This window comes from Patagioenas fasciata, chromosome 16 (assembly GCF_037038585.1).
Source record: "Patagioenas fasciata isolate bPatFas1 chromosome 16, bPatFas1.hap1, whole genome shotgun sequence".
NCBI classification, from domain to species: Eukaryota; Metazoa; Chordata; class Aves; order Columbiformes; family Columbidae; genus Patagioenas; species Patagioenas fasciata.
The window spans coordinates 10,451,814-10,594,784 of NC_092535.1; the positions used below are offsets into that span (position 1 = coordinate 10,451,814).

General features: G+C 44.3%; 3 protein-coding genes and 1 long non-coding RNA gene across 7 annotated transcripts in view; 2 read left to right on the forward strand and 2 right to left on the reverse strand.

Annotated features, from left to right (window-relative positions):
• Positions 1–292: 292 nt before the first annotated feature.
• Positions 293–30,986, forward strand: AHCY (adenosylhomocysteinase). Its single transcript, XM_065849659.2, has 10 exons — positions 293–417; positions 2,090–2,280; positions 5,080–5,155; positions 6,953–7,105; positions 14,347–14,459; positions 17,060–17,267; positions 18,146–18,233; positions 19,138–19,255; positions 25,829–26,023; positions 29,989–30,986. The coding sequence occupies exons 1-10, from the start codon at positions 390–392 to the stop codon at positions 30,118–30,120; spliced, it is 1,302 nt and encodes a 433-aa protein (XP_065705731.1). The 5' UTR covers positions 293–389; the 3' UTR covers positions 30,121–30,986.
• Positions 30,987–35,330: 4,344 nt separating this feature from the next.
• On the reverse strand, positions 35,331–64,057 carry ASIP (agouti signaling protein). 3 transcript variants are annotated; one of them, XM_071815741.1, is made up of 4 exons: positions 63,929–64,057; positions 42,231–42,385; positions 41,005–41,066; positions 35,331–39,574 (listed from the first exon to the last, which is right to left on the reverse strand). In XM_071815741.1, the coding sequence occupies exons 2-4, from the start codon at positions 42,382–42,384 to the stop codon at positions 39,398–39,400; spliced, it is 393 nt and encodes a 130-aa protein (XP_071671842.1). In that variant the 5' UTR covers position 42,385; positions 63,929–64,057; the 3' UTR covers positions 35,331–39,397. The 3 variants fall into 3 exon arrangements, with proteins under 3 accessions (XP_071671842.1, XP_065706082.1, XP_071671843.1); XM_065850010.2 differs by having other exon boundaries at positions 42,231–42,433; XM_071815742.1 differs by lacking the exon at positions 63,929–64,057 and adding an exon at positions 55,368–56,029.
• Positions 64,058–115,378: 51,321 nt separating this feature from the next.
• On the forward strand, positions 115,379–126,300 carry EIF2S2 (eukaryotic translation initiation factor 2 subunit beta). Its single transcript, XM_065849907.2, has 9 exons — positions 115,379–115,534; positions 119,952–120,132; positions 121,053–121,156; positions 122,282–122,417; positions 123,065–123,165; positions 123,519–123,667; positions 124,560–124,616; positions 125,017–125,102; positions 125,832–126,300. Exons 1-9 carry the CDS (start codon positions 115,520–115,522, stop codon positions 126,005–126,007), a joined length of 1,005 nt encoding a protein of 334 aa, XP_065705979.1. The 5' UTR covers positions 115,379–115,519; the 3' UTR covers positions 126,008–126,300.
• Positions 126,301–137,701: 11,401 nt separating this feature from the next.
• Positions 137,702–142,971, reverse strand: part of LOC139829209 (uncharacterized) — a 13,953-nt gene continuing 8,683 nt past the window's right edge. For both annotated transcript variants that reach the window (XR_011741593.1, XR_011741592.1), the window contains exons 5-6: positions 139,741–139,789; positions 137,702–139,503 (exon numbers count right to left, since the gene is read on the reverse strand). This is a non-coding gene — a long non-coding RNA (uncharacterized lncRNA). The remainder of the gene's footprint in view (positions 139,504–139,740; positions 139,790–142,971) is intronic.

Below are 142,971 nucleotides of genomic sequence, written 5' to 3' on the forward strand. Positions count from 1 at the left end.
GAAACCTGCTTTTGCAAAATCGTTAATAAAATCTGCTTTGCTGCGAGATCCTGCCTGGGCCTGTTATATTGGCGAAATGATAGTCTCCTACAGAGCCGGTACCCGGACCCATGGCCCGTCCTGGCACCGGTGGGTGGCAGAGCCTGCCCTGGTGCGGGTCCGGCTGTGTTCCCAGGGGCACAGGAGGCCTCTGGACCCACTGTGGTACTGCGGGCAGCTTCCGAGGCCACCACAGGCACCAGGAGGCCTCAGGTCCCGCCGTAGCCTCCGGAGCCCGCCCGCCGCCGTCCCCACGTGCCGCCGCGGCCCCGCCCCACGTAAGCGCCGCCGCCGCTACTTAAGCCGCGCTCGGAGCCGTTCGCACCTCCTCCGCCGGCAGAAGCGCCACAATGTCCGACCGGCTGCCGTACAAAGTGGGTGAGTGCCAGCCCTGGGCCTCCACCGGCTCCCCCGCGGTTGGGCCGAGCGCGGTGCGCCGAGACTGGGCCGGGGAGCCCCGCGGCCCCGATGCGGCGGCCGGGGAAGATGGCAGCTGGCTGCTCGCCGCGGGGGCGGGAGCGCGGGGCGGGCAGGGGTCCCGACCTGAGCATCTCCCGCGCCGTGGGGCAAGGCTGGGCTGGCACCCGTGCTGCTGAAATACCGCGTAGAAGGACGAAGGGGCCTCTCGGGGTCCGCAGCAGCTCCCGGAGCTGCCGCCCCTCCCGGATTTAAACCCGCGGTTCTGCTGTTCCTCGGCCGCCCCCTGCCCAGACCCCCGGCCCTGGCTGCCCCCACAAGTCCTGTGCTGGGGACAGGCTTTCACTCCGCATGCGAAAAGATCTTTAAATCTGCGACCCGTGTGACACGTTTCCTTAAAGATTTTGGCGGGACTTGAAACTCCACAAAACCCCCTAACTTTATGAAGAGTTGTGTGTTCTTTGAAGGCTAAGTTCAAAGAGAAGGACATAAATCTGTAAGGCTCAGTCATAAATAATTTGCCTTGGAGGCTATGAACATAAAATACTACAGGATGTATTTTTAAGCAGCCCTGGTAAAACTACCAAGCCTTGAAGAGGAGCAAGATTCATGACCATCCCCCTGTTGATACAGTTGTTTCCATGGTCCTTCCATTGCCCGAGGTTTCTCAGTGCCTGCTGGTGTGACAGCAGCTGCAGCATGGGTGATGGATTCAGTGGCCCTGGGCTTCGTTCTGGAGCAAATTGCAGTTAGCTTGTCTGTATTAAAGGCAGCAGTCTGACTCAGAGGTCCCAGTGTTCCTGAGTGCTTTAAACGGCCTGTGTTCTCTAGGTAGGTGAAAAAAGTATCTGACAGTGTTCTGAAGTGAAATGGGAGCTTCCAAAAATCTCTGAAGGAGCTAGTAAGAGGGATGCTTGGTGGGTGGTGCACACAGGCATTAGCTGTTCGACCCTTGCCTTTTTAAGGCTGGAGTCAGACATCCCTGCTGAGTGCAGTATTTTCTACCCTGAGGTAACCTGTCAGAGATCTATTTTGTTCAGTTTGTGCTGGAGTTTTCTACTATAGATCCTTTTTACAGAGGCAGAAGTACGCTTGTAACTAAGGTAGCTTTAGTTGAAAATAATCTTTGTGGATCCAGGCTAGTAGGAGCCCCACAGTTTTACTCTTAAGAGGGGGAGCTGGGCTGGGCTCAGCTCCTGGTGCACTTAACAGGGAACATGCTGTGGGTGTTATGTGGGGAAGCTATTGCCATATGGGCAGCTTCCCCCCACCCATGCACGTCTTTATGCTGTGGAAGTAAATCTCTCTAGGAACTGTCAGACCCTTGGGTGGAATTTGTAAGGAGTCATTAAGGCTGGGACATACTGAATTAATGGGCCTCAGGATATCTGTATGTTAGATCACAGTTGATTAATATGCTTTTACAGGAGCACACTTATTTTTGTTTGAAAGCCTGTTTACCACTAGTAAAAAAGCAGAGAATAAATATAATAGGGTCTGTTTCTCCCCAACTCTGTCTCCCAGCTGTTGCTGGGTGTTCAGCTTTTGCAGTCGATGCCTGTCCACAAGTGTGCAAATGGATACCAAGGTCTCAGCTATTTAAACTCTGACACCTGTCCTCCTTCTCTTGCAGCTGACATCCGCCTTGCAGACTGGGGTCGCAAGGCCATTGAGATTGCAGAGAATGAAATGCCGGGGCTGATGAAGATGCGAGAGATGTACTCTGCGTCCAAGCCACTGAAAGGCGCACGTATCGCCGGTTGCCTTCACATGACCGTGCAGACGGCAGTTCTCATAGAGACCCTTTTAGCGCTGGGAGCTGAGGTAAAGTGTCTCTGAGTTTCTCATTTAGTGTGTTCTTAGGCAAGAGCTATGCCTGGAGCACTGCTTCTGCTGATGTAAGTACTTTAGGGGATCCTGGCAAATGTCTCTGCGATTTGGAAGAGACTGATGCAGTCTCCAGGTGCATGTGTAATCTCTTTTCTCCTTAAGCAAAAAGCTTGTTACCTGCACTGTGTGCAGCTCTGGGATGTGGTATGTGTCTTCCTTCCAGACAAACTGAATCTTTGAGTGCCTGTTTTGGGCTGGATCACTGGCTCCAGCAGTTATCTGTACAGCACCCCGAGCAGTGGTGCCGAAAGCTGCTCCCACACAATCGTGTTTTGCTCGGGCATGCAGTGCTGTTGCTGGTACTGTTGGAGTGGCTGCCTCCAGCTCAGATTAGCCTGTATTAAGAACCACAGCATGCCCCAGTAAAGTCAGCACAAACTAATGAAGCTTTCTGAGAGCTCATGCTGGCCCTTGAGCCCTGCAGGAAAACAACAGGGAGGCAGCATGGTTTAGTGATCGAGGGCAGAGGATTTCACTGACTTCAAATTTGTTGTGTTAGTATGGATCAGTTAGCCTGGTCCATATTAAAGGCTTAGATACTTGTAAGTTCTTACTGCATTGTGTCCCCTGCCTGACTTGCTGAATGAAGTCCAAACATCATAGCTAAGTGTTTGCTGTGCAGAGCACGAGGAGAGCCAGTCGTCTGAGCACAGTTCATGTAGCTTATAGGCTGAGCTGACTGGAGCTTACTGATTAGTTATGTTAAGTATGGATGTGATCTGAAATTCCTTCTTTGTGAAGTTTAGCTGCCTGGACTCAGGCTGTCCAGAGGTGGCCTGTATGGGATCCCTCCCTGGGAATGGTTAAAAGAGTTGAGCAATGTCATGGTCATCAAAAGGCACTGGCACTCTCTCTGTACCAGCTGGGGCATTTCTGCAAAAGTGGAGGAGGTGGGTGTAAGCAACATGCCAGGTCAGTGTGGGCAAGGCACTGCTGTTGGGCAGGTGTTCTTCAGCCTATTCAGAGCTCTTCCGTAGTTGCAAATGGTGCTAAAGAGCTTTGATGTGGTGGTACAGTTCTGGCTTTATTCCACTTTGTGCATGAAACACTTGTCTCTCCCCAGGATTTCAAAGCAAGCAGCAGCCACTGAAGCTTGTGAAGCTCCTTGTTTCTCCTGTTGGCTGCTGTACCCCAGTATGGCTGGCCTAGGCAGCAGCTTTGTGCTTACTGGAATATTGCCAAACTGCTTTAGTTTGAGCACAACCCCAAATTAATGTTACATCGGATTTACCCAAGTCATTCAGGGAGGTACCTGCAGAGATTTTGTTCCTCTAAGCATAAGTTAAGGTGGTGCCTGTAAGACATGTACTGTTGAGTTAGCTCCTTCCTTGTTCTGATGCATCCCTGTTGGTTTAGACTTTGGCCTGAGTTTGGGTTCAGCCTTGGTTCACCTGTTTTGTCAGAACTTTGGTACCTGGGAAGGAAGAGTTGAAACTCTGGTGAAACAGTACCCTACATAATGAGGATGTAGCTCACTGCAGTGTAGTAATCTTGGTATCCCTTTTTGGCTGAGTTAACAAAGATAGAATAAATACTCTGAATTGGAATGTAAATTCTAAAATTGTACTAAAAATGCATCCTCTTCATAACCAGTGTTGTATTAGGTTCCAAGCCCATCAGGTATGACAGTTATTCTAGGGTCTTTGCTGTTATCACAAACTGGTGTTACAAAACTGAGGATGCAGAGTTGCAGTGGCTTATGTCTTGTATCAAGTGCTAGAAGTGTAAGCAATACGTAGGTGTTCTGTATACTTTGAATTTCATGCTACCTCCTCATGTCATCTGTACTGACATGGAAGTAGCTTAGAAAAACCTGGGTGAGGAGGTGCAGTGCTCGAGGTCGTGAATTTGGTTTTCCTGCACTCCTTCCAGATGTGTTCACTGATGAGCATTGGTTGTGTAGGCTCTGATGAGGTGCTTTGTACTGCAACCCTGACTTTGAACTGTCAGTTCTTGATAAAGTGGGATGGGTATCTGAAAAGAGGCTGAAGGATTATGCCTTGGTGCCCTCTCTCCTCAAGGTCTGTTAGAAATAAACCCCCAAACACCTGCTCTGTAGGGAGTGAGGTGAGAACTTGTGTGTGGCTCTGGGATGCACTGGTTTCTGTGCCTGCTGGGGGGCTCTAGTAGGTATGTGGATACTTTTCAATGCAACTCAGCAACATACTGTTGCTTTTCTAGGTGCCTGAACTTAGTTCTGAAATCTATGTGAAAAACTTCCATGGCTGGAGCACAGAGTGGGAGTTGGGTGAGCATAAACTTGGAGAATGCCTGTTGGAGTGCACTGTTTCAGCTGCATTTCTGACTCTTCTGAGTGCCAGCAGGTGTGTTGCTTCATGTCCATATCCCTCAGTGGACACTCGCTATGTGGCTGTTCTGAAAATCTGAACTTTATTGACCCAAACTTTCTAAACCCACCCTACTGTGCACTTCTCGAAGAGCTATAGCTGAATGTGCGTGCTGACTGGCAGAAGCTCTCATGAGTAAGGAGATGGCTGAACATGTGTCACAACTAAAGCTCCATCACATTCTCTCCCAAAGTGACATTGTTTTCCCTTGGCCTAGTCTCAGATACTTAGTTTTCACCTTAACTTTGCAGAGCGACTGAGAAAGGCAGGAATCTGCACTAATATGCCTTTCTGCTCCTGCTCCCTTTTTAACTCCTGTGTCTGGAAGAGCATGCCTGATATCTCAGAACTTTGTTCAGCAAACAAAACTTGGGTTATTTTCCAGGTACAATGGTCAAGCTGCAACATTTTCTCCACTCAGGACCACGCTGCAGCTGCTATTGCAAAAGCTGGTGTCCCTGGTAAGTTTTCCATGTTCTAATTTGCTTGAGTTGGGGTGTAATGCTTGCTCTAGCTAAATCAAACTGTGTACAAATTGAGCTCTTCTGAACAAGTTTCAGGATAGAACCAGCCCTTCAAAAACAGTGGCTGTTACAAATGAGGCCATTTGATTCAAGCTATATGCATCAGTGCTTGTGGCTTTACCGACAGTGGCTGGGAAGGAGCCTGGCTGTATGTACCAGCTTTAAGCCTGGTCATTAAGGTGGTTGAATGGGATGGGTAATTAAATGGATCAGTGTGTAGATGGAGGTTTTTGGTGCTAAATAGGGGTCAGTGAAGGGATGTTAACTGCAGTGTGTGCTGTTTCAGTGACAGGGTCAATTCTTAAGGTATTTTAAGGCTAGAGCTAGGCCAGCTGTGTTGCTGCCGAATATCCCTGAAGTGGTTTATCAGGATGCGGCTGCTTTGTTACTGTCGCCTTCCAATAAAAAGCAATTCCTTGCAGATCAGTAGGGATACATTAAGCTCTCTGCTGTGTTGCTCAGCTTAAGTACACACAATCCTATGGCTCTGTGCTGGGAACTGCATGGGCCTGAGCCTGGGTGCTGGCAGAGGCTAAATCTGATTTCTGACAGCCTGGTTCTGTCCTTTGGCATGTGTCTTTCATTTGTTATAATTAGCTGTTTCCACAAGTCTGTCCCCAGCTGTGGTCTGTTCTAAGGTAACAGAGGCGGGTGGTCCCTTCATGAGCCCGTTTGCCATTACTGGCTGCAGGTGTCACTTCCTGTCCCTGGTGTGTGAGCTCAAAGGAACAGACAGGACCCTTTAGATCTGATGTTAGGATAGTGCTTTCCTCACTGCTTTTAACACCCAAAACTCAGCTGAAGAGCAGTTCATGGGTGGAGCATTTGTCTAAGTTTTTGGCCTCTGCCCTTGTGTTTTGTGGAATGTGCTCATTTTGTTAATATTGCACTCGGCATACTAAATTTACAAGACCTTGGGAGGGACGCTGATCCTTTGGATACAATATAAGATACGGATTAATGTTTCTTCACAAGGGGCAATTATATGGTTTGTGGCTCAAGAGTTACTTTTTCTGTGTAAACATAAAATATAGCCAAATGTTGGGGTATGTAAATCATATGCCTAATATATTTTGAATGGCTGAGTACCACTGAAGTTCAAGTATCGTGTGAAGTCAGTACAAATTCCTGGAAAGGCAAAGATACTGCTAGATGCAACATGCTGGTGGTAGATGTACTGAGATAGAAATATGCCCAAATAGCACAGAATAGGCATGGCAGCTTGGATTTTAGTGCTGTGCTAGAGACTAGAATTTAAACTTAAAATTGCTGAAGAGTTTGTAGTCTGGTGCTTTGCTTACGCTCAAGTCTAGTCCCTCTTTTCTGCTGTGCTAGAAAATGCTGCAGTTGTGGTTTCATTTGTCTGTATGAATATATCCAGTGGCTAATTCAAATTCCTGGTAACACAGAGTGTATCAGGGGAGCAAATGAGGTGTTGTGAATCTGCTTTAGTTTGCTTTGCCTCTTCCCTCTTAACATGGAAGAAGAATGAGACCAGTGAAGTCTCAACATCTTGACCAAGCTCGTGGCCTGGAACAGAAGGCAAAGTGATTTCACCTCTGCTCATTCCGAGATGTTTTTTTTCAATGCAAATGTCTTTTCTGGCCTGCAGGCACAGATAATCATCTGTCTGTTGGCTCTGCTACTGAGAACTGCTGATGAAATCTTCCTTTGACTGCTGTACTACATACTGAGTAAGAAACTGGCTAATTGTGTGTGTTTGTTCCCATGCAGTGTTTGCCTGGAAAGGGGAGACTGACGAGGAATATTTGTGGTGCATTGAGCAGACCCTGTACTTCAAGGATGGGCAGCCCCTCAACATGATTTTGGATGATGGTGGAGATCTTACCAACCTAGTTCATACCAAATACCCAGAGCTCTTGAAAGGTGACTTGCATTTGTTTTGTCGGGCCCAGTTCTGCTTGGGAGGCTGTTCAGGCGGTCTGTTTCTGTGGGAATTCCCTGCATGTGTAAGAAGGGGTGGGGAAGAGGGACAGGCATGTTTAAACAGGCTATGAATGAGTTCATGAAAATAGCTCACAGTCCAAGACCAAAATCTCTCACCTGCAGGAGCTGTTTCCATCTCTGCTCTGTATGATATAAGCTACAGTGTCCTGTCTTGGTCATCTTTCTCAGTGCCCATTACCTGAGAGTGACCAGTGGTACTGCTGACCTGCAAAAAGCTTCCTGAAAATCAGCTGTGTTTAGAATTGCTTAATGTCTGCTTTCAATTAACAATTCTAAAATTAATGCTTTTTTTCCCCTGTCCTCTTAGTGTGCCTGTGGATGAAATCATGACAACCTGTAGCCTTTCTTGGAAAGGGAACGGTTTTCTACCTATATAAAATACAAGGCATTAATACATCCAGTTTGTCAGCAAAGATGCTGGTGGAGTCAGGGCTGGGACTCTTACTTTGTTGCCTTATTACCTTCAGTCTAAGGTAGCAGAAATGAGAACAGAGCCGTGTGGTGTTGCTAGCACATGTTCATGTAAAAAGATTTATCTGGAGGGAATTTGGCGTGGCCTGCAGCAGTGGGCTGATCTGTGCCTGGCAAGTATGACAGTCTCCTTAGGTCTGCCATGTCTGTCATCTGTGTTGCTGCAAGCCACAGATGCCCAGTGTTGCTAAATGGCGCTTTTGACCTGGGATATGAAGCAAATTGGATGGTAATACAGGATGGAAACTAAACTGATGCAGCAGGGTGTGCTGATGCTCATTCTCGGTCTGTGAGGTGAGGTTGCTGTAGGAGCCCACTGGGTCAGCTCTCCTGTGGCTCTTTTGGGGGAAGCTGTGGGGAAAAAAATCTGAAGGTGGCAGGTGATGGATAGAGCTGTGTGAAGGGAGGAGGCTGGGGCTGCTCTCCATCTGTGTGTGCCTGTGGGCAGGAGCACAGTGAAGAGAGGAAAGAACTTCTATGTGACAGGCTTCACTTTCTCCTTCATCTTCAAGCTGCTGTCACAGAATCCCAGGCTGGTTGGTGTTGGAAGTGACCTCTGTAGATCCCCCAGTCCAACCCCTGCTCACGCAGGGTCACCAGAGCAGATCACACAGGTGGGTCCAAGTGGGTTTGCATGTCTCAGAGAAGGAGACTCCACACCCACTCTGGGCAGCCTGGGCCAGGCTCTGGCACCACACAGCAAAGAAGTTTCTGCTCATGTTCAGATGGAGCCTCCTGTGTTTTAGTCTGTGCCCGTTGCCCCTCACCCTGTTGTTGGGCACCACTGAACAGAGTCTGGTCCATCCTCTTGGCACCCACCCTGGAGATAATTATAAATATTGATGAGATCCCCTCTGAGCTTCTCTTCTCCAGCTGAATAGCCCCAGCTCTCTGTCTCTCCTCATCAGAAAGATGCTCCAGACACCTCACCGTCTTCATAGCCCTTCACTGGACTCCCTCCAGTAATTCCTTGTCCTTCGTAAACTGGGGAGCCCAGAACTGGACACAGTAGCTTCAGATGTGACCTCACCAGGGCAGAGCAGAGGGGGAGGGAGGATTCAGCTTCCTCAGCCTGCTGCTCACACATTTCTTGATGCACCCCAGGTACCATTGTCCTCTTGGCCACAAGGGCACACTGGTGACTCATGGTCACCTTGTTGTTGACCAGAACTCCCAGGTCCTTCTCTGCAGAGCTGCTTTCTAGCAGGTCCACCCCAACCTGTACTGGTGCCTGGAGTTGTTCCTCCCCAGGTGCAGGACCCTACACTTGCCCCTCTGCCTTCCATTAGGTTCTTTTCTGTCCAGTCTGTCCATGTCTTGCTGAATGGCAGCACAGCCTTCTGGTGTGTCAGCCCTTCCTCCCAGTTTGGTATCAGTTTGTTGTTATTTGGTATCTATTTGTCATTAGTAATTGAACAGTCAACACCTTTGTGTTATTTAAACTGTAATGAGAGGTTTTCAGTGGTGTCTGCTCAGCCATGCAGGGATTCCTTCTCTTTTGTCAGAGGTCTCTTGCTTCCTGGGTTGCCTGTCTGATGTTCATGACCTCTTGCTTTCCTCCCACTTGATGCCAAGGACTACCACAACTGATCATGCCTCCCTGTCTTCCTGGCATTGTCAGAAGCCGAAAAAATGTGTTTTTCCATGTTCATACTGTTTGTTTTGCAGGGTTGTTTTGCTGCCATGCAGGTCCAACACCTTAGTTGGTGTCCTTGTGCTGAACTCCTTTCACTTTTCCAGCCCTCCTGCTCTCTGCTTCTTTCTCCCCTCTTGTCCCTGATGTGGGAGGGACTGGTACAGTGTGGTGCAGCCTGTTCCAACGCCCGACAGCCCTTTGGGGAAGAAATTGTTCCCCACATCCAACCTCAACCTCCCCTGGTGCAACTTGAGGCCGTTTCCTCTGCTCCTGGTGCTTGTTCCTGGGTAGCAGAGCCTGACCCCCCCTGGCTCCAAGCTCCTTTCAGGCAGTTCAGAGATCAGAAGGTCTCCCCTCAGCTCCTGTTCTCCAGCTGAAACCCCGAGGTCCCTCAGCTGCTCCCATCACACTTGTGCTCCAGCTGCTCACCAATTTGGATTATTGGGGCTTCATTCTGCTCCCCATCCCTGTCTTCCAGCTCAGGGGGCTGAGTACCTGGAGCACAACTGGTCTGACTATTAAAGACTGAGGCACAGAAGCCATTTACTATCTCGGCCTTTCCCTTGTCCTCTGTCACTGTGTTTCCCCTCACATCCACCAGAGGGTGGAGATTCTTCTTTGCTGTCTGTTTGTTGTATTTATAGAAACTTTAGTGTTTTACTTTTTTTTTCTTTTAGATTGTCTTTTATGCAGTAGCCAGATCCACTCTAGTTGGGCTTTGGCCCTTCTAATTTTTTCCCTGCATAACTTCACGACATCCTTGTAGTCTTCCTGAGTAGCCTGTTCGTCCTTCGAAAGGTCATAAATTCTCCTTTTATTCCCGAGTTCCATCTGCAGCACTCTGTTCATGCAGGCTGCTCTTCTTCCCCATCATCTCACTTTCCAGCACACAGGGACAGCTGCTCCTGTGCCTCGTATTTCCTTCTTGCAGAGCGACCAGCCCTCCTGGACCCCTTTGTCCTTCAAAGCTGCCTCCCAAGGGGCTGAGCTGACCAGCAGTGGCCAGGTCAGAGTCTGCCTGTGGGAAGTTCACGGTCACAGGTCTACTGACCTCCCTTCGGCTTCTCCAGGAATGGAAAACTCTCATTTTGTCATCACAGGATCCCAGAATGTCAGGGGCTGGAAGGGACCTGGAAAGCTCATCCAGTGCAATCCCCCCATGGAGCAGGAACACCCAGCTGAGGTTCCACAGGAAGGTGTCCAGGCGGGTTTGAATGTCTGCAGAGAAGGAGACTCTACAACCTCCCTGGGCAGCCTGGGCCAGGCTCTGCCACCCTCACCATCAAGAAGTTTCTTCTCAAATTTAAGTGAAACCTTTTGTGCTCCAGTTTATATCCATTGCCCCTTATCTTATTATTGCTGTGCCCAAGATGGCAACCAACTGTCACATCACCCCCAAGTCCCCTTCTGTTTGCAAACAGTGTGTTCAGTGGGTCCCTTTTCTGGCTGGCCTGTGCCAAGTGGGTCTCCCACACACCCCTGGAGCCTCCTGGACTGTTTCCTCCCTGCTGTGCTGTATTTCCCGCTGGCATCTGGTAAGTGGGGATGGGTTTGCGCTGGAACCAGCTCTGTGTGCTGCGTGGTCAAGCGGTTCGAATGAGGGGCTGTGGTGGCACTGCTGTGCGGGTTGTGACCAGGAGTCCTGTGTGGGGAGCGGGTCAGGCGGCGCTAGGGGGCGCTTTTGCGGTGCTGTTGTACGCTAGGGGGCGCTGTTGCCCTCAGGATTGTGGGTGGGGGTGCTGGGGCGGGTGCCCCTGTGTGGACAGGGCTGGGAAACAGCAGCTTGCTGTGCTTCCCAGGGGCTGGACTGGAGCACTGCGCTTTGAAGATCACTTTAACAAGCTGTATTCTTTCTCACTTAATTGAGCTCAGATACAAATTTGGGATTCTGTTTTCTTCCTTTCTTCCCTCTGGCCCTTGTTGGGAGGGTGACCTGAGCCCCTGGATTCCCAGCGGCTGTTGCTGTGGCTCCTGTTTCAGCTGGGCAGGTGAAATCCAAAGGGTTGACGCAAAGCACCCACCTGCCTTCTCCCAGGAGCTGTGCTCTTGTAGCCTGCTGGGGAGGCACAACATCCCTGGGTGCCTGGAAAGTGTGGGTGCCTGCTGGGGAACCGTGTCATAGAATCATTTCGATTGGAGGAGACCCACAGGATCATTGAGTCCAAACATAACTTAACTCTAATACTAAACCATGTTGCTGAGAACCTCATCTAAATGCCTTTTAAACCCCTCCAGGGATGGTGACTCCACCACTGCCCTGGACAGCCTATTCCAATGCCCAACAGCCCTTTCTGGGAGGAGCTTTTCCTAGTATCCAGTCTGAACCTTCCCTGGCTCATCTTGAGGCCATTTGCTCTGGTCCTGACACTTGTTCCTGGGGAACAGAGCTCGACCCTCCCTGGATCCAAGCTCCTTTCAGGCAGTTCAGAGATCAGAAGGTCTCCCCTCAGCTCCCTCAGCCGCTCCCATCACACTTGTGCTCCAGCCCCTCACCAGCTCCGTTCCCTCCTCTACACTCTCTCCAGTATTTGTGTCCTTCTTATGATAACTGACCCCAGGATTCAAGGTTTGGCCTCCCCAGTGCCCAGGACAGTGGCACAATCACTTCCCTGGTCCTGCTGGCCACACCAGTGCTGGTACCAGCCAGGATACTGGTGGCCTCTTTGGCCACCTGGGCACACTCTGGCTCATGTTCGACTGCTGTCACCAACACCCCCAGGTCCTTTTCCCCCAGACACTTTCCAGCCACTCTTCCCCAGCCTGCAGCGTTCATGGGGTTGTTGTGACCCAAGTGCAGGACCTGGCACCTGCCCTTGTTGAACCTCAGACAATTGGCCCATCAATCCAGCCAGTCCAGATCCCTCTGTATGGCCTTCCAACCCTCCAGCAGATCAACACTCCCATCCAGCATGGTGTCACTGCAAACTTAGTGAGGGTGCACTTGATCCCCTCATCCAGATCATTGATAGAGATTAAACAGAACCTGTGCCCTGGGTGCCTGGAGGGTGGAGGTCCATATGACTCTGCAGAGTCCTGGCCTGGCTGCAGGGAGCCCTCCTGAAGTTTGCAGGCTTGTCTGCCTGACCCTTCCTTTGTCCCCTGTGTTCAAAGCCACTTGCCCAGCCAGAGATGCTGCTCTCATCAGCTTTGTCCCCGTTCCCACCCTGGGCTGTGCTGATGCTGTTGCTCCCAGCAGTGATGTTCTGCATGCTGTTCAAAGGGGTGATTCTCCACTTACCCTGTCCTGTGAACTTCTCATAGGATGTGGTGGCCAGGCAGGTAGTGTCCCTTGGGCACTTTGATCCCTGGAATTAACAGAATGTGTAAATAACTCTAGGGATTTTGCTGGGAGTTATTGTTGGTTCCCACTTGCCCATCCCTAAGGAATGTTTGGGGTTGGGGTTGAGCTGCCACTGCTGCTGGGGTGACCTTGTGTGAGTCCTCTGGCCCCTCTGCTTTTGCTATTTGTGCAACAGGAAGGCTCGTGCTCAGCTCTTTGGAACAATAGGAGGGCTGTGGATAGAGCATGGATAAAAAAATGTATCTAGGAGTGATTATATGTTATACAACGATGGAGATGAATTAAGAAAAATGATGTGAAAAGGAGTGATATTTCTGTCTATCCGTGTGCGCTCTCATAGGATAACCTGGGCTGCCATTTGCTTCATCAGTAAAAGGGCCTGAACAGAACAAGTTACTGATGTTTATTTCTCAGGATTTTTCTGTCAAAATGGCTGTAAAATTATTTAGCTTGTAAACATCCTTTCGATTTTATTGTATGTGGTCAGTATGAAAAGTCACTTTCCTGGAGGGGGCAGTATATTCTCTGCATAAATCTCTGGTGTGTGTTGAACTTCATATTAATAATTTTCATATTTTCTTGTGAATCTGAATTATGTCCAAGTGCCACATGGATCTCTTTATAGAGATGTTGCTCGTGTTAGTGGTTTCAACCTGATTTAGCAAATTTCTGTTTTCCCCTAGTAGTTCATACTTCAACAAAATAATTGGCTGGCAGTGTGCTTCCAGTCCTTAAAGAACAAACATAATTAGCGTATCCTCTACAGTGGAAATTTAGCCAGACTGGATGGCTTAATTTCCAATTTATTGTGTACCTTTTTGTGCAGATAGACTTTCTCAGTAATCTGGGGTTGCCCAGTGTAGCAACTGGACAGTTTGTGTACAATGAGGTAACATTGGGACATTACAGAGCAGAGATATCCAGGAGTCATATGCAGTCATGCTGCTGCTGTCAAAACACCCACGAAGGCTCAGGACCATTAAAGTGGGAATGTCTTTACAGCTTTGGCTTTGGGGTGTAATGTGAAGCCAGGTAACCCTGTGACAGTTCCTGTGTTATCAGGATCTTAGTCTGTGATATGATGGTGGAGTTTCTAGACAGTTCGTTGTCTCTGGTCTCTGCTTTCTGGACTGTTTTCAAACACAGATATCTTTGAAATAATGTTTTTTGATTGTGTTAGTAATACCCATGAAACTGAAGTTTCATGTAGCTGTTATCCAGATTTAGGGGGAGTGCTGGCTGTTTGATCAGAGCTGAAGTTGATCACAATGGGAGGATTGGGAATGGTGAACTGTTTGATTTTAGTTATTTATTGATTTTTACTTTGCTTTAGATTTAAGTGTTATTCTCTAGGTACCATCTCCTTTCCAGCTGTCTCACAAGAATGGACTGATCTGTGGAAACATCACTGAGGTGAACACCTTGCCCTTTTTGTAGAACAGGTTTTTTGATCATTTTGTGAGAAAACAAATGAGAGTGTGGTCTTTCCAGATTCCTTGGTCTAGAACTGGTCCCTTCCATTTTTGCAAATAATATTGTGCCCTGCTCTTTTTATTACCTTGTGGGGGAAGAAACTGACTTGGAGTTTCAAACAACTGTTTGAGGATCCACATGAGAGTTCCCATTGCTTCCCTGCTTTCTGCCAAGGGTTTGTTTAACTTGATCCTCTTGAGGATGCTCCCAGCACCTGGATATGTTGGATTGCAGCAATGTTAACTCCAGCTAAGGTGAATCCTCTTCTTCTCCCTGCAGGAATTAGAGGTATTTCAGAAGAGACAACCACCGGGGTTCACAACCTGTACAAGATGAAGGCCAATGGGACCCTGGAAGTGCCGGCCATCAATGTTAACGACTCTGTCACCAAGGTAATGCAGCTGAACCTCTTCTACTGTGTTCTGCTGTCTGACCAGTTCTGTGTTGGGATGTTGTCACTCCCATGCAAGTGTCCCTTCTCTTGCTGAGCTATTCTTGACCTGGTACTGAACAGATTTTCACCATATCTATGAAGCGAGCCCATGATGTCTCTAATAGGGCATGCCATTGTGTATATCCTGTTTTCAGAACATCAGGGGCTTTTTCTGCAGGTAAGGACGTGCATTCTTCTGCATTTTAGTAATGTGGAAACGCTATTGGAGGTCACAGCTCTTGAGGCGCAGTCAGTTCCTGTGGCAAGGGGCATGTCCTCACTCTGAGTAGCCTGAAGCCAGCATGTAGGTGGCAGGTACCGGCTGGAAAAGGGAACATGTCCTACATGAGCGTGTGGCTGGTAAGGGTCGGCCCATCTGCCAAGGTGAACAGCAGTTGCAAAGGACATGGCAGGAGGTATTTTATTCCTTGCTTTGCTGTATTACTGCTACTTGAAACCAGTCCTGGTGAACTGAGGGATGAGGGAGAATGTTTAAGGGTGCTGATGCTTTTCGGATGCAGATGAATGATAGTGGGAATTTCAGGCGTACTTAAGGTTTATGCATCTACATGATGTTTAAATCTGGTTGCTAAATCAATTTCAAGTTACTATACTAAAATTCTCCTGTTATGCATGGCAGTTCTCACTGTTTGGCCTGTTGTCTCTGCTGTTTGAAGTTTATTTCCATTCTGCTCACAAAGAGGCCTCTGGTAACTTCATTTTGTGGCTAGTGGGCTGGAATCCAGTCAGTCTTAGAAGTTAGTTTGTCTGCTTCCTGTTCACCCAGATTTGTGCTGCCTGCATCGTTATGGTTAATACTGTTTAGTGTATTTGGTAATTCAGATGTTTCTTAAGAAGTCTCTTGAGTGGATTTGGCTTGAACTAACTTTAGTGCCAAGCAAGTGTTTATTTTCAAGTGCTGTTTGGTATTTGTGCAGTAAAATACTTGTACTAAGCACAGTTAAATCTCCAGGAAGCCATGTGACTGAGCTGCCAAATTCTGCTCTCCCAGTTTGATATTTTGACTTGGTGCCAGCCTCCTATACCAGTGTTTGGAGAATTATCAACTGGCACTAGCTTTGGAATTTGAAGGATTGGTAACACATTTTCTGAAATACTAATGGCAAATGTGGCTGTAATGAGATTTACAGGCACTGAGTCAGGAACTCGTGGATCTGATGTATAATTTCTTGCACATTAGTCCTGGGCCAGCTTCTGATGCCAGGAGCGATATGCCAGGATACCTCGGAACTTGCTCAGATAATGCACTGGAGGCACATCTGCAACATTTTTATATGTGGACTTAGCTTTTTTTTAATTATAAAAAATTTTACAGTTGCAAGTTACAGACTGAAAAATAAACTGTAACATCTTACCTGTTAGATGGCAACAGCCATAGCTGTAGGATAGGTCCTGTTTGAAAGATCAGTGCCCATACTCACATATAGGTGTCCAATCTTGATTGCTTATAGCAGGTGAGAGTGCTGCCTGTGCTAAGTAATGGCAAGAATGATTGTAGAAAATAGGGGGCAGGCTTTGGGACCAGAATTTGGCTGTGAATGTTGAGTTCTTCATACCCTTGCCTTAGGAAGGATAGCACAACTTTGATAGCCAGATTTTTTAAAATTCCTGCCATCTGTAATTCTTCAGGTAATCACATCTGTTTACACAGCCCATCCTCCTTGTCAAAACAAAGGTCCCAAGGAGAAAATGGAAGAGCATTACAAAAATCAGCACAGGAATATGTGTCTGAGCTCAGGAAGATGTTCAAGTGGAGTACTATTTGATGTCTGACTTAACAGAGGAATTTTGATTTGGAGGTCAGGCCGTTAAGCTTGTGTTAATGTGACCGCAGGAGGATGTTGTGCAATCGGGCATTAGGAGGTGAAAATCAGGGGTTCTTGTTTGCAGTGACCAGTATTGTGAGTGGATACCTGCTGGATTGTTCTAGATCTGGCAGTGTTAGTGTAACCGTTGCTGGGGGAAGATGTAATTTTGATCTTCCTGGGATGCAGGAACCGATTTCTCGTGGTTGATGTGGGCAACTTGTTGCTTCTGCAGGGTGCATGTGTCTTGCAAAGCTAAGAATGTGTGCTAACCAATTGGCCAGATATTCTACTGGTGTTTTTTGCCTGCCCGTGGCTCTTGGTTAAGTTAATTGTCTGACAAACAGCAACAGAACTGATGAACATCTGGTTAAGGAACTCAGACCTACTTCTGTACGCAGGAATCATTTGTGCTTTTACTTGGTAAATTCAAGTTACCCATAGTAAACTTTTAACAAGCCCAAGCCCTAGTCAGTAGACACAACTTATTTATGAAACGTGTCTCACCGGGGCTGTGCTGAAACCTGTGTCTGGTATAACCACATGTATTGAAATGGGATAAAAACATCAAACCAGGTTATCTTCTTACCATCCTTCACTGAGGTTAAAACCAGGAGGCTGACAGTCAGCTAAGTACTTTTAGTACTTGCATATGAGTCCATTTTGTTTCTCTAAGGAATTTTTATGTGACTGACTTTCATCAATTTGGAAACTGCTCCTTTTTCTTCCACAGAGCAAGTTTGATAACCTCTATGGTTGCAGAGAGTCCCTCATCGATGGCATCAAGCGTGCCACAGATGTCATGATTGCTGGAAAAGTGGCCGTGGTGGCAGGTTACGGAGACGTGGGCAAGGGCTGCGCTCAGGCCCTGCGCAGCTTCGGAGCCAGAGTCATCATCACAGAGATCGACCCCATCAACGCACTGCAGGCAGCTATGGAAGGTGAGAGCTGAAGGAGATGTGAAATCGATGCAGCTGATGGAGGGAGAGCTGAAGGAGATGTGGAATTGATGCAGCTGACGAAGGTCTCTGCATGTCAGTGCAGGGCAATAAATGAGAGTTGGCCAAGAAAGTTTCAGTGGTTTTCAACCCTCTCTCACTGTTCAAGTAGTGGTCACTCCAGTTTAACTGTAGAAACTCTTTCCTTACAGCTGAGGAAGGAGTTTATGAATATTGACCTTGATGATGTGTTCAGAGCCAAGGATGTAGAGACCATAGTGGAGTAAGGCCCCTGTTTCATAACCTTGGAAGCCTGGTTTTGAATGGGCTCATTATCTTCAAGTTGTGCAACTCTAACCTCCAGAGTGGGTTAATACTTCACTAGAGTACCTCCACAGTAAAACACCAGGCCTACAGGAGATATTTTTGGAGAGCAGTGCCATGTTTTCTGCCTTCGCAGCTGTGCTCATGGTGTGCTCTGGCCCCTGCACTCCTTCTCTTCTGTGGGTGCCTCATGGAACTGTGCTTCTCAGTACCAGTTTATCCCATTTCTCTTCACACCCCACTGGAACTTGCAGGTGTTGTGGGTGCACTTCCCTGTGCAAACTTCACCCCCTGAATCCTGTCTGAGTGCTGTGCCAGATATTACACCTATGGACACAAGACACTAATGTATAGATCTGCAGATTGGAAGCAGGTGAGGAGTAGATGTCTTTGTGCTGTGTTGGTATTAATATGAGTATACCCTCTACTTTGCACAATCCATAGATCAGGTGTTGGCACAGACTTCCATTTATACTTTTCTACTCGTAATATTGTAACCCATTTGTTTAATAAGTGCTGGTGGTTGAGTAGATGAGTAACTTTTTCTCTCTTTTCAGGTTATGAAGTTACAACCATGGAGGAAGCCTGCAAAGAAGGCAATATCTTTGTTACTACCACCGGCTGCACTGACATTATTCAGGGCGGGTATGGTGTAACCACTTGCTTTAGTGAAAGCATACATGTACATTAAGATTTTTTAATGCAGTCATAAATTGTCAACAGTATGGTGAGAGTTAGCACACAGTCTCATTTCTGGACATGAGTTTAGTGAGAAATGGGGGCTTTGATCTTTCAGTTCTGCTGGATGTTGCCATGTTGCAATTGGTTTTGTCTTACAGGTGTAATGATGGTGAAACAAAAGGTGTAGAGGGATAGATGGACTTTTGGAGAACGAGAACATCAGGGCTAAATTTTGTGTCAGGATAGATAAATGTGAATGAAAGAGGAGGTAGATGAAATTGAAAAGAAAAGGTTGAAAGTGAACCCATCTGTGAGTATGCATAGACTTGAAACTAGCCTGTTCTCAGTAAACTACCCTGCAGGTTTGTTATTGCTTCCTAGATCTCAGTTTATAGCCCCTCTACTCTGCACAAGCTCATTCCTATCTTTCCTGTTATTAAACATGTTTTAATGGAAGGTCAGACTAAGTGGGAGGAGTTAAGTCCATTAGTCTCTAGAGCTGTAAAACTGCTGGAAACTTGAAAGTCATGAAGAAAACCATTTCTTCTGTATAAGAAAGAAATAACTGTGGGCATTTTAGTTTTGACCAATTAAATAAAACATTTTACTTTTTGTACTGGGAAATTATTTTGTCTCCAATAACCTCTCGTATCCTTGGGAAGTGTCCTTCCCTAGAAGCTTGAGGGTTTTTCCCAGTAGACTTTTCATACCTGGAAGATTACGAGACTCGCACATCTTGTGAGAGTCAAATGCAGCCAGTGAGCCAGGAAAGGAAACTTAATTTCTCCTTAAGCAGAACTATGGACCAGAGCTGAAGTGCTGAAGAAGAAATTTTTGTGCATTAACTTTTGATCTAACTTTTTTTCAGGCACTTTGAGCAGATGAAGGATGATGCCATAGTGTGCAATATTGGCCATTTTGATGTGGAAGTGGATGCAAAGTGGCTGAATGAAAATGCGGTAGAGGCGGTGAATGTTAAACCTCAGGTAAGATGGCCTTGGCACAAACTCTCCTGCTAGAAAGCAGCACTAGCTACTCAGTGTCTATTTCCAGAAAGGAGGATATTTATTTCCAGGTACTTTGTTTCTGGCTTTCTTGGAAGCTGCTGTTGCTTTGGGATGGGCAGAATGGAGATTCTGCTCATCCCCAATTAACCTGGAACAAGCTGCACATTGTATTCTTGTGTTGGCATTAAAGCAATTGATTCCAACTGGTGCCCAGCTGTACAGTGTGGTCTCTGGTGAGAGGTGCCTGGTGTGGATGCATCTTTCTACGTGTGTTCCTACTTTGACAAACAAGAGCCTACCCCTTAGTGGTGGTGGTGTAGACAATGGCATCAAGTTCAAGTTAGCTTTGATGTTTGGGGTATAGTGAGGAGGTATAGAAATGTGCTTACTTCGATAGCTTCCAGCTGGAAACAATACCTCATTCAAAAAGCAAGTTAGACAACAAATACAGAACAGACCAAGAGAGACTGTATAAAACTTATTAAGAACAGAGCCCACAGACTGCATGGTGGCTGCTCTGAATTTCCTCTCAGGAAGCTGCTTGCTCATGTAGTGCCCTGAACCAGAACAGTCCTGATGCAGAGTGCCAGGATTAGAGTAAATCTCAAGGGAACATCCTCTGGGATTCTGCCAAGGTTTGAAAAAATTCACACCTCTTTGTTTTCAAAGCATTTTTCTACTTGGAGCCTGAAGTGTCAGGAAAGCCCATCTGGAGCTTTGCCAAACTCAGACTTCTCTTCCAGACTCAGTGGCTTCTTTTAGAAACCTGTGGAGACCAGAAATCTGTGCATGGACAGCCAAGGCGAGATGTTTTATCCTTGTTCAGCTTGCATTCCCACTGTGTGTTTATTTCAAGCTGTGGCTCAAGCTACAAAGGAAAACAGGGATCTAAAAGTGTCAGCTTTTCAACTGTGCATCCCAGAACAGCAAAACAAAAGTAAACTGAATCAAAACTGTTTTGTAACACCAGCACTGAGGGAGAGCATCACAAAGCAAACCAGGCTCTGTCTGACTTGGCGTGGGACTTCTGGTTACATTTTGAAGTGGGAATGTGTTTGATAACAGGATTCTGGGGCAGGCTTTCTACTTTTTAGAAACACCACACCCAAAATGTATGTCCTAGTAGATCTCGGTCTACCCTTCCAATTTTCATAACTTCCCTGTGACTGATTTGCTGCCCACATCAAATTCTTACTAAGCAGGTGTGAGTCTTTTCAGTATCCTGTGTGCTGTTGGGCACTCTACATGGGCTCAACTAGGTGTGAAGTTTAGACCCTCAAGTTCTCACTGCATTCAGGTCTGTTCTTGGCTATGAACCCAGTGTGGAGCTGACTTTGCTCGCTGGCTCTCGTCCTAGAGGAGTGTGCAGCTCCCTGCTTGCTTTTGGGTAGCTTGGGTTTTAAAACTAAAACTGAAACTGCTCAAAAAGTAAATGCTGAAGGCTAAATTGAATGTTAATGTGGTAATATACAAACTACCTGCACATGGCCATTCAATGTGGCTCTTAAAGTCCATATGAAGAATTCTAAGTGTCATTATTGATGGATGTCGTAGTCCCTGTTTCTTTATATTCTCTGGATGGGAGGAGTCATTCTGTCATAGATGTATTAGATGCAATGAGGTACAGTCTAGTCCAAGGTATGAAAACTCTAACAAGTTTCTGGTTAAAAGCAGAGTATTACCTTATTAAAGGAATGGAATTAGAGTCCAGATCATCCATATGCATTAATGCTGGAGACCTGCCTCTTACCCTGAGTCTCTGGTCAGTTAGATAAACCGCTGCTGTCACAAGCCGGAGGGTCAGAGGGACCTGAAGGAGGAACCTGCTTACAGAGAAAAACTCTGAAAATAGCTGCCCACCATGCTGTGAGTGCTGCAGATGTGTATGTTTAAGTCATTAGCTAAAGTCTGTAAAAGATGTTTCTGAGTGGACCAACTCTGTCTCGGCTTGATCCACAGATCTGAAGCTGAGAGGGAAACTGGGGGAAATAGCACGTCACCCTTGAGCTGTTCTTGTACTCTTCCTTACCCATATTCCGGTTACTGCTGGGGATGGGATGTACCTAGAGATAAATGTGATTTTTACATGGTCATTCCATGTGTTTGAAGCTTTACTGAAGTGAGGGTGACCTGTAGATTTGATTACTGCCAGTCCCTGGCTCAGGTGAGTACTTGGGTTTTCTTGACTTCTGGCAGTGAATCTGCAGCACTGTGTAGTAGTTTGAATCTCCAGCTGGACTCTGTTCTTGGTGTATTTAATGCCATATGTAGCTACACTGTGCTAATGGTATGTTCCTATGCTCCGTTTTGTCTGTTTGGATTTGTTATTTCTAAAAGACTTCAGACCTATGTGACAAGGTAAGGAGGGACCAGCTGAGCAGGTGGTACGTGAACAAGTTCTGCTGTGCAAAAGCTTCATTATTCTTTGCTGTTTTCATTCTCTGTGCTCCTTTACCAAGCCTGATTGCCAGAGCTGCTGGGCAATTGAGCAGGACTGGACTAAAACATACACGCATCCCAAAAACTTACTTGTTTCAAGAGGGGGGTGCAAAACTGAGAAGGAAGACTTGACTTTATAGCCCCAGATTCCATGTTTGAAACAAAATAAAGGCTTGAAGGAGAGATTTGAAATGGTTTAACTTTTCTGGGTCATGCATTAAGTTTAGGTTTAAAAACAAGCTCCCAGGGGGTGTCCTGCAGCTTCTGTCCCTCCCGACCTGCACAGACATTCATCTGCATGTGTTGAGACCTTTTTCAGGGCAACAGTGATGATTCATTACAAGAAATGGATAGAATTGCTCTTACACTGAAATTTGGGAAGGAAATCATCAGTCTGCTACTTAGGCTATTGCTGATTCCTTGGTTTTGTTGCTCAGATTCATGAAGGGGACTCTTATGTGGTCATCTTGTCCCCAGTCTTATGGGGGCCCTGAAGGGAAGGTCAGTCCTGTGGTAAGAGCTGTGGCATCTTGCACTTGTCTTTAGAATCACGTATGTTTTCTCATATCAGTGTTCTGGGTGAGGTATTCTGTGCTTTGTAATGCCAAGTACCAACTCTCTGAATATTCAAACTTGTACTAAGATTTGACAGCCTTTTTTTATCCCCCATAGCAGGGAGGGGAATATATTACAAGAGCAAAAAATCTCTAACTGCCTATGAAGACATCTGTTTCCTGATAAGAGAATTAATACCACAGCATCCTCACAGCTAAATTGAGGAGGTGTGGTCTCGACAATAGAGTAGTGAGGTGGGTTGCAAACTGGCTTAAAGAGAGAAGCCAGAGAGTGGTGGTCAATGGTGCGGAGTCCAGTTGGAGGCCAGTATCTAGTGGAGTGCCTCAGGGGTCAGTACTGGGGCCAATATTATTCAATATATTCATTAATGATTTAGACGAGGGAATTGAGTGTACTATCAGCAAGTTTGCTGATGACACTAAGCTGGGAGGAGTGGCTGACACGCCAGAAGGCTGTGCCGCCATCCAGCGGGACCTGGACAGGCTGGAGAGTTGGGCGGGGGATAATCTGATGGAATTTAACAAGGGAAAGTGTAGAGTCCTGCATCTGGGCAGGAACAATCCCAAGTTCCAGTATAGGTTGGGGCATGACCTATTAGAGAGCAGTGTAGGGGAAAGGGACCTGGGGGTCCTGGTGGACAACAGGATGACCATGAGCCAGCACTGTGCCCTTGTGGCCAGGAAGGCTAATGGCATCCTTGGGTGTATTACAAGGGGGGTGGTCAGTAGATCGAGAGAGGTCCTCCTTCCCCTCTACTCCGCCCTGGTGAGACCCCATCTGGAATATTGTGTTCAGTTCTGGGCCCCTCAGTTCAAGAAGGACAGGGAACTGCTGGAGAGGGTCCAGCGTAGGGCAACAAAGATGATTAAGGGAGTGGAGCATCTCCCTTATGAAGAAAGGCTGAGGGAGCTGGGGCTCTTTAGTTTGGAGAAGAGGAGACTGAGGGGTGACCTTATTAATGTTTATAAATATATAAAGGGTGAGTGCCATGAGGATGGAGTCAGGCTCTTCTCAGTGGCAAACAATGATAGGACAAGGGGCAATGGGATCAAGCTGGAACACAAGAGGTTCCACTTAAATTTGAGAAAGAACTTCTTCTCAGTGAGGGTAACAGAGCACTGGAACAGGCTGCCCAGGGAGGTTGTGGAGTCTCCTTCCCTGGAGACATTCAAAGCCCGCCTGGACACATTCCTGTGTGACCTCACCTAGGCGTTCCTGCTCCAGCAGGGGGATTGGACTAGATGATCTTTTGAGGTCCCTTCCAATCCCAAACATACTGTGATACTGTGATACTGTGATACCAGAGCTGAGGGTTGCCAGGCTTCACCTAGAGGTACAAAGTAATTATGAATGTGTCCAACATGATAGTTTTCAGTACCATGTGGTCTCCATTAACAAGTGGTGAGCTGGTGTAAGAAGCATTTAATACTTGGGAAAGTAAAAAATCTTATTGTGCCATTCTGACTTTGCTTTTAAAGTACAGTCAAGGAAGAAATGGGCTTATTACTGAAAAGCTGGCATGTTGTTTTGAGTAACGGTTTTCAGTGCACTCCCGCTTAGCTGCAATCTGGTGTTAGAGACTGATGTGTAGCACAAGCTCAGCTCTAGAGGGGAGGGAAAGGTCAGGCTGGGATCAGTGGGCTTTGGCTCTGAAAATAAGTTATTCCTCTATCATGGTGTGTAAAGCAGACGGAAAGTCCAGAGCAAGCTAAATGCTGATGGCGCAAGGGAAGAGGCGTTTGTGTAAGCGTGGAGATGAATGTAATGCTCACATAACTTGAGTTCTACTTCTCTAGCATTTTCGTGAGCTTATAAATCAGACTCTTTAGATACCTGTAGGCAAGATGTGTTTTCACTTACACATCTGCTGATACCACTGCTATTTCATATTTCTTTCTGTGCAAAGACACTAATTTGTGTTGCCTGTGTTACCCTGTGCATTGAATGGGTTATATCAACAGATTGGGCAAGGTACACCATTCTGTGCCCAAACCAGCAGCTGTCCTGGTGCCAGCTGTGTGGGTATCATGGATATAGTATCTTGACACCCAAGCCACTTGATTCAGACTTCAAAACCTAAATGTCACTTAACTGCTACCTTGTAGTAGTTTAATCTGTAAATACAGTGCTTAATAAAAGTACTGTTGTAGCTGTTCTCAGGGATTTAGAGTTCTGCTTTCTGGCTGCTCCCTTCTTGGTTTCATTGCTTTCTCCCATCATCTTATGGCAGCACAGACGGTATTTTTTGGGCAGACTGAGCGCTGTCACTGCTGGTCCACACTGGAGAATAGACATCCGTAAGAAATGTGATGCCTGCTCACTGGAGAGCTTTCTTGCTAACCCTACCTGGCTGTGCTGCTGTTGGACCTGAGGAAATTCAGAATGTTATCTAGGGCTTCTGTTTGAGGTGGTTACTGTCTGCAGGTGTTGTGCTGAAAACACAATCTGTTCGAACCCAAGAAGTAGAAAATAGTGCTGGGATTGGAGCATAGTTAAGACAGGTGGAGGCACAGACTGGCTCTGAAGGCAAAATACCTGTTCTAATAAAATGGTTTCTGTTGATTTACTTACTATGTCTCTGCTAAGGCCCTGCACAAAGGTGTTTTTTCTGAAAGTGGTGTTGTTATAATTAAAGCTTCATCCTTTATGGCTTTTAACTTACAGGACAAAGCTTTAAGAATAAAACAAAGTGGTGTTTTGCTTCATATTAATTAACTTTTGAGACGAAAAGTATGAAGACAGCTGTGGGGATGGACCCTTTTAGCTCTTTCACAGTTGCTGTGCCATGACAGCATAAAATAAATGGATTTGTCTAAGGCATTAACCTTTGACAGAGTAGGTTGTTGATCATTTTTTAAGTCTTCCAAAGGTTGGCTCTGCTCCCATATGCTTATCATGACATGAGCAATACATACCAGTGAGTACTGAATATTCTGGTAACTTATAGGCCATGTTCACCTTTCATGGTGGACTTTATAACCCCCTACAGGTGTGATGACAGGGGAGAGAATCACTAGTGACAACTTTTACCATTGCAGGAGCCTCCTCTGGCCCAGACAGTTGAGGCACATACTGAGTGACGTTATCTTTCCGGGAAGAATTTTTTCCTAATATCCAACCTCAACCTCCCCTGGTGCAACTTGAGGCTGCTTCCTCTGCTCCTGGCCCTTGTTCCTGGCGAGCAGAGCCCGACCCCCCCTGGCTCCAAGCTCCTTTCAGGCAGTTCAGAGATCAGAAGGTCTCCCCTCAGCTCCTGTGCTCCAGCTGAACCCCCCAGGTCCCTCAGCTGCTCCCATCACACTTGTGGTTAAATGTGAAGGAGATGCTCAGATTCATGTTGTGTCAAGTCTCAAATACCTACAGGCTTCTCAAACACAGACTGGGAATTGAGGGAGAGGTGTCTCAATTGTAATCCAAGTCTGTGCTGCAAGGCCACTGCTGAACTGTTGATGTTGGAAGAAAGCCCACCAAGCTTTGCATGATTTAAAATGCTCTCTTCACCCTGACATGGCACTGCTCTTGCTTTTCCCCACACAGGTGGATCGCTATAAGCTGAGGAACGGCCGTCACATCATCCTGCTCGCTGAGGGCCGCTTGGTCAACCTGGGCTGTGCCATGGGTCACCCCAGCTTCGTTATGAGCAACTCCTTCACCAACCAAGTGCTGGCACAGATCGAGCTGTGGACCAACAGTGACAAGTACTCTGTCGGAGTCCATTTCCTGCCAAAGAAGGTGAGTTAGAATAGCAGGAAGATGCAAGCTGCTAAGGAAACCAACTTCAGACATGATCATGCAGATTGATTGTATTTGTGCTTTGAGTTAATTTTCCTACTAAATGTTGTGTCAAGGAGCTTCTGTCCTTCAGTGAACAGTTGGCTTTGGTCCAGTGGAGTCTGCAGAGGGCTGGTTTTTGTGGCTGACCTGTTGTGCAGAGCTGATATATGTGATAGGATTGTCTAGTCACTTTTTGGCTTGACCTGGGGCTCTTCCCTATGGTGCTGAGAAGCCCTTTGCTGCCTCAGGGTAGTCAGGGAGCTTCTCCCAACCAACCCATTCCTTCTGCTGAACGTCACAGGATCACAGAACCACAGAATGGTTGGGGTTGGAAGGGGCCTCTGGAGATGAGTTCAACTCCAGTGTTCACGGCAAATGTTCACATACGTACCCAGCAATGTCTAGTGGGGCAGAGCTGAAGCTGGAGTGAAAATGGGAATTACTTCTACTGCAGTTGATAGAGTCTGGGTCCCATTTGCACCTGAGCAGAGCTTACCACAGTCTGTTCCTAATAACGTCACAAAATATTAATGTCATATTCCCTCAGGTTTCCCTTTAAACTTCTCTCTCTGCATTCTTTGTTCTTGGAAAAATCTGGATCATGTCACAACTTAAAAATTCCTTTCATAAAACTAACCTGGTTTTAATTTTCCAAAACAAACCTGAGAATTTGAGATGGCCATTGAAGAAAGTGCTGGAGTTAAATCCCACTGCCTTTGAAATGCAAACAAGTGTGAGACTAAATGTGAAAATATTTATTTGGGGAGTACAGGATATATATGTGTGGGCTTACTTATGAAGTGTTTGCTGAAGAACTTCCAAATCTACCTGTTAATGTTCAAGCATACCAAAATTACAGTGTAGGAGTTGATCAGCAAACTCACACATGATCTTTAAAGGAAAGGTTTTGTTGACAGTTATCTTGAAAATTATAGTCCAGTGTTGCTAATAAAATGTGGCTTCATACTCTTCCTGAATAACAATTTTTAGTAAGTATGCCTGACCTGGCAATGAGAAGGAATGCCCGGATCAGTTGTGTTAATGGAGCACATGGCAGAGATCTCTCAGGTTCATATACTGTGACAAAATATTCTGTTCACTCTGCACTCCATAGAGCATTTCAAAGAATAAAACAGTTGTCTTGTCAGAACCAACAGAAGATGGGCAGAAGGGCTTTCTGTGATAATTTTCTGACTGGTATCTTTCCTTGCTCTGTGTAGTAACATTGAGGTCCAAATGTAAATCTAAGAATTACTGAATACCTTACATTGCGCTTCCTTTGACTGCAATAACATCGCTTTGCTCAGCTGTTACAAACATACACCCATTTCTACAATGGCTATTCCTGGAAATCTGGGCAAACTGTTGTGTCCATGTTCTTGGCACCAAATCTGTTGGTTCTTATGCTCAGCTATCTGATTTTAAGGTAAGTGTCAGCTTACCCTTGTATAAATTTGTGTAGCTTTTTATCTAACTCTTGACATCCTCAAGCTCAAGCAGCTCTGAAACAGCTGATCTGTGCTGCAGTTTGAGAAGCTGATTTGGGAAATGTCAGGAACTCAGCTCTTTTTCAAGTGGGTGTAATCTTTCTTAAACTTGCTGGAAATGCACCTTTCAGATCTTCACGTGTCATTCCATTTTAAACTCTTTTGTTTTGGCAGGATCTACTAAGCTGAAATACTTGTTTTGCTTCTAAACACAGTCCTACCAGTTAGCTTTTCTTTCTTTCATGTTTTTCCTGACTCTTATGTGTGGTGACTTTCACAGTTCCTTTCCACATTCTTCCACCACTTTGTCTAATGCTTTTAATTTTGTCTTTTACATCTTTAGCTGTGTTTGTTCTCTAGAGATGTTGGCAATTCCATATTACATACTATGAGCAGGTTGAGCTGCAGTGAATGAGTCTCTACAGATGTAGCTTTTTACCTGGTTCATTACAACGGGGTTACTTTAGAGTAGTTGCTTGTTATGTGTTGAGGGTTTTGATTGCAGGGTGACAATAAAACCCTGGCAGATGTGTTGTTAACCTCCACTCCTCTCCCCTTTTAGGCCCTCCATCTCCCCCCTTCCCACTCAGCACAGGCGATCGGGAGGGAAAGAAGGACAGAGAGAAGACAGTTGGAAAAATTAAAAATGTTTTACTAATGCTACTAATAAGAATAGAGAAAATAATGCAAAATATACAAAACCAATCTGGAAAGTCCCAGCAACTGCAGAGCTGGCACCCATAGTCCTGGACTGGACTCTGCAGCCAACCGGAGCTGGATTCAGTCTGTCACTGGGCCTCAGTTCACAGGGACGACTCGCAAGGTCCTCTCCTAATGTCAGCCATAAGGAAAAGGGAAAAAGAAGGGAAAAGGGCAAAAAAGGAATGAGATCCTCGTGATCTCCCACTTATATGAAGTATTCACGTGAATGGAATGTTATACGCAGTTGGTCAGTTTCTTGGTCCCCTGTTTCTCATTGCCCCTCTGGTGAGATGTCCATCCATGCTTATCAATAACTTCCCATTCCATTGCTATGTTTACCAAAACATGGATCTGGTTCTCCAGGAAGATGCAGCTGATATGAAGCATTAGCTGACAGGCAAATTCACTAAAAGAGAAACTTGTTTTTAACAAAACCAGGACACAGCCCCACAGGTCACCCCGTGTGTCTGAGGATGTTGTCCAGTCTCTTCTTGAACACTGTCAGGTTGGGGCCGTGACACCTTCCTGGGAGCCTGTTCAGTGTCCAGCACCTTTGGGTGAAGAACCTTTTCCTCATGTCCAACTGATCCATAAGATATATCAACATATTTCTGAACCCATAACTCACCTTGGCTTTATTCTTGATTAAAGCGATGCCAATAGATACCAGTATTCTTGCTGAATTAGTGATTGTGGAATGAATTTCTTAATACTCCTAAGATGGGAGTATTGAAATTGTAAGATGATCACCTAGTATGTCCAGGTGTCTTTGTAGTGGAAACATGACTGGGGCTTTACTGTTCTACCGAACTGGATATTCTTATCTCTGAATGGTTCAATCTCTCTTCTTGTTGGATGGATGTGAATGTGTAAATGAGATTGAAATGGGCTTGACTATATAAAGTTGTCTGTTGCACTTGAGCTTAACTGAACTCCCTCAAAAACATGGGGCTTTTCCATCTGGATGTAGTTCTGTGCTCAAAGCAGGTGCCTCTTTTCTCAAGCGGGTGAGGTGTGTTGGCAGGAAAAGAGCTGTCTGACTGTTCTGTGTCAGCCTGGTAAGTTCTCCTTGGGCTGCCATTGGTTTTCACATTCATTTCTCACCATTGACCATGACTTCCTGAACTAGGCTGAGAGAGGTTCTCCTGCCCCTCTACTCTGCCCTGGGGAGACCACACCTGGAATATTGTGTCCAGTTGTGGCCCCTCAGTTCCAGAAGGACAGGGAACTGCTGGAGAGAGTCCAGCGCAGCCACCAAGATGCTGAAGGGAGTGGAGCATCTCCTGTGTGAGGAAAGGCTGAGGGAGCTGGGGCTCTGGAGCTGGAGAAGAGGAGACTGAGGGGTGACTCATACATGGGGATGAATATGGAAAGGGGGAGTGTCAGGAGGATGAAACCAGGCTCTTCTCGGTGACAACCAGTGACAGGACAAGGGGCAATGGGTGCAAACTGGAACAGAGGAGGTTCTGCTTAAATTTGAGAAGAACCTTCTTCCTGGTGAGGGTGGCAGAGCCTGGTCCAGGCTGCCCAGGGAGGTTGTGGAGTCTCCTTCTCTGCAGACATTCAAACCCACCTGGACACCTTCCTGTGGAACCTCAGCTGGGTGTTCCTGCTCTGGTGGAGGGATTGCACTGGATGAGCTTTCCAGGTCCCTTCCAGTCCCTGATATTCTGGGATTCTGTGAACTAGTAGGACTCCATTCTAATATTCTTGACCCAATGTTTTGTTTTCCAGCTGGATGAAGCTGTGGCTGCTGCTCATCTGGATAAACTGTGTGTGAAGCTGACGAAGCTGAGTGACAAGCAAGCCAAATACCTGGGCTTATCAAGAGATGGGCCATTCAAGCCAGACCACTACAGATACTGAGCAGGTGGCACTACCCACAGACCGAAGTGCAGGGATACAACCTTCCAAAGCTCTTGTGTGTGCTGGGCTCCTGAGAACAAGCCCTTTGCCATGCCCCTCTGTGCTACAGACCCCCTCACTTTTACCAAGGGAGCTTCAGAGCCTCATTTGTCAGGGAAAAATCACTGTGACTCTTGGAATTAGAATTGGTTACTTAGCTAACCTCATGGTGGAAAGGATCCTGCGCACCTTTTCTTGGCTCCTGCTGTCCCAATAAGGGGAGCAAGACACAAGATTGCTAAAAGAAAATGGATAATCTTGTCAAGTGTGTGGCTGACAGCTCTTTGAACAGACTGACGGATAGGATGGACAGGATGGGGAGCGGTTTCTACAGGGAGATGCTTTCTGCCATGCCTTGCTCAAATTAGATGAACCCTTTTAGGAGGCTGGCAGTGTCAGGCTTCTCTCCACAAAGGTGGTATAGCTGAAGTGTGTGTTGTGAAACTGGAGAAAGTAGGGAGGAATATATGTTGGTCCCCTTCCTATAAAAATAATTTCATCTCCTAATTGGAGATTAGAGCTGGGGTGTGCTTTTTTTTTCCTGGGTTAATTTACTCCATTGGTTTTGATCTGAACGAAGACCCTTCTGTGCTTCTTCCATATAAACTTGAGGAGGTGTGAGGCAAGAGTGACTTTTTTTAGCAGCTTTCTAGTGTGTTGTGAACAGCCGAGAAGCCGCTGAGGGGGTGGTTACATTTAGGGACCCTGTTCAATGCTCTGAGCAGCACACTTCTACCCCAACTGGTGTTTTCTGGGTTGTCACGTCTGCTGTGTCTTGTTTGTCACTGACTCAAAGTGCTTTTATTAAAGATCTGACTGTGGCCTGACTTGTTTTGTGTAGTGAGATGCTTTGGATTTTGCCATGGATTTACTTTTTTTGTGGTTCTTAAGCTATGGAAAATGTTTAATGTGTAATATCCACATGGGGTTTCTAAAGGCAACAACCAGTGCTGTGGCTAGTCTGCATTGTTTACTTGAGCTGGAAAAAGCTGCTCATTATTTGAACATTTGGAGGGTTGAATCTTACAGGGGAAAAGGAAAACAGATACTTTTCCCCTCTGCACACACAGATTTATCTCTATGTATGTCAAGGAAATCTTCTCTTGCCACTCTCCTCTTGTCAACATTGTACAGCAGGCCGCTCTGGATGTAAGATGATGAAAGGTCTGGTAAGATAAAACATGCTTGAAGTGCTCCAAGACTGATGTCCAAGCATCAGGTGTGTGTTGTCAGGGAGTAGTTAAAACAGATGGTGTAGAGTGTGAACTACTAGAGGAGGGAAAAAAAGGAGATGAGTAAACAAGGTGTTGCTCAGTATGCAACTTTTTTCATTGCTTTGTTTTGCATTGGCCTCTAAAACCCACCAATTCTAACTGAATTTGGGTGCCACAAAGCCACCATCAATGATTCTGTAGTCAGTAATGGGGATTATACATTGAACTTACTAATGATGAAAACAAAGGGTTTAATGTTCTGCAAGCATCCTTTGGAAGTGGGTGGGGGCTGACATGGCTTCTGCTTGTCTTATTCCCTGAAACTCCACAGCAGGGAGATGAAACTCTTTAGGACATTGAGAAAATCTACAGCACAGTTCTTTTACTTGTTTCACCTGTAGCATCCAGAGCCACCTCTCAGCAAAGCTCTCAGTTCTGTAACACTCCGGTTTTCATTTCATCAACTGCGAAATCATTTCCATAAGGAAAGATTAAATGGGCCACATTCGTAGGCATGTGCTCATTTTCTCTGTTAGCAGCATTTTAGAGGTAAGCTGAACAGCGTCTTATTAGTAGCAATATTGCAGATGTTGGAAGCACCTTTAAATTGCTTGGTAATCAGGCTGACGCCCAGATTTTGTTTTGAGCCAGCGTTTGTTCTGAGTCAAAATCAAGTTAATAATGCAAAGCAGACAAACATTTGGTGGTCTTGTTTTCCTTGCCCTCCAGAACTTACTTCCTATGTGTATTTTATTAATAACTGGAGCCAAACTCCTTTTGACCCTTTTTGGCAGTGAAGGCCGTTGCCTGTGATATTGTCTGACCTGCCACTGAGATGCTGTTTTGTGGATAAAGAGCGACATCTCTGACTAAACCCTTGCACTTGGACAATAGTAATAGCAATAGAAGGATATTGAACAAGTCGAAAAGAATAAAGGCAAGTCAACCATCTGGTGTGCTCGTTTATAGCAAGGAGCTCTTTTAAATACCAAAACCTTCTAGATTAAAGTGCTCTGGCTCTGCCAGATATTTCTGGGATGTTTTCAGAGCAAGAGGTCACTGGCTGTTGAATTACTTTAAATGCATCTGCTCCCATTTCCATTCTACAGGTGAAAGACCATTTGCCTTTGAGTTAATATGTGGGTGGTGTGTGTTTTTTAAATGCCACACTTATTCGAATGGAACACAAGAGTGAGACTGCATATTCTCATAGTTGATTCCTGGCTATTACAGTTATAAGTTGTACAATACTGTCATTTACCTATTTGAGGCAGCTGTGCAGAGTGAAGGGATATTTTAACTGGAGAAACTGCCAAAACCAGCAAGGGTATGACTGTTATTAGCTAAATCTATCTGATGGTAGAGGGTGAGCAGTGAAGGTGTTTAAATGTATTAAAGCCAATAGAAGATTTCCAGTGATGCAGAGGGGCCTGAACTGGATCACTGGGGAGAGTCTATTTTTGTGTTTTCTTGCTTTTATGACTATTAAATGAATGCCACATGTGAATTGTGTTATGACACTATTACAACCAGTTTAGGGCTCTCATATTTCAGGTCAGGATTTCATCTCCAAGGATTTCCTGGATAGAAATACCTGTGCAGGTGCCATACAGAAATTGTAATATCTTTTCACTGAGAAATCTTGCAGAAATGACTAAAGCCTCTTATTTCTTCTAGGAGAGGTGGGAGAGGGACTTAGCCATGTGTTGGCTGTGTGCATATCGTCTGAGAAGATTGCCAGTAATATCCTTGTTACCTCAGAAAGGAATATGCAGGCACTGTGAATTTAAGAAGGGCACTTTGGGAGTGGTTGATGGGTCTCTCAGGAACCCCAGTGCGTCTCTGGCCTTGCCCTGTGTCCTGTAGGCCCCATGTCACCTCTGCCAGCCTTGCATGGCTGTTCCTGATGGGGCTGAGATGACAGTTGGCACCTGTGCTGATGTTGCTGAACTTGTCTCCTTTTCAGTAAATCAGTTTCCAGGGAAAAGTGTGTGTGCACGGAGGAAGGCAAACTTTTGTATAGCTCTTCTTAGCTCCTTCAAGTGCAAGAAGCAGAAAATACCTGTGGTCATTCTGAAGGACCAGAGAAACCTGAACTAGCCTGGCATGCCAGACTGACATGTGGATGTCTTGGTCCCCAGATCAGGGCGATTTGTTGGGGAAGAAAATTCCACCGAATCCTCTGTAGGTATGAAACTTCTCTCGCGGTTGCGAGAGCTGATCATGGCAGAGCTGCAACTCCTGCTGACTGCAGGGTCCTCAATATATTGTTGGATCTGAAGAAACTGGGAGCATTGTTGAAGCATGTTAGATGAGTTATCACCAGAACATCTCAGGATCTCTAATCTGGAGCTTTCTGGAGCAGGTGTTATCTTTTCTGTTGTGTTCAAGAGTGACATTAAGCATGTAGTGAGGACTGGGTTGTTACAACAGGTGCTGTAGCTGGTGGTGTAGGTAACTTGGATGAGGAGCCACAAGATCTTGCTTCCATTTTGCAGGCTTAAGGAGCTGCTGAGAGTGAGGAAATGCAGTGCAGGTCTGTGTGTGTTCCTGTGCTTTGTGCTATACCCAGTTTAAGAAGGACAAGGGGTTACTGGAGGGAGTCTAGTGGAGGCTACAAAGATGCTGAGAGGTCTGGAGCATCTTTCTGATGAGGAGGGACTGAGAGAGCTGGGGCTGTTCAGCTGGATCTCAATGTTTATAAATATCTCCAGGGTGGGTGTCAGAGGATGGACCAAACTGTTCAGTGGTGCCCAATGACAGGGTGAGGGGCAATGGGCACAGACTGAAACACATGAGGTTCCATCTGAACATGAGCAGAAACTTGTTTGCTGTGAGGTGCCAGAGCCTGGCCCAGGCTGCCCAGAGCGGGTGTGGAGTCTCCTTCTCTGAGACATTCAAACCCCCTGGACCCACCTGTGTGATCTGCTCTGGTGACCCTGCGTGAGCAGGGGTTGGACTGGATGTTCTCCAGAGGTCACTTCAACCCCAACCAGCCTGTGACTCTGTGACTGATGGGAGCTGATGATGCCATTGAAAAATTCTTAGTGGAGCCTGGATGTGGGCAAAACAAAAGCTGGGAGAGCTCAGAGCAGAGGTTGTATGAACAGAGGCAGAGCTGTTCATGGAGGGCCAAGGTTCAGCACTACCCATGAGTGGGCCCACCTGTGATGCCCCAGTTGCCTTATTACGATTACGTTGTGACTTGCTAACTGTGGCCTTCAGCAGTCTGGGGAATCTCACTTGTTACATTCGGTGGGGTACCTGTCATAAGTGACATGGACTTTGCCTCATCCCCACAGTGGGAAAAGCATGAAGTGGTTGAGGTGCTTTGCACCTGACACGGGAAGCAATTATTTCTTTTGAACAATTAAAGGTACTACCAAAATCTAAGATTATGTTTCTCTTTGGAAATGAGTAGCTGCTTGTTGTGCGCTTTCAGTTTTGGCAATTAAGTTGGTGCTACAGTGGCAGTTGGGATTTTGCAGAGCGGTAACCACAGCGGACCTTCCCATGCTCTTGTGTGCGCTGGAGGTGGCTGAGTGGAGGCGGAGGGGTGGGCTGAGTAGAGGCAGCTGTCGGGAAGGGCAGCGCTTCGGAGTTCAGAAGTGGACAGGAAAAATGTGAACTGCTCAGGTGTTTGTTAGGGGAGTCCATTTTCAATTACTTCAGCCCTGATTTTGCAGCTCAGTCATGTCTTTCTGAGTTAAGTAGGATGCTGCATGTGAACGAATTCTGAATTGGTCTATTTAGCGTTTTTATGGAGAAACTTCTGGCTATAGAATGGTCTAATTCAACTTGAAATGCTTTGATGACAAATGTTATGATTTAATGCTTTTTTGCATTGGCCTTGGATGTCATTTAATGTCCACACCCAGACAGTGTGTGACCTCAAGACCGCAGCATCTCACCAATAGCATGTCCAACAATACTCCAAGAAGCTTGTTTGACATAGGACTAAGATGATGGTTTTATTCTGTAAAATAGAGCTCCCACAGCCTCAGCTCTGGGCATGGCATGTACAAGTTCTTCCTTGGCTCCTCAGCTTGGGTATATAATACTCCATCAGCTTCTCCTGTAACTGATTTCACCATGAGGTCAACACTGTCCCTGCATCTCAAAGGGACTTCACTGAATCTTTCATCACCCTCAGGCAAGACAGCATCGCAGACACTGTTGACTCATCTATAGAACTTGGAAAAAGTTGCTCTGTGTTCCATCAGAACTTTCCTTCTGTGAGAAGATACTAAAGACTGACATGGGGAGCTGTTTGTTTTCCTTTTTAGGTCTTTCAGAGAGTGTCAGTAATTAGCCTAGAAAATGACGAGGTATTTAGAGCTAGTTTGGTATAGTTAATTCAGATATTAATTCTGCTATTTGTTTTATCCATCAGGATAAACCTGGATTTTATGGTCTTTTAGTGTGATGATAAGCAAACAAATCAGGGCTTTGGATGGGAAAAATACAGTATCTGTTTTAAATTCACAGAAGATAGGCAATATTTTGAAAAGCTAATAGTGATTTGTTTGTGCTTAATCCTATTAAGGTGTAATTAGGGTAAAATTTCTATTAGTCTCTAGGAGCAAAACTTCTCTGTCAGGGAAGCATTACTGGCGTCTCTAAGGTTGAATTCCAGTCAGTTTTCAGTGCAGACATTTTGGCGTGTCACAGCTAAACCATTCCATCCTTCTCATGTGTGTGTTTTATCACCTGCGTGCTGGTGACATTTCAGACACATCCCAGGGAGCTCTTCCACTTACAAACAACTCCTCAATATGAATATCTGTTCAAACTAAATACAGCAAGTAAATATTAGGTGTACGTGTTTTACTGATTTCCGTATCCTATCAATACCTCATGCAAGGTCATCTTTACCTGGAAAGGTAGCTAAAGCTAATAACAACTTCAGAGTACTTGATTATATATATTCTTTAGTGTGATAGATTAATGGCAAAGAAAGCATAACCTCTTTCTAACCAATTCCAGTTACAGAAAAGGCTTATTAATAAATCAGATTTGTTCAAAATGCACTACATATAAATGCTGTGTTAAAAAGTGTGACAGGATCTTGGATCTTGAATTTTCCTTCCTTACATACATGCACCATCCTGTACTGTGCTGGTTCAGCTTCCACGTCTCTAGCTCCTTCCTGTGGGTCTCAGCGCTTTCCATTTCCTTTGCTGGCAGCCACAGGCTGTGGCCAACACCTTCATGAATGATCTGGATGATGGGGCAGAGTGCACCCCCAGTGATTTGCCATTGACACAAAACCAGGAGGGGTGACTGATATGCCAGAGGATCGTGCTGCCATCCAGAGGGACCTTGACAGTCTGGAAACGCTCTGACAGGAACCTTATGGTGTTCAACAAGGAGAAATGCAAAGTTCTGGAGCAGTAGTCCAAGCACAAATAAACACCGGGATGCACCCAGCTCTGCAGAAAGGGACCTTGGGCTCCTGGTGGACACCAAGTTGAGCACAAGTCAGTAATGTGTCCTGGCGGCGAAGGAGGCAAAGGTGTCCTGGGCTGTGTGAGGACTGTTGGCAGCAGGTCAAGAACAGGATCCTTCCCCTCTACTCGGTACTGGTGAAGCCACACCTGGAGTCCTGTGTCCAGTTCGGGGCTCCCCAGTACAACAGAGACAGGGACATTCTGGAGAGAGTTGGCTGGGGGGGCTGTGGAGTCTCCCTCCATGGAGATATTCAAAAGCCACCCAGATGTGGTCCTGGGCAGCCAGCTCTAGGTGGCCCTCCTGGAGCACGGGCTTGGACAAGCTGACTCCAGGAGGTCCCTGCCAACCTCAACCATTCTGTTGTTTGTTTGATATCTCCTGCCTTCCATTTTCCTCTCCTCCTGCTCCCCTCCACCCTGGAAAAAGATAATTTTTCTGCCCAGCTGGACATTCTGGTAAGACAATGAAATTGTTTCCACATGAGAAGTTGTTGTGTGATTGTTGATATGATTTCAGTATCAATCAAGGACAAATTCTTGTGAGAATTTATAAACACCTTGCTGGGAACCTACATCTTTTCTAGGAAAAGGGGGCAAATTCTTTTTCCTAAGCCCACTGTGATGTTGTATCATTCTTCCTTCTCATCCTCTTTTTATCATAATGGAATGGCTTACAGATTCCTGAGCTAGAATGTCTGATTAAAAGAAACAATATGTACATTTAAAAGAATTCAAGCTTGTATCATACGTGATAGCTAGTGTATTTTATAAAAGACAAAGAACAATATGGTAGCTTGTCATCATTTGGGCTCTTTCTTAGATTAATCTCTGTCATCTATATAAGTATCTCTAAGATGAAAAAACATTTCTGTCCACCTCTGAACTATGTTTTCAGCTCTGGGCTTTGGATTGACTGTTAGAAGAAAAAGTTCATATAGCTTCATCTCCTTTAGAGTGTCATCTGTATCATCTTGGCCTACCTGGAAGATTTCTGTAGCCCTCAACTGTGTTTAGAAATCAAAAAAGAAGTTTCCTCTCAGATCTGCACAGAGCACTAGAAAATTCAGGATGGGGATTAGAAATTCACGGTTAGAAAAATATCTGATTGTGAAAGCCAAAAGAGCATTGGTAGGGTCACTGGTGCAGGCAGGTGAAGATTATATGGTTTTAGCTCTGGGGGTGCAATGACCCCTGTGGTCACTGGCAATAAAGGTGGGATGAAGGGAAAAGACTAAAATCAAGGAAGGCCCACAGAAGAGGAACATTGTAGATACAGGACAGAGAAGGAGGAAGCAAGAGCTGGAGTTAGCAGATGAAGAGTCTGGGGACATACTTCTGAGTGTTGGGGACAGCTTCTGAGTCGGTTCCTTAACTCTCCTGTGACCTACCAACATCTCTCCTGGTAGTTTAAGCAAGAAGAGCTTTCCTCTTGTGCCATCTTGGGTAACTCAAGGTCAAGATCTTCAAGAACAAGAGAAAAGTGTCTTCCAGATACCTGTTTGCTGCTGCCTTGAGCCTCATCCATATGTTCAGAGCTGCTTCTGAGCCTTTAAGACTTGCTACAGCATTTGATATATGTATTTTTTCTGCAGCGCATGGAGACTGCCACTTAAATTCGTGCTTGGGGTGGGTGGGTGCTGGGAGTTGCTCATAGTAAAATGGGCCAAGACAGACTGATTGCTTGTACTGTGGGATACACCTTCTATTTTTGTTGATCTTTCTTTTCTTCCTTCAAGTCCTGGGAGTGTGTTGCTGCTTTTGGGCTTGATGTGCGCTGCATCCTTGGCAGCAGGAGAAGGGCTGAGAACTCTATTCCTGTGGATATGGCTGGGGAAAGAAATCTGATTTTGAAGTCATGAGGCACAAGTATGTCCAGGGTTCAAATACACATGTATATTATTCACCTTGGAGATACTGATTGCTGGTAGGGTGACAAAAACCCTGCAGGTGGATGTACTGATGCTCAACTGGGAATGACTGAAAAATTGCCTTATTGGTTCGAGTCTGTCTTTTCACACAAAATAACCTATATAAATTCTCATCCTGGTTTTTGCTGAATGTGTGAAACCTGCATTTTCAGCATGATATTTTGGCCATGCTAGAAGCTGGTGCTGTGCTCTCCTTGTGGGCAAACGCGAGTTTGGTCCCTTACAGGATTAACTGGTCCTGTTGTAGTGTGGCTCTTTGCGTGCCATTGGTGCAGGGTTTGTGGTGCCAGTTCAAAAATGTGATTAATACGCGGTTAATATGACCCTTCAAAAAAACCTGACTAAACAAAAATAGCCAAAGCAACAAAACCCCAGAATTCTTCTTAAAATGCAGGTCAGTTTTGCTAAAAATAACTGTTCAGTGTCAATCTCCCTGTTTGTTTTTTGTTCCCTGAAAAAACATCCTGTTTGTGACAGCATTTACATCATAAAAAACCCCATATTGTCCATTTAATATTAAGAGGACCAAATCCAAGCTGCCAGCTTCAAAGCTCTCTACTTGGATTGCTACGCACATGGGGCAGGTTGAAATACACAGTTGAGAAGCTAATGAAAGATGGAAGCCTTATTGCATCCCCAGTTTGGCTTAGCACTTTGGGTTTAACGTTAGACACTGGCAGATGGTCCGGAAAATTCGGCATTTGCAAAACGCACAGTAGTTACAACATGAATTTAAGTGTGGTTTGCAGGTTTTGAAGTTGGGCACACAGTCAGCAGCTGGCGTGGGCCTTGGTTTCGGACGTGTCTTCGGTTCAGCTTTTTTCTAGAAGAAAATATAAATGTGTACATATGAATGTAAGGTGAGTACAGGTTAGAATAAAGCATAGGTGCAAAGAAAGTGAACTGTGGGAGCTTCTGGCTTGAGGTGAGTTGGCGGTTGCTGGCAGTGAGGTCTATATTAGTAGGAACATGGAGATGTGGTGGGTCTGTGTCATGGGAGATGCCGGCTTGAGACCAGTCCACCAAGCGAAAAGTTAAACCTCATGAGCAATTAGAAACGTGATGGGATAGAGCGTTGGAAAATGCTCTGTAGGGAAGAATGTGGCACAAGAGGGACACAAGAAACTGCAAAGATAATGACATTATCAGTAAAACAAAGTAAGGAATTACTCTTGGAAACCCAGCCTTTTTGAATGAAGGAGTGAAACATCCACGTTGATCTGTGGGGCTGGTATCGGCTCTGTTTCCTAAACAGCACAGCTGAAAGGGGATGTGGCTTGGCAAAGCTTGGCCTTGTGTGGTTGGTTTGTCAAGCTGCCTTTGGAGCTCAGTGACCTACTGTGCATGGGAATCCGCGCCTGCAGACAGGTGAGTGAGCTGGAAAAGATCTGCCAGCCCACCCCACCCCAGCAGTGCTGCTGCTCTGGTGGCGATTTGGGAAGGTGGAAAACTTTGGATTGATCAGCATGTGCATGGGAGAGGCCTCTGGAGCCCTCCAGCCACAGGAGCCCCATGTGCTTTTTAACTTGGGAGTTTCTCGGGAGTGTCGGTTTTAAGGTAAAGTGTTTGGAGGTCTCGAAGTACCTTAGGAGCTTTTAAGCAAGAATACTTAGACAAAGTTTGATGGCGAGAATGTCTGGCTTTGAGCTGAAGGTGGGACTAAATGACGTCCTGAGACCCCTTTTGACCGGGGTCATCCTGCGAATTTAGGAAGTGCTGCCCACAGCAGACATGAACAAGAAAGGAAAAGAAGGAGCTCTAAGTGTTTCTGGTTGCAGCAATGACTGGTTTGGCTATAAATGGCGATTGTGACATATTAAAAGCAGAGTAAAAATGCTGTTTTCTACTCTTGTAGACAACTTAAAGAATATAGGAGACCAGCATGTGTAATACTTCACGTTTGAGACCTATGGGTAGCATCACATGAAGGAAATCTATCCATCTCAATCTACTGATCTGATAAAATTACTAGTTAACATTTTCAACCAAAGTACCTTTTGTGTAAGAGACAAAAGCAAAATCAAAACCAACAAGCCCTCTCAAACCCAAACTATAACCTCTGACTAATCTAAGGTCACATAGTTTTCCTTCCACTAATAATGTTTTGGTTTACAGTATTTAGAGCTTCAACTTGTATGTGAATCATTTCAGCTGGGGAATGGCTGTAAATACTTTGCAAATGAACGCAATGAGGAGAACTAGAGAAGTAATAAACCATTCAAACTCAACAGTGTTTTCTGAACAGCCACCTACCTTGGAAGCTTTCTTATTCTCTGCCTCTTTCCTGCTGACTTTCTGGGATCTTTTAGTTAGATCTTCAAAGAGAATAGCACAACATTAATATTAAATCACTTTTACAGCACGTGTTATTTAATTGAGATGCTTAATACTATTTTTTTATGCGAGAGAAGGCAGGTAACCTTCATTGCCACCTTTCTAGGAGCCATCCTCGCACGTCACATCTGAACTCACACTGTCGCTGTCACTTGTGTGAAGCAGGAAAACACTGATGTTTGTATTTCAGGAGGGATTTTTTTACACATTATTGGGTCAAATGTGAACAGCAAAAATAATTTCAGAGAAATGAAATTAAAAATGTGTAAAAGTTGTAGGTACTTATGCATGTTATTCACATGAACAAAAATAGGAAAAATGTTTGGAATTCCTGGTTTTCACAAGCAAAAAACTCTTGGCTGGTTTGGCATAAACTCTTCATCCACATGATGCTACCTTTCGTTCTTCAGCTCTTCATTCCTCTTCTACCTACCATCTTGTTTTACAAACTGTTATTTGCAAAGGTGTTTAATTAATGTGTCTGTAGCCTTGAAACCTTTGTGAATATTTATGGAGTTGACTCTTGGATCAGGTAAATTTAGGAGGGGATGGATGTTCAGACTATGCCTGATGTAACTTTTTCTTCTTTATATAAAAACTCTAGTATTTGTGAACTTGCCCATATTATCCCTTGAGGGATAAAAATTGTCTTTATTATTATTATTGTATCAACTTTAATACTGTTTATTACTGTATGTTAATTCTACAGCTAACATTTGTCTCGGGATCTAACACAGCAAGACTTTTCTGTTCAAGTGTGAGATCTTTCCTGGCTCACTAATCTCTTATGATATTTTCCACACCTTTATTCTGTGTATGAGGCTTGTAATAAGCAGTACCTCTACGTAATGAATGATTTGGATAAAAAATTCAGTATGAGGTGACATACTTAGAGTATGATGTGACCTGAAGTGAAATCTGTAAAACTAAAATAAGTTGGCTGATTTTTTAACTCAAAACTGTGCTTTGCCATGTTGCCACTCTTGGATGCTGTAGCTGCATTCCCGCTGCAGTTCTGTGTATTCCTAAGGCATTTGTATGGCATTGCAATGCTGCAGTGAGCCATCAAAACAATCCATATTAATCAACAGCTGTATTCTCCACACATCTCGTTAATTTGGGCCTGAATAGCGGATTTTACTAACCTACGATGGAGATGGGTGGGAGATCTGGAAGGTTCATTTTGTTGCTCCTTGACAGGTTGCATTCTGTCTTCTCTTCGATGACCATGTGAGAACGGGCAGCTCTGACCACACTGTAGCACAGTAGGAGGCTTAGGAAGATGCTCTTACTTTCCATCCTGGGGAGGAAAAATTCCATTGTCATGAAAACCAAAGCTGATACAAACCTGCGCGTAGAAGAGAAACAAAGATATGAACGTCAGCTATGGTTTTCTGTCGGCTTGTGCAGCTTTAGCAACATTTGGCAGTTCTTTCCGGCACTTTGCCTCTGATACGGAGTGCCTAAGACTATAGTTCTCTGAGTGGGAAAATATTCTCTCAAACATAACTCTCCTAGAGGGAATATTTTTCTTGATTCTTTGCTCAAAAGGTTTATTTTCCCAAGAGCTGTGAGTGAGCTCCTCCCACTGCTTTTTACAGAGGTGTTTCTTGTGTGAGAATTGCTGTCACTTTTGACCAGCAAAATCACATCATTAGATTTGTCCTAGGAAATCTTGTTTACAAATTAATGCTAGAAAACCTAGAAAAATAGTGATAATTAAAAAAAAATAATAATTTGTTATTTGGGGTTTTTTATGTTTCCAATGAGTTTTCTCCATTTAAAAAGCAGTAATGAAGAAATACCTTGTTTTATTATACTCTGATGTGGCTGCTCTGATCCCACAGTAAATCATAGCCATAACTCAGGCAGGTTATAAAAGACCTAGTCCCATAAAGCATTTAGGGGCCTTAGGGTTTAGTATGTACTTAAACTTCGAAGATGTAACGAAGTCTGTGGGATTTGAGCACACTTATGGGGAAACCTGAGCTTTGCCATACAATGTGGCCATATACCCTGGAAGAAAGTCCCTGGCTCCTTTTCTCATAGATTAACACTGCTGAAGTTAGAAGTGGATTTTTCACCGGAAAGGGAGTGAAACCAGATGTTTTGAGCAATTAATCTGGTTGTAATGACTTTTTTCTATACAGAAGAGAGACTCTTTTATTGTTTTTCCTGTGTCCTTTCACAAAAGATGTCCAAACCTGATGGAGATTTCTTGATGCATTCTGTTCTAACGCGTATATATGCAGATAACCCTTTAGATTGTAACCATAACCATTCAGGTGAGTTAGAACTTATTTTTATGTAACTAACATTACCAACCTGACTATTCCCAATGATGTGTTTGCTTTAGGCCTATGCTTGAAATTCCAGAAAGACCTGAATAACAGGTCAAAAAGCTTGTCTACATTTTCCAAATACCCAGTTGGTCAAAGAAAATACATTACTTAAAAAAAATCTTAGCTTGGTTACATTTAAGTATGCTGATTTTTACAGGATCTAGGCATACAGGGAAGGAAGAAGTGTTTTATGATGAGGGTGGTAAAACACTGGAACAGGTTGCCCAGAGAGGTGGTGGATGCCCCATTCCTGGAGATGTTCAAGGTAAGGTTGGATGAGCAACTTGATCTGGGTGAAGATGTCCCTGCTCTTTGCAACAGGGTTTGATTAGATGGCCTTTAAAAGTCCCTTCCAACCCCAACTATTCTATGATTCTATGCTACAGGGCATGTCTATGACAGGTAGATGGAGACATTTGGGATCTTCTTGTTTCCATGCTCTGAGCTGGAGTGATGAGAGCAAGCTGTGTGCTGGAAGCTGTTTAGATTTGCACACAGGGGTGTTCATGATGTAGATTTTGCTTTTTAAAGCAAGTTTTTAGCCTGGGTACAGGATATTCTCTATAATGTATCTATAATTTTCAGATCAGTGTGTGCTGCCCATCTGGACCACTGGCACAGCTGGCATGTAACTGTCAGCTGGAGACCATGTCGACTCCAAAGTACCATTTAAATTAACTTCTTTGAGGCCAAAACATTATTTCTGTTATAATTCCTTGTCTTATCTCAGCACAACTGCCAATGGATGAAATTGCACCTGTGCAAATGTAATAAAATAGTGAGATTTAACAGCTTATATCTGTTCACTTCAAACAGTGACATCTGAACATGCTCTGGTGTTAAAATACCAAACTAGCTGCATGTGTTGATTTGAAACCTCATGCATGTGGTGGGATTTTTTTGCCAAAAGCACTTAGCTGGTGGGAATTTTACAGCCTTTGAGTGACTGTTTGAACCTGGAGAATGCATATACTGGTGAATATGCATTTGATCTGAAAACTATACCTACTGATGAGAAAGGTAACGTTCCTGAGAGCAGCATGGCCTTCTAGATGTGTGCAGCAGAATTAATGAGAAGGTGAGAGGTGGAAATCAGAACTGAAGATGAAAAACGAAGTGCTTGTAATCCTGGATTTTGTCTTTTCAAGAGGGTTTTACTTTCCAATTTTGTTCGTTATTTTTCTAATTTTCCTTCTGGGACTCACCGGAGACAGTTTAAGGCAATCAGACTATTTTCCTTAGCTCCAGCAAGCTTTACATCTGCTTTTCTATGAACACTTAGTTTTAAAAGAGTTTGTTTTCCTATTGAACTCCTAACAAAAGACAAGTAAATTGCTTTAATAACCTCCTTCCAGTTTTGGGTGATGATATGGGAGGGAATAGAAAAATTCAGTCTGTAAACAATTGGCTCCAGGACTGGTGCTACAGGCAGGGCTTTGGGTTCTTTGATAACGGCTGGTTTTGCAAGACAGCGGTCCAAACAGTGAAAGGTTTATCTCGCAGGGGCAAAAGGATGCTGGGACAGGAATTAGCAGGCCTCATTTGGAGAGCTTTAAACTAGACTCGAAGGGGGGTGGGGTTGTAGCTGGGCTTGCATCAGTAGGGCATCACTCTAGAGTTGATGAAGGCTGGGAGGCCCCCCACACCCCTGGGGTGAAATCGGTGTGCTCACTCTCTGAAGTGCCTGCACACCAATGCGTGCAGCATGGGGAATAAGCAGGAGGAGTTAGAAACCTGTGTTAGGGCAGGAGATTATGACCTGGTGGCAATTACGGAGACATGGTGGGAGAGCACACATGACTGGAATGTGGTCATGGATGGCTATGTTCTTTCAGGAAAGACAGGCCAGCCAGGCATGGTGGTGGAGTTGCTCTTTATGTGAGAGTGCAACTACAATGTATTGAGTATTGTCCAGGCACAGATGAGAAGCGAGTTGAGAGTCTATGGATGAAAGTTAAGGGGCAGGCTGGCAGGGGTGATACTGTTGTGGGTGTCTATTATAGGCCACCAGATCAGGGTGAGGAAGTTGATGAGACCTCTACAGACAGCTGAGAGCAGCCTCACAGTCACAGGCCCTGGTTGTGGTGGGGGATTTTAACTTCCCTGATGTTTGCTGGAAGGACTACTCGGCCAGCCAGCCATGGTCCAGGAGGTTCCTCCAGTGCTTTGACGAGAACTTTCTGATGCAAAGGGTGGAGGAGCCGACTACAAGAGGTGCAGTGCTGGACCTCATCCTCACTGACAAGGAGGGTCTGGTTGAAGCTGTAAAGGTCAAGGGCTGCCTTGGTTGCAGCGACCATGAGAAGGTGGAGTTCAATATCTTATGTGGCAGGAGCAGGAGAGCCAGCAGAATTGCAACCCTGTAATTCAGCAGGGCAAACTTTGACCTTTTCAAGCAATTACTAGAGGAAATCCCATGTGCAAGGCTGCTGGAAGGTAAAGAGGCCCAAGATAGTTGGTTAGTGTTCAGGGACTGTTTCTACTGGGCATGAGATCAGAGCATCCCGACATGTAGGAAGTCAAGGAAGGGAGCCAGGAGACCTGCGTGGTTAAACAGGGAGCTGCTAGGTAAGCTCAAGTGGAAGAGGAGAGTTTATAGATCATGGAAGGAGGGGCTGGCCACTTGAGGAGAATATAAGGCTGTTGTCAGAGGGTGTAGGGAGGCAACTAGGAAAGCTGACGCCTCCTTAGAATTAAACCTGGTGAGAGGGATCAAGGACAACAGGAAGAGCTTTTTCCAATACGTGGCAGATAAAACTAACACCAGAGGCAATGCAGGCCCACTGATGAACGAGGTGGGTGCCCTGGTGACAGAGGATACAGAGAAGGCAGAGTTAATGAACGCCTTCTTTGTCTCTGTCTACTCTGCTGGAGGCTGTCCTGAGGAGCCCCGTACTGCTGAGGCCCCAGAGGAAGGCAGGACAATGGAGGAGTTTGCCTGGGTTGATGAAGACTGGCTTAAGGAACAGTGAAGCAATCTGGACACCCATAAATCCGTGGGTCCGGATGGGATGCACCCGCGGGTGCTGAGGGAGCTGGCTGAGGTCATTGCTGGGCCATTCTCCGTCATCTTTGCCAAGTCTTGGGAAACAGGAGAGGTGCCTGAGGACTGGAGGAAAGCAAATGTCACTGCAGTCTTCAAAAAGGGCAAGAAGGAGGACCCGGGTAACTGTATACCAGTCAGCCTCACCTCTATCCCTGGGAAACTGATGGAACGACTGATCCTTGGTGCCATCTCAAGGCATATCAGGGATAAGAGGGTCATTAGGGGCAGTCAGCATGGCTTCACCAAGGGGAAGTCGTGCTTGACCAACCTCATTGACTTTTATGAGGACATAACAAGATGTATGGATGATGACAGAGTGGTGGACGTGATCTACCTTGACTTGAGTGAGGCATTTGACACATTCTCCCACAGCATCCTCACAGCTAAACTGAGGGAGTGCGGTCTGGGTGACCGGGTAGTGAGGTGGACTAAGAACTGGCTGAAGGGAAGAAGCCAGAGAGTTGTGGTCAATGGGGCAGAGTCCAGTTGAGGCCTGGATCCAGTGCAGTGCCTCAGGACGAGGGAATAGAGTGACTGTCAGCAAGTTTGCTGGTGACCCCAAGCTGGGAGGAGTGGCTGACACTGGAAGCTGTGCTGCCATCCAGAGACCTGGACAGGCTGGAGAGTTGGGTGGGGAAAAATTTAATGAAATATGCAAGACTCTACACTTTCCCTTGTTATCTGGGTAGGAACAACCCCAGGTTCCAGTATAAGCTGGGGAATGACCTATTAGAGAGCAGCGCAGGGGAAAGGGACCTGGGGGTCCTGGGGACAGCAGGGTGACCATGAGCCAGCACTGGGCCCTTGTGGCCAGGAAGGCCAATGGTACCTGGGGTGGGTTAGAAGGGGGTGGTCAGTAGGTCAGAGAGGTTCTCCTGCCCCTCTGCTCTGCCCTGGGGAGACCACACCTGGAATATTGTGTCCAGTTGTGGCCCCTCAGTTCCAGAAGGACAGGGAACTGCTGGAGAGAGTCCAGCGCAGCCACCAGGATGCTGAAGGGAGTGGAGCATCTCCCGTGTGAGGAAAGGCTGAGGGAGCTGGGGCTCTGGAGCTGAAGAAGGGGACACTGAGGCGTGACCTCATTAATGTTTACAGATATATAAAGGGGGAGTGTCAGGAGGATGGAGCCAGGCTCTTCTCGGTGACAACCAACGACATGACAAGGGATAAGGGGTTCAAACTGGAACACAAAAGGTTCCATTTAAATGTGAGAAGAAACTTCTTGATGGTGAGGGTGTCAGAGCCTGGCCCAGGCTGCCCAGGGAGGTTGTGGAGTCTCCTTCTCTGCAGACATTCAAACCCGCCTGGACACCTTCCTGTGGAACCTCAGCTGGGTGTTCCTGCTCCATGGGGGGATTGCACTGGGTGAGCTTTCCAGGTCCCTTCAACCCCTGACATTCTGGGATTCTGTGATTCTCTGAGTGTCTTTAGGGGCTTATCATTTATTGCTGTAATGAAGCTAAAATGTGCTAGGGAAATTTGACATGGAAATTATTTTAATTGTTTATGGGGCTTAGTCTTGCACAGCGCTGAAATCTAACCACTGAATGTCCTGGGTTTGGCTAGGATAGAGTTAATTTCCATGGGAAGCTGGGAGGAGACACCACCAGAACAGCTGACCCAAACTCACCAAAGGGTTGTTCAATACCATATGACATAATACTCAGTATATAAACTGGAGGAGCTGGCTGGGGGTGGGTGTCACTGCCTGCGAGCAGTCTGGGCATCAGTTTTCTGGGTGGTGAGCAATTGCATTGTGTATCCCTCACTTTTTCTATTCTTCTATTTGATTATTGTTGTTGTTTATCTCTTCCTTTGTTGTCCTGTTAAACTGTTTTTTATCCCAGCCCACAAGTTTTAACTTTTATTTCCAGTTCTCCTCCCCAGAGCACCAGGGAGCATGGTGGGCTGGGAGATGAGGAGTGGGTGAGCAGCCACATGATACGTAGTTGATGGCTGAGGCTAAACCACAACATTGAACTTCAGCCACAGTTCAGCAAATTATGTAAGTAGATGGTTAATGTGTGCCCTTTATTGTCAAGAGAAAGACAGGAATACATTTAAAAACAAAACAAAAGAAAGCATTTAAAGTTTGTTGACTCTCATCAGAGACTGCAGTACCCTTTTCTATGCTATTTCCTCTGTGCTTTGGCTTAACGTATTTAACATGCAAATAACATATTTTAATACTTACACAAATCATTAGCTCTCAGACATTTTCCCTCAATGTAAATTTGGAAAATGACAAATTGTATGAAACAGCTATTGTCTCTTTTTAATTTATTTTTTGAGATGTCGTCTTAGAAGTCTTCATGAAGAAATTTGATTTCCCCAGAAACACCCTGTACATTTGACTCATTTCCTGTCACAACTGATTTTAGTCTATTTAGAGATTTATCCTCACACAACAGACTGAACAGTTCAAGACATTCATAATAAAGCCTGCCATAAACACTAGAAGACACAAGCTGAAATTTTCTTAGAAGGTCTGACAAATTTGGACCAACTCATGAATAAACCGACAAAATTATAAATAGCTGAAAACGACTGCTTAGAAAAAGCAAATGTTAAAGTACATGAAGAAAGAAATATAAAATACTGGAAACTATTACACTGCTCAGTAACTCACTGACAAATCCTCAGCTATGTTGTGCTGCTGTGTTCCCATTTTGAAAAGGACAGGCAGGGAAAAATTTAACAAAATATAACAAGGGCAAGTGTAGAGTCTTGAATCTGGGTAGGAACAACCCCAGGTTCCAGTGTAAGTTGGGGAACGACCTATTAGAGAGCAGTGTAGGGGAAAGGGACCTGGGGGTCCTGGGGACAGCAGGGTGACCATGAGCCAGCACTGGGCCCTTGTGGCCAGGAAGGCCAATGGTACCTGGGTGGATTAGAAGGGGGTGGTCAGTAGGTCAGAGAGGTTCTCCTGCCCCTCTGCTCTGCCCTGGGGAGATCACAGAGGGAATTCAAGGAAAAAAAGCAAGAATTAGTGGATGCCTTGAAAGATGTTGAGATTTTAAAATGGAAAGAGACAGAAAAAGTTAGGAAATTAAGCACTGAGGTTACCAGGATGACTGGGGAGATTCTGGATGATTATTTCATTGTCACTTGGAACCATGCTATCCAGTCTTTAGAGCAATCCCATTTCAAGCATCAGGTTTCAGCAAAGGAATAGAAATAAGGGAGATTATGTGTTAACGGGTGTTTGGAGGGAAAGGAATGACAAATGACTCCACCTGAGAAAAGCAGAAATCACTAATGCTCCAGGCTGCTCCCCACAGACCCAGCCAGGGGTTCCTCAGCAGTGTTAGTTTCCTAATAGCAAGTCAGGATTGACTGCACAGAATGCAAAGCAAAGATACGTGTTTTTTGAAGACTTTAAAGGGCACTGTCACGATGTAAATACCAAGAAATAGCTGCTACTCATCCTCAAACCACAAAATAATTTAAAATAAAAGCAATGCAAGCAAAGCTCTCCCCTCAGGACAAACCAGGAGGCCCTATTTGAAGTTGATGCTGAATCTCAATGCATTTGTGTTCGTTCAGTGTTGGGGGAGTGGGCTGAAAATGTTAGGTTCCCATGGACCTCTCACATACTCCTGAGGTTCTAGGAGAAGGATCATGGGGCCAAATCTTGTAGAGCTTTTGGTGTTTAGGTAGCCACTTGAATTCCTCAATCCCTTCCCATGTGCTTCCACGCTCCCCGGAAAACTCTTTGCCAACCCCACTTAACACATCTGCCCACCTAACACATGTGCCCCTGAAATATGAGAAGAGTGGAATGAGTGTGTAATAAACAGCTGCTTTATGAAAATGTGGTCATGTAGTATGCGTGCATATTTAAAATGTGCTCAATTCTGGGTGGTTTCTAGCCTTTGTGTGTTATGAGGTGGGCCCTTGGAAGCATGAGAAGGAAAAGAACAGCGTGTTGCTGTTCCTCAGTTATGTTCTTGTCTTTGAGCTCATAGGCCATTTGGGGATTAAGTTTTCATGCTTTTCAAATGCAATTGTGAAAGCCAAATACTTGAGGATATCTAAAACAATAAAAACCCAATAAATTTTTAGTTTTCCAGGGAATATGTTTTCCTCAGCATTCTGATCTACGAATGTTTTGCTTTAGGTACAATTTGGCAGTTGTGATAGACTGTACAGGCTGTTGGAGGATGACCAATACTGTTTGTTTTATACAGCCTGCACTTCAGACTGAGGTGAATGTTGCTCTGGGATTGCCCATAAAGTTATGTTTCCTAATGTTTTCTAATCTGATTTAATCTTTAAATATTTATTCCTTGACTCAGCTAGCTGGTGATGCATCATCCATGTTAGTGATAGGGGAAACCTATTTCTTAAGAAGGGAGGAAACATTATAGCCATGACTTGACTTGCTGAAATTTTGTAGGATAAGAGGTGACTATTTTGGTCTTCTCTCATCCTCCTCATAAAGACAATTTCTGGTGTGGCTTGATAGAATGGGAAGGCGTATGCATGCAACAACTGTAAGAGATGTGCCAAACAAGTTTTAATTTCTGGCACAATTCCCTAAGCTATCTACAAAAATGAAAAACTATTCAGGGCTCCTGCTGCTGAGAAATCCTCAATTAGCTACTCTAGTAGAAGTGAAAGCAAGAGTATAGAGAAATAATTGAGGAGATATTGTGTGGCAAATATTTTAGCATATTATCTTGAACAAAATGACAACTGTTGAGGAAAACTGTCGGGAAACTCAAGATCTAAGAGTTCCTTAACTAATGTTAAACGTAAAAGGTTCTACCACTTCAGCAGAGAAATCTTAATCTATGATTTAAGGAGTTGCTGAAATACAGTACGTGCATCGAAGATTGGGTACAGCTGTGGTGATGAGCCTTGCTGATCAATCCAGGATGTGTGCACCTGAAGGGGACCTACAAGAAAGCTGGAGAGGAACCTTTTACAAGGGCTTCTAGTGATAGGACAAGGGGTGATGGCTTTAAACTGAAAGAGGGGAGATTTAGATTAGATGTAAATGAGAAATAGTCTATTATGAGGCTGGTGAGGCAATAGAACAGGCTGCCTGGAGAAGCCATGGACGTTCCATTCTTGCTTGGAAGTGTTGAGGGCCAGGTAGGACAGGGCTTTGAGCAACCTGGTCTAGTGTAAAGTGTCCCTGCTGATGGAAGGGGAGTTGGAACTAGATGATCTTTGAGGTCTCTTGCAACCCAAACTATTCTATGATTCTAAAATAAGAATAAGATTGATTACATGGTTCTTGTCTGTGTGTGGAAAAACCTGGCATCAGTGACTCAGACTTCATGCACCATATGGAAGAAAGATGTTGGAGCAGTCTTGATATCTACTCAAGATGAACAAGAGATCTGGACTATCTCTTCAAAGCACTGAGGCACAGCTTTCTTCCTGGAAGAAGGGAAATCCATTTATAGCCTCTAAGTGTGAAACAAGGTCCAAGACAAATGTCTGGAGGATATGTTTGAATTGGTAAACTACCCAGAGGAAAACAACATGCCTTCTAAGAATGAAAAAAATACGGACAAGCATTTAAGAAAACAAATATTTTACATTCAGGTTGGGAAATACTGCTCTGGAAAGCAGTGATTCAAAAGCATTCGGGATCTGTGGTAGAAACAAGCTTGCAGTGTAACACTGCTGTCAAAACTGTTAATTTAGTTCTTGAAAGTAGGACTGACTTCAACAGGAGAATATTTGATATTGGAACAGCTATTTCTGGAAGACACTCCAAGAACACCACTGAGTGAAAAGAGTTTGTATAAACTGTAAAAATGATCAAAGGAATGGGAAAGTATGTCTGAAAAGAGCTCTCAATCTCTTTAATAACAAAGAGAAACTGCAGAGTGTCTCAGTTTCTGAAGACACTTAGCAGAGTTGGAGGGAGGACAGGGTGACAGATGGGTTTTCAAGCAAGATGCCAAAAGTATAATGAGATGAAGTCACCAGAAGTAGAAGCTGGGCCTAAAAAATGTACGAGATCTGGACTGTTCTGGCCCACTAATAATTAAGCTTTAGAACATCTACCTGAAGGCTGATATGGGGTTTCTACTACAGAAGCTTAATATTATGTTTATTCATTTATTTACTTTTAATTAGAAATACGAATGCTAAGCAAAATTGCTGGGAGTTGCAAATTGCCTGTGCCATGTCCTAACTAATGATTAGACTTCCAGTTTTATTTACGATCTCACAAGTCTCTCAATCCGTGCCAGGAGTGCACATATGCACGTGTAACTTTCCATGCTTAATACAAGCACGTGTACTTTCTGTGCACATTTGCATGCGTACTGTAAATTATTTCCTTGCACAATCGCGAGTGTATTTTCCTCCCGTGCTTCCACATAAGCACGTGTAGTATTCCGTGCACGTTTGCACGTGTAAGTAAATTAACCCTCACAGGATTGCAAGTGTATTATAAATTTATCCTCGCCGAATCACGAGTGTACACTTTCCGTACTCGCTACAAGTACATGTGTCTCTTTAAAAATAATCCCGCACCGTGTTCATGCAGTGTGTTCTCCTCTGGGACTCGGGGACGGCTCTGGCATTGTTTTGGTGAAGCCACGTGCATGCACTCTTTGGACCTCCTGTTGTATTAGTTGCTGCCCCTTAATAATTTTCTTGAACTGATATCTAAACCTGTATTTAAGTCACTTTTGGAGTGCTAAGACCCTGTTTCTCACCAGTTTAATAAAAGTTGTTTTGGACCCTCTTGTCCCTTAAACAAACCTCGGGGTGCCTCCGTGACGCTGCCCTAGGTTGCTTCTCTGCCATTTTGTGTAAAACACAGGATAGGAAATAAGCCTTTGTAGATCCCACATGCTTTAGGCTCAGAAAAGTGCCTGTGTGGACTCTTTCTAACTCACATTTTTAATTGATTACAGGAGCGCACTACATCTGCTCAGCGCAGAGCTTGCTTATATTTTATCGTGTATGACAACCAATGATTCATCGTGGATGGTTCCCCACAGTGGGATTGGTCACCTTTATAATTTTGCTTTAAGCAAACATTTTGCCACCAGTGAGAAACATGGGGTTTGTTATCGGTGCCACCTTCCCAGAGAGCCCCTAAAAGAGCAGCAGCTCTTATCTCAGGGTCGCTTTACACTCGGTCACAGTCGCCTTTGAAAATCACATGGCAAAATCCACCCAAAAGTGAACTCTGCAGGAAGAATAGAAATAGGCTCATGTACATACACTCCCTTTAGAGATTTTTAGCTGGGATACTGCCATTGACGGCCTGCAAACATACTAAATAGTTAGCTAAACAGTTAAAATAATCTTGAATGGATTTGAAATGAATTAAACACTGTTATTAACGTAATGGCTTCCTAAGTGTTTGTAGGTGAGAATGAATCTCAGATTATTCTCATGCCGTGAGCATTTAAAACTGTAGAGAAAAGCAAATGAAAAAGGTGCAGTGAGTGTTTCCACTGGCCAGTGCTGCCTTCTGCTCCCTGGTAACTCAAATTCAATGTACTTAATTCAATTTAAACAGAATTTTAACCACCCGAGTCGGAGAAGTTTGAAGAGAAACAGTATGATATGAAAAACAAATTTAATAAACAAATGCTACTCGAGATGTCATTGGCTTTTCCCATTAAGTTTGCTGGTTTTAAGAAATGTTGTTAAAACTTTTAAAAAGTTATGCAATATTTATTCTATGCAAATAATGTATACAACATGAGCATGCACACTTTATTAATAAGGTGTTAACTATGTAGTCAAGTGTTTTAGTAGGTCTTTACTTTGCATAATACCAGGGCCTAATTCATGCATGCAGTTCTACTTCTGAGTCTGTGCATAAAGATTAAAGGCAACGCTAAAGATAAAAGCCTATATTGAAACTGGCAGAATTCTTTCTCCTTTTGCATTGAATTGTTTTTTTTCCATGTACAAGAAAAAATGCCCCAAAAAACCACTAAAAACAAACCTTCCTGTCTCAATCGGAAGATGGTGCTGTGTGATATACAAGAAATTAAGTAGGGAACAAAGTAGGCACAAAGATAGGAGACAGTGAGAAATGCACCCATTTAGGAAAATAACAAATGTAATAACATGAGCAGTTTTATTGTTCGTTTTCTAGTGAACGCAGTCATGATGGAAGCGCCGTAGAAATGTAGGTTGGAAGAAAACTCTTGATATTGCACGGTAATCATAAATTAGCCCTACGTTTCAACTTATTAAGTATATAAAACAAGTGTTGCTTGCTGAATGTGCACGAAGATAATATTATGAATACTAATGGAAGACCAGACACTTGGATACATTTAGCGTAGAATTACGTTTTTATGACATGTTATAGAGAGAAAAGTCAGGGGAAACGAGAAAAAGGATTACGGCCCAAAGCTTGAAGATAAATATTACAAAACCACATAAAATCTAAACCTTTAAAATCTTTCAGGAGTTATGAAAGCTTCGGGGAAATAAAGATTTCATTTCAATATTATATAGTAATTTCATTTACCTCACTTGGACAGGGACAAAAAATAAGTTAGTTAACCAATTGAAGCAGCGTAAAAACACAGCTTAGGAAGTGTAACATAAAAATTGCACAGTAATAGAGTGTATAAATATAATATAACATTTTAAAGGATTTCAGAAAAAAACTTAGATACAAGTAGATTAAACTAAGAAGCAAAATTTGCGACAAAAAAATTGTAGAGCCGGGGATAGCAGACGGAATCACACCAATCTAAATCACGGGCAATACTGAAAATAGAGAAAGTACAGTCAGACTGAAAACAGAAGCGAATAAATGCAGAAGAGCAGAAAAGGTGAAATATGAAAGTAAAGAGAGTTTTAAGATTTACTGCTTCGCAGGCCAGGGAGGTAGATTTGCAGCATTGATTCAAGCGTAAAGGAAAACAAGTCTCTTCAGTGCCACGTACCGGTAAAATGTGATCTTTTAAGTCCAGGCACCACAGGGGAAGTGAAATATCCTGTGGAAGGGGTTAAATGTTTCGGTCCTGCTCAAACAGTGGATTTCTGATTCATCAGACTGTAAGGAGAGCCAGGGCAGGTCGCGTCCCCGTTCCGTGGATCCGCAGACAACATCAGCAAAGCTCTCGGAGCTGTTTGCGCTCCCGTCTGCCTGCCGAGCAGGCAGATTTAAATATCACCTTCTCCCGAAAGCAACGCAGAAGCATTTATGAAGTTTTAGCTGACAAAATTATAACTATGATGGACAGTCTATTGTTTCCTACTTGAATTTCTGCTTTCTCTCAGTGCCCTTATTTGGATTTCTTTTCCTCCTTTCTGTCTTTGACTGTTGCTCTGAAAAATTCTCCTGCAAAGTTGACCCTCAGCCCCTCCTTTTTCTCCCCATTTGAAAGCCACAGGGACAGTCGTGATGCAGAGACATTTGCAGCCGGTGGCAGCAGAGAAAGGCAGCCAGACTTTCTGTCGCTCAGGTAAAACAATGTTCAGAGCAGGGGAATAACTGAAAAGACCTGCCAAGAAAAATATCTGTCAAGCTGTTTAGTTCTTGTTTTGGGCTCATTGCAGCAAAATTCCATATCTGGCAGTCTCGCTGACTAGAAAAATCAATATAAACCCTGGGCATGTGCACGAGCAGCTCCTCAGCTGTTTCCTAAGCATGAAAATAGAGGATTTTTTCATTGATTGCCTCAACTTCAATGAGGTAGATTTGTTGAGTAACTGAAAGTTAGAACCTCGTGGAGGAAAGGCTTTTTTAACTGCGTGCACAAAACCCAGATGAGTTTACCAGAATGTGGACACAATTATCCAAAGCATATCTAATGGCTCTTTATAATTTCGAGGGTTTAATTACATAATAGAAGAAGGAACCGAGCTACACATTTGTAACACTCTCTTAATGTTCCTCACGAAGCTGTAGGCTGGCAGTATTAGTGAAAAGATGTGATCAGGAATGAAGTTTTTGATGTGAAACCAGCCATTTGTGGCCAACCTGCAGTGCTTTGCAAGCCAGCAGAGAGGCACTGGAACTAAACCAGGCAATAAATAGATATTTGTTAAGCATCCCTATGATAACATGACTTGTACCATGGAAATTTGGGGCTTAGGCCATTTTGCTTGTAATCCTTTTTGATCTAACTAAAAGTTAGTTTCCCCACTTGATTTGGAATGTGTGTGGATGACCTTACCTAAATTTCGCAACATCAATTTAAGTACCTAAATTCAGTTTGAACGTTGCTCAGTTGTTGTTACAGACAAATATAGCAAAGACCAAAAGGTTTTCTGGAACTATCATGTTTGGTGTTAAAATATGAGCAAAATTAGTTTGCAGAACATCTGGGGATTCAGTTCCTACTGCAGGAAGTGCATAGTGTTTACCCTCTGCTTTTCCAAAAAGCATCCAGAGCGTTGGCTTGGATCCTGTAGCACTTAGCGCTAACTCACCAACCGAGCTCCTGCACCAGGAAGAGGTGCATCCAGCAGCCAGAAATGTGGCAAAATCAAGTGTCTTCTGTAAGTTACCTGAACGTGCTTGAGAAGCAATGTTTGAGGGACCAGATGGGGACAAGCACAATGAGTAACTGTGTAGTGCTCTGAGTAGTTCCTCAGAGTAGCTCTGAGCAGGAGGAAGATGGGCTTGCATGACCACAGAATATTTCTGAGGCTTTTGAAAGGACAGATGTTTCTCCCTTGTTCTCTACTTTTGTTGAGTGACGAAGTGGCACACTTCACAGTAAAGTGGTTGAATTCTAGAGGGTTGGAATGTTCTCAGTCATTAAAAATGCCGTTTATCCCATGAAAAGCTTTGACAGCAATGAAATTTTCCGGTTGAAAAAATTTCAATTACAAAACTTTACGTGCTGATATTTGCAGGGATATTTACAGCATCAGCAATTTCATATCTTTTGAAAGCGCTGTTCTTGTTTTTCCATTTCAAAAGTTCGGGTTCAGAATGTTTTATTTTATATATATATATATGTTTCATTTGAAATAAAAAAATGCCTTAGTCAAAACTTCCCATAAAGAAAATCTATTTTCCTGACACTACTGTTACCTGAATTAGGGCCAAATTCTGCTCTTGACTTCTATTCCAGCCTCGAGGCACAGAGCTTACATCTCATTATACTGTAGACATTTGTGGGGTGTGATTAATTTTCTCATTTAAAGAAGAAATCCCAGGGATTTGTCCTGTGCCGCTTTGAAATCAAAGTCAACTGTCACTCTGGAAAACGACGTAGCTTTTCAGACATGATGCAGGAAGGCTGGTTTGCATCCACAGAACCAGCCACCGGAGCCTGGTGTGGATGCACATTTGTGTCTTTCTCTCCTCTGATCTCAGTCAGTATTTCATTTTCTCCCTGTTTGGCTCATTGTTTTTTTCATTGTATTTTCCATTGTTGTAAGTTTACAAAAAAACCCCACGTATTTTGCCTTTCCTTTTTTCTGTTTGTTTTTTTTTTTCTTCTTCCTTTTTTCCACAGTTGGCACATCTTGGCTTTTCTTCCGCTTCTTCTATACTGTCATGTGAGCATACTCTTCTATTCTTCTTTTTCTATCCAACTATTTCCCTTTCCTCTCTTTGATGTATTTTCAGACCCTCTTTTCTCTCTTTTATCCACATTATTTTTTAACTATCCCAACCTTTTGCTCTCTCTCAACTCCCCCATTTTGTCATCGTCTCCATCTCCTCCTGATTTCTGCTGGCTCTCTCCCCATGCATTTCATTACTGTTTGATATCACCAACACATACCCTTGTGTGACCCCTTTGCTCCTTCACACCTCCCTCCTGCCTGTGCCCAGGACCCTCCTCATGTGCACATCTGTGTACAGATGTTCTTAGTTGCATTAGGACTGGGATGATACAAGTGGAGGAGTTTTTCTCCCGTTCCCACAAGGATCTGGATACACACGTGGTCTGTTTGCCATTCAAAGATCCATGTGCATCCATCATCTGCACAGTCCATTGAATAGTCTGGGGATATTTGCAGATCATATTTTTTAACTGACTCATACAACCTCATAATAGGATTTGATGTCTTTCATGGGTATATGAGACCAGACTCCTCTTGGCAACATCTCTGATTTTGAAGTTATGTTTGTGTGGCAGCAAGCAGCCCTACCCATCCTTATTTTGCTACAAGAATGTAACACTTCTAATTCTAATGACACCAAGCTGGGGCGGAGTGTCGACCTGCTGAAAGGCAGGATGAGGGGAAAGCTGTAGACGTGGTCTATCTGGACTTCAGCAAGGCCTTTGACACTGTCTCCCATAATATACTCCTGCAAAAGCTGGTAGCCCGTGGCTTGAACAAGTGCACTCTCTGCTGGGTTAAGAACTGGCTGGAGGGCCGGGCCCAGGGGGTGCTGGTGAATGGGGCTGCATCCAGCTGGCGGCCATCGCTAGTGGTGTTCCCCAGGGGTCAGTGTTGGGTCCAGTCCTGTTTAACATCTTTATTGACGATTTAGATGAGGGGTATATGAGACCATCATCAGCAAATTTGCTGATGACACGAAGTTGGGAGGGAGTCTCGACCTGCTGGAAGGCAGAAGGGCTCTGCAGAGGGATCTGGATAGACTGGAAAAATGGGCCAATTCCAATGGAATGAAATTCAATAAGGCCAAGTGCAGGGTGCTGCACTCTGGCCACAACAACCCCCTGCAGCGCTCCAGGCTGGCACAGAGTGGCTGGAGAGCAGTCAGGCAGAAAGGGACCTGGGGGACTAATGGACAGGAAGCTCAACATGAGCCAACAGTGTGCCCAGGTGGCCAAGAAGGCCAATGGGATCCTGTCCTGTATCCAAACCAGCGTGGTCAGCAGGACAAGGGCAGTGATCCTTCCCCTGTGCTCCGCATTGGGGAGGCCACACCTGGAGTATTGTGTTCAGTTCTGGGCCCCTCAGTTCAGGAAAGAGATTGAAGTGCTGGAGCGGGTCCAGAGAAGAGCAACAAGACTGGGGAAGGGACTTGAACACAAGCCCTATGGGGAGAGGCTGAGGGAGCTGGGCTTGTTCAGTCTGGAGAAGAGGAGGCTTAGAGGTGAGCTCAGCACTCTCTAGAACGACCTGAAGGGCAGTTCTAGCCAGGGGGGATTGGGCTCTTCTCCCAGGCAGTCAGCAACAGGACAAGGGGCCATGGGCTTCAACTCTGCCAGGGGAAATTGAGGCTGGAGATTAGAAAGCAATTCTGTGCAGAGAGAGTGGTCAGCATTGGAATGGCTGCCCAGGGAGGTGCTGGACTCACCGACCCTGGAGGTTTTGAAACTGAGACTGGACGTGGCACTTAGTGCCATGATCTGGTCAATGGACTGGAGTTGGACCAAGGAGTGGACTTGATGATCTCTGAGGGCTTTTCCAACCCAGTCCATTCTGTGATTTATTTTTTTTTTCCCTCAGTTGCAAATGCTTTTATCAGGAAACCATTGCTATTCTGAAAACCATAGCAGCCTGCCTTAAGGTGTTGTTTTTTCTAATATATGAATAAGAAAGTTAGAAGCCCAGCTGAAATAGAAGTTGCTGCTATTTAGAAGACCGTCACTGATTTTATTAGGAAGAAGGTTCTCCACTTCTGCGACATGTTAATATCAAGAGGCAATATTTGTTGGCAGGACAATCTGAAGAGACAATTACAGAATGCACAAGAAGATGCTACTCAGTTCTAAGAGAAGAAATAACATGTGCCTTTAGGTGGCAATACAGTGTAAGGGAGGGAAACCCTGTCTGAGCAAAGTCAAAGTTCCACATTTCCATGCTTTTAGACACTTACAGGCTTTCTGAATCAATTTATGTCAATGACATATCTAATCAGGTGTTTTCCGATTATAAACCTTTATGGTTTTCAGGTACAGTGAGATCTGGGAATGCAAATATGAAATAACCTGCAACTAACAAAAGTCTTTTAATAGAAGGAACAGCAGAGTGGAAATTTGGAGTTTATATGCCTAATGTTTTAAAAAGGGAACAGATTATTACAGGCAAATAAATTCTTACCCATACATGACAAGATGGATCAAAATAATTAAAAATAGAGTACTGAAAAGCCTGAAACATCGTGATAGGATGAGGTTCGAGCAATCAAATGAGCCGTGGAAGAGTTCTTTTGCAGAAGGGCTATCACCTCTCAGTGAGCTTTCTCATTCTCTTAAACATGAGGTCCTGATCCCTCCCAAAACCAGATCACTTGGTTAAAGAGATTATATCTGACCCAGTTCTTTTTTTAGTATGAGGAAAGATGTAACAAATATCGTGGAAATGCCACTTTATGCACACCTGGATTTGCAAAAAATCAGTGGAAGGCAGTTTAAGATCTATATTGTAATAGCTCAGTGGTACATCTCTTGCTGCTAGTTCTGTGGAGTTGCACCGTTACAAAATTAGAGAGTTTTTCTGTAATAAGTAATGGAGAAGATGGGCCTATTTGGAGAACGTTCAGAGAAACCTTAGTGTTTGGAGAAGTGACACGTGAATGATGCAAGTGAAATTAATCCTATTCATGCTTTTGAGTAAAATATTGCAAATGGTTCCATTATATTTTGGTGAAATAATACTACATCAGTTCAGAAGAATGTGTTCTCTTTAGGCTTGGAGGTCTGGCATTTAATGCTTTCTCCTCAAATCTGAGAAATCAAATAATGTTATTTCACTGGAAACAATCAAAAATGAGCAAACTCCACACATGGCTACAGGTTAGTCCTGGATTTACCGCTGCGTTTAAGCAACATAAAAACCTGCCAACCTCCACCAGCCCCACATTGCTATGCGATGGTCATTATTACCACAGCTGCTCTCATTTCATTGCTAGGAAATTCATAATGTGAGTTGTCTTCCACTCTTACAATGATCTAAAGTTTGTCGGTCAGATTGGACCTTACTTCTTTACCTGTTGACCTCATTTTCAGAACGTGGTGACCAATCTGAGATATGATTTTGCTTTGTAATTTAAATGCTTTATTTCTCAGAGAAGAGAAATGCAGAGAGTATGGAAATACTGAAAACATGAAAGCTGTTGGATTGGAACAACACTAGGCAAAGCATTGATTGAAAAACTTCAACAATTAATTCATAGCATCTTCCGCTATGTTTATTTAATAACGGCAATGACCCACAAACTGTTAATCCTAACTTAATCATACTTAATCAGAAGCGGGTTGAACTGAAGGATAAATATTTCAAATTTGTGTTACTGCTTCAGAGAAGTAGGTGGTGAAACTTTAGAGGACGTGTCCTTAGGTAAAGGTTTCTTCACTTGCCCAAAGAGGGAGGGTGAAACAGGTTAGAACGAAGCATTGGGAATAACATGGGGAAGAAAGAGGCAATAGTGGCCTCAGTTTAAAGGTGGCAGACACACGTTCGTTTCTGACAGTAATATTTCTGCATATGCTACTTGTTGCAACTATTTCAGCTCTGACCGCATCTGTGATGGGTTTTCAGGACTTTACATTGGAACTGTTTTTAGGGAAGGGATTTTCATTACTCTTTGAAGCACCTACTGTCTCACAGCAAAACTAATACGTGGTGCAGCACTGTGCTCAAAATCTCAAATGGATGTACTACGTACATACATTCTATACATATAAAATGAGGTTTGGGAAACGCTTTGGTATTTTACATTGAATTGTTATATTCTTTTAATTTTAAATTACAAGCTCTAATGATAGTCGTAACCAAGCCATGAAAGGAAATATAGTATTTTAATTAAATAGCTAATTTACATTCTACGTTCATAGCTTGGTTTATTCATGTTACAGTCATAACATTTTTCACACCTTTGTAATTTACGGTGCTCAGAGGGATGTGTCTAAGTGCTAAAACAGGCTGTGCTCTTGGTGTCTTGGAACCTCCTAAACAGATTTGAATTGTTCTAGTAGATCTACTTTCTAACTAAACACAGAAAAGGATTTTAAGTATCCCATGACAGTCAACTACTGTTCCCACATTTCTGTCTTTTGCAACAACAATTTGTATCTGGCAGTTCCCAGTAGTGCTACCATATGTTTTCACAATAAATTGTACACTTTTTGTTGCAAAGAAATTTGAAAGGGAGGGAAAAATCCCTCACTAAAACTAAACCAGCATTAGAATAGATTTGTCTTTTTTTTTTTTTTTTCCTACCATTCAAAACTTAAAGCTACTTCAGATTAAGATTATTGATCTAATTGCCCTAATTACCCAAATTTGCCATCCTACATCAACAAATGGAGTAAACGTTCTTGGAAACTTGCTAGAATTAATCTTAAAGCATAAAACTCGTTTAACCTTTGTGCGAGAGCCACAGAACTGCATGCACATGGAATCAAGCACCACCTATTCATTAAATGCTTCAAATGTTCAGACCTCCCACGGTCTTATTTTATATGCAAGAAAGGCAATAGGCGTCTGATCCTTGCTAATACCATCAGTGTGTTTACATGTTTATGTCCATCATAGAAACATCTTGTATAAATCTGAACATATACAAGATATAATGTTCACAAAGAACAGCTGCTGGTACTGGAAGAGGGCAACAAAAAGTTTTGAAAATGGCTTAAAAAAAAAGATCTAACATTCAGTGAAATCACTTCTGAAACAGAAAACAAGATTTAACTTTCCACAATGAAGAAATGACTTATTTTTCCTCTATAATATAGAGAATTGGAGGCCAGTATGAGCCAAAACTCTGAAAGCAGTAAAAATACGTTTCATATGAAAAGATATTTTTAAGTCTAAAGTGTCCAGTTTCTGAAGGCAAAATTATCATTTGAAATGCAGAAGGAAAACACCATCTTGCTCATAAAGAAGAGTTGCAGAAATTAATATTTTCGTTTCACTGAAACTTGTTGTCTCCTTTTTTAATACATTCATTTTTTATTTAAAAAACTGGTGAGTAGCTATTACCCTTCATGTTTCAACTGGCCAGTGCTGTTATTTTTAAAGTAGATGTTGTATATCTATTCACATGTACATATAAGCAGAGAGTTTAAGCCATAGATTTCTCTGGCCCCTGTATTTTCCTTTTAGCTCGCTAAACAATTCCATATCATATGTACAGTCCCCAAGCTATATCTTCTGAAAATATTTTGTTGTAATTTAGAAAAACAGTGAATTACAAATTTATGAATAATTTGTGAATACAAACAAAACATTCACTTGAGAAATCATTTACTCACCCCAGGCATGTAGCTGAGGAAAATGTACTTCCAGCCAGATTTGAACATCATAGCTGAGGTGCTGCGCATGGGCAGCTCTGGCTTTTCTCATTGCAAGAAACTTCACTGCAAGTCAAGTGAAGCTAATCCTGCTAAATCCTTTGATTTATCTAGAGCTTCCTAGGTAATGCAGGTTTTCAGGCCTTTCTAGAGATCTATCTCGCTTAAAAACCAACCACCGAAGACAAGGAGGTAATGAAAAACTGCTGTAGCATTAAGGCATCCTGGCATTGTAGTGTCAGCCTAAGGGCAGCGAGGAACAGCAGGATACGCTCAATACATTTTGTTTAGCTGCATTAAAAAATGAACCTCCAAACGCGTTTCCCACATACCTTTCTAATAGGCCTTCTGCCGTCTGTATTTTTAACCTTCTGGTTCTGCTTCCTTTTCATACAAGTCAGAAGTAAACCTTCAATCAGTGAATTAAAGAAGTGAGAGGTCTTGCTTGTATTGAATATCCAAGACCCGTTGGCAGGGGCGGTACTTTGAGAGGGTTCTAATGTGTTTTCCTCCCTCTGCAGTGTGACGTCAAATGGGACTAGTGCTGTCAGTTCACATGGTCCTTTGTACTCACACAATAAAAGTTTATATATGAGGTACATACGACATATGATACCCCGTGAGCAGTTCCAGAGGAGCGAGCAACAGATAATGTAATTTAGAACTACTGTGTACGGTGATGTTTCTATAGCTGATACCTGTCAGTTTTGTGCCTTTGGTATTGGAAGCTGTTAAAACTTGAAAGCAAAGGCCTAAAGACTATATTCAGTGTCCTCTTGGTAGCAGATTACTTCGACAGACCCACCACAGAGGGAAGTCTATTGGTTTGGTACCTTCTATTTTGGAAGGCAGAAGGCTGGAGCTACAGCATCCAAACCAATTCCTGCTTCCCTGCTGGGTGGCAAGGACATTTTGGTGAACTGAGTCTTGCTTCTGCCAGACATGCTTGACTTCTGGTATTTGTGCCTCCGCTAACAGGGCCCAGGCCAGGTTCTCCTCTTTCTGCAGCTTTGCCTTTCTCAAGCATAAGGGTGTTTATTTAAATGGAATTTTTTATTAAGCAATTACTAAGCATAAATAAGCATTGCACAATCTGAAAAACAGTCTTCTCATTTTTACTGCATGCAAAACTGGTCAATTTTAATTTTTGCTAGAGGCACGGCAGCAGTACTGAAGGCTCTGCCCATGGAGAGCTCTGCTTTTTCATGGTCCAGAATGCACGACACATAGACTGGGAGGGCTGGGGGACTGGAACTACATGTCAGCAACCTATTAATTCAAGTTTTCCCAAGAAGAGAATAAGAAAACAGAACAACTTGAAGCAGATAAAGGCTTAAAGATTGGCACCTTAACAAGATGGTGAAATTGGGCATTGTTTCAAGGATAAGAAATTTCTAGGGTCTTTTTCTTAAGTTTTGGGGCTGTGCTGGCTCTCAAACATGCAGTCTTCAATAGCTGGAAGTCAGGCTTTCAGTAGATGAAGATATTCTCTATGATAGAGTTATGAAATGGTTTTGTAACAAAAAGCTGTCAAGATAGAGAACCAGGAACACTAAAAACTGAATTTACATGTCATTTCGGGAATAATGAAGAAATGTAATCATGTAAAGTCCTCATTTCATTTTGAAGTGGAAACCATGTAATTAGTCCTCTTTTTATTTTTTTTCCCCCGTTTTCCCTGCTTTTTGCTTTTGTTTTCAGTTTATCTGGTTTACATTAGACTGAACCTGGTGTAACATAAGGCTAACATATAGCCTTGCCAGACCTAGCGGGAGCCTCCTCACACTTGTCTGAAACCTCTGATTATTTCAGCTTCCTGTGACAGTCATTACACAGGGAATCTTTTGGCAATTTGGTTGTATATTTGCCAAACACACCTCTGAAGTTGTATATTAGAAGAAAATTAAGCTGGGAAGGGCACTGAGATGTTTTTGTTAGCAGAATACTTACTGTTGAAGGCCAGGTCTTTGAGTAATTGAAGCCAATAAGTCCAAATGAAGTTGCTATTTTAAACCATCTGTAAATTTCGACCTCAAAGTGTAGAAACTCCTAAGAATACCAGTTTGAAAAGTCTCATTGCAAATGGGCACACAGGAAAATCAGACATTCAGGATGAGCTTGGCAAGGTGGAAGGGCACTGCCTGGGTGAAGATACAAATGCACTCCTTGAAATCAAGGTGCTTGATGGGTATATACGTGTTCGTCAAATACATATTCTGTAGTACTTATTTACAGAATCATAAAGCAGTAGTATCTAATGCAGCACGTTCTCATGGTATTGCATGTGAAGGCAGGATAATACGTTGTCCAGAGGTCCACGTAGCTTCTCAAGTTCTCCCTGCTGCTGCACTGCCCCAACACTGGTCAGGGTTTCTTGAGGTGGGTGCTGCTGGTTGTTTTGGGTTTTTTTTGTCCAGATGAAACACTTCCCAGCAGTGGAGACCAGGCCAGGAGGCCTTCAGGAGCCTTTCAGCTCCTCTTACAGAGTCCTGGAAGTCCACCCTTGGGAGACTTAACACAGGTATGTAAGGCACGGACCCCATTTTGAAACTCATGGCTGTCCAAGTCATTGCATATTGGGAAAAACTAGGTACAAATATGCTTGCAGTACCATCAGGACGGAAGGCAAAATGAATAATTTATTCTAAAGTCTGCCGTAAGACAAAGGAGCATGGATTGTTTTGGTCACAGAAGTTAGATGAGAAGTAGATAACCCACAGTTCTGGTCCTTTCTCTCAATAGATGATGTCAAGCAACCAGCAGACACTATGGCTGTTGACTCCATCAGAGACTGCTGTGGTTGACTAAGACCACAACACTGCCAGGTGGACAAAATAGTTGCATCTGGGAAATGGGCAATGTGATTGAAAATGATTGTGTAACTGTGTAAATACTGCAGGCAGAATGAGCTGTGCAGCTCAGGGACTGCTCCTGCACCTTGTAGCACACTCTGCTCTCAGTGCAGCACAGGATCACAGAATGTCAGGGATTGGAAGGGACCTGGAAAGCTCATCCAGTGCAATCCCCTCATGGAGCAGGAACACCCAGCTGAGGTTCCACAGGAAGGTGTCCAGGCGGGTTTGAATGTCTGCAGAGAAGGAGACTCCACAACCTCCCTGGGCAGCCTGGGCCAGGCTCTGCCACCCTCACCATCAAGAAGTTTCTTCTCACATTTAAGTGGAACCTCCTGTGTTCCAGTTTATACCCATTGCCTCTTGTCCTACCATTGGTTGTCACCGAGAAGAGCCTGGCTCCATCCTCCTGACACTCACCCTTTCCATATTCATCCCCATGAATGAGTCACCCCTCAGTCTCCTCTTCTCCAGCTCCAGAGCCCCAGCTCCCTCAGCCTTTCCTCACACGGGAGATGCTCCACTCCCTTCAGCATCTTGGTGGCTGCGCTGGACTCTCTCCAGCAGTTCCCTGTCCTTCTGGAACTGAGGGGCCACAACTGGACACAATATTCCAGGTGTGGTCTCCCCAGGGCAGAGCAGAGGGGCAGGAGAACCTCTCTGACCTACTGACCACCCCCTTCTAACCCACCCCAGGTACCATTGACCTTCCTGGCCACAAGGGCCCAGTGCTGGCTCATGGTCACCCTGCTGTCCCCAGGACCCCCAGGTCCCTTTCCCCTACACTGCTTGTCTTGCAGACAAGATTTAGTGCCTGTAGCTCCTCTCACTTTACTTGCCATATTCTGCTTTGCTTTGTCCAGGAACTAAAGAGGTATTATTTTTAACTTTCTAATCATGTAGTAATTCTGCTTACTTCAGTTTTTTTCCTCAATAATAGAGTTTTCCATTTCTCCAGTCTATGATCTGCCCACAGCGTCAAGGTGTCGAGGGCTCTCCAGCCCCAGCACCCCTGGACAGTGTCCTCAGGGCCCTGCCTGTGTACCCTGTGTCCCCATGTCCGCTCTGTCATCCAGCTTTTCTAAGAACCAGAGGTCTTCTGCGAAACATGTTGTCTGGCTGTAGGTAAATGTGCTCCGCTTTGCCTCCCGACTGAAAAATAACCAGATGTGTCCCCGTAAGAGCTCTTTGAATGGGATTGATGTGCTTCTCTGGACTTCCAGATGATTCCTAGGGCTCTAAGTCTTATTTATGACTAGTGTCATTCATAAAGTCAGGTTTAATTAAAGTTTTACATAAGAGAAACATATGCTTGGTTTCTTTTGTGACTACGGAAAAAATGTCAGCCGTTGTCGAGGAATGACACTTGTATGGCTGCTGGCAGGTCCTCCTTTAGTGCTTCGCTGGGAACTGGGAAGAAGAACAGTCTTACTTGAGGTTTGCACATGCCTGACTGCTCAAGCCAGTCAGCTGTGAAGCACGTTGTTTCCCTTTCTGTAAATGAATAGAAACTATAAAATTAATATGATAGATTTCTTGAAGGGAGATTTAGCAGTTTTGCTGAGTGGATAAATTAAAGCTACTTTTCCTTTCATTTAGGAGAAGGTGTCTGTATTCCTCTCTAGAAAGTCCTGGACAGAAATCTGGGATTAAGCCGTAGTCAGTGGTGAGATTTGGGTGAGAATGGAGGGTTTGGGTGGGCACAGCTCTCTCCCTGGGTCGGGCAGGCTGAGCAGAGATGCTGCTCCTGCTCCAACTGGGCTGCCTGATGGCTGGGATATTCTGGTCCTGCCACTGCTCCACCACAAACCCATTTGTGAACAATAGACAACATCATCTTGCTGTCCATGAATGGTACACACACAGCCGCTGGCTGCAGACAGTCCAACTGCTACTGCTCTGAGTGGATTGCCAGCTCTAGGAAATCCACAGTGATTTCTTAATTTCTACAACTTCTCTTTCTTCCACCTGAACTCAAAATATGGTGGAAAAACAGGGCAAGCACATCTGGAAAAAGTAGCTTACTTAGCAGATGTTTCACTGCACCAGGTGTTTTCACCAAAAGCTGATTTTATCTAGGTGGAGTCATACAGCAAAAACTTCAGCAAAGTGTACTCAGCTGAAATGCTATGTCTATTACACACGTAGAAGATGCTTTGTGCACTTTTATGCTGCGCTGTTGTGGCAGATGAGCTCAATGGTCCCCCAGCCAAACCAGCAGCAGTTGGGTTCAGGTAAAGGCCTGAGCCATACCCTTTTCCTTTTAGGAAACCCACGAAATGGCAGAACAGCACATTGAACACCAGTAAGTTGTGAGTGCAGGGAGTCTTGTGCGCACCTTTCTCACTGTGTGCAATTTGACTATGAGTCAACCACAGAAACCCAGAATGTCAGGGGTTGGAAGGGACCTGGAAAGCTCATCCAGTGCAGTCCCCCCATGGAGCAGGAACACCCAGCTGAGGTTCCACAGGAAGGTGTCCAGGCGGGTTTGAATGTCTGCAGAGAAGGAGACTCCACAACCTCCCTGGGCAGCCTGGGCCAGGCTCTGACACCCTCACCAGGAAGAAGTTTCTTCTCATATTTAAATGGAATCTCCTGTGTTCCAGTTTGCACCCATTGCCCCTTGTCCTGTCACTGGTGGCTCCATCCTCCTGACACTCCCCGTTTCCATATTGATCCCCATGAATGAGTCACCCCTCAGTCTCCTCTTGTCCAGCTCCAGAGCCCCAGCTCCCTCAGCCTTTCCTCACACGGGAGATGCTCCACTCCCTTCAGCATCTTGGTGGCTGCGCTGGACTCTCTCCAGCAGTTCCCTGTCCTTCTGGAACTGAGGGACCACAACTGGATACAATATGCCAGGTGTGGTCTCCCCAGGGCAGAGCAGAGGGGCAGGAGAACCTCTCTGACCTACTGACCACCCCCTTCTAACCCACCCCAGGTACCATTGGCCTTCCTGGCCACAAGGGCCCAGTGCTGGCTCATGCTCACCCTGCTGTCCCCAGGACCCCCACGTCCCTTTAACCACTTTAACCTTTAACCACCTTCTTCTATAAATGTGACAGCCTGGATGAGCTCACTTTGAGCTCTCTCTGTTGAATAAGTGAGCTGTATGACGATGGTTTTACTACTCACAGGTCAGTGGATGAGTCCAATTTAAGTTTCGTATCGATCAATTAGCTTAAGTAAACGCATAGTAAATATAGTAAATCATCTAGAAGTATAAGGCTGTATGATTTTAATATACTCTCTGCTTCATGTTACTCAGTAAGCTGGATTTGCTAAAATCTTAAGCTGTAAAGTTCTGCCCAAATTTGCCAAAAGCAACCGCAAACTACACAGAACACTTGTAAGATAAGGTCCACTTTGCACTTTGCTGGGAAGAACAGAACTGACTGGGAAAATAAAACAAACGACAAACCAAGGCTAACGCAGAAACATTATAGACCTGCAGAATGGGGCCTGTTTTGCACTTTGCTGAGAAGGAGGGATTTATTCAGACAAATAACATCTACAAGGCTATGGACCATAAACAATGTCTTCAGCTAAACAAAATAAAGGCACATGTGAGATCAGTGAAAAGGATCCAATGAGAAGCAAGAAGACCCTGAAGTGAAATATTGCTACTGGACTGAATCACAGTATGAATGATCAGTAAAGATATAAAAATCCGTGGTTTTCTTTGGTTTTCTTTGGTTTTCTCTGCAGAGAAGGTTGGCAGCATTCGGTTTGGCATATTTCCCCCATGCAGTGAATAATAGAGTGGACATATCACCAAACTCTTTTAAGTTGCACTTTTCTTTGAGAAATCTAAACACTGTTCTGCAGTAAACAGAACCCTAAATTACTCCCCCGCAACAGCTGTGACTTACCTGTGCAGGCTTGGATAGACTTGAGTTAATTTTGGTTGTCTCTTCCTGCTCAGAGAATACACATTTTACTGCTCTTTTGGTGATAACAAGTATGTTCAGTATTATACCATATTCAAACTGCTCGCTAAACAGCAAAAAAGTAAAAAAATGTAGCAAAACCGCCAAAAAGGATATGATTTCTTAGGAATATAACTTGTATCATAGAGTTATCATTCTTCCTTTTTAACCTTGTGAAAAATTTGCCATTTCTAGTGAAAATCATCACTAATTAAGAAGGCAAATGAACACAGTGTTAAAAAGAAATACCTTTTCTAAAGGTAAAAAGCATGTTTCATGTCAGGGGTACCCACGTTTCTGAGGGAGAATGTGAAAGTCCGCACCCATAAAGCAGTTGCATGCTGATTTATACAGCCAAAGTATATGAAGAAAGTACTTCTTTACAATGGGAAAATTGGATAATTCGTTATCTGTTTGACTGATCATAGGATTCAGTGCAGCTTTGCTAATGTCTGCTTAAATAAGGAGATCAGAAATATGAAAGACTACATATGGGCCAGCTTATACTCCTCACAGGTAAGGGATTTGTTCAATAGTTGAGTTTTTTCTCCTTTTTTATCTTCACATTTCACACGGAGCCAACCGTTGGGTGTCCCACATGGGCTGACAGGAATAGGATGTTTTATCTCTTGCCTCAGTACCATGGTTTGATGCTACGCGTTGCACTTACCCTCCCCAAGGTCTCTGCTTCAGAGTCACTGGAGAGAACTTCATCATTCTGGAGACATGAGGTCAACATCAGAATTTCTAGGTGAAGTTCCTTTGCTTTGAACAAAGCGTTTACAACTGAGTTGCAGGTAATAACCCCTTTATCCGGAGCTTTTAAAGCAATAGTTAGAAATATTTAGTGTTCTGTCAGAAGCTGCAGTCCTTCTGGATAGCAGTCGTGTAACTAAATGTAGATGTCAACAACTACGCTAATCAGGCCACAATTCTTTTACCATCAAAAGGGTGTGCAACAGGAGATGGCAAAGCCTTGTCCCTCCTGCCATAAGGCAGATACAGCAGATCTAATTGATGGGGGGGAATGGAAACAGGTCCCTGATCAGAGAGGTAAAAGAACCCTCTCTCGAACCCCATCACCACCCTTGGTGCCCTTAACAAATAGATATGGGGCCCTGGACCCTGAAAATCAGGCAGAAGATCCACCTGGAGAGCCTCCTGGATGGACCTCATCTACAAAACGGATTACAACTGCAGCTGTAAGAAGAAAAAAAAAAAGAAGAGTGGTAGTAGTCGGTGACTCCCTTCTGAGGGGAACAGAGGGCCCTGTATGTCACCCAGACCCATCCCACAGGGAGGTCTGCTGCCTTCCTGGGGCCAGGGTGAGGGACATTAATAGAAGACTTCCCAAGCTAATTCAGCCCTCAGACTATTATCCCCTGTTAGTAGTCCAAGCTGGCAGCGAGGATATTAACAGAAGAAGTACCAAGATAATTAAAAAAGACTTTAAAGCACTGGGTCGGTCAGTTCATGGGACGGGAGCACAGGTGATATTTGCCTCAGTTCCTGTGCTATCTGGAATGGATAAGGAGCTAAATAAAGAGAGGAGCAGAAAAGCCCGTCTCATCAACAGGTTTAAGGATTGGTGTCACTGTCAAAATTTTGGGTTTTTTGACCATGGGGCAAACTCCATGGTACCTAGTCTCCTCAAATCAGATGGGTTTCATCCTTCTAGGGAGAGCAAGAGGACTATAGCCCCTAAGTTGGCGGGGCTGATCAGGAGGGCTTTAAACTAGGTTTGAAGGGGGAAGGGATTGAAACTGGGCTCTCCAAAGATCAGCCTAAGGATGGAAAGCCCGAACTAAGAGTGAAATCAGCAACCCACTTGAAGTGCATGTACACTAATGCACGCAGTATGGGCAACAAACAAGAGAAGCTGGAAGCCATCATGCAGCAGGAAAGCCATGACATAGTTGCCATCACAGAAACATGGTGGGATGACTCATATGACTGGAGTGCTGCTATGTGTGGCTACAAGCTCTCCAGAGAAGATAGGCAGGGTAGGAGAGGTGGAGGGGTGGCTTTATATGTTAGAGAGTCACTCGACTCTGTTACACTTGAGGTCAGCAGTGACAAGGTTGAGTGCCTGTGGACCAGAATCAGAGGGAAGTTCAACAAGGCTGACATCCTCATGGGTGTCTGTTATAGACCGCCCAACCAGGACAATGAAGGAGATGAATTATTCTACAAGCAGCTGGCAGACGTGTCAAAATCGATGACCCTTGTTCATGTGGGTGACTTTAACCTGCTGGATATCTGCTGGGAGCTCAATGCTGCACAGAAGAGGCAGTCTAGGAAGTTCCTAGAGTGTATAGAGGACAATTTCCTTCATCAGCTGGTAAATGAGTATACCAGGGGTAAGACCCTGCCAGACCTACTATTTACAAACAGAGAAGGGCTGGTGGGAGATGTAGTGGTTGGAGGCCGCCTGGGGCATAGCGACCATGAAATAATAGAATTTTCAATACTCAGAGATGCAGGGAGAACCATTAACAAAACCTCTACGCTGGACTTCCAGAGGGCAGATTTTTGCCTATTCAGAAGTCTAGTTCAGAGCATACCCTGGGAAACAATGCTTAAAAACAAGGGGGCCCAGGAGGGTTGGACATACTTCAAGCAGGAGGTTTTCAGTGCACAGGAACAGGCTATACCAGTGTGCCGAAAGGCTGGCCGGCGGGGAAGACAACCGGCTTGGCTAAACAGGGAGATTCTGAATGAAATCAGAAATAAAAAGAGACTTTACTGACTGTGGAAAAAAGGGCTGGCTACTTATGAAGAATTTATGGAAATAGCTAGATCATGCAGAAAAAAAATCAGGGAAACTAAAGTGCAATTTGAAGTTAATTTGGCCAATTCTGTCAAGGATAATAAAAAGTCCTTCTTCAAATATGTTAATAACAAAAGGAGGGGCAAGGACTTCGAGGTATTATAGTTAACAAGGATGAGGAGAAAGCTGAGGTACTTAATACCTACTTTGCCTCAGTTTTTACCAGTAAGACAGGTGACCCTCACGACAATTCATCTCTGGAGGTGGTTGACAGAGATAGGAAGCCAAATAGACCCCTTGTATTCCAGGAGGAAATAGTTGGTGATTTACTGAGCCATCTGGATCCTCACAAGTCTATGGGACCAGATGGGATCCATCCTAGGGTGATGAGGGAGCTAGCAGAAGAACTCACCAAGCCGCTCTCCATCATCTTCCAACAGTCCTGACTCGCTGGGGAGGTCCCATCTGGTTGGAAAATGGCCAATGTTACCCCAGTCCACAAAAAGGGCTGCAAAGCTGACCCTGGCAACTCCAGGCCTGTCAGCCTGACCTCGGTGCCTGGCAGGGTTATGGACCAGATCATCCTGAATGGAATCACACAGCACCTTCAGGATGGACAAGGGATCAGACCCAGCCAGCATGGGTTTAGGAGGGGCAGGTCCTGTCTGACCAACCTGATCTCCTTTTATGATCGGGTGACCCACCTGGCGGATGAGGGGAAAGCTGTAGACGTGGTCTATCTGGACTTCAGCAAAGCCTTTGACACTGTCTCCCATAATATACTCCTGCAAAAGCTGGTAGCCTGTGGCTTGAACAAGTGCACTCTCTGCTGGGTTAAGAACTGGCTGGAGGGCCGGGCCCAGGGGGTGCTGGTGAATGGGGCTGCATCCAGCTGGCGGCCATCGCTAGTGGTGTTCCCCAGGGGTCAGTGTTGGGTCCAGTCCTGTTTAACATCTTTATTGACGATTTAGATGAGGGGTATATGAGACCATCATCAGCAAATTTGCTGATGACACGAAGTTGGGAGGGAGTCTCGACCTGCTGGAAGGCAGGAGGGCTCTGCAGAGGGATCTGGATAGACTGGAAAAATGGGCCAATTCCAATGGAATGAAGTTCAATAAGGCCAAGTGCCGGGTGCTGCACTCTGGCCACAACAACCCCCTGCAGCGCTCCAGGCTGGGCACAGAGTGGCTGGAGAGCAGTCAGGCAGAAAGGGACCTGGGGGGCCTAATGGACAGGAAGCTCAACATGAGCCAACAGTGTGCCAGGTGGCTAAGAAGGCCAATGGGATCCTGTCCTGTATCCAAACCAGCGTGGTCAGCAGGACAAGGGCAGTGATCCTTCCCCTGTGCTCCGCATTGGGGAGGCCACACCTGGAGTATTGTGTTCAGTTCTGGGCCCCTCAGCTCAGGAAAGAGATTGAAGTGCTGGAGCGGGTCCAGAGAAGAGCAACAAGACTGGGGAAGGGACTTGAACACAAGACCTATGGGGAGAGGCTGAGGGAGCTGGGCTTGTTCAGTCTGGAGCAGAGGAGGCTTAGAGCTGAGCTCAGCACTCTCTAGAACGACCTGAAGGGCAGTTCTAGCCAGGGGGGGATTGGGCTCTTCTCCCAGGCAGTCAGCAATAGGACAAGGGGGCATGGGCTTCAACTCTGCCAGGGGAAATTTAGGCTGGATATTAGAAAGCAATTCTTTACAGAGAGAGTGGTCAGGCATTGGAATGGCTGCCCAGGGAGGTGCTGGACTCACCGGCCCTGGAGGTTTTTAAACTGAGATTGGACATGGCACTTAGTACCATGATCTGGTCAATGGACTGGAGTTGGACCAAGGGTTGGACTTGATGATCTCTGAGGGCTTTTCCAACTCAGTCGATTCTGTGATTCTGTAATGCATTTAGAGTATGTTTTCTTAAAAGGAACATCTGATATAGGTTGGATGACTCACACTCTGGAAATGTTTGTTTTTCATCACTGGGTAGGAAGATGCTTTTGCAGATGTCTAGACTGATGTGGAAATAAAAAATAATGTTGCACAGTCTTCTTGCAATGAATAATTCAAGCAATTCAACTATGCAGAGAGCTTTGTTTCAACAGAAAGCATTTTAGAAAGCCTAAGTAATTGTTCATAAGTGACACGACTGTGCTTGTGGTCTTTCTATGAAAATTATGAGACTTATAATAGCTCAGAATTTGGCTGTCTGACAATGCAGGTAGTGAGTGAAGTACGGGAAAACTTCAAAGACTGGGTGTTCAGCTACAGAATGAGCAGCTTAGCTGGAACACATTTAGTAAGCACTCAGCAAGTGGAATGACCTTGGTAATTTCCTGATTCTGTGGTCATTTGAGAATCCAAAACAGCATTTTCCCCCTTTTTTTAATTCTTAAAATGCAAACAATTTCATGTCTTTGGACCAAGTTTTGAAAGCCTTCATTTATCAAAGCTTATTAAAGATCTGAGTGCTTGAAAAGGGCAGTGGAAGGAAAATACTATCACCACTTTAGGCTGACTACTTATAGCAGCATCTGCCCTTGATGTCCTCTTCGATCTAGGATGGAGAGATTCTGGTGTTTGAAATCCTGCTGTGAGAAGGTCACATTCCCCTCTAGACATTGCATAAAGTTCTTCTTTCAATTGACTTATATATGGGAGATGACATCTCGTTATAGCTTATCGGTTTGACACGGTGCAATCTTTGAGTCTGAGGTGAGAATTTCATGGCAAAAATCTGGCGCATCCTTGAGAAATCATACGTAGGCTAAGAATGCTTTTTGCTTTGGTACTTCAATGCTGTGCAAAGAACTCAATGCTTTATTGTTGTTCTCTTAATAAGTGACACATTATTTTCTTGTTTCTCCTTCCTTAAGGGCTGGAGTTTATGTTGCAGTGCTTTGTCTAGTTTGCCTCTCTTGCCCATGTAGGTGTAGGTTTTCTTAAGAATGAGCAAATTAACCAAAGCAAATACCAACTTACCATAATAGGCACATGGCACTCAGTGCCATTTCTGTGCTCAGAACAAAGATAATGTAATTAATTTAATTTAAACCTGCAGGTCATGTGTTGAGAAATGGCTTAAAAATAAGGGACATGGGTCTGCAGAGCAGTTGTACGAGCAGAGCCTATTCTGAAGACCTTAGCATAAGTAGCAAGGCTAGGCTGCAGTGAGAACCGCTGACTGTTTCAGCAAAATCAGCAAGGCCACTGCAACCTTGGCAGAGTCTCATAAACAGCTTTAGAGAAGCAAGAGCATAGGAGTGTAGAACAAGCATAGCTAGTAACTGCAAGTAGGAGGACCATGCAAATGTGACTATTAGAGCTTAAGCCAATTAATAGGTGACAGGTATGCATAATTATCGTGAACTGTATAAGTATATGCTGTTCGGGCTAATAAATCAAACTATGCTTTATCACTCATATTGAGTCGTCCTGCATGTTCCTCCGCCGCTCAAAGTCATGGGGCTTACTTTCCTTTTTAGAGCAATTCCACTGATCGAATTGCACATAGAGCTTCTAGGGTGGTAAATTTTCACTGGCTGGAAACTCTGGACAACCAGAACTGCAATCTGAGCAAGTAAATTACCTTATTCCTCATCTGAGAGATAGAGACAACTTGACTGAGATGGCACAACTGTAACTATGTAAGGCAAATTAGTTAGATTAGGTTCATTACATGCGGAGCAGAGAACTGAGATATCCAAAGTTTGTAGGTGTAGTGCAAGATCAGAGCAGATGGTGGGCAGAAGCAGAAATAATCGTACACACTTGAATGAGAAATGGGATACAAGTCCAGGATAGAAGTAATCCTGAATGTTTGAAAGTACTATCTATTATAGATCTGGTCATAAATCCACAAGAAAAAGTAGAAGAAACAGGGTCTGAACTCTTCATCTGCAGTACAGAAAGTCTCTTCTACTCAGAAGTAGGTGATTAAATTTTTCTGAACAGAGTCCTAATCAAATAAACCTCAATTTGACTCATGGTTGCCAAGGAATTACAGTTGATTATTCGTAGACCAGTGGTGTTACAAGCTTATTGTTCTCCCTTCTAATTACCATAATAAAGACTTCTGCTCAAGTCGCCAGCCAAATCAACAAATCAATCCTCTATTGACAAATAGCCCCGAAGACAGCATTTGTTTACACCAGGAAAATAATGGAGTTTTCTGGAGTTGTTTTGAAAAGTATTTTCCTGGCAAAAATGCTGTGATGTTTTTTTAAGTGTGACATTTTGTAGGAACACAGAAATTATGACAAAATTCCTTTTGGAGGAACAAAGGCTTTAATGATATTGAAGTGGTCCACTTTCAAACTTCTGCAGGGTATAACACTTTGCTTTTGTATTTCGTTACAACATTTCATTCAAATTGTGCATGTCAGTTTTGTCCAGCCAAAGGACTTTTTGCTTACACAACACTATGAGTAGTAAAACCTGGTTCCTCCCTGGCTACAAAGCTTTTTCTTGGAAATCCTGTTATTTAATGTCTTAATTGATAAAACTTGAGCCATAATTGTTTGAGATACGTTGGGTTTTAATGGTTAGATCTAAGGCTGGGCTGAGCTGGGCTTAGTTGTCAGGCTGCGTCATTTCAGTGCATTAAACTTATACAGTACTTTAAACCACGTAATCCCCCAAACTTCACCTTTATCCTGCCCAGAGTAATATTTTACTTCTTTTCACAAGCTACTGCAGTTACTTTAGAAACCTGCAGACTTCAGCTTGGAATAAATTTGGTTTTGTCAGCATGCTCAGGATGCACTAAATTTTTCTGAATTTGCCTTTTATGGGATTTGCCTTATGAGCTGAAGTGATAGATAAGCTTTCTACAGATTCCCATGAGAATACACTGATAAGCACAGAGTTTTATTCTGCTTACTTTGGGCTCTAGGATCCAAATTCTTCCATCTTGCACTGTTGGGTTTTTTTTCCGCTAGGTGTTGATGACAGAATTTACTGCCTCCTTTATAGAGTCTCACTGGGTACTATGTCAAAAATGAAACTGGAGTGCTTGTTACCAATCTCTTTTACTGGTAAATGCTGGGTCAATATGTGACCTCTGCTCCACTAGACCTTCTGTAGCAGTCTTGGGAGCTCAAAGGCTTCAGTGCATGTGTGATCTTCAGAACTTTGTTTCCTCGCACCACCTGGGCTCTGTGGTTTTATACTGCCAAGCAAGTATCTACCCAGTGATCACATACACTGATCCCAAACTCATTTTCCAATGTCTTTAGCAGTTTGGTGAAAGAAACAGCAACTTGTCTTCTAAGTGTGGCGGGTGTTGTCCTGGCCCTTCAGGATCACAGTGAGCATTTGAGTGCCTCATCCTCGAGTTCCGTGAGCACTTCTGGTCCTGAGAAGATCTTAGTTCTACGTGTTTCTGCTTTCAGGTAAGACTTAAAGCAAAAACTTGCCCGGCACATTTAATCGGGGAGATGGAGAGCATGCATATCCTCTCTTTTTGTGTGTATAAGGAGAGGGTAGTCATCTGAATGTGGAGCTCTGTTGTCCAGATGAAGGCCACGGTTGCACATGGATTCTGCTGTTGAAGCAGGACCGGTATGGAGCCATGTGGTTTGCAGACTATGTGAAATTTGTGCATCTTTTTAGATCTTGAAAGGACTGCTGTGATAACAATAGCCTTATTGTGACAGGTGAGGGAGAGACAAAGCACTAAGTGTCAGACGAGCTGTCTGCACTGTCCCAGTGCCACGTCTAGTCCTTACAAAGGTCTCATTGGACCTTTCCTTTAGGAAGGATGTGTTGAGTCCACAGGACAGCAGACTTGTGACCTCAGGGTGCCACGGAGAGCAAGGACTCTGTGTACCCCATCCTGAGTGGTACTGTCACTCGGTCCCAGCACAAAGCCAGGAAAGTGATGGAGGAAAATATGCTCTTAGTGAAGGCTCAGAATAAAAAGAGAACTCAGAAGGGTCTTTGTAGTGTGCTGGTCCTGCCGGTAGCAAGGGCTGTGACACCAGCTTTGTGTGCTCCCATCGGGACTTCACTCAGAAGGGTCACCCTCTGTTAGTGGACTGCAGTTCGATATGTGTTAGACATGGGTGTATGTAATTTAATATAATTTAAATTTGTAACTTCTTCACTTATTATTATGTTTTTATTTGCCGAAATTGGTTTTGAGGAGTTTTACTGTTATTGTTGGTTGTGGAAGTGGCTGTTTTTTTAATTATTTTTGTTTGGTTTTGGTTTTGTGGTTTCGTTTGATTTGGTTTTTTTCCTTCTCTCTAAAATAATTTTGTTTTCTCGTTTTCTTTAACAAGTTTTCTTGCTGGTTAATTCAGTTCTACCTGATAAACCAAGAGTGCCTCAACTTTCCTAAAAATAAATAATCCGAAGAAAGCAATGATAAAGACAAATACTCAAAACCATAGGAAGCTACTTAAATTTCTGGATATACAATTTGTTTCCCAGCTTGGGGTCTGAGATTATCAGTTGTCAAGAGAGAGCCCTTACTGTAGATCTTCCTGACATCCCTTTGAAGAGGTGGTCCACAAGTTTTATTTATTCTGTACAGCTTCACTCATGCTTCACTGCCGTTCCTCAACTGTTGCATAATAGCAGACTGTCAAATATTTAAGTCTTTGATATAAGAAGCTGGCCTGGAAGCAACCCCAGCTTTAGAAGATTCATGAGATGCTCCCTGCTGCTTACAGATACTTGTTTTCCTTTCTCAAAAATCATTTAGACAATATTCGGCTGGATGAAGGAACATTACCAACGTACATTCCTTGGTATAATTTTCTAGTGCAACCTTTATGCAGAGAGAGAAAGAAGCTCCAGTTTATTGACTTGTCAAGAACACAGATCTTTTTCACAGAGCTTTTAAAGCTTTGTTTTCAATGGGAAGAAAAACCAACAAGAAAGAAGGAGGTCAGAAATACCATCCAGCGAGGTTGTCAGCACAGATGTGAGCAAGAGGCCTGTGCAGTGCAGGCTGCACAATACTTCAATTCAAAGAAGCAGCACTTAAAAAAACAGGGGAAAAAAACCACAAACCAAGCAAAATTAAAGCAGGATCCTAACTATCTATCATCTAACTAACTAACTAACTAACTAACTAACTAACTAACTAACTAACTAACTAACTATATATTCTGTATCAGTGTGTTTGTCCTACAGGAGCCCTCTCTTTCAGTCCTCCCTCTAGGTGGAACTTGTAAAATGGTTTAGGAAGCCGATAAAAATATGTTTTCAGTTTGTTCTGGTCATAGTTATTCTGATTATGAAATTTAATTTACACTCAGATTGTCCCAGACTTCATGTCTTCAAAGTTGCAGTTACAACTTTGGTTTCAATGATTACCAAAGAGCCTTAGAGGAAATAAGAGTAATAAACCCTCTCTTGCTCAGCCTCGCATAGATTGAAGCCTGAGGAGCTCCGTGCTGACAGCGGCTTGTGCACAGGCCAGCGTTGCCCTCGGGTGTGCGTATGGACCAGGGTGGAGATTTGCCCTGCTCACCTCCTCATGAGCCTCAGGTGTCCTCTGCCATCTCCTTTGTGCTTGAAAAAATCATGCTATTGGAACATGTTCACATAGGATCCCAGGCTGGTTGGGGTTGAAGTGACCTCTGTAGATCCCCCAGTCCAACCCCTGCTAACGCGGGGTCAGCAGAGCAGATCACACAGGTCGGTCCAGGCGGGTTTGAATGTTTCAGAGGAGACTCCACACCCGCTCTGGGCAGCCTGGGCCAGGCTCTGGCACCTCCCAGCAAAGAAGTTTCTGCTCATGTTCAGATGGACCCTCCTGTGTTTCAGTCTGTGCCCGTTGCCCCTCACCCTGGCATTGGGCACCACTGAACAGAGTCTGGTCCATCCTCTGACATCCACCCTGAGATACTGATCAGCATCAATAAGATCCCCTCTCAGCTTCTCTTCTCCAGCTGAATAGCCCCAGCTCTCTCAGTCTCTTCTCACCAGCAAGATGCTCCAGACCCCTATGGATGATGTTTCCCAGAGCTGTCATGTCTTGTCCCTACTTGCTCTGCATATTCTCTCCTACTTCAAGACAAACTGAACACATTCAGCCCAGTATAATAAAGAAGTTGGGAACTAGGAAGAATAACTGAAAGTGATAATGATGGATGTCAGGTGCTGAGAGCAGAAAGCAGAAATCTGGTCTCTTGCTCTGAGATCTTGAATAAGCTTTGCTTAGACCTCTAGCGAAGAATCGGTGCTTGGAAATAGGGGGAAGAACATCCTCTTACAAAGCTTGGAAAGAGCAGAGCAGGTGTTTGCAGAAGGTAAATCTCAGAACGATGCTTGGAAAGACATGGAAGTGTCCAGAGCGAAACAGAGGCACAAGAGCATGTGGGTCTGGTATGGGATTCAAGTTTGTGTGTGGTTGTGGTTGCTTTAGTGGTGGAAAGACAAAAATAAATGTTGTACTCTGGTAAATTTTTATAAGATATCAGATAGAGAAGGGATTTCAAGATGGTCTACACAAAAGCCAGCATTTGTTTTTATGACCCAGTCCAATTAATAACGCTTCTTTTCCTAAATAGCCTGCAAATAGATTACGATTTCCTCAGATAATAGTTTATCTGACTCTTAACTGTGCAATGCACTATATCTGACAAATATTTGAAACATTAACTATTTTGGGAGGAAACATGGTTGTGAGCTACCATCTCTCTGACTGCATGAAACCAAATCTTCTTAGATCCCATAGTAACTGCAAGGAAATTGAAAAAGTGAATATCTGGAGATAGCTTCCTGTGTTTCATTCAAAGAAGGGACTTTAATCCAGTAGTCGTATCCATCTGTATCACCACAGCGACTGGAACCTCAGCTGAGCACTCTCAGTATTTGCACAATTTTCCTTCTTTGCATAAACACAACTTTGACTGTATGAAATAATGACTTGGTTTTAATTATCATTTGGCAAAAATGACAATTTGACAGGTTGCAATATTTTCCAAAATATTGAATAACCATCTGAATATTTAAGAACAGTAAACTTTGTTATTTACAAATAACACTAAATTTGCTCTAGTGCAGCTGTTCTTTAAAGTATTTATTATGTAGATTTGTCTGAGAAGAAATAACAAACTAATTCAGAATAAAAAGCATGAAAAGGTTTCATGCCATTTATAGTTCTGGCAAAACAAAACATGGTTTTCTTCAGAAAATTCTTGCTGAATTCAAGGTGTTTGATTATTATTAAACTCAGAAATACAAGGAATAGTGGGGGGACAAATAAACTTTATACCTAAACTAAAACAAGACTTGTTTTACATCAAATTTTGAAATAAATTATTTTCCATGGAGATAAGAATATATGGTCCACCTTATAAAGTGGTTTGTGGACTCAAGATAGGAGCAAACAAAGAATAAAATTTCTCCTGCATTATTTAGCTGAGTGTGGGTTCATATATGAGTCTCCTACTGCTTTGTGTGCTTGTTCAATGAAGGAGAAGTTCAAGGTTCTTTAAACATTAATTTTTAAGCTTGATCATTGATGGCAATTTCATAGAGTGAAAATTTAACCTCTCAGACAGTTTTGTAGTAAAATTCCACTTTGAACTGAGTGATAAAGCCAGGATTGCCTGTGAAGCATGAATTGAAGGAGAAAATACAGGGTTCTCTGATTCTCCTTGAGGACAGAAGCACAAGAAACTGAAAAAGAAATAAAGCAGTTATTCGAATTTCAAAAATACTTCCTAAATAGATTTCTGCTGAAGGCAAAATGTGTACAGGCTATAGCTTGAAGAGAAACATCTGCCCGTGTATGACACTGAATGTGTACCACTGCAGGACAACATCTGGTAGCGCCACAGTGCAGGCTCCTCCTCTGGAAAAAAGAGATTTTATAATATCCGTGCAAGGATTGTGTAATTTTAAACCTACATTCAGTAGTGTGACTCTTGGGAAACCGATGTTGCTTTTGTTATCTTCTCTTTAGTTCAGGTTTGCATGCCTTTGTTCAGCATCATCCCTGGGACAAAGTTTTAGTCTGAATTTTTGTTTGGCTTTGAGTCCAGCAGTGGACAAGGAGTGAGGATTTACCAAAAATCTCAGCCAACTAGTGCAGCAAGAGGGACAGGGGCAGAGGGGGTATAAGAATGGAAGCAGAGAGCAGCCCTGTCTGTCCTCTCCCCAGCCAGTGTTCATTACTCTCTCAAGTAATTTGAACTTTGATTTGAAAAAGACAATTTAGCATTTGCTGGCTGGCCCTTAATCCCAGCTTCACAGTCACTCTGCTGCTACCAGACAAATTGTTGCTTGCCACAACAAAGTGGTTTAAACCTCAGTGCGGTGGGGATTTTTTTATTTGTTTTTCCCGTCCCTCTTAAGTTCAAAGATGAAATACATTTTGCTGGAATAAGAATAGTCATTTACACAAATATGCTTGTAAGGAGGAACATTACTCTCTGTTCCATGTGGATGCCCCTCTGGTGCTGACCAGTATGTGCTGAAATGCTCACAATTACGAGAACTGGGAATTACGTCAAACCCAATTTCGTAATGATGGAACAAGCGACGTCTTTATTTTTCGAAATAGGGAGGAGAGAGCACTTAAAGACTATCAGGCCCCTTTCACCAATTTGGCTTGTTTTCAGGTAAGTATACTAGTACATCCAAGTGATCTCTGTTGACTAGGAGGAAGGGTAGGAGCCGAGCTCTTCTCTGTGGCAGTGACAGAACCCAGGGAATGGCAGAAGATGAGCCAGGGAGGGTCAGTGGGACATGAGGAAAAGGTTCTTCACCCAGAGGTGCTGGACACTGAACAGGCTCCCAGGGAGGTGTCACAGCCCCAACCTGACAGTGTTCAAGAAGAGACAGAACAACATCCTCAGACACACGGGGTGACCTGTGGGGTGTCCTGTGCAGGGACAGGAATTGGACTCCATGGGCCTTGTGGGTCCCTTCCAACTCAGGACATTCTATGACTCTGTGACTGACACAGCCATTTCAGTTGTCTTTCATCCATATACGCCCCATAGTTCAATATCCTGAATCAGACACACAAGAGGGGTTATATTGCAGCTGCCTAAGTTGAACTTTATCTGGTTTCCTGGAGCTGTCAGATCCCGAAGCAGATCTAATGTGACCGCCAAGTTTTTGTGGTAGACTAGCTTTGCACAAAGTGGAATTCAGAACAAAGTCGAGGGATGAGATTCATTCATCTTCCACCTCAGATTCTGCAGCATTGTGGACATTTTTACATAACTACTGTTAGATTTAGGTGCCTGCAAACTGGATGGAAGAAACCTAGACTTGGTCTTCTGGTGTGTTCCTGGCTAGGAGCATGGCCACAGGTGGGAACACTAGGAAACACCATGGATTGGATTTTTGACATACTAAGTGCCTTCTGGCTCCATCCCAGTTACAATATTGCCTGAAGACTGTCCTTCCAAGTAGCCAAACCAATACTGCCTCCTTCAGTTCATTCAGGACAAGAGAAGAAAATTGCCTTCCTTCCTTCCTTCCAAGGGACATCTACAGTGGCTGGTTGGCTGCAATACTTCTAATGTGCTGCGACTGGTATTGTTGGCATCCTCTGCCTTCAGAGATTGTCTAATCTAAATATAGAAAAATGTGTCTTTTTCATATGCAGGCAAATTTCTAATGCTATCTGAAAATAGCATGCTTCGAGACAAGAGGGATTTTCTTTCTAAGTGCCAAAGACAAAATTAATTGCTGCTAAGAGAAGTTACTGGGGATGGCCAGTGAAGAAAGTTGGCTAGAAAGTTGACACCTCCATGTTCATGGGCACAAGACAGAATTATTGATAGTCATTGACTCTGAAAATCAAGTCTTTGAGTTAGTGTAGGTCTATAGATGATAGAGATGCTTAACCTTTTCCTACATAGGTTTTGAATCTGTGCAGAGATTTCTACCTCTGTAGTGACTGGATTCAGTATGTCCTGTAAAGTACCTTTTTGTGGCCCAAGTTACGTTTTTTCCAGCAGCTTCATAAATGTAGGTGATGGCATCTCTTTCTCTGGAAGTGGCAACACATACTTCCGTTGTTAATATGCTGCCATTAGCACTCTACTTTTCAAAAATATTCCATGGTCTCTCCCCAGAACTAGCCCCTCAAGAAACTTCCATTCTTTAACATCTCTGACTTCAATTTTGTTTTAAAATTATGCAACTAGAAGCAACATTTACAGTCTCAAATACTGAACTATTATTGCTCTTTGCAGAAAGCAAGATTTTTAAGCATCAGACAGCCTAAAAGATACTGGATTATTTTATTGTACATTCTGAGCCTTTAGGATATCTTTATGTCTTGGTTTCAGGCTTTTCTGCCCCACTGCTTTCTTTAAACAGAATCAAAAGAGAGGATCTGAATTCTGAACTCCCCTTCTTCACATCAATCAAAGGTGTAATTTAAAGAAGGCACCACGCTCTTGAAGACTTGAAAACAAAACCAGCTGTTCAGCTGTTCCTCCCAATCTGCAGTTCAATCCATTTGTTGGCAGATCAGAGCTTTGTATGGCCATTTAAGAGCAGTTTGCTCCCCAGACATTTGACTGCCCAGATGTCTTAAAAACATCAGTGATAAAGAGTCTATTGCGTGTCTAAGAAAGTGTCTCTGCTGGCTTCTTTCCAAATATATGCCTTTTTTTTTTTTTAATAAAACTTGGTAGCTTAGCTTCAACTTGTCATCAAGTACCATCCTGCTTCTGCAAAACTCAGAAGGCTGTTTACTGTACAGATGTGTTCCCTAAGTTGTTCTTGTTGATTATAGTGAAGTTGGGTCTTGATTTTTGAAGGCTAATTTGTTACTGAAGGAACATTACTGAGCATTGGCTCAGAGATATGGAGGCACATGTTAGTGTGTTTTTGGAGGGTTAGATCACTCAGCTTCTGTGGGGGACGTAATTATGATCATTTGGCTCATGGTATCTGTCTATTATACCTTAATTAAACAGGAACTTCTTTTACATTATTTGAACATGTAGGTGGGTAAAAGAAAGCCAGTAGTGAGAATTCAGTCATTTGACTAAAAATGTAAAGGTCTTTCAGGTCTTTAGGTCTGAAAACAGGATGCATAGAATTCTTTTGCGTGTTTTTAACTGCAAAATGTTGTGTGATGTGAATGAACCCTTTTTCAAATAGACTGGTGTTCATGAGCGTAGGGAGGAGGAAGCTGGATATTGGTTTCATCATTCAGGAGTTCTCTCTGCTGGAGCAGAGATCACATCCAACTACTCTTGGGAAAGCAAAGGAAGAAAAAGAAGCTTCTTCATTAACTTGCTGGGGCAGGAATAGAAGGAGGAAGGGATGGTGATTGTTCTCTCATCCAAACAGACAGCCTAAGCAGAATTTTATCATTGCAAGGCGAATTTTTAAAAAGTACTATCCAGATCAGGTTAATTTCTTACTATGTGTCTGCCAAATGGAAAGAGAAATAGGTATTCTCTTTAATGCACACATGACGCTAGGATTCAGAGTGTTTCCTGAAGAGAAAACCTGGAGGGGAGCGAATGCTGAGGTTGTTACTGTGGCTGTTACTGCTACCTTGAGAGAAAAAACACCGAACCAAAACCATATATATACACAGACGCAGATATATGTATCTGTATATCTATATATCTATATATATCTATATCTTTTCTGGCTTATTCCAGGCACTTAAGTAACTCTTTTTGGTGACTACCTTACTAATATGATATTACTTGAGGATGACTGTTTCAAAGTACCCCAAATTAAAAATCTCTTTTGTTTTCTTATAAATCATCTGCTACTTCTTCTGTCAGCTGACATGGTGTTTATGACCACCTGGCCTCTCAGAAAAAGGCTGTAATTATTCTAACTTTCCACTCCCAATCTTACGACATGTTTCTTTTGTCTTTTTACCAACACATCTTTTTGTATTCTGATATAATTTTATATTCTGCAATTCTTTTCTAATTCTGTTTTAAAAACAACAAGGGTGAAATTATTATATCATGCAGTGATATTTTAAGCAGATGTGTTTTGTGCTTTTCATAATGAAGAACTTGACTTTTCAGACGCACCAAAAATGGGGAAAAGAAAAAGGTAGTGTCAGTTATGCATAGATCAGAAATTGCTACCTTGATAAAATCACAGTGTTTTGCAGAAACGTATTAATCGCAATGAACTCTCTCCACAACACCGACAGGTTTTGAAGACTTCTTGCCTTGTTTTTTGATGAGTTGTTGCCTTGGCTTAGTGCTCTTTTTGGAATAGTGACCCAAAATGCCTGGCTGCTTTTCTGTTGAGTCTTCTCACTCATTTTCTAGCTTTCCCCCTGCCTGAAACACCTGGGTATGTTTTTTTGTAGTAGCCCTCTACCTAATCCTCAGGACAGGTGTGTCTAAGTAGCTCGTCCATGCATTGACCCACTTGTAATTTCCACAGACTCTCCAAAGGATGCACTCATATATGTAAAGAAAAACAACTTGAAAGATGCCTTACTTAAAAAGAGAAGGAAAAAAAAGGCAGACGATTACCTTCAGACCTGGTACTAGCAGAGCTGAGCCCCAGAAAGCCAAGCCTTCCCATGGAGCCCTATCCTTGGTGCCATCCAAGACATCATGTTCTGTGATGAAAATAAAAACCAAGGAATGTTTTGGGGGGCAGATGAGTTGTCTTGTCACCCCGTACTCTCTCCAGCAGTGGCAGGAGATGCTCTTTGAGGACAGCATGTGAGCGAAGCCACGAGACTGGTTTGCTGCCCTGGTGCTTTGCCTCCATCTTCTCGTGGGGCTGTAACTGGGCTACCTGCACGGTGCTCCCAGGTTTGTTCCAGTGGCAGGATGATGTAAATACTGGAGAACATGACCTTATGTCCAGTCTAAACCTCCCCTGATGAAGCTATTATGGTGTAACAGGCTGGCCATGAGCTTATCTTCTCAAACGGACTCCAAGTCTGCCTGGGTGTTTGCACCTGGAAACCATTTTAAAGGAGTGATGCTGATGGGGGAACTTTCTCCTGGAAACAATAAGGTTAATAGGTACGTAAGTGCTACCAAATGGACATGCAGTTATTTGATAGCTGTGTAAAACTTTATTCCTGATTACAGAATCATATGTGTCATCTTAAAATCATGCTGGCGTTCGATTGTTTTATTTTGCACTGCTGTTAGCGGTTAAGAAAGTAAGAGGTTAGTTATGTGGATATCTGTCTTTTAAAAATTATTTTTGGACCAAAAGGTATTGATTTTACTTCTTAAGGATTTTTTTCTCTCTGTTTTTTAATCGGAAGTAGAATAAGAAACAGAATTATTTGGGGTGCGGCCTGCGTATAATCTCATGATTACTGATGAGCAATCCAGATAAACTACAGCTGATCAAAGTTCTCCATAATAACTAATAGTAACTTGCAAGTAATTTTTTTTACTGAGACAAGCATTAAGAAAAATAGTACCTGTGTAAGAGTCTGGATCTAGTGAAGACAAAGCAATCTTGCCAGAAACTGCTTTGACACGTTTTGTGTAGATGTGAAGTAGAGCGTGCATCTCGATCAGTGTCTTAGTTCAGTCCAAGAGAACACTTTTGAAGATCTGACAGACTCCGTTTCTCACCCTCGGGTTTGTGTTGCAGCCAGTGCAAGAAAAACTGCACCCAAAGACGTGCTCCAGGAGCCCATCTGCACTCCAACTTTGAGCTGCCCTTTGAGTCATGGCCCCAGATTAACACAGGACTAAAGTAAAACCGCTGCAAAGCGCATCCTGTGGTCGCTGGCTCGAGGGTTGGCTGCGTTGCTCCATGTATCTGCTGCTACTGAGCTGGCCTGCAATCCAGAGCTATTGCAGCTCCACTGAGAACTCCTACCTATGCTATAACATCTGGACTTACTGTGTTTGAGGTCATCTTGAAGCAATACCACAATTATCATCACTCTGAGACTGAATAGGCTATTGGTAGAGCTGTATACAGCTGATTGTTATTCCCATGAATGTCTAATTTCTTAAATCCAAGCAAGTTTTGCTCTTGCTTTTTCCCTGGAAACAATTGCAATTAAACAAAAAGGCTCTCTATGTAAATTTTTTTATTTCTGTCAATACTTTTGTTAAAAGCTTTGGTAACTATTTCAATCTGTCCCTAAGTTCTCAGAAGGAACATTTGTATTCTTCCACCTATTTCCATGTTTTGTTTTATTTGTGTAATATTTCCACATTATTTTCTTTTATTTTAGAATCATAGAATTCTTTAGTTTGGAAAAGACACTTGATTGTTAGGTCCAACCTTTAAGCTAACACTGCCAAGTCCACCACTAACCCACGTCCCCGAGAACCTCATCTAAACGTCTTTTAAACCCCTCCAGGGATGGTGACTCCAGCACTGCCCTGGGCAGCCTGTTCCAATGCCCCACAGCCCTTCTGGGAAGAAATTGTTCCCCAGATCCAACCTCAACCTCCCCTGCTGCAACTTGAGGCCGTTTCCTCTGCTCCTGGCGCTTGTTCCTGGGGAGCAGAGCCCGACCCCCCTGGCTCCAAGCTCCTTTCAGGCAGTTCAGAGATCAGAAGGTCTCCCCTCAGCTCCTGTTCTCCAGCTGAACCCCCCAGGTCCCTCAGCTGCTCCCATCACACTTGTGCTCCAGCCCCTCACCAGCTCCGTTCCCTTCTCTCAACTCACTCCAGCACCTCAAGTGCTTGTTTTCTTTCTTTGATGGGCCCAAAATTGACCCCAGGATTCGTGGTTTGGCCTCCTCAGTGCCCAGTATATGGACAGTCACTGCCCTGGTCCTGCTGACCACACTGGTGCTGGTACAAACCAGGATGCTCCTGGATTTCTTGAGAGTTGAAAGTGACCTGCAACGATCATCTAGTCCAGCTGCCTGACCACTTCAGGGCTGATAAAAAATTAAAGCCTGTTATCAAGGGCGTTGTCCAGATGTCTCTTAAACACTGACAGGCTTAGAGCATTGATCACCTCTCTAGGAACAAAACAAAAATGTCCAGTCGTACCATTCCCCATTTCTAACTGTATTTTATTTTGATTTTTTGTTGGCCATTTTAAACCTATTTAGTATTCCACTCTTGATTTTGTTTCAGTTTTAATTCTATTTCTTTTGTTTGTTTTTCAGTATTTTATTATTAGAGCTAAAAGATGCTGAGGGGTCTGGATCACCTTTCTGATGAAGAAAGGCTGAGAGAGCTGGGGCTGTTCAGTTGGAGAAGAGAAGCTGAGAGGGGATCTTATTGATGCTGATCAATATCCCCAGAGTGCGTGTCAGAGGATGGAGCAGACTCTGTTCAGTGGTGCCCAACAACAGGGTGAGGGGCAACGGGCACAGACTGAAACACAGGAGGCTCCATCTGAACACGAGCAGAAACTTCTTTGCTGGGAGGTGCCAGAGCCTGGCCCAGGCTGCCCAGAGCGGGTGTGGAGTCTCCTCTGAAACATTCAAACCCGCCTGGACCCACCTGTGTGATCTGCTCTGGTGACCCTGCATTAGCAGGGGTTGGACTGGATGATCTCCAGAGGTCACTTCAACCCCAACCAGCCTGGGATTCTAGAATTCCAGGATTCTGGGATTTTGGTACCATGCTGCGTTCCTCTCTGAATACTGGGTGTGCTACATTGGCACTATTGCTTTAGTAATAATATCTTACATCTATAATCTTTCATCACTATGCTGCGAAACACTTTACAAAGAGAAGTCAGCATCATTACAAATGGGGAAAAGAACACAGAGCAGTGAAGTGACCTGTATGTGGAAATGCAGTGATGGCAAGAGGCAAGATGTACTGATTACCAACCACTTGCCACGCCGTTACAGGTTTTTTCATGGCTCCCATGAACAGAAACTCTGTATAAACAAATGTAACCAATTAGTGTGAATCTCAAAGTCTCTGGAATGTTCTGGTTTTCCTCAACGAAGCAGTTTGCCTGTTGCAAGTTCAGTCAGTTAACAATTCAGTCCCCTCCTGAATGATTTGATGAAAGAGAACGTTGACTTCGATCTAGCTAGATGCGATAAACAGGGCTGAGGAGAAAGACAGAAAACAAGTAATTTTGATTAATTTTATCCTGGAATCCAGTGGGCTTGTGATTTTTTGTTGTCAAGACATACGGTTGCTGTGCCGGATTTCAGCATAATAATGCTGCAGTTGTAATACAGGCAGGAAAAACAAAACCATCAATAAACCTGAAGAGTGGCTACAATTTGCAGCTGTGCAGTCTTTCTGCTGGCCGATTTCAAAATAAAATAAATGAAAACTCTGTGTGGCAGGGACCCCTCCATGCAAGTACAAAACTGAGTGAATCCATCTGTTTCTAGGAGACCTTCAGCTCTGACGCTCAGGATACAGCGGGAACCAAGATCTGCACCGACTGCTGAGCGTCAGCTGAAAGTGAGCAGGATCAAAGCGACGATCTGGAGTAAGGATGGAAATATGGAATACTGCTGTCATTTTAGATGTTTGTTCTTATTTCAACTGTGTAATTTTTTTTTCAGCTTTGTAGGGTTAGTTTTTAATAGCTCAGGGAAAGATTCTAATTTCTTGCTCTCCCTTGAGCAAGAGGAAATACAGAGAAATATAGTGAACTGCAGTGCCTCGCTATAATCTCTCCAGGGCCGGCAGTCAGAAATGCAATGGTAAAGAATTAATTTGTTTAGATGTATATAAACATTTTCAGTAACAGTCTCCCTGACCAATTGCACAGGAGGTTGACTGGAACTCTATGTGACAGTGACAGAATGGAATAGTCCATTCAGACTACAAATCAGGATCCCAGTGGGTGTCCAACTTATATTAAAATAAATGAGTAAATAAATAAATCCATTCTCATTGGGTTTGGACAGAAAAAAAAAATATTAATACTACACGCAAATTGTGCCTAACAGAATATTTTTAAGAACCTGAGAATTTCCATGATGTCTAGAGGCAGAAGACACTCACCTCAACTGAAATGTAACTGCCTCTGTGGTGAAACCACAAATCTCTTACTAGATGAATTGTCCAGTCGTCTGAAGGCTCTTGCAGGAATAGTGGGCACCACAATTTCTTCCTCTTATTGTTTTAACAAAGGGAACATATCAGCTCCTTGCACCTCTGTGTTCTGAGTCTTTACAGTGTGGGTAAGTGGAACCAATTGGATCTTCCAAGTTGGAACATCTGATTAGTGCTAATTTAGACTTTTCATTTCTACTGCGTAAAAGCTTATTCTGCTTTGAGGTGTATCTTGTTTGTAGCTTCAGAAAGACAAATTCATTTAGGAAACGAGATCAGGACCAACTTGCTACAAAAGAAAGAGAAGGCTTCGGGTAAGTAGATACTTCCTTAAAGTATGTGTTTAATAGAATTAATATTATGAGTTGAAGAAAAAAGCTACACATTCAGGAAGAGTTTACTTCCCATGCTAAACAGGCTGCCAATCTACCTCACTTAAATAATATCTTTGTTTAAGAAAAATCTGCTAAATGAAAATAGTTCATCTTTAACAATAGAGAGGTGCAGAACAGAACCTTGGGTTTAGTCTCTACTTTCTCTGTCCTGTTTCTAATCACTTGTTACTTATGGCAAAAGACTTTAGATCCAGCGTTACTTATTTCAGCTGCTTTCAGTCTAATTTAATTTTGAAGTATCGGTTGTCGAACTAGTGCATTTATGCCTGGATTCTACCTTTTCAATACTTCAGAACCTTGCTAACTGCAAACTTAAAAGCAAATACTGTAACAAAAGCCATTCCGAAGGATGCGAGACACGTGTTTCTGACTTTAACAGTGTTATTGAATCTCAGGCCATTTACTGTTCCTTCAGAGAGAAGCAACACTTTTCAAAGACTAAAAGGGACATTGTGGTTACTGAAAACCTGGAAATATGCTCCCCCTAAAAGCTGCAAAATCAAGAAGCAGCGTAGACAAACTTAAGAATTTGCTACATGAGCCATTACTTTAAATCATATCTTACGTGCTTTGGACTCTGATACGTGATCATGTCTGTTCTGTCATTTCTTTTTCTGCTCATGCTTGGTCATATAACTTCATATTCCTTTTATGCAAGCTTTCTTTTGTCTTACTTGCTGAGTCTAAATTGACGCGCTTTCCACATTGAAGTCCTAATGTTTATTATTGTCGTGGTTTTGGCTGGGATATAGTCAATTTTCTTCCTAGTAGCTGGTACAGTGCTAACCTGGGCACTGTACTCAACATTGCCATCATCTCCGTACTTCGGGACCCACCTAGTGGAAACTATTAATAACTGCACTTATTTTTTTCTCTGAAAGCCAATCTACCAGGGGAGACACCTTCCTTCACCTTCTCCTTCTCCTCCAACAGCTCTTGAAAATGTTGAATGTCCTTGGGATGTTCAAACCAGCACGCTCCTATTGCTGTGTCTCCTGAATGCAGTTCAGGTCTTTGTTTAGGGTTAAACAGCGTTTCAAGAACACCACCCAGAGGTCAACCCTGGTGGCAGGGACTGTGGGTACCCAAACCCCAGTGACAGGCACAGCCACTGAACCAGAGAACCAACCTGTGCCGGTACCAGTTGCCCATATAAACAAGAATAAATCTCAGAAGCAAAAGTCATCTCCTTCAGTAAGAGATGATGAAAAAGCAGGGCCACAGTGAGAAGACAAAGAGGAAGATGAGCAGGTAACCCTAACCCAATCCTCTGAGTGAGCTGTGAGATACCCGAAAAGATTTCACCATCATCCAGGTGGGCACATTATCACCTTGCTGATCTGATGCTGTGATAGTCTGGAATTCGAGGGCAGGGAGCCCAAGCAGCTGGAAAGAGGTGGGAAGGAATTTCCACACCATTTAGGTTCAATTGGGCAGGATGTCACCTCAAGATACTTCTAAATGCCTTCAGAAGCGTTCCAAAAATCCCAACGTGGCCCAGGCAACAGCGTATTGCAGGTTGGTTATTAAAAATCACTGCAGAGCAGACACTTTGGATAAAATGCCATGCACTACTGGTTTTGATGGAGAAAAATCTGTGAAATGTAATGAACTTTACAAATTCTCTGTCCGCAAGCAGCACTAGAGAGTGATTGCCTCTATGTCAAGAGGAAAAGAGTTTTGCAATATAATGCAGCTCTGAAATGTCAAACTTGATGGCTATTATTAGACACAACTCTGCTCAACACCCGTATGTCCTCACAAAGAAGACCAAGATTAAGTTTTTTCTGGATAGCTCTTGGCACCAGTAGCAACGCTTGCTCTTGTAAGTGTCTTTTAGCACTTAGTTTAAATCATTATGACTATGGCTTTGCAAAAGCAGGCGTTTCTGTTCTATATGCAACAGATTTTAATTCTGAGAACAAAAGGCTTTTTATAGCCAACTATTTCCTTAATGTTCTTATTGTGATGAAGTCTCTAATGCTGCACTGTTTCCTATGAAGCAATGCATCCAGTATTTGCATGTTTTGACAGTAGACTTCTGATAACATGGTATTGTCAACAGGAGTAAAACAGAATTCTGCAGATCCATGGCACATAACAGAGATCACATCTACACACAGATGTTCAGGCACAAACCCTTAGCTTGCTTCACTGAATACAACTTTTACTTGAATTCAGCAAATCAGTAAATATTTAAAGAAATACCATTTTATAGTCCCAAGCCACACAGATGTTGAGCCAGCATCATCCTAATGCAGTAGAAAAGCTAACAGCACGGGTCTGAACCCACAACGTGCTTGAGTACATAGACACAGAATCCCAGAATCCCAGAATGTCAGGGGTTGGAAGGGCCCTGGAAAGCTCATCCAGTGCAATCCCCCCATGGAGCAGGAACACCCAGCTGAGGTTCCACAGGAAGGTGTCCAGGCGGGTTTGAATGTCTGCAGAGAAGGAGACTCCACAACCTCCCTGGGCAGCCTGGGCCAGGCTCTGCCACCCTCACCGGGAAGAAGTTTCTTCTCAAATTGAAGTGGAACCTTTTGTGTTTCAGTTTGTACCCACCGCCCCTTGTCCTGTCATTGGTTGTCACTGAGAAGAGCCTGGCTCCATCCTCCTGACACTCACCCTTTATATATCTGTAAACATTAATGAGGTCACCCCTCAGTCTCCTCTTCTCCAAGCTAAAGAGCCCCAGCTCCCTCAGCCTTACCAATCTACTGCAGCTAATGAGAACAATATTCTGAAGTTCTGTCTGTATGTATGTGATGCACAAACAGCACTGTTGATTCAAATATTAATATCCGTTCATTCTACATAGCTAAATACGTATTTATTTATTTATTTTTAAATTGGGTGAATTCAGTACCCCAATGTCATGGCACAGACTGCATTTTCTAAGTTAAATAAACATTTGCAATGGCATCTGCAACTAACATTTTTATCACAGCCCTTTATCCCCCTGCCAGACCAGAAGGAAGATATTTCCATGAAAACATTCTGAATCTAAGAATATTAGATGAAAACCTTTTCTTAAGAACTGCCAGAATGGATCAAACTGAATATTCCGTCAAGTAAAAACATCCTTTTGTACTTCAGAACTCAACAAGAAGATCAGCAACATATTTTTAGTATCTTTTCCTAAATCAGTTATCTGGAAATGGAGTTGAAATCTTGGCTTCAATGAATGCTGGACAGTCATTCCTTCTCTGTATTGCTGGCTGTTTTATAAGTCCTGTGCACGTACCTTCTTCAGTTATCTCTTCTGAGAACCAGTGTTACACTGATTAATTTGAATGGGAAGTGGTTCCTCAGCTCTGGTCACCCTTTTCACACCTCTCTGAACTTTTTTGACATTCACAGCTGCATGTAGAATTCCAAATATAGATGCATCACTAGTTTATGGCGTTTTCTTCCTCCCTCTCTAAATTTCTTCCCTAATGTGCTAACTTCATTTTTCAATGCTAATAATTTATTTGGAAAATCACTCTGTTAACTACTCTAGAAGGCACTCATGGACTCATCAAGGGTCCGGGCTCCACCTTCCATGTCCTTTTCTTCTTGTCATTGAAAAGTATTGACCAAGCCTTTTTGCAAGATCTCCTGCTGCCTTATGCATTGTTATTTTGAATAACTGTGTCAACAAACTTTATCTTCAGTAACCTGCAAAAGGACTAGATATCACTTGGCAACTATGAGCATCCAAAATGAAATCCAAAGTCCCTTTGGATTTCTCTCTCCTTTCTGAAAAGCCAGAAGATGACAAGTGCACAATTCCTTGTGCATTTTCACAACTCAATCTACTGCAGCTAATGAGAACAACTTTCCTACCCTTTAAGCAACTGCTGGTACAAAACTGGTGTCCAGTCTTGCACTTAATTCCTGTCTTATGACAGCTCAATTTCTTTAAGTGCTTTCATAAAGGCACTGTTGAAAGATGCATTTAAAAAGTAAGTCTGTGGTATATCAACAGGTCTTCATCTCTGCCTGTCAATGCCTTAATATTTCTTCTTCTCTCTGCAAAAGGTATGTTGGCTCTTATCTAAATATTTTATCTTTTGAGGCTATTGTAACTCAGTTATTTAGTACAGTGGTGTGATTTTTTTTTTGTTTCTCCGTAATCCTACATCCCTTATTTTGCTCTGCAGGAATCCCAGGGTAAGGCACACGTAGAGCTTGTTGCAACAGACTGCCTCTTCAGAACCAACAGTCTGAGCAGCTGCTGCGCACAGCTCAGGGCAAAATCCAGAGCTGCATCTTCTTTACTCTTTTGCTGTGTATTTGGGTCAAGAAACAGCTGTTTATGCTACCTAAAAATGGTGCATTATGTACTAGCGTGTCACCCACTGTGCGTGAGAGATCGATGACATCTCTTCTTACGGTGAGTGGGAAGATAGAAATCTGGAATCCCATCCTTAGGAAATGGGCCACTGTGGCTTTTTTTTAATTGAAAGGTTTGTTTTAAAAAATGTGCAGAAGTGGATTATCAGAAGCTGTGAAACACTACACCATGTTATATAGACCCTTCATTTGTTTTGTTCCAATAACAAAAGATAAGGGGTGATTTCTGTTTTGTTGGATGCCTCTCATTGCATTTCTCTTATACTTTTAACCTTCAGACTATATTCAATATGGACAGTCTTTCTCACTGCTAGTAGAAGTAAAACCAGCTTCTTAGCAACCCACAGCCCATTCCTATCAATCTCTGCAGCGACTGGCCTGTTACATGCCAGAGATAGCTCGCATTCCCACAAAAATCAAGGTTCTGGACATATTAGCAAATCTTGGTGTGTGTTGAGAGTGCGTGTTTGCATCCCCATATGACCTTCTGCTGGTCCAATACATACACATTTCCAGGGAAAAAGAAGATCTAACAATAAACTGCAACTGCACTGCTCTTACTCTATTGTTCGGCACACGTCTGTAACCAGGATTGTTAAAGCAAGCAGTATTAGTGCAGACCGAGCTATAGATCTCAATCACAGGGTAAAATCTGTTAGTGGTTTTGAATCTTTGACTAGACCACAGAAGTTACTTAGAATAGAAAAGGGATTCATGAGCAGTTCTGGACAATATTAACTAGAAAATCAGACCTTTTCCCTGGCTTGGATGCAGATTAGTACCTTTCATCACAAATGAAGTGATCACGGTGGATCTTTGGTTTCATAGCCGTGTCAATCTGGACCAACTGAATCAAGGTAAAAGATGCCAATCTGCACTAGAGCTAAGCTAAGGGACAGGATTTGTTAATATGACTTTGCTATTCAGTGCAGAGAAACTGTCAGCATTTGCTACTGCAGAGCGGATTCCTTGTAGAAACCAGGTTTGCAACAAACTCTCATTGCAAGAATCCATATTTAAAATTTTGAGAAAATTATATCACAGTAGACATTCAAGATAAACTTGTAATTCCTATTTGACATCAAACCAGAAAACTGAAAGTTCTCAATGAGTTCCTACTACAAACCATTTCCTAGAACTACGCAAAATATAGATTTTACATTTCTCTGGCAAAAATGGGGAGAAAAATCAATATATGATAGGGCGAATTGCAAGAGAAATTTTAGCTAAATGAATACATCTAGGCATTCCATTCTGCTGCCTAAACTCTTCAGCACTTTTCTTTAGGTACGCACAGTGTGGAAGAGTCAATGCATTTCATTAAGGAAGTGTTGACAGGTAACATTTTTCAGAACAGTGTGATATTTTGACATTGTGTCACGGTTTAACCATAATTAGCAACCAAAACCGTGATAGCTCTTCACTCCCCGCAGCCCCCAAGTACGGGAGAGAATTGAAAGAGAGAAACTCGTGGACTGAGATAAACACAGTTTCATAAAATAACAAAATAATACTAATATACTACTGCTAAATATAAAATGAAAATAAGATATAAAATAAGTGATAGTCAATGCAATTCCTCATGAGGTCTGTCGACACCAAGCATCCAGTCCTGGGAAGAGAGAGAGCACCCTGGTACTGAACCGCCGATCCCGCGGAGAGAGAAAAGACCAAAAAGGTAGAAAAGTCTCAAGTCCCAAGGTTCCCAAAAGGTACTCAACCAGACCAGAGCTGAACTGGAAGGAAAACCCAACTTAAATACGAAACACATTAAATACAAAGCGTGACGCTAATGCCACGGAATATCCTCATTGATCAGCCTGGGTGTCAGTCAAGGTCTGTCCCACCACATCCCCCTTTCCAGCTGCCTTGCACCTGCAGCCAGAGAGCCCAGAAAGACCTTGGCTCCCAGACAACAGCTACGATAACAGTGAGTTCTTACATTCACTTAAATCCAACTCGAAAATACTGGAAAGTTACTTGAAGAACAACATTAATTCTATTCTGGGGTGTTATCTTCTTATTCTCAAACTAAATCCATTAAGAAAAATCTTGCCACAGTCTTTCCCTCTGGTTCCTTCCCAAAAGCTTTAGAGCGGAAAGTTTTCATGTCAGTGTTAAAATAGATGCACAGTCCTGAATTTCTACTGAGTTTGCAGATTCTTAGATCTCACAGTTATTTCCCTTAATACATTTATCTTTTCTTTCTTTCATTTTCACAGCAGACATACTTTTTTAACTTATTTTACAGATCTGAAAAAAGCCTTGCTCCTGTTTTCCAATTCATTCCATAATGGATTATTGAATAAAATAGTGCTAAAATAGTGTCCAGTTTGAATAAGGTTTACTCATTGGGCTGTGCTAGCAAAACTCGAAGCTCACTTCTTAGATGCTAATCTGAAACAATAGGTTGTTCAGACAATGAAATAATTTAAATATTTTAAATAATTTTTAAAAATATAGTATACATACAATATTACTACTACTAATAAAAATACTTGTTTAAATGCTGTACAATGTATTACTGAAGCCAATTATACCATCCGGAGTGTGTAAAGTCAAGCACACGTATGAGTTTTTGCAAGACATGGACTGGAATTTACCACTTGGGCTTCTAGAGCTGTGCTGCCACATGGAAAACATTGTCCAGAGTCCTTTCCACAAACCCACTGGGGTGGATTCTTCACGTTTCGGTGGGAAGTCAAGTGAGTTATGGGTTTCAGTGTCTCAGAAAATAGGATGTAGAAAGTTTCAAATACGATAACAACCTCTTGCATCACATAGGTGGTTGAAATACAAACTGTAACAATTATGACTATGGTAAACATGTATAGATTTAATTGTCTGGTTATTAAAAAACAATGTTTATTTAAGATCCTTTCTGAATTAGATATATTAAAAGCCGCCTTTTTGACAGGAAAATGAGAATTCAGTTTCTGTCTACTTAATTATATGTCAAATATTGATGAAATCAGCAACATCGGTAAAATCTATCCCTGGAAGTCTACAAATCTAGAATTTTCTTAAAGTGTTTTTCCTTTTTGATCTAGGAGCTGAACTGTCTTTCTCTATCAGTGAGGCTTTTGTTTCTTCAGCTTCATGGAAAAGCCAGAAAAGCCGACATTGCTGATCATACGAGTGACTGAAAAGTCGCTGTGGCCTTCACACAATGTTAGGGCCCTGAGTGCACTAACAGGGCTTAATGGTCCTGACCAGGCTCACCTGGGACTCTGCCCCACATGCCCTGCCCATGGGTCCTGGTGCCCCATTTAAGCTCAAGCCTGAGGGCTTAGTCCCTCCTTGAGCTATGCTGTAGGAGTACTGGCCTCCTGGATTGACCTTGGGTGTATGCTGCAGGCAGCTGGTCTCCCGCATGGACCCACCTGGAGGTAGGTCCCATCTCCTGGATGGGTTTTATGTTTGTTTAATAGTCCTTTGATCCTTAACTACGGGATGTAGAGGGTGCCTCTATGCTCTGTCTCGCCACACTCGCACAGTGGGAATTGCTGTCCCCAAATCATGCCTGACCACCTCGATATCCAATATCTCTACCACTGATATCCAGATAGTAGAGTGACTCAGGAGACCAGGGGGTTGCAGCCACAGCAGTCCTAAAACATTGTTTTGCTATGCTATTTAGGACCTCTTTTCTATGTAATTAGGTATGTGCATGTTTTTTTCTGCTCAGCTTTCTAAAATGGGTATTTTATAGCACAGTCTGTATATTTTTCAGCCAGGGTATAATTTAAATTTCAGCGTGTCCTACAGCTCAAACCAAGTTTGGAGAAAATCAATGTCATGCTTAGTCAAATTAAGATGGTATTCAGTGCATTGTCTGCCTACTAATGAGAGCAATGGATGCTCCAGATTCAGTTTTACAGATCCTAAATATTGTACTAGAATTCAGGTGTAGATCCACATCCTTCCCAAAGACAGATGACAGGAGAGAGGACCCTTTAGAATGGTTGGAGTTTTGTTAGAGCACCGGCCTAGTGTTTGAGCTCCTGTCCTTACCCTAAGCATGGGAAAAGTCTGATGTTCTGATTTCATTTCTTCTTTCTAGTTGCAGCACCAAAAAGGAAGATTCATAGTGTAGAACAGCATGCTGTGGGGAAGAGACAGTTGTTGCTTTCCGATGCTACGAATGTGACTTAGCAGTCCCAAAGACTCTCTGACATTCCCCCCTGCTGTGATGCCCCCAAAGAGTGTGCAACATCTGGAAGTCACTCATATCTTCTATCCTGCATGCCAGTAATTCAAAAATGAGCTGGTTAAAACATTTCAAAACCAGATTAGGACTGATGTCCTCATGAAGTGTTGCATTCCTACAGCAATGCAAGGGAGGACAACACCAAGTGTCATTGTTAGGATTCCTTTCCTCAGTTTGGCAGATTTTTAAAGGAGAGAAAGACAATGAGAATCTGTCTCCACTTAACTCATTGCAAATGAATTATATTTTAAATAACCTTGACTGTACATAAACATTCTGCAAATACCAGAATTGTCGGTTCTCATATTTGGCCTTTCAGTAGTGTAGTCATAATAAAAAGAAGCAGCAGTTTTAGAGGACTCCTCTGAAAGGATCTTGATGTATTTAATCTCAATGTAAATTGGAGGAGATGGAGAAAACTGGGTGTAACCAGCCCTGACCATCGTGGAGTGGGGGAAAGGGTCAGCACAGGTTCATGTTTATACCTGTTTTCCCCAAAATGTCACCAAACAAGCTGCTGGCAAAATAGAAAGCCCTTGTAGCTATGGATAAGCAGCACTGCCATAAGTCTTAGTAAGATTTTAGATACTCGACAGCTCTGTCAACAGCTCCCTGTCAAAAAGGCAAGGAGGGTACTTAATGTGGAGCAGGAATAACCAATTTCTTAAATATGAATCCAGGAACCAACGGTTGTGTAACTGTTCTGCAGGAAAAATCTGGCAGCAGAGAAGAAAATATATTATCTAGAGGAGCATAAATCCAATGAAAGCACAGAAATGTTTTGGGGAGTGAAAGCTGCTGTTTGTGGTCTTTTTTGTGCAGCTCCAAATTACAACCAGGTTACATTTAGAACAACTTTACGAGGTGGCCTGACCACAGGAATGTGTCCGTGTGTCCAGTCTTAGGGTGTGTGGATGTGGAAATAGCATGAGATGTGTTAGAAGCTCTGGGGCAGGTAGGAATAGGCTGTGAAGAAATGAACACAGATTTTAAAGAAAGATAACTGTAATGAAAAGGAATGGCCTTTGCCACTATAACTCTGACACTTTTCTCACTATTTCTCTTCTCTATTTTTCTTTCCTGTATAGAGTTGGATATAAATAATTTGTACTGATACGATATAGCAATATAGCTGTGCAGATCTAATATATCAGTACAGCTTTTTGTAGACTCTTTGCCTTCACTGGAGGTTCTTGTGATTGGGAGACAACGAACTGAACAACCAGTGTCATTTGCACTAGATGACTTACCAAGATTAGTGATTTCTCAGACATGACCATTGTGATTGCTGAAACTTCTCACAGAATCCCAGAATGTCAGGGGTTGGAAGGGACCTGGAAAGCTCATCCAGTGCAATCCCCCCCGGGAGCAGGAACCCCCAGCTGAGGTTCCACAGGAAGGTGTCCAGGCGGGTTTGAATGTCTGCAGAGAAGGAGACTCCACAGCCTCCCTGGGCAGCCTGGGCCAGGCTCTGCCACCCTCACCGGGAAGAAGTTTCTTCTCAAATTTAAGTGGAACCTTTTGTGTTCCAGTTTGAACCCATTGCCCCTTGTCCTATCATTGGCTGTCACTGAGAAGAGCCTTGTTTTACAAACAAGGAGGTAAGGTTGCTGCATCCTTTGTAGATAATGTGTAAGGTATAGAATACGCTGACTTGGTTTTATAGCTTAAGCAAGGAACTCACTTTTTTTCCTTCTCTCGAAATACCAGATTAAAAGCTGCAGTGTGGGCAAATATCTACTTTTCAGAACGAGTGGGCAGTTAGGAGCAAATGATTTCCATGTGATGTTTGGAATGACCTCTGGTGGTGCTCAGCTCTTGCCTTTTTTTATTTAGATGCACGCTACTTTTTTTTTTTTTTACATGCTTCTGTTCTCAATTCTCTGATCTCTGCATCAAGAACAGAAAATTCACCCTTTTCTCTGCCATACCTGGAACAAACTCACAGCAGTTGCTTTTAAATGCCACCCAACTTACTTTAAATAATGTGACTCGACCTCAGTGCACCCAATGGAGCACACAACTACGGTGTGTCTTCCCATTCCTTGTATCTTCCCCTGCTCTTCCATTAAATAGATACCCTGATTTTCACGTTAGTAGGCACAATAATCACAGAATCACAGAATGGACTGGGTTGGAAAAGCCCTCAGAGCTCATCCAGTCCAACCCTTGGTCCAACTCCAGTCCATTGACCAGATCATGGCACTAAGTGCCATGTCCAATCTCAGTTTAAAAACCTCCAGGGCCGGTGAGTCCAGCACCTCCCTGGGCAGCCATTCCAATGCTGACCACTCTCTCTGCACAGAATTGCTTTCTAATAGCCAGCCTCAATTTCCCCTGGCAGAGATGAAGCCCATGCCCCCTTGTCCTATTGCTGACTGCCTGGGAGAAGAGACCAATTCCCCCCTGGCTAGAACTGCCCTTCAGGTCGTTCTAGAGAGTGCTGAGCTCACCTCTAAGCCTCCTCTTCTCCAGACTGAACAAGCCCAGCTCCCTCAGCCTCTCCCCATAGGTCTCGTGTTCAAGTCCCCCAGTCTTGTTGCTCTTCTCTGGACCCGCTCCAGCACTTCAATCTCTTTCCTGAACTGAGGGTCCAGAACTGAACACAATACTCCAGGTGTGGCCTCCCCAATGCAGAGCACGGGGGAAGGATCACTGCCCTTGGCCTGCTGACCACGCTGGTTTGGATACAGGACAGGATCCAATTGGCCTTCTTGGCCACCTGGGCACACTGTTGGCTCATGTTGAGCTTCCTTGTCCATTAGTCCCCCCAGGTCCCTTTCTGCCTCATATGTAAGGCTGTCATATTTCCACCTGTTCTTTTACTTAATTTCTTACTGGAAGTCAGTAAGAAAAGAAGTTGTCACTATCTGAAGAACCATTTGGTTTTGAAATCTTTCATTACAAAGAAATAAAATGTTACTTCAAATCCGAAAGAATGCTTAAAACATACTTTTGATCACAAAAGAAAAATTGTCCAGAAACTCCATACTTTTCTGTGATATTTACACAGAAGACACCCAAACTCCATAGCTCCTAATGGCATATGAAACTGCAGCATGAGCATGTGCTTTTTGCTATATTTGTGATCAATGCTGCTATTCTATTTGCATGCACAAAATATTACACAGGAATCTATATTGTACAGTTGATTCATGTTTATTTATTTCTTCCTTGGCATACAATTGGAACTTTTTTTTGAGTTTCCTGAGTGTAAAACTCTCAAGGTGGTGAACTGGTTTTCAACCTGTGGCGTCAGACAATAGTTTCTTAGCCCTTTGCTTTGGAGACCAATTAAGAAGTGTTTGAAAAACATCACTGGGCAATTAGTGGGACAAAACTTCACAAGAAATAACCCAATAATCCCAGATAATGGAGTTTTGCATGAGTGTTTGCAGATGTGACAAATCACATCAAACAACTTCAGCACAGAAGGGCAATGTGCGTTACCAGCTCCTTGTGTTCTCCAGAACAGTCATTCCTGCTTCTGGCTTCCTCTCGCTATATTTAGAGTTTCCTTAAGTGTGTTATTTTCCATCTCCAAGACCTCTCTTCTGAAGTCTGCCTTTTGAAGGTTGCATTTTTGGCAAAGCAAACCTATTCTGTTTGTTTAGGACAGATGTGTCATCTTGTTTCATCTACCCTATGAGGAGGGGGTGTCACCCTTGTTCCTGTCTATTAAAACGATTCTGGGGTTATCACAGTGACCTGGGAGATAGTTGACCCTCTTCAGTGTTGCAGAATATAATGAATATATATTTATATAATTTATATAAATGTTATATTTATATAAATTTATATACAATAATTTTAAAATTATTAAAATTTCTATAATTTTAAACTGTGCAAAAGTTAATGGAGGAGCAGGAATGTTCAAGGTATAAGCTATGAAGCAAAAAAAATACAAATGAAGGAACATGAGTAAAAGAAGTCAGGAATATGAAAAATGGCTGAGGAAAGTATCTCCAATAAGCATCTAGAAAAACTCCTTGAAGAGTTTGGAAAGACTCTTTAACAATAGTAAGCATCCTTCCCCCGATGCAGAGAACAATAGCTCAGCAGATGTGGCAACTCACTCCCATACCCTAACTTAGGTGTCTAGTTTCCTAGTTTAGGTGTATGTCTTTGTTATTTACAAAAGCACCTCCTCAAACGTCTATATATTGCAATAAATAAATGACAAAGCAGACAGAAAGATAAAATTTTGAGGCAGAAGTAGGTAATGCTTCATGAGTGTCCGAGGACCTCACAGATGGTTATTGATCTTTGTGTTTCACCAGTGTGGTAGTTGTTACAGATCACCGAAAGAACTTATTATTGCAGGTACCCTGTTTGAATTGACTCATGCGTGAGAAAACATACAACAGGAAGTCTTGTGCTGATATAATCCCATTATTGGCAGAAACACTGCTTTGGAAATAGGCCAAGGTTCTGCCTTTCAGACAGTGTTAATAGTTTCAGAACATGGGAAGGGGACTGGCAGAGAGTAAAGTATCTTCAATTTTCCTTTATTCCTGTGAGGACTCTGAGTTGCGCATAAACCTCATTAAAATTGCATAATATATGTACTAAAGATATAGCAAGCAGCTATTTTGTGAGACCGAAGATGGTAACAAAAGGAAGTGAAAAATTGTCTTTGGGAAAAAAATGGAGTATTGATTTCATTACCAGATGATGAATACCACTTGCTGGGAATTCCCAGATCTTCTGAAAAACGATGTTGAGCTCCAATTTTTCATCCTGACTTTTGCAAAATTAATGTTAGTGTCGAGTGTGTGGGAAGGAGTTTGGTTTTTAAGAAAACCTGCTATCAGTTTAAATTGCAGAAAAATTTTGTTTCCTGCCTGCAAGTTAAAGTTCTCCAGGGAAGTATGTGATCAGGATGTTCTTTCTGCTTTCATTTCAGGCTCAGGTTTCTTGCAACAAGATGGCTTCAATTATCTCTGTAAAAGAGGATTTTATTTTGTGGTGTTAGTCGACTTTCCTCAAGATTCTCCAGGAAGAATCTTTCTGTCTGTTGAGTCAATCTGATGAATTTCCCTGGGGGTCACTGCACAGGGATGTGGCCTTGGGTGCTTCTGAGCTTAGTGGGTACCCAGTGCCCAACACAACATGCTTGTTCATCTCTGCAGGTGGGTGAAACAGGGTTCAGATTGTGTTTAAAAGAGAGAAATGTGCAAGAGAAAGGCTAGAGCTAAAGGAACTACGCTTCTCAGAAGTTACCAGTGAGCTGATGAGCTAAACATGACTTTTGTATATGGGATGTGTTTCTTTGTCATTGGTTACTAATCTGTACCATTCACTGCGGTTTGCTTTATTCACTGCTGTGGCAATAACTGAAGTCATAAATTTGGTCGTGAAACAGAGGATTGTCCATTTCTTTTAGAAAAAGGGAGTGATAACAATAGGCAGAGAACTGAATTTTCTCCTCTTCAGGCAACAAAGTTATGTAACTTCGGGACAGCAGACTGCTTACTGCAAGAGACTCGAGTCAATTTATTGGTGAAATATTTCAAAAATCAGGCATTCCGGGCTCCTCCTGTACAGAATGGACACCCTCTGTCCCTCTCGGATACCTCTTTCAAAATGGTCCCTGTTGTGTTGTGAACCCTATAGGGTCGTGTCATCTTCTGCCCAGGGTCTGTGCCCTTGAGTTGCAGCACGAATCTGTGTCAACCTCATTCACTTGAACTGTGGCAGCAGCTGCTACTGAGCTTAGAAAATCGCTGGAGTTGTGTCCTGAAATGGGGCAGGATTGACTCTGTGCTGGAGGCTCAAAGGAAGTGTCTGCAAACAGGAGGGAAGCGTTGAACATCAGGATCCCTGGGCTCTCCAGCCTGTGGTTTGGGAGTAATGTGTGATCCAGAGAACAACAGCCACAAAACCAGTGTCAGTGGTGGCCAAGCTGGGGAGCATGTTCTGAAAGGCAACAGAACTGAAGGGAAATTATCTGAGACGCTTTAGTGTGTGATTCCCAAGTCTTGATAAGCTTTACAGGGGAAAAGAGCATGTCAAAAGGGGATTTATTCATTCTCCAGTGCTGCTGGCAAAGATGTGCTGCTCATGGGTCAGGGAGAAAATGGCTAAAACCAGTAACATGGACACACCTGCTGGAATTCCTGAAAGCCTGGCTGCCCCTAAGGCATTTCTCTGCAGAAAGGGTTTCATCACAGACAGACTCTCTGCTAAGAGACATGGTAATAGCCAAAGAGAAAGTAATGGCCAATGGTAAGACAAGGGGTAATGAGTTCGAACTGGAACACAGGAGGTTCCATTTAAATTTGAGAAGAAACTTCTTCCCGGTGAGGGTGGCAGAGCCTGGCCCAGGCTGCCCAGGGAGGTTGTGGAGTCTCCTTCTGTGCAGACATTCAAACCCGCCTGGACACCTTCCTGTGGAACCTCAGCTGGGTGTTCCTGCTCCATGGGGGGATTGCACTGGATGAGCTTTCCAGGTCCCTTCCAACCCCTTACGTTCTGTGTGATTCTGTAAGCCAAAAACTGTCCCTTCACCAGGTGATGATTGAAACCAGCCTCCTGGACTGGTTAATTTCAGAGTTATTTCAAATAAACATCCTTCTTCTGCAAGGTTCCAGCCAAGCCTTGGTCATGACCGCTGCACCGCAGCTTGGGATCTCGGCCGAAGTGAAACAGGATCTCAAGGGTGCGCATTGAGTGAGGAGCTGCAGAGCACCCTGCCTTCCACAGTGCAAACCTCGTAGCCTCTCAATGCAGATTTTAGTGCCTGAAAAGCTTGATCACTGAAAATGTAGATGGGGATGGGTAAGTCTTCCTGGTGCTTGAATTCTTATGCTAACACCCAACTGAAATTTGAAATCTATTGTGTGGAGTGGAAAATGCAGCAAAAAGAGAGTGCTACAAAGCAGTTGGGTATGAGTCAAAGCTTCATAAATCTCCAGGATTGTTTCAGCTGCTTTGTCTATATCTTCAGGTGAATACGGATCAAGATCAGGGTGCTCAGAGGAAAAATGTTTTTCTCTCCTGAAACTCAGGCTCCTGATTTCTGTTTTCTTTCTCATTTGGTTCAATATAAACAAAAATACTCAATACTTGTTAAGAATTTAATGTTTTTCTTTTATCATGAAAGAAACAGCTGTGGGAAACCTCAGACTACTCCTTGGGAGTCCAGGGTTTTCCAGACAGCTGCACTATGAAGACTGTGGTGCTACTGACAAATGCAGGAGAAGGGCTGACTCATCCCCTTTCCACCCAATGTGGTTCTTTTCTGGACCTGCATCCTTATGTTCAAATCCAGATGGAGCTGGAATTAAAATGTATTTAGTTTTGCATTTGTAGTTCAAAGACTGTCAGATGGGTGGGCTATCTGAAACCTTAGCTTTTCCATTCACAGAGTATCCCATAGCCACTGACAAGGCTGACTCCTGCTCTGGTCCAGTTACCACAAGGATCATGGAATCACAGAATTGTTTTGGTTGGAAAAGACCTTTAATGTCATTGAGCCCAACCATTATGTAACATTGTCAAGTCCACCACTAACCCATGTCCCTGAGAACCTCATCTCTGCACCTGTCCAACCCTCCAGGGATGGTGACTCCAGCACTGCCCTGGGCAGCCTGTTCCAATGCCCCACAGCCCTTTGGGGAAGAAATTGCTCCCCAGATCCAACCTCAACCTCCCCTGGCGCAACTTGAGGCCGTTTCCTCTGCTCCTGGCGCTTGTTCCTGGGGAGCAGAGCCCGACCCCCCCTGGCTCCAAGCTCCTTTCAGGCAGTTCAGAGATCAGAAGGTCTCCCCTCAGCTCCTGTTCTCCAGCTGAACCCCCCAGGTCCCTCAGCCGCTCCCATCACACTTGTGCTCCAGCCCCTCACCAGCTCTGTTCCCTTCTCTCACCTCGCTCCAGCACCTCAAGGGGTTTTGTGTTGTGAGGGGCCCAAAGCTGACCCCAGGATTTCAGGTTTGGCCTCCCTAGTGCCTTGTAAGGATGTTGTTAATTTATTTTTCAGCAGTCTCATTTGCTGCAGCAGGATCGTACCTACAACCAGTGCTACCAGGACGACATGATTACAGCTGGGTTGGAAATCCATTACCCTCCAAATCAAACCAAATGCACACATGCTTAAGTAGCATTTAAGTAGCTTTTTCTCCATGAGAGAATCATGTGTTTGGCACTGAAATTTGGTTCTGCCAGATGTGTGCTTAACCAAGCAAATACAGCCGTGGTTGTTCCTATGGAGAGTGTTCCGGGAAAACAATCTTTGCTTTCATGCAATAGTACAGGCTTGTTTATCAGTCTCCAGATTTGTAGCTCCTGCAGCCTTTTGTCTCTCTGGTGACAATGAATTTGCTGTCAGTTCCTAAAGATTAGCATATTGGTAAAGCACCAGGTTTAGCAACTCGGTTATGTCTGGATCAAATCAAGTGTTATTTCTCTTATGCATGACTTTGACCATGGCTATGGTCAGGCTGTAAACAATCTTTGTGCATGTATTTTGTGCTGCTTCTAAGAAACGGAAGCAGCATTCTGGGACCAACACATTTAAAAATTTGTTTAGTATCTTGAAGACAGGTTCATCTGAAATTAGGGCTTGTAAGACAATTTCATGCAGCTAACAAACTAAATATTTATTGTTTGTGAGGAAAGCCATGTTTCCTCTTCATCTGAGACACATTTATCCTCTTTCACTGCATAGCTGAATCATCTGGCTATTCTACAAAGCTATTTTTCACATTTTCAGCACTTTACCCCTTCAAATCCATCTGAATTATTGGATAACTCAAAAAATTATTTCAATTTATTCTTTTTAAATGACTGCCCATTGTTCAGCGTTCGCTCTCAAGGCAGGCTGACTGCTCTGGTGGATTTGCCATGGGGGCACCAGCAGGTCCGGCAGCAATAGGCACAACCTGTACATGTGCTTGACAACAGACTCTCTTCCCACAGATAGATGAGGTGATGAGGAAAAAGCACAGAAGCAATAGCCTGAGTTACCCACAATATTCAAGTGCCCGAAATCAATGGGAATCTGGCACTAAATATCTTCTCGTAGCCTGGGGCAAAACGAAATGTCAGCGGTCCTGAGATCCTTCAAACCTCACCCAAGCCCTGTCCAATTTTCCACCAGTGAACTTTCCTGTGTCACCCATATTTCTGCGGAAGGCACATACACAACCACAGAGGGTCTCAGCACTTGCTGAGCCAGTGGGAATGAGAGAGGTGGCCAGTGGCAAAAGCATTTTCCTCAGAGATCTGAGAAAAATTGCCTCTGCTTGGACCATTTCAGTGTTTTATGCAATGCAGAGAGCTTTGAAGGAAGCCCCACTGTCCATTTTCCCCCATTACTTGGGTGTTCACTGAAGAAATGGGTGATGAGAGTTCAGCTCTGTGCTCTGGAGGAAGAAACGAAACAGATACTGTTTGCTTTCCCCCCAGCCTGAGTGCTCCAGCTCTACATTTACTGGGGATAGAGCTGCTGCCTTCTGGTCATACCACATTGGCTGCGTTGCAAGGCTCCTGTTGTGCTTGTGCGCTTTGTTGGGAGACTGGACATCAACTGTGGAGCTGAGGGTCCCTCCAACTCCATCCCAAGGTAATTTTCTTCTTATTGTACAGAGAGGCAAGGCCAAGTTGGGTTATAAAACCCAGAAAATGATGTGCTGACTCCTCTTCTGCAGGGCCTTTCAAGATTGCCTCAATGCCACCAACACCTCAGAGCCCAAGTGTTTCCTTCTGGCTCCATGTTTCTAAAGGTCAAAGAGCAATGAGAGGAAGGATTTAGACCCAGGAACTGCCACGAGAGCTGCGCAGCCCCATCAAAAAGCACTGATACAACCTTTCCTTGCTTTCCGTAGGCACCAACAGCCTCACAGTGGCAGCATTATTTGCTGCCGGGACTAGTTAAGTTATTGTGTGAAGTAAAAGTTCTATATCACTGTCTGTTTGAGATGCTCTGATGCTATGTCCAGTCGCACAGGGATTCTTAAAGATCTTTTTTTGATTGTCCATGACAGCGACTGACAAAGCACTGGAGTGTTTCAAAATATGTGACTAATGAAGCTGTTCCCACGTTAACCAAATCAGCCCCTTTGCAATTTACTGAATGGCTCTGGTCCTCGCTGTGGATTTGCTGTCATTGTTATGCTACAGCATTTGCTTCTAAATGAATGCCTGTTAGCCATCCAGATACACTGGTCTTTACTGGTCAAATGTTCTGTCTCACCCTGTGAAGGAAGGGTATTTCCAGCCTGCTTCTGTTATATTAGCATTTAAAAATAAGATAAAGGAATCAAATATTATTTTGGACTTTTTGATTCTTAAATAATTTACAGAATCAAATCAGATCCTTACTGCCAGGTTAACAAAAATTAACTTAAGGCCAGTAACTGGACTTCAGGATGTTGGAGGCAATAGCATCTCCATAATTTTTTTGTAAGCAATGCCATGAACAATCAGAAAATGATGGAAAACACTGGGCCTCCATTTTTCAACCATAACAATACAAAAATTCCATTTAGGAATGTGGATGAGTTGCACACCCAGCCAATTGCTTCAGTGTTTGTAAACCTTTCCTAGCTTGTACAATAATGTGCTAATTAAAATAAGGCTGAGCAGCACTTTTACTAATCCCTCTGATTTTCCTACCACAGCTTGCTGCACACTCCTGTTTGCGGAGCACATGCTGCTCTTAGTTACCTTGTCTGACTGGTACATTTGTCTCTGCAAAACTTCGACTGCGGATGCAGTTATAATGGCAAGACCACACACTTGACAGTATCTTTGATCCGTGTGAGATGATGGATTGCTTGAAAGGGGTTTTTAAAACCCACTCAACATATGCCTTTTCCTTTATGAGAGATTTATTTTGACTGGGATTAAGTCAATCATTTATAAATTTGGGAATAGAAAGATAAGTGAAATATGTGAATCCACAAGATCTGTGCCTATGTGACAGTTTGGAAATTGATCTAATTATCTAATTGCCCCCCTCTTCTTTTTTTTTTTTTTCCCCAGGACTTTGAATTCCAGAACCGAGATGCAATTTGGTTCTGTGTTGATTCATATTGTCAATTATTGCTAATAGGTATGTGTCAACTTCCAGCTATGATGAGAAAATAATCTAAAATATATATGCTCATGTGTATCCATTTTCTTCCTATATTTGTCTGACCAAAACTTGTGACAGAAGGCAGCATTTCCATCAAATCTGGAAAAGGTTGTTTCGGGTGTTGTATCATTCCTAGACATATCTTTGACATTTTTATCCACATGCAACTTTTTCAAATATAGAGATGGAACAGAGCGTCTTCTGCCAAATAAGGACTTATTCCTTGTTTAAATGGGTTCAATTAAAATCTTATGTCCATGTGATGTTGTTCTTGATCAAATGTATTGACAATTTTTCCTGAGTGGGAAGATACTCAAGAATAGCAAGGGTGTTTTAAATGCTTTTGATCTCAATTAACCCTCCAGCACAGGGAAGTTTTAAGCGAAAAAAGCGACATCTCTGCAAACGCAAACAACAAATCTTGAAATCCAGTCACACTACTAAGGAACATGGCTTCAGCATCACAGAGAGCAGCGGAGCAGGACGCAGAATTCAGAAAGGCAAAGTCACAAAGTCTTTTTCTGAAGGGCTGGGTGATACTGCGAGGGCAGACACGCTCACAGCCTCCACAAGTGTGTTCCACGTGACGGGAATTTTCACTGTGTCATTCCCCCAGCTCAGGGTTGCATTTGAAGCTTGTTCATCCCAGGCTGTGATTGCTCATCACTTTCAGACTATAACTTGGGCAACCGCATAATGCTTTCAGTGTGCTCAGCTTCTCAGCTTTAAGTTGCTGAATTCTCATTAGTAAAGTTGAAATTCTCCTTGACATCCTGCATCACATGCCTTTTTCTTATGTCATGACTGTTGCTCATCAACAAAATAACAAAAAAACCCCCAAACATATATATATATATATATATACATACCTTTTATCGGTGTGTTTCTGCAAACTCTTTAACCCGGATTGTGCCTTCCTTATCAAAATGCACACAGGATTTTTTTTTCCCCCAAATATCAGATCAAAGAGACTAGTTCCAGCTGTTCTTGGTCAAGGGTTGGCATTGGTAACAACTAACATAGCAGTACTCTTCAGTTTCTGGAACTTATTTCATTCACGAGGAAAACAAAGAGGAAAACAGAACAGGAAAGTCCTGCATCCTGAGTGGTTTTTTGGCAGGAGAGCGGAAAAAACCCAATATATGGTGATCTCCCAGACATGCCTTTGATGTTGCAGAATCCGCGGCCAAGAGTTTCAAAAACAGTGTTTTGGTTTCTATCTGAAGATCAGGTAGTAACTCCAGCGCAGCACTTCCAGCAGCTCCCATTAGATTTTCCTCTGTCATTTTTCAAATATGTGTATTATGTATGTGCACAACATATGGTATGTATTATTCATTAGGCAGCCCAACTGGAGGAAATCTCAGGATTTTTGATCACCACCTATCTCAGGATATTTATCACCAATAATACTTGGTCCTCAAGTATAACTAACAAAGAAAATGGTGAATCTTATTCTATAATGCATTCGCAGATGCATCATGGATGAAATTTTGGGGGGAATTATGCTGCCCTACTTGGTACTGCCATGGCGTCTGATGAAAGTACTTTGTCCAGTATTGGGAACCGCACTGAAGAAATGAATACATAAGTAAGTGAGGTGCAAAAGGCAGCAATGAAAATGTGAACAAAAAAATACGATCTCCTGAAAAAGGCTGCAGGGGCTGGTTTTGCACCTTTGGAAAAAGAAGACTGTGGGGACGAGACAGGAAAGAGCACGGTGATATTCCAAAGGCCTGTGGGTTGTCACACAGAGAGCAGTGAACATCTGTGTCCCCAGGGGACACTACAACAGGCGTTGGGTTAAGTCACAGCAAGGAAGTGGAAGAAATTCTTTCGCAGGCACTTGGACAGGCTGCAGAGAGAATCTCTGTCCATCGTGGCGTTTAAGAACAGCTTAGACAAATGTAATTGCGGGTGATATAAAATATAGTTATCCTGTCTCAGGACAGGAGGTTGGTCTGGGTGAGCTCTGGGAAGTGAGGAGGGTGTCAGGCTGTGGTCATTAACACAGTCATTAGCACAGTGATTACCAAGCCACCCACTCTGGCTTCACACCAGTGGAAAGTGTCTCAGTGTGAATGGTCTAATATGCCAAGGAAACACTTGCAGCAAAAGAAAGAAGAATTTGGTGGGAACCCATCTTCAGTGTTACAGCAGCACTGAGTGTGCCTGCTCAGCATATCACCAGCATTAAATCACAGCTGCCTGCAGTACCTTAAAAGCCGTGACGCCCCTGCGGTATAACAGCAAGTGACAGTGACACAAATGCTGCAAATGCCCAGGGAAATGTCGTGGCACTGAAGCAAGAATGGAAAGTAATTATTTTGAAGTTGGCTTTCAGCAGTTTAACAGAAAAATATTTTAGTCCTACTGGGAAAAGCTAAAACCGATCCTGTTCCCCACTCTGTCTCCAAACTCATGGCTCTGCGTGCAGAGTGTGCTGCGTGTCCTCACCTTCAACTGGGGCAAGCAGGAAAGGAAGACCAAGGACAGACAGATGGGAAGTCTTTTCTTGTAGGCTATTAAAAAGTTAAATGATATAGTATGCATAATCTCCCACTACTGTAAAAAGAACAGTACAAGTTACAGCACATAATGGGAAGTTATGGGACTCCAAGAACGCGAATGGTCTGGAAATATTAAATTGTAAACCAGCCTGTAATGGTTTGGGCTGGTGGCTCTGTCTGCATTAACATTAAATCTTGCATGAAATGAATGACCTTTTAATTGTGAAGAGTGGGTTTGGAGGCAGAATTTTAACAGGTTCCACTTAAATATGAGAAGAAACTTCTTGATGGTGAGGGTGGCAGAGCCTGGCCCAGGCTGCCCAGGGAGGCTGTGGAGTCTCCTTCTCTGCAGACATTCAAACCCGCCTGGACACCTTCCTGTGGAACCTCAGCTGGGTGTTCCTGCTCCATGGGGGGATTGCACTGGATGAGCTTTCCAGGTCCCTTCAACCCCTGACATTCTGGGATTCCGTGAGGAGGTGACACCGGCGACAAACCCGCTGCCTCGGCGGGCCGGGCCGTTAACACCTTGTGAACACATTTAACTTTCCATTTAGCTATAGCTTTATTCAGCATGACTGTAGATAAGGGTAGGAGCAGAGCTTAAAGAACATTTTAAAAATGAGTACCAAGGCCTCATATTTGTTCTGAAACTGTTTGTTTTATTTTCAGGGAAACTGTATTTGTTGCAATTGTTGTACTATTGTATTAAATACTGTTTAATTTAATTGCACTTGTGCCGCCGCCGCCGCTCCGGAAACGACAACTCCCGCGAGGCGCCGCGGCGGGACGCGCGTGCGCGGGGCGGCTGCGCAGGCGCGGGGCGCGCGGGGGAGGGGAGCGCTGATGCAAGAGCCGAGCGCGGCGGTCGCGGGCAACGGCTGATCCGGTCCCTGCGCGCCCGCCGCTCCGCCCGCCTCCCGCACCGCTCCGCTCCGCGCCCGGCCGCAGCCATGTCGGGCGACGAGGTGAGACCCGGCGGCCGCTGCCCTCGCGGGGGAAGCCGGGCCCGAGGCCTGCGCCGCGGCCACCGCCATGTGGGAGAGCGGGCCTAAGGCCTACGGCGAGCGCGGCCTCCACCCTGGGGCAGAACCGGCGACCCGGTGCTCGGGCGGCCGGAGGCGAATGGGCCCCGAGGCCCCGCTCGGCGGCACCGGCAGCTGCCCCGCTCGCCGCCGTCCCCCAGCGGAGCCCGCGGCCGCCTCTCGGTGCGCGGGGCGGAGGCCGAGTGGGCGCTGGCGCCTTCCCCGGAGCTCCCGGCGTCTGCGCCGCGCGGTCCCGCCGGCCCGCGGCCGTGGGGAGGCAGAGAACTCGGTGGAGCTCCCGTGTTCCGCCAGCTCTGGCGGAGGGAGGCCCGGGGAGGGCGGCGGGTTTCCCCGCCACCCCTTCTCCATAGTGTTCCGTGCTCTGCTAACGAGAAGTAGCTTTCAGTCAGCGTATTTAGCACTGTCTGGAGCTTTAATAACTCGCTTTTAACCCGGAGAGCTAAATAGCAACATCTTAACAAATGATACCTCCCTGTTTTCCGGATCCCGTGGTGTTTGCCCTGGCACACCTCAGGGAAGTAGACACCTCTGTGTCTGAGAAACCTTTCACGTGTTGTTCCTGCCGTGTGCTGGCGCCTTTACTAACCGCGTTTGAGTTGCTCTTGTGGGGAAAAGGAAAGCTTTGCATCTCTGAAGCACCCTGATGGGTGACTGTAGCCTGTGGGGAACTGCACTGGCTGGATCCATGAGATGGCTGCTGCTGGTGTTCTCTCTGGTGTCTATAATACCTGTGTGACACGTTTCCTTTGAGCAAGTGGTCGCTCTAGCCATGGAGACAGGCAACCCCTCATTTGTCCTGCGTAATAAATGAGAACTAGTGTAATTACTTATTATTTTAATGGTAGTTGAGACTGACTTATTCAGCTACTTTAACATCTGGAATGAATGCACTGCATTTTTATGCCTAATTATGTCCCTGGAACTGCAGTTCTAATGTCTAGGCTGTACTCTGGTTCCAGAAATTAGGGCCCAGGAATCCTTGTGTTAGATACTTTCTGTCTCAGGTAATCACAGAACCTCAGAGTAGTTCACCCGGAGTTTCCCAGTTTGTATTTAAGTGTCAGTAAAATTATTTTTCTTGCATAATGCATTTGTTCTGCTATTGAGGTGATATCAGGAATATCTAGTATAGTAAAGTTACATTTCTGGAGTGTTTTACGTAGCAGACTGACAGAATAAAGTATCATTGTCGAATGGTCACTGTTAGATCTCCTGGCTAGCGCATGTGTGAGTGAGTGAGCGTGCGTGCCTTCCAGAACTTCTTTGTATCTGGTTGTTAGGAGCCAAGCAGTTTGTTACTGACGTTAACTTGGTGAAACTTTTTAAAGCCAACAACCCTACAACAGCGAGGAGGATGAAGACACATTTGCACCTTAAACTGGTATAGATGTTACAAAACTGGTTTCTTGCATTGGACTGTAGCTTAAGATGTTCAGAGCTGTATACAAAATGAAACTCCCTGGTGGAAACATCTCCTGCCCGAGTGCTGCCATAGGTGCAGCTACAGAGGCAACACAGGGCCTGTTTGCAGCAGGAAACAGTCTATTAACATCTGTTTGCTCTATTAAAAATCCTACTGGATATCTAAAAGTTATTCTCGCCCTGCAGTTCTCTGAAGCTTCAGGAAATAATATTGGGGAATGCTTTGTTTTGAGCAGCCAGGGGGTTTAGGGGCAGGTTGGTCTTCACCATTTCGCACTCCATCGTAGACACTGACTGGGTGTAGCGTAAGGATAGCTGAACTATGCTTAGCAGCGCAGGGTTGCTGTGTGCTTTGTAGACCTGCCTGTGTTTATTCAGACTAATGAAATGGGTTTTATTTGTGAGCGCTGTTAGAATCCCCAGCATTTGCCATTGTCATGGCGGTTTAAGAGTTGTGTTGGCTTCTGTCTTGACAGCTGGACTTGAAGTATAAAGCTTTGACGATTTTTTTTCCCTCTGTTCTTTCACTTGCAAGTTTTCTGTAAGTTGGGGTTTTGACTGTTTAGGCTTTTGAAGTAAGAAGTAAATGAATGTAGCTGGATGTGAGAAAGAACTGTGTGGTCCACGGAAGACAAAACTCCGTATGGGACTTTGGCTCTGAGGGCAGAATAAGGGTAAATTTGTTAAAGCATGTGTGACTTAAGACTCCTCCTTAGTTTTCATTGGAGCCCTTGATGAACAAAATATCCCAGGCACAGGCCTCCTTCTCCCGTTGTGGAACTATTCTGTTATTTTTTGAGAGCAGCTCACATGTTATGACGGGGTCTTGTGTTTGCAGAAGCTTGGCCTGACCTGGCTGGATGGAGTGGACCTGCGGAGCGGTGTTCTGTCCAAGGCCAGCTACACAGTTTCAATGCTGAAAAAAACCATGTCCTGGATCCAGAAGTTGTCTTTGTGTGTTAACTTCAGTTGAGACTGGTGCTACTGGAGACACAATGTCTCTTATAGACACAGGATGTGCTTTATGGTGGTTTGGGATGAAAGGTGGCTGTTTCTTCACAAAGAGAAGAGTGATTTAGGGTGGGTGGGCTAGTTCCTTCTTAGAAATCGTTACACCTGATCTAAGCATAATCTTAGAAATACATCATTTATTTGTAGAATTATAGAATGTTGTGAGTTGGAAGGGACTCACCAGGATCATGGAGTCCAACTCCTGTCCCTGCACAGGTCACCCCATGTGTCTGAGGACGTTGTCCAGTCTCTTCTTGAACACTGTCAGGTTGGGGCCGTGACCCCTCCCTGGGAGCCTGTTCAGTGTCCAGCACCTCTGGGTGAAGAACCTTTTCCTCATGTCCAACTGACCCTCCACTGGCTCATCTTCTGCCCTTCCCATCTTATGTTTGCTTAATCATGTGAGAGGATATAAAACTTTTCAGAGTCTTGCAAAGCTTCTTCACTGAAATGAGTCATGATCTTGAAAACAGCGTTCGTGTGCTTGTTCCCGGAGCTGCGGGTGCCTCTCCCTCTGTTCAGCAGGCTGGGGTTGCAGGAGGGAGCCAGCACACAGCACAACCGGTTGTGCATATTCTTTGCTTACTGTGCATTGTAAGAGCATGATTCACACATGTGACTAACGAAGCATTAGAGGGAAACCCTCTCTTGAAAATTGTTGTAGTGCAGCGTGTACAACTAAAGACACACGAGCCCTTTGAAAGCCTTAAGCTTCAGTGTCCCCATTTCTGTGGACCCTTCTGTGATGTGCCGCTTCAGACACTTGCACGTGCAGCTTGCTGCCAGTCAGTAGAGCCTTTATGAAACATATAAGTTCCAGAAAATCAGAATATCACTAAAATATGTGTAGGAGAATGAAAAGTGAGAGGAAAAGATTGCCGGAGAAAGTCTCAAGTGTCAAAAACTGTTTGATATGTTAAATAGATACTATGGTGTGAAAATATGGCCAGATGTCTGTAACAAAAGTGACCATAAGCTGTGACATCAAACTTGCATCTTCAGTGACAAAAGTAGGAAGCATTCCTGTGTTGGAAAACTGAAGAGCTCGTGTGTTAAATATCTCAGGTCTGCAGCTGCTGAATAGGTTAAAAGTGAGTCTTGGGGTTAGCGCCTTCTTCACAGCCAGACTAGGTAAATCAAGCTGCTTTGCTGGCTAAAGAACTCATTAATGGTTTTTAATCACTTGGTCTCTGAGGTTCAGTTTCCCACCCGTGTGGGAAAAGGATGAGACCTTTGCTACTTTGTAGTGTTGAGAGCTGATACAGTTCTTGCTGTGTCACCAACCCCTTCTGGGCTTGTCCCTAGTCCAGAGCATTCTTGTCAAGAGAGTTGTTGGTAGGTCTTGCCTTTTAATAAATCTGGAAATTAACATGTTTCACAAATAGAAGTTCAAAGTGTGGCTGGTAAGCAGTCAGGCTCTGTGGTATAAGTGAACTTCATTTTTTTTTTTTTTCTGATGCTGAGTGATTCAGTGATGGCTTTGCATAGTCTTACTTCAAAATTTGAGTGCAGAGTGATAATAAAGCTGAGAAGTAACTGGTAGTTAGTCTGTGAAAGATCTCCAGCTTTAATATGTTTTCAGCCGAGCTAATACAGAGATGGCAAGAAACTTGGACTATCGTAGGAAAAGTCACAGAAGCTCTGAACTGTCAAGTGGTGTTGTAATGCCTGTTTTGTAATTGGTTGCAGATCTTGTCCCAAGGCATAACTGATGCAGTGTTTTTAGCAATCACTGTTTTGGGTCAGTTAACTTATGTTGTTACAGCTCTAGAAAAATCCTGCCTTGAGATTGAAGCCAAGGGACAGTTTGTGTAACTTGAAGAAATCTCAAGAGAAGCTTAAAGGTGTTACAGATATTAAATGGAAGGTGATCATTGTGTTGCTAAGGAACTTTTGACTTTTACAGATGATTTTTGATCCTACTATGAGCAAGAAGAAGAAGAAAAAGAAGAAGCCCTTTATGCTGGATGAGGAAGGAGGGGACACGCAAGCAGAAGAGACTCAGCAGTCAGAAACAAAAGAAGTTGAACCAGAGCCAACAGAAGACAAAGATGTTGAAGCAGACGAAGAAGACAGCAGGAAGAAAGGTAAAGTGAATCTGTGTAGATAAGCTTGCAAAGGTAGCCCTGTATTTTGAGACTACAAGCCCTGTTTCAAGAATTTGGCATCAGAGTGTCTAATGCTGAGGCCCAGGTTTGTTTAGAGGCTTGTGAGTAACACTCTGCCTGTTTGGAGGGTGGATTTCCCTCCTGTTTGAAATCACATTCACAGCCAGCCAGCAAACTACCACTGGCTCATTTAAATTCTGCTTTCTTGACTCACACTCTTTTGTGTGAGACAATGAAAAGAGAACCGTAAAATAGTTGACATGAAGTTTTATGTCTTCCACATGCAGTTATTACAATACACAACTATGACTGGTTTTCATTTGAACAATTAAGCAACAGTATGATAACAGAAATATGGTTCCAGGGGGGTTTGGTTTTTGGACAGCTGTAAATGTGATAACTAGAATGTTCTTCAGAGTCTTTCGGGAAACAAACTTGCGATTGTGAATATAACCTTGCTTTTTAAATTGAGGCCAATGTAATTTCACGATAACCTGGTTCAGGGAATGCCATTAACTGAAATCCAGTTTGTTGATAAAATTGGCTCCTACAGTAAAGCAAAGAAACTGTATCTTCCTCCTGCAGATTCTTCTTTTTTTCCAAGCATTTCTCTTATAACAACAACAGTGAATAGTTTCTCTTGTACAGCAGACAGAGGTTAAACACTTAATTTTTAAGTAAACGCAGTTAGAAGATGCATAAACTGTAAAACAGTACTAAGGTGTTTGGGGATAGAAGGGAATGACCTCTTTAAAACCTGAAGGATATCTGCAGGTGCTACAGATCATTGCTTATGTCTTACTGTATAGTTTTGAAGATTTGGGTGTAAATTGGAAACATTAATGTCTGAACTGTTTCTACAGTTATTATACTTCTTCTGGCAATCCTTTGGTTTTTAGATGCAACAGATGACCTGGATGACTTAAACTTCTTCAATCAAAAGAAAAAGAAGAAAAAAACAAAAAAGATATTTGATATAGATGAAGCAGAAGAAGGCGTAAAGGTTTGTTCACATAATGAGGTCATTTGTCTATGGCTGAAAACTTTCTTGGTTTCATTTTCTGGGGATTGGCAGTGCAGGAGTTGTTTCCAGTCTGTCATCGTCTTGTAGTGCGATTAATAATGAAACTTATATTTCACCCCGTCTTTCATGTATAGTAGGTTCTGCTGAACATGTTGCTCCTGGAGCACTTTTTGCCCAGAAGTGAAAATAATCTAACTGATCTGCACAATGAATAAGTAGTTCTGCAATCTGTAGTAAGGGTTGGCTGGCATCAAGGTTAATTGTCTTTTGGGGTGAGAGAAGTAAATGGATGACAGAAGCCACACAGAATAGTCCTTTAAAGGCCCGACCTTCAAATAAAGGCTATATATCTGCTCAGGCATCATTTATTCTGGTGGGTTAGAAATTGTCTACTGTTCCATGTTTCAGAAGGTGTACAAGATATTTTTGCCCTTCTCAAATTGTTTTGTTGTATCAAGTGTCAGCGTAACTGGCCAGCCCAGAGAGCAAGAGGGCAGAGAAATGTTATGTTATGTGTAAACCTCTTCTTTAGATTCTGCCTTATGGGGAAGAAAATGTCCCTCTGGTCTGCCCCAGGCAGGTGAAATGTTTGCTCTATGTTCTCTACATGTGCAGAATTGTGATAACAAATGGGACTGGCTGCAGGTAGCACAGCTTTACCTTGCCTTATTGTCTGCCATGTGGGGTATTTTGTTCCCTTAGCCCCTCAAATGGCTCATGCCTTTAGGGTAAGTATAATGTGACGTTGCTCTTGAAGTTAGACCAGAAGATTTTTGCCTGCGTTGATCACTTAGTAGGAAATCAAGTATTCCAAAGGGAATAGTATAAACTAAGGTTTAGTACAAGGCTGCACTGTTGGACTCGCATACTTTATTGTATCTGAGCTTGGCATAAAAATATCTAGCCCTGCGTCATGGTGGTAGTGCAGCACGCCCTTCAACATCTTAATGCTTTAGTTCCATTCTTCACTGCTACCTCTTAGGATTGTGGTGGATATTACTAGTATTCATCTAGTATAGCATGCTACTAGTATTATTTCAAATGCGGTGCAATGGAGATTTGTGTTCTAATACTGTAAACTACGGTCTTATTATTTCTTTGCAGGACTTGAAAATCGAAGGAGATGTGCCAGAGGCAGTAGAACCTGAAGATGACCTTGATATCATGCTGGGCAATAAAAAGAAGAAAAAAAAGAATGTGAAGTTTCCAGATGAAGATGAGATAATGGAGAAGGATGAAGGTAAAAGTATAACCCAGCTCAATTAGATGTTGAAAGTGAAGTGTAGTCCATGTTTGTCGTGGTTGAGACGGACAAACGACATAGACCAAGTTCTTCAAGGATGAAAGTAGTAGATGCCATTTATTGCCACAAATGCATTTTTATGCAGTTTTACCGATTCATGTGTCCCTTCACTATTGGTTACGAGTTACAGCAATAACATCTCATTGGCTAGTTTTGCTATCATCAGTGTTACTCTTTTACTCCCTTCTCTCTCACGGGTACATCTTCAACATCTCCAGATACTCCTTTACTCCCATCTTTCTCATGGGTAGGCCTTAATATCTTCAAGGCTAATTTCTGTTCCCATGCCCTCCATGAAGGAATCCATGGATGCACTGTAGTCCCCCACACATGTTGTAGGCAACTAAGTTCTGTTCAAGTGCCTTTTTGTTTCAAAATTGATTTTCTTACTTTTACCGCTATACTGTTTATCACAAAAATGTTCTGTAAAAGTACTGTGTAAACTTGCCATAAGTGCTGGCGTCCCTTGTAGGCAGACAGAGAAGACTTGTGTTCACATCTTAGTGGAATAGTCTTTGATGTACCTTTTAGAAATGGAGGTTAAAGAATGTTTCTTCTTAATGAATCCCAAACTTTCTTCACAGCTTTTGAGGATGAAGATAGCAAAAAAGATGATGGAATTTCTTTTAGCCTTCAGTCAGGACCTGCGTGGGCAGGCTCAGAAAGGGACTACACATATGATGAGGTAAGACACTTAAATGGCAGGGCCTTAAGTTCGTATGTCCTGTTTCTAACTGAAAGTAACAGCACATCTTTTATCACAGTTAACTTTCATATAAGGCAATATTAGTGATAGTTAAAACACCTCTGCAAACAGACTGAGTTATTGTGGGTCATAAAATAAACCATTAGTGAAATGGCCTTTTTATTTTGCATCTATCAGAACATTTTTTTAAGTGTGTGCTCAAAAACACATGGGGCAATGCTAATGGTCAGATATGGTCTAATATTCATTGTGAATGGTGTTTCAAGGTTTTCGAAGGGATGTGCTTCATTTGAGAAATGTAATGTGTTCATGTGAGTCTCTTTTTCTTGCAGTTGCTCAATAGAGTATTTAACATCATGCGGGAAAAAAACCCAGATATGGTAGCTGGAGAAAAACGAAAATTTGTCATGAAGCCTCCGCAGGTTGTAAGAGTAGGGACCAAGAAAACATCTTTTGTCAACTTTACAGACATCTGCAAATTGTAAGTGTGTTCTTGAGATTTCCCAGAAATAGCGAGTGGATGCACTTGACGGTGCTGTTGGCTTTTGTGTTGAATGTGTGTTTTCTGACACAAGACTCTGGCAAACCAGGAGCAAACCGAAAGCTGTTTCAATCAGACTGCGGGGTTCCTCTCTGCAAGAAGATATTTATGAAGATGGTTTGAGATAATTTCTTATTTTATACTTAAATTATGAGAATTGTAGGCTTGCTACATGGGCCCCTAAAACTAAATGTATTGATTTTGTAAGTTTACCAGCTTCTGTAGTTGGGTCACCAGTGATATTTATTTGCAGGTCTTGGGAGGAGGGGTGGGAAAAATGATATCTAATTTGACCTGACTACAAATATCGTTCTCTTGGTAAATGGTACAGAGTTCAGTAATTTTATCCATTATTTTCTGCAGTACTTTCTATGTCTTAATTATTCCTCACGAAAGCAGTTCTGTTCTTTGTGGGCACTTCTGGGAGTGCATATCTGATTTGTTTTACAAATGTGCCAGAAAACAGTACTGGTGAAATCACACTGAGGATCTGGGGAGTCCCCTAAAGTGAATTTTGAATGGTAGCTAGTAACGCTTTTTTTGGGGAACAGTGAGGGGATGGGAGAATAAGAACAGAAAATCTCCAATAGAAAACTGCTTTTCAATAGTTACTGTAATTGTGAGTTTAATTTTTAGGGGTGGTGGGTTTTTTGTGTGGACTGTTCAGTTTTCTTGCGTCCTCATTGTCTGCCTTTGCACTTTGGTGCAGACCCTCTGGCACTGCTGCCTTTTAAACTTACTAATTTAAGATCATTTTAACCTGCCAGGCCTGGTATAAATATCAAATTTCTCTGCAGGAGGAAGGTTAAACATATCCTTACTCTATTTTTAGATTACATCGTCAGCCAAAACATCTTCTGGCATTTTTGTTGGCAGAATTGGGTACAAGGTAAGGCTGCTGGGCTGTGTATGAGCTTAACCATGTTGCCATTGCCTCCTGCATGCATGACATCTGTTCAGCATATTACACCTCGCTAGGGCGTCGTCTTGGTCGCTTCTCTGAGATAAGCAGGTGTTAATTCTCAATTCTGTGAAGTTCTTTTAACTGTGTAGCTTAAATATGAGGCTCTTCTCTGCTGGAGTTTGCTTTTACTGCCATGGGGGTTGTGTTTGGGTAAAACTTCCTGTAGGTTTTCAAGTGCCTTCAGAACTGTGCATTTTTTTCCACAAAGTAATCCTGGTTTACTCTTATCTTGAAGAATGCACCATTATCCTGCTTCATGTTCCTGACTTGTTTTAACGCTTGACGTCTTCTGCAAATCAAGTAATTACTTTTTCTGTTAACTTAGTGGCTCAATAGATGGTAACAACCAACTTGTAATCAAAGGAAGATTCCAGCAAAAACAGATAGAAAATGTCTTGAGAAGATATATCAGTAAGTAAAACTCCCTTTTCCACTACAGATTTCTCTCAGCCCCCTTTTGATGAGCAGTGACCCATGTATGGCCCACGTGTGTGTGTGCTGTGGAGATTCTGTGCCAAGAAGCCATAACTTTACTGCAGCTTTATAATGGAATAATGCAAATACAGGTGGTTGTAATAAGCACGTAGGCCGTACTCTGTGCTGGCACTAAAACATACCAAGGAAAACAGAGTGTTTGAGAATTGCTTGTTTTCTTCTGACTTTGATTTCTTGGCTTTGATGAGGACTATGGAAAATAACAGTAATTGTTAATTTTAAAGTGTGTTGTACACATAAATTAACAAATACAGTGTGTGTGCTGCTGGCCGAAGGCCTCGCAGATTTTATGTAACAAAACCTACTGGTTTAGTGCTGTGTCTGTACAAGAGTTGCTGACATCTGGTAATGCTCTTTCAGCAGAGGAAGTTCTAGAATGCCAGTAGGAAGTCTTAATTGGTTGTTACTATTTTTAAAACACCAGTATCAGTGCACAATGTACCATATGAAACCCAGGCTTCATGAACCTGAGAACGAGGGGGAATTTTTAGGTTGCCTCAACCCCTGTGGTTTTCACAGTGAACCCACTTCTAAGTTAGTAGCTGCATTTGAACAGCCTTTCAAGACAACTGTGAAACTAAAGGCTGAAGAAGTGGTGACTTGTCCACATTATCCTTTAACTGCAACTTAATTCCTTCTCTGCAGAGGAGTATGTCACCTGTCACACGTGTCGGTCACCGGACACAATCCTACAGAAGGACACCAGATTATACTTCTTGCAGTGTGAGACCTGCCACTCTCGCTGCTCCGTCGCCAGCATCAAAACTGGTTTCCAGGCTGTCACAGGCAAGAGAGCACAGCTCCGTGCCAAAGCTAACTAGTTTGCTAATCAACACTGGATTTTGCAAAGTGTTCTGGGGAGATGTGACTGGACAGGTTTACAATCGGAATGGATTTACCATTGTATTAAACAAGATTGTAAAAACTACAAGAAATTGGGCTTTTGATTGGTCTGTGAAATCCTTGCAAGATGCAGATCCTCAAGCTGTTCACATACCTTTGCTCATTGAATATGTTTTACCAACTGTAAGGAACGTGATGGGAAAGGAGGTGCTTTTTAATCCATTCAGACTTCTGTAAAACACAAGATAAATTAAAGATACTATAACAGTGAGTGTCTTTGATTTGGATTTTTCCTTCAGTTTCCTCTTTAAACAGCTCTTGGGAATGGTTGGCATGTTGTTCTGCACATCAAGTCACTGAACTGTGTCCAAGACCCAGAATGAAGTTTTACATAAAGGTTATTTTGCTTTTACGTAACAAGCTTATTTTTACTTAGGCTGTCATTAAACAGAGAAACCAGCCACAAAAAGTCAGGGGGACAATAGACCAACGTGAGAACTGCTCATGCTTTTCTGGCCACATTAATAGGGGAATGGATTTTGCACAGAAAGTGATGTCAGGACAGGTTGATACTGCTTAATTATGCTGAGTATAACTTTGGGATAGTTCAGACACCACATTGATGCTGACTCTTAACATAGAATTGACAAACTGTACTGTAAGCTTTCATAATGTCGTAGTACTAAATTTTTCAATTTCTAATAGAAAAATGTTATATTTCTTAAGTCCTGCACTCTTCACCACTTTAAAAAGAATCTAGCTAAATGCAGGAAAAAGGATATAGGTAACATCATCATATGATGGCTGCAATACACTGTCTTGTATGAATCTTGAATTTACAGAAGATACTGCCAAGTAGTTTGCGTTGGTCAGAACGAGCACTTTGCCAGCAGACACTATCAGCAGTTTCTAGTGCTGTCCTAACTTGTTTTTCTAGAGCTGCCACGTACAAAGATGCACTCAGGGGGTCAAGTCCTTGAGCACCGTCACGGGGACAGTTTTCGTTTAGTCACCAAAATGGTGCAGGGTCAGAAGGTGCAGCAGCTCAGGACCCCGCACACCCACCCTCCTCCCCAGAGAAACGCTGACCGTTTGAATGCGATTCATCAGGTGTCAGAAACTGAAGGGTTTCTACCAAGTTTTAGTCTTTGTATGGTAATACAGAACACAGTCTTGCTGGGAAGTCATTTGCTATTGGGAAACTTGACAGCGCTCTAAGGCAAACCCCAGGGTTTTATCATTGGTTTCTTAAAAGCATTTTGCATTTCAAATGAACTATAACAAATGTTGGATGTATCTTGAAGTGAATAAAGCCAGGATCAGTGCCTCTTGTAACATTATTGTTGTATTCTTGTTTTTTCTCTAGCAAATAGGCATTATCCTATTGAAAGTAAAACTTCCTGGAGAAGTGCCAGTTGCCTTTTTGTTTCAGTGACTCGCTGTTGGGACACACTGAAATAGCTGGAGAACAATGATACTTTCTGGTTGTAAATGCTTTTTCCTGGGTCAAATACCTTCAGCGTACTAAAGTAAAAAACAAACCGCACACAAAAAGCCTGAACACACAAGAAAACAACAAACCCCACAGTACGGCCTTGAGCTCCTGCTGTGTTTAACTGCGTTAAATACGGGTTTGATTTCAGTAAATTTAGATCAAAAAGATGCAAGTTAAAAAACCAAATAATTCTTCAAACCTGTCATCTGTGAGCTCTCCTGGCTCACAGGAGAGCTTTACGGGTGTATTTTATAGATATATTTGAGTCTGTGCATGAAATCCTGAAGGCATTGGCTTTGGTGACTAATATCTTGCGCTGTAGGCTCTAATTCACCTGTGGAGTGGCCTCACTGATGCATGAGAAGTCTGTCTAGGAGCAGCTATTAGTTGATTTTATTTCAAAAGAGGAGTACAGTCTGCCACAAGTGTTACATGACCATAAATGCCTCTTGCTCCTTGTCAGACTGATGTAATTTAAAGTGCAGTCGTGTGTCCAGAGGTGAAAAAGCAGAGTTTTGTACTTAAGCAGAATGGAAAGAAGCAGCTTAAGGATGGAGTTCTCACCAGAAGGAGTTTGTAGCTTGCTTTGCCTTGGGTCTGCGTGCAGGTGTGTGTGTGTAGGCACAAAGAGCTGTGTTTCCCGTGCTTTGTGAGCTGAAAACCGGCTGGATGTTGCTGCTGGAGATGCGGGAGCTGGATTTTTTCAGGCAGCGCCCGGCTGCTGAGCAGGATGGGATCGCTGTTTGAGGGGCTGGGAGGAACCTGGCGCTGACAGCCCTCATACAGCGGGGCTGCTCCCCTCGGCTCCTGGGATCTCCCACATCTCATCAGCTCATCACAGTGGTTGCAGGTCTGTTCCTTTCCAGATGCAGCACATCTGTCGGCCCAGAGGACGTAAAGGAATATCTTTCGAGATTTGTCACTGGAGGTCCCAGGAGAATGGTCCAGAAGTCACGTTGCTGCCAGTCTGCCTGAAATTCACTGGTGTCCTTGTAAGAAGAATAATCCCTTTATAACCCGCTTTTGCCAGGGAAATGCTTTTATCTCCGTTGTGTAGTCAGGGGGTTGGTACTCAAAGGGTTCTGTCAGGTCACCAAAGTAACCAGTATGGTGAAAATAATCTAGTTCCCTGGCTTGGGATGGATGCAGTGGGATCCACCACCTTCGGAGCGGCGTGGTGCTGTTCTGCTGAAATAACTGCTTGTGAAAAGAAGCGAGATTAAACTCTTCTCGTGGAAGCTTCTGGCCAGAGTTAGGACTTCATCAAAGCAGTAGTATTTTTATAACCAGAAATGGCGTAAAGAAGGAGAAACATCTATAGAAAGTTTCCATTGAGAGTGGGGGGGTTCTGTTTGGTCCTGTGTGTGGGTCATGGTGCATCGTGTCCTGCAGCTGTGTACCCCACACCCCGACACCCCAGGGTTGTGTCATCCAGGGTTGGCTTGGCAGGGACACTTGGTCGCCTGAGGTTGTAGGCGAGGAGAAGAAAAAGCGGAATTTCAAAGCTGCTGCTGCTGCTGAAAACAACACAAAGTTTGTCACAAATCGTATGAGATGTTCTGTAATCAGATGTGCATACGATGGTATCTGATGGAGGAGATCTAGAATCGAAACAGCAGGAAAACTCTGAAAGTCAAGAGAATGTGAAGTTGAGTGTGATGCTGACAGCTAAGGTTCACTAGAAATTATCTATCAATCTTTTGAATAACACTTCTCCAGATATTTGTTCTACCCCTCTGCTCAGTTTTTTCCTACAGGTTGATTCCAGATTACCAGGGTAATAGAACAGTATCCAAGCGCGTGGGAAGCCAAGCTTTGAGAAAGAATTGAAGGCAGATGTTCAGCAGTAAACAGAAGCTGCACAAGAATTACCAGTTCAGCAACAAACTGCAAAGTCACTCCAGCTTCCAAAATAATTGCTTGCTTTTCTATTTTCAAATTGGTTTTGCCATAGTAAAGGTTAGTCCCATGTTTCCTGAGTAGCAGAATATGATTTTCTGCAGCTTTCTGTTTGACAGGTCCTTGCCCTTGCCACATAGGATCATAGAACCATTTGGGTTGAAGGGACCTTCCCAGCTCCCCAGTGCCACCCCTGCCATGACAGGGACATCTTCACCAGCTCAGGTTGCTCAGAGCCCGTCCAGCCTGGCCTGGGATGTCTCCAGGGATGGTTCATCCGCCACCTCTCTGGCCAACCTGGGCCAGGCTCTCACCACCCTCAGGGCCAACAGTTTCTTCCTCATGTCCAGCCTGAATCTCCCTCCTTTAGTTTAAAACCACCACCCCTCATCCTATCGCAACAGGCCCTGCTAAAAAGTCTGTCCCCGTCTTTCCTATCAGCCCCTTTTAAGTCCATAAAGGCTGCAATATAAGGTCTGCAATAAGCTTCTCTTCTCCAGGCTGACAGGTCATGATCATGGACCTCATGCAGTTCTTCAGCCCCACGGCCACCCTTGGGCACACTGCAGCATCAGTCCCAGCAGCGGCTTCCAGGGTGGGGGGACTTTGGTATCAGCCATCAGGGCACCCCCTGCCCCCTTCAGCTCATGGAAGGGCCAGAGGCAGCAGCCACATCTCCGCTCCCTGTCGTGCCTTCATGCCAACCACTGCAGCAGCAGCTCTTCCCTCCCAGCCTGGTCCTGGTTCTGAGCCTGGCAGGACACGGTGGGGTGCAGCCTGTTGGAACCTGGGTGGTGAGTCCGTGTTCACTCATCCTGCTCCCCAGCTGTCCTGTCCACTGGTGTGTTCTTCCCAGCCACTGGAAGATTTGGCGAGGAGGTTGGTTAAATGTAAATACGCTCAAGTGACTTGCAGGCCTCTGTAGGAAAAGCACATACATCACACTAATAGTTTTACTGACCTTGTGTGCTTGATGAGCAGAACCTCTGTCTTAGAGAAACTCCAGAGACCTTATCACTATGGCTGAGATTCCTGCTTTGTTGTGAGAAAGAGCGAGAGGCTGCGCCTGCCTGAAGCCTTGAAATACAGGCGAGCTCAGCAGGCCCAGCGATCTCCTACCAGGGCTGAACTGACCAGCGCCTGCGGCCCCGCTGGTGTCACCTCTGCCTGGGAGCTCAGGTGCGACTTTGGAGATCCCCCGGTAGAGAGGGAACTACAATAAAACTTACTCTTTGTAATGCATTCGTGGCCTCCGGCTCTTCTTGTGACGCGCCTGCATATGTGCACACACCGCTAAGCTCACTCTTCCCTAGCAAAGAGAAGGACTCAAATGATGGGAAAAGGGGGAGCTGAGTGTCCCTGGGGGAGAATGGCCAGAAACACCCAGCTCAGAGACAGCGCTCAGGCAGCACAAGCCCATCCTGGTTAAGCCTCTCCTGAGCTTTTCCAGCCGCGCAAAGGAGCCTCCAGCTGTGGTCTGCAGATGTTTGGATTCCCACAATGGCCATGGGGATTGGCCAGTGTTGGGTTGGACTTGCATGGCTCTACCTCGCGTTCTCCTTTCCGCATGTGTAGGGTATTGTGGCAGGATCCTAACTCACACCTTGCTGTAGTCCCAGGTGTCTGTCAGCCTTGAGGAAGCTTCTCAACTGGCTCTAATTTGGGCTAAGAGCTGAAAGGATTTTGGATCAACAGTAAAATCCTATGGCAGAGCAGAGTGCACAACTCCATGTGTCCTTTCCCTCAGAACGCCTTCATTACATAGAGCTGATGGAGAAGAGAGGTCGCTCTGATCCTGATCAGTTGCTTAAATGCTCTTGTGGCAGGTGGAAGAGGGCTTTTGAAGGAAGATATTACTTGGAAACCGTGGAATTCTAAAGAGAAACAAGTTTGAGGGCTCTTGCTGATCTTTCCTGGCTTGAAGGAACTTCACCTTGCTCCAGTCCCTCGGCTAAGAAATCCAGTTCTTTCAGCTCTTTCTATGCTCAGTAATGAAGACAGGGAGGTGCCTCCCAAGGTGATTCAGCCCAGTCTTTTAGTTTTTAGAAAGAGCCTAGGGAGACACTGATTCTACTGCAGGTGTTTCATCACAGCTTAATATAGATAAGACATACATACATATTCACATTGGTATCAGATACATATAGACACTATAATTTCTTATATATTCTATATATGAGAATAGGCTGAACTTGTGTTGTTAGTCTCTGTCGCAAGCCTAAGGGAACAACCATGCTTCTTTACACAGACTTAGAAATTGAAGCTGGCTCTGGAAAGATGTTGCTGCCCAACAGACACGAGGAACTGGCTTTTCCTTGCAGGAAGAAAAGCGCATTCTCGTTTCCCTTCTGCTCGTGCCTCGAGCACCAAGCTCGTTCCTCTCTGGTTCAGCTCGCTGTTATCCTTTCTCCTTTTTGCATACTTCAAACAGCTGTGTATTTCCGAAATAAAGCAGCCGTAGCTTTAAGTCTGTGCTATTAATCATGTTTCTGCGGAATTCCCAGCAGAAGTCTGTGGCACCTCCCTCCGTTGCATCATCCATAGCGGGGCTCTGGGCTCACAGAGACTGTGGGTTTTCTAACGCAGAAGCTGTTTCCTTAATTCTACATTCTGTATTAAAGTGAATTAGTTTGAAACCCTTTGTTTCTTCCCCCAGCCCTTTTATTTGGTAATTATCCCGTAGGTTTTGTGTATTTCTTTCTTCCATGCGGACACATTTCACTTGGGGTGGAGCAGGACTGTGTGACTGATGGCCAAACATGCCCGTGTCCTAATTGCCACCAGTGTTTGGTGGCATGGCTGGATGTTGGACCTTCTAATGCGTTCCTACAGTCCTCTTCTGATAATACGCATTTTCATTTAGGAAAGGAGAAGAAAAGGGAGTTTTATTGCCTTTGTTATGGGGAGAAAAGCTCGATGTGCTTCGCTTTGAAAACAAGGCGCTAAAGGCAAGTAAAACCCAAGTTTTTGGTTCTTTTTAGTTCTGTGGACTGAAATGTCTCTATCCTGCTCGTCGTCAGAGCCTGCTGCAGGCCTTGTGCTATGGTTTTGTCCAGCACCAAAACTGCCTTTTTTTCCACCATGAATGTGGAAAAATAAGCCCTGGGAAATGTAAGCTCATCTTAAATGAAACTTTAAATGCTTTTCTTCACCTCTTTGTCTCCACACTTTCTGACACCCTCAAACAATGGGTTGCTCTCCTATGAGTCCCAGCCAGCAGGGAGGATTACATTTCTTTCTTTTTTCTTCTGAAGGAGCTGTGCAAAGACCTCTTGGGTTGTCTTGAAGTGGTTATTTAGGTTGGCGGCTGCGGTTGCCGTTGAGGTTTCCCTGTTAGAGAGAGGCTGCTTGGGGCGGGCCGTGTGGTCTCAGCTTTCTTTGTACACGACTGTTTTATATTCCAGACCCACTCCACTTTCTCAAATCCACTTATGTGCTGAATCACACTGTTTTCCCTCTACGCTTTGTTCCAGATGAGGGAGGTGGCCATTAAATCTGTCCCCAACCGAGAACATACTCAGGCTTGAAGAACGAGGAGTGCGCTGGGGCTGGAGCCTCATGGAGATGCTGTGGCAGACGTGTCTTCTGAGCCGACCAAAATCAGGAGGTGATGCTTTGGCACGTGTGGATATGAAGGGGATCTTTGAACAGTGGGACGGGGGCCAAGCCGGAGCACAGGGTGAGGATGAGGAGCGGATGTCCCAGCTCTGGAGCTCTGTCTGTCCTCCGCTCCCCAGCTGGCTCAGCGTCACGCAGCAGAAGGAAACTCCAAGCAAGAGTGGAGCCACCGTCATCCCCGTGCAGAAGAGAGATGGTTTGCTGTGAAGGTTGAAGGGTTCTTGAAGGTAGAAAGGAAATACGTAGGTAATGAAAAAAGTAAGATTAAACTTAATGCATAGAAATAACAAAAGCTAAGGATTGGGCAAGTATGCAAATGCAATAGAAGGAAAAGCTATGTGATGCAATCAGAAAAGTATTGATCTCTGTGCTGTCTTGAAACGCTGTTGTTCAAGAGCTCTGCTGTTTAAAAGGTGACTGTGTATCAGATTTACCTTTCTAATTTGGATTTTAATGCCCAGGGCACCGTGCTTTTTACCTGTTACATGTTGAATGTTTTCCAGAAGAGTACGATATTCACAGTGGGTCTTGTGTATCACAGCCTTGTGGGTCGAGATGATGCTTAAAAGGCAGCAAGGAACCAGAGGAAGGGAAGAGGGGAACGCTATGAGGAGCAGAACTGATGGGAATGAGATCAGGTAGGAATTAATCCAGCCCGCAGTGACATCCCATCCCTCTGCATCCCCATGGAGTGCTCTGCCAAGCCATCGCTGCGGCCGCTCCTCATCTGCTCAGCTACAGACAGAGTTCGGCTGTGGGGTGAAGATGCGCTTGGTGAGCAGACGGGGGGTGGCTGCAGCTTTGTTTTGTGCTTGACCCCAGTGATGTCTTCATGAAACGGGACTAAAGGTGCCAGCAAGGAGTCTCCTTTGCTCCTCTGTGGGCAGGGCTGGGAGCCTGGGTTCCTGCTCCTGCCTGCACCTCCCACCCCATCCCTCCCTTTCTGCCCTCTCGCATCTTGCCTTTCTTGATCACACTTTCTCCAGGTCTCTTTTGCAACTAGTTTGGGTGGATCACTGGGACCAGGAGCCCAGGGAGGCGGTGGAAGCTGGGATGCGTGGGAAATTGTGTTTGCGGAACCCTCTCAAACCTGACAGAGAAAACAATCCACCTGCTAGGAAGTAAATCTGGGCAACAAAAAGGTGCTGGACTTCCTTGTTAAACCGATAGAGTGCGTCCGTGGTGACACGCGCCCGTGCCCACGCCACCACCATGGGTACCTGAGCAGCGCTGGCAGGAATGGCTGCTCAAGCCCCTCTGTCAGACGTGCACAGGGGATTTTGGAAATGGCTGAGTTCTTTCTCACATTGGACCATCCCCATCCAAGGCCTGGGTGTGTTTTCCTGGCAGAGGATGGACAAACACCATCAGGGGCCTTGGGGTGCTTGACACATCCCCAAATGTTTCCATGACTTTCTTGGGAAGAGGAAAAATAAGTCACTAAATCTCCTGCAGATAATAGGAGAACAACACAAGAGGGATATGACAACTCTTGCAGAGTCAGCAACTGGCTTTTACAAATTCCCCAGAGAATGGGTCCTGTGGCAACTGCAGTAACTGAAGTGTTTCCAAACCGCTGCACAGACTTTAACTGTGATGCTCATTGAAGTCAATAGGATTTATTAAAGCCAGTGTGGGTTTTTGTTGTATCTTCTGACTCAAACTGAATGCAAGATAACAGGCGTTTTGGCCCAATGGATTGTCTTTCCATGTCCAGAAGCACATAAAAGGAGGATTTGGTTCTGAAGAAACCCTGCTCTGTTGCTCTAACGACTGCCGAGGCCAGCACACCGAACACCAGAGCACCAAACCTTGCGCCACACCTGCTCTTCCCATCCAGAACAGCACATTTAAGCCCAAAGTGTGTCAGGAACCTCAAACACTTGATGTTTCCTTTGCAGAGGTGCAGGCGAGGCAGTGGGGGTTGAGACCTTTGGTTTTGTTTCCCACAAAGATCCCACTGCCATTGCCACCAAGCGCAGATGGGACAGCACCAAGCAGAGCAGCAAATGTGAGAAGTCAATTGAGGTTTGGGACACTTGGTAATGAGATGTGGTCTCTGTGGGTGGTGAGGAAAGGCTTTAACAAAGGCATTTGTTTTCCATTTTGCAGACAGAAACTGTGTTCAGTTGAGTTGCTCGGTTGATGCTGATCACTCTTCTGCAGCGTGTACAGATGTGGGATTGACTGTTGCCCTGGGTGGAGCGCAGGGAGAATGCAGCGGCCCCACCCCCATATTCCCACATCCCAGCAGGGCAGTGACAACTTACAGGAAGCAGCTCTATGGGGACACTGGATCCTGGAAAAGGAAGTTGGGTGCATATGTGTGAGACAATGCATGTAGGGTGAACATAAAGCAGGGGCCTTTATAGTCATTCAAGAGCTAATGAGATGTGACAGATCTTTTTGTGTCATGGATACTCAAAATGCCATGGGGAGGACCACACATCTTTCTGTTAACCAGGACAAGCTTGGTGCTGGGGCTTCTGCTGTTCCCTGCGCCCCAGAGCCTGCACAGGGCTGGGGGTGAGGGTGAGGATGACGGGCTGGGGATGATGTGTTCTGAGCATGCAGCACCTCACACTGTATCTCACGTGGGGGTTCACATTTGGAGAGATGGGATGGGGGAGCTGGGGCACAGGAGCTGACTGGGATCAGGTGTGCACTGAAGCAGCACCAACGGCTTTGTCTGCGCTCTGTGTGCATGGTCACTCTGGAGCCCTTAAACCTCCACAGCCTTGGCTGCTCTTGCCTGTGTGCTTTCACCAGCCTCTTTCTCCATCACTCTGTGCCTCCTGCCTCTACAGAGAGATCTGCCTTTCCCCCTGTCCCTCTCTGTCCCCGCCCTGCCTGGGGATGACACCTCCTCTTCCTCTGCTCTGCTCTTGATGGACCCAGGGAAGTCAGCAGGAAGCTTTGCTGCTTGTCTTTGCTTGATGGTCTTAAGGGGTGAAAGGGGTGGTGCGTTCCCCTTCCCACCCTGTGCTGAGCCCTCGCCTCCTCAGGCCAAGATTTTGTGGGTGGTCACACACAGAACTCCATGAATATGAAAACCCCAGACCTCATGTCATGGAAACCCCATCTACAGCCAAAAGCAAAGTTCATTACCCTACAGGGTCCTGCATATGAGCTCCCAAACTGCCCCACTCTCCCCCCAAAATAATTAATTATAATTAATAATTGATAATTAATAATGAATCCTCTTATGAGGAGTGGTTGAGAGACCTGGGGGATTCAGCTGGAGAACAGGAGCTGAGGGGAGACCTTCTGATCTCTGAACTGCCTGAAAGGAGCTTGGAGCCAGGGGGGGTTGGGCTCTGCTCCCCAGGAACAAGCGCCAGGAGCAGAGGAAACGGCCTCAAGTTGCGCCAGGGGAGGTTGAGGTTGGATGTGGGGAACAATTTCTTCCCCAAAGGGCTGTGGGGCATTGGAACAGGCTGCCCAGGGCAGTGCTGGAGTCACCGTCCCTGGAGGGCTGGACAGATGCGGAGATGAGGTTCCTAGGAACATGGGTTAGTGCCAGAGTCAGGTTAGATTATGGTTGGACTCGGTGATCCTGAGGGTCTCTGCCAACCGAAACGATTGTATTCTATGAATTAACAAGGTCAGAACAGTTGTTTGCCCGGAGACCTCCACCATGCTCTGGTGGCCTCAAACTGATGAGCTGCACGGTCCTGCCATTACCCAGTGCCAGGCTGAGCGTTTGGGGGAGGCAGGGGCTGGGTGGGGATGGTGCAGGGGGATGCTCTGCCTGCCTCCGGGGCACCGAGCCCTGGGCACAGCCCAGGTATGCAGCTCAACGGGCCTAAGGCCAGGCTGAGTTTGACCTCGATAGCCAAATGCTTTGATTTGTTTTTTTTCTTCTGCTCCCCACCCTTCAATCTCTCCTCCTTCTTCCCAGCTGCAAAGATATCCAACCATCTGTTTGACCTCGCTGCTTTCCTCACCTTGAACTGGTGACTGATGAAGGATGGATGGATGGATGGATGGATGGATGGATGGATGGATGGACGGATGGACAGATGCTCAAACATCCCCAGGCTCACCATGAACTTGAACAGATGAAACAGGCAGCTGTGCCCTCCAGTGCTGGATGATGGCTCAGGCCAGGCTCAGCACCCAGCTTTCTGGGACTGGAAACTTAAAAAGCACTGAAAGGGCTTGTGGTCACTGGTGCCCTCCAGACACAGCTCAGGTGCCACACGTCCCAGGGTTGGACGGTTACTCCAGCGAACATGTGCATGGTTGGTAACATGGTGTGAGCTTTTCTCTGCTGAGGAGGGAACTGGGGACACGGCCAGAAGACACTGTGCTTAAAGAGCATTTATTAGCACTGTCGGTTTGTGCAAACTGGAACAGCAGCCTCATTTTTCCAGTCTCTTATGAGCTGGACCAGTGCAAAGTCCAGAGATTAAAGGTCTGGATTTCTCCCCAGCTCTCCTGCATTAAAAGTGCTTCCAGGCCTCCTGAGGAAAAGTCCCAGACCCCCTGTGAATCCAGGTATTTTACTCAGCTCAGTGCGACATACATTGTGTATGGGAAATCAAATCCTGTGGGCAGAGATGATGCTTAGGAAGGGAAAGAATTACTTGTCTGAAATAGAGAAAAAAAGTGTGTGTTATACGGATGTATAACAGAGAGAAAAGAGAGCGCAAGAAAATCAGATTTCTTTCTTTTACTATACAGGACTGTATGTACAAGGTCACCTTTCTGCCAAACATCAGCATCACAGTCAGTTCATAGCAAAAACTGCAGCTCATCTCTCAAAGCCTAGAAAACAGCTCTACAGTGGCTCAGTACAACACAATGGATCAATTGTACAGGAACCAGAAAAAGGGAGGGGAAAGCACAGTTATCCCTTTAATCCCACATGAATTATTTGAAACTAAGAAATGCAAATAAAACCTTGTGCTTCAAGAGCCATGCTTGCTCCAGGACGGCCCTCGGGGAGGCAAGCGTTGCCCTGGGACCTGTTTTCCCCTCCACCCCTCAAGGAGCGATGCCGTAGACAAGGTCTGGCTTTGAGCGCTGGAGCAGAAAGCTGGAGTCCCCTTTCAGAACACCCTATAGACGTGGGGGGGCCACACGGTTTGTGGGAGAGTTTGACCGAGGAGGTGTGGACACTGTTATGGATTCAAAGCACTGATGTGTGTGTTTTGGAGTGGAAGAGAGGAGATGGGCAGGACACACCTGATCTGAATAAAGTGCTACGTGAGTCTCAGTCCCATCCACCCCTGAACTCTGAAAAAATGCATAAACCCATGAAGGAGGAAGGAACAAGAAGAGAAAAGGCCAAGAGCCTTCCTGGGTGTTGTGGTGTAAGGGGGTTCCCACGCCAAGTGGCATGCTGGCTGCTGCCGCCCTCTGCTCGCAGGACCTGGCACAGGTCAAAAGCAGCCACAATTTGGGCAGGAAGGGGAGGCGCTTGCACGCCCACATGCATCGTGCTCAGGGTGTTCACCGTTATCAGTCTCGCTACTGCAGACCCGTCAGGCTGGGGATGCAGGAGCAGGAGCTGTTGTGCCGCTCTTCCAGGAGGCCAGGCTGGTGTGAAGACCCAGCCAGGCTGCGGCACGAGGAGATGCTGGAGCCCTGGGAAAGGGGCCGATGTCTCTGGCACTGGGCTGGAGAAGCGAGTGGATCACATCCCTTCCAGGGAGCTGCTGGGCCAAGAAAAGGGTCTAATCCACACATGCTGGCACCCCTTCACTCCGCAGAGACTTGCTCTGCCTTTATGTAGTGGTTTCCCAACAGAGAAGGAGGAGCCCAAACCAATGAAGATGACGCATGCTTTGCTCCTCCTGCTCGGGATCACTTGCTTGCCTGCAGGCAGCCTCCTGTCCCCTTCCCTCTCTCCAAGCAGCTGCAAAGAGCACAGCACACGCACCAGCACCAACTCCTTCCCGCCTGGACGTGACTGGGTACCTACAGCAGCTCATGGGGCAGAAGAGACTTGACACGAGGTGACCGTTCTGGGAGGAGAGCTCACCCCACAGCCTCAACACGACCTTTAGAGTGAGAACACAAATTGTCCAAACTGAGACAGTACTTTTCCTCCAGTCAGCAAATGCTCTGGCTCTCACCCAGCACAGGAAAGAATGTCTTTATTAGGTCAGGCTTTTTTCTCCCTCCTCTCCTACAAAAAGCTCTGTAACATGTCTGACTCGTTTGGTGACACAACCACTCTCCTGTTATCCAGTCGGTGGTGGTTATGGGTTGTGCAGGGTTCGGTTCCTGCCTTCGCTGCTGCAGAGCTCCAAATCCATCGCACAGGGTAGTGGGGATTCACTGGGATGACGACTTTTGTCTTTGCTTTACAGACAGGTGGAAGATGTCGGGCTGGGTTTCTCCTTTTGAATGCCAGGCAGAGATGAGAGCAGCACTTCGATTCAGCTTGTCTTGCTCACCGTGCCAGGACAGGTTTAGCCTCGTGCTTTCCTCACGTGGTTGCTCACTGCTCTTCTGGAGAGGAGACGGAGAAGGTGGAAAAAAAGGTACATAATTTTCCTTGAACTTCAAAGATTTGTGATTTAGGAAAGTGAGGGAGGGGCTGATCAGTGGCCACGCTCAGTGCTAGGAAAACACAGAGGATCAATGGAAAACAGCATCTCCCGAAACAGCACCCCCCTGACCCCAACATGCACGGAATGGCAGCTTTTGCTCAGGATCAGCCTCCAAAAAGCAGTGTGTGAGCTGTACCTGGTTACTGTAGTCTGGCATCCTCCACGTCTGTGTAACGGCTGTTCTCCTGGAGGGACAAGGGAACCAGAAATAGTAAATCACCACGTGTGCCCCCTGCCCTGCCTGGGACACCGTGACACCGGCATGTGGTGAGCAGCTGTCACTGCGGGGGGGGGACAGCTTGCAGGGGCAGATTGCTCAGCGTGGTGGACGAGCTACAAACCACACCTCACGGGGACACTGGATGTGTCTTCTGGTAGACATGTCCCAGGCAAACCCAAAAATCTCCTCTGGCTCCTTATTCTGGCAGGGTTTTGCCAAATAGACCCAGCATGTGTGATTCCCTCTTGCACTTTAAAGTCTGGCTCCTGATGAACCTCAAAGGGACTGGGAAGAAACTCAGCCCATGTTACCTGGTGTAAAGTCAGGTGTCTGATCTGGGCTACACCAGCGTCAGCATCTCCAGTGGGCAGGTCCCAGGCAAGGTCTTGAGCCCATGGCACGAGTTGCCATGCTTAGACTGGCTGCCGAATTTCTGCAGGGCCAAGTTAAGTCCTTGTTTAGCGCTTTCATAATATTTACTGCATGTGCTTGCACAGCTCACACCTTCTTGTAGCACTGTGAAAAGTTAATTTGGGACCTAGGAATGGCCCGGAGCAGGGAACAGGCATTCCTGTGTTACTGCGGCTGCTCACAAATGCTGAGGTGCAGTCTGTCCGCAATGGCAAATCATGCACAATGTAATGACTCTGCTGTTGGAAACAGAAACTGGTCCCAGTTTGCAGCAGAACTCATCACTCGGAATGATAACACTCATAATATTCATCACTCCAAAGGCCACAGTAATACTGCTGGTGCGCCAAACCACTTCCCCTGCAAGAGCAGTTTGAAAGCACAGCATGTGAAAGTTGCCGTTCTGCAATGCAGCACCATTGAGAGAAGAATTAGTAGCATTTTATCTCCTGCATAGGCCAAATTGTGTAGTAAATATGTGAGAGATGGGAATCCAGGAGATGTCTGCAGGGGATGCCAGGTAATCTGAAAGGAAAAGCAAGGGAGCCCAGTCCCAATGTGGTCAGCAGCGGGCTGGCACGGGGGGGCGGGGTAAAGAGATTTTTATAGTCAGGGAGACCAAGAGGGTCTTTGCAAAGACCTCCAGGGGAAAAGCCTCGGGACTGCAAAGCATGAAGAAGGGGCAGCTGGAGACTGTGCTGCAAGGAGTTCTGGATGGAGCCTCCCAGGAGAGGGGAGTCTGGAGGCTTGGGACTTCTGGCAACAGAACAAAGGCTCCTTCTCTGCAATTACAGAGCAGGTAGCACCCTGGGAACAGGCTCTTCAGGAAACCTGGGTGAGCTGGAACGTGCTGTGGGCAAAGGAATAGCCCAGATGCACTGGGATGTGCCTTGGAATGGGTGATGACTCAGCTGAGAGCTTGTGGGTGAGGAGGTATTAGTAGTAGGGTGGTTAGTAGGTTGAGAGAGGTTCTGCCCCTTTGCTCTGCCCTGGTGAGACCACACCTGGAATATTGTGTCCAGTTGTGGCCCCTCAGTTCCAGAAGGACAGGGAACTGCTGGAGAGAGTCCAGCGCAGCCACCAAGATGCTGAAGGGAGTGGAGCATCTCCCGTGTGAGGAAAGGCTGAGGGAGCTGGGGCTCTGGAGCTGGAGAAGAGGAGACTGAGGGGGGACTCATTCATGGGGATCAATATGGAAAGGGGGAGTGTCAGGAGGATGGAGCCAGGCTCTTCTCTGTGACAGTCAATGACAGGACAAGGCGTAATGAGTTCAAACTGGAACACAAAGGGTTCCACTTGAATATGAGAAGAAACTTCTTCCTGGTGAGGGTGGCAGAGCCTGGCCCAGGCTGCCCAGGGAGGTTGTGGAGTCTCCTTCTCTGCAGACATTCAAACCCGCCTGGACACCTTCCTGTGGAACCTCAGCTGGGTGTTCCTGCTCCGTGGGGGGATTGCACTGGATGAGCTTTCCAGGTCCCTTCCACTCCCTGACATTCTGTGACTCTATGATCAGGGGACAGATGAACACAGGTGACACCAGTGCAGGCACCTGGTACAGCCCACCTCATAGGAATTCTCCTCTGCATGGCTGGAGAAACCTCCTGATCACAGACCCCTGAACTCCTGGGCACCTCAACCACCCTGGTGTCTGGTGGGAGGGCAGCAGGACTGGCTGCAAGCAACCCAGGAGATTTCTGAAGAGTGTCAAGAACAACTTCATGACTCAACTGACTGACAAGCTGACCAGGGGAGACGTTCTTCTGGGCTGTTACTGATGACCAAGGAAGAACAGGTCCAAGATGTGAAGACTGAGAGAAGTCTTGGCTGCAGTGACCATGAGATTGTGAAGCTGAATATCCTGAGAGAAGTGACCAAGGTAAAGAGCAGGACCAAAACCCTGAATTTAAGAGCAGATTTTGTGTTGTTCAGGGATCTGCTTGGCAAAATCCCATAGGAGAGTGCTCTGGAGGCCAAGGCAGCTGGGTCATCCTCAAGGACACCTGCCTTGGAGCACAAGAATGGCCCGTTCTGGTGACAGCTGGGCAGGCATGGCCGGAGGTCAGTGTGGATGAACAGCAAGCTCCCAACTGAGATTTTTTCCTACATGAAATGGCAGAACCCAGAAGATGGAAAACAGAGCTGAGCCACCCAGGAGAAATACAGAGCCATCCCACCTCTGCAGTGATGGAGTGAGAGGAGCATCTGCAGGTCCACCAGCAGCATAAGGAAGGCCAAGGAAAGCATAAGCTCACTGCTCAGTGGCGCAGGGGAGCAAGGGACCCGGTGACAAAGCACATGGAAAAGGCCAAGGTGCCCAGTGCTTCTTTTTCTTCCTCGTTCTCACTAGTCAGGTCTGTTTTCTGGCCTCCCAGGTTCCTAAGCCTAGTGGCAGAGCCTGGGGAAGGAAGCATCACCTACTTGATCCTTCCTCCACAGCACTCCTTTGCTGCCCATCCTGTCTGAAAAGGGCACGAACTCATGCTGGGAGGGGGGGATCCCTTCATCCTGCTCCCTGTGTGCTGCAGCGTGTAGTTTGGACTTGATTTCCCCAGGTGATGTTGGAAACTTCACCAAGGTCAAGCAGAGATTAGTGCACAACACCAGGGCAGACAACTTTGCTCTGGAAGTGGGTATGAAAGGACATATCTGCTCAGCCCCTGTTGATTTTCAATGGAAGTTGTGTCCCTGACTCCCTTGGGGTCTAAAATGCTCCCCCTGGGCCCAGCTGGGGTTGAC

Excerpts from the sequence above, each read along its gene's own strand:
- AHCY (XM_065849659.2), top strand. The coding sequence starts at position 390 with ATGTCCGACCGGCTGCCGTACAAAGTGG. Across the intron at positions 418-2,089 it reads CCGGCTGCCGTACAAAGTGG|CTGACATCCGCCTTGCAGAC; the intron begins GTGAGTGCCAGC and ends CTTCTCTTGCAG. Across the intron at positions 2,281-5,079 it reads TTTTAGCGCTGGGAGCTGAG|GTACAATGGTCAAGCTGCAA; the intron begins GTAAAGTGTCTC and ends GTTATTTTCCAG.
- EIF2S2 (XM_065849907.2), top strand. Across the intron at positions 122,418-123,064 it reads GATAATGGAGAAGGATGAAG|CTTTTGAGGATGAAGATAGC; the intron begins GTAAAAGTATAA and ends CTTTCTTCACAG. Across the intron at positions 123,166-123,518 it reads GGGACTACACATATGATGAG|TTGCTCAATAGAGTATTTAA; the intron begins GTAAGACACTTA and ends TTTTTCTTGCAG.
- ASIP (XM_065850010.2), bottom strand. The coding sequence starts at position 42,411 with ATGACAATGGAATTTTTCCTCCCCAGGATGGAAAGTAAGAGCATCTTC. Across the intron at positions 41,067-42,230 it reads CCCACCCATCTCCATCGTAG|ATCTAACTAAAAGATCCCAG; the intron begins GTTAGTAAAATC and ends TTCTCTTTGAAG. Across the intron at positions 39,575-41,004 it reads AGAATAAGAAAGCTTCCAAG|AAAAAAGCTGAACCGAAGAC; the intron begins GTAGGTGGCTGT and ends ATTTTCTTCTAG.